The sequence below is a fragment of the Meriones unguiculatus genome, chromosome 2 (assembly GCF_030254825.1).
Source record: "Meriones unguiculatus strain TT.TT164.6M chromosome 2, Bangor_MerUng_6.1, whole genome shotgun sequence".
NCBI lineage: Eukaryota > Metazoa > Chordata > Mammalia > Rodentia > Muridae > Meriones > Meriones unguiculatus.
This window is the reverse complement of record NC_083350.1, coordinates 55453009-55564810: the sequence shown is the minus strand read 5'-3', so window position 1 is coordinate 55564810 and position 111802 is coordinate 55453009. Positions and strand designations below refer to the sequence as shown.

Sequence of the window (111802 nt, the reverse complement as noted above, 5' to 3'; positions counted from 1 at the left end):
TTTTCAATGCAGTAAGTTTCAAAGCAGAAAACTATAGAAGAAAAGAATTAAGATAGTACAAATGGTCCGGAGACTCTCCGCCTTTCAAGGGAAGCGATACTCAGCAGGAGGCATCTTGGTAGCTGAGGCTGAGGGCCTCATTTCCCTAGGCACCATGGGCTCCGTTTTCTTGGCCATCTGCCCTGTGAACGTTGATCTTCCCAAGGGCTCATGACCTCTTTACCCCAAGAAGAATTCACGTAGGCAGCTGCTTCTTTGCCAGCCCCTCTGATACCGGAGGGCGGTTCTCACTGCTTTTGTCCCGCTATCCTGGGTCTCCAAGTTGCTTTTCCTTCCTAAACGTCTTCTGTCCCAGCTTGTCCTCAGCTGACCCCGAAGTGCTTCCGGACACACCGTCTTACGCTTGGACCTCAGGCCAAGTCTCCTGCCCTGGCAGAGGTGAGACCAGAGCGCGGGGAGCGGCAGCGGTGGGACGCTTTGGTTACCGCCCAGTCTGTCTCCACGTGGCTGTGCCAAACAGCCTGGGCAGCTGCTGTTGCCCTCACAGGAGCTGCTGGCAGCTTTCAGAGAAGGAGGGCCCCGGGGAGGTAGACACCTCCCTGTCGTCTCAGACATCCAAGGTAAAGAAAAATAACCTGTGATATGGGAGTGCTAGATTTGGGAGGGTCCTTCTACTCGCAAACTCTGGTCCTCTGCCCCAGCCTCGCCATCCTGACGCTTGTGTTGCTAGATGGGGAAGGGAACAGCCTTGGCCTCCTGCCCTCCTGGGGCTGGTCAGTGGGGTAGCACACTGGGCTACACACTGGGTCTCCTCTGGGATGACCCTCAGGGGATGGTAGGAGGGGCTGCCGACCTTTTTGGATGAAAAGCTTGCCCATCAGGATTGCTTGTCACAATGGGAAAGACGCATCTTGGCTTGTGGTTGGTGTCTTAGGGATAGGTAGTCTGACTGTGGCCCTGCAGGGGGAAACTTGTCTGTGTGCCTAGAGGATCCTGCTTTTATCTCTTTGTGCTGGAATGGAGCGCAGGGCCTGTGTATGCTGGACAAATGCTTTGCCAGCGACGTCCTTGGCCCCAGTGTCCTCTGGTTGGGTGACCAAAGCTGAGATTTGGACAGAGACACGTCCCTCCTGAATATTAAGGGCTATTCGCAACTGCTTTTGTCGAATGGCGCCTGTCCAGGTGAGAGGTGCAGATGGAATGGTAGTTTCCTCCTCGGGGTTTTTGGGAACTTGTATAGCTCTGTGGTCCAGCTCTAAGAAGCAAGGAGGATTGGGGAGATGGCTCAATCGATAAAGTTTTTGCCTTGCAAGCAGGAGGGCCTGAATGTCATCCCCAGAACTCGTGAAAAATAAATAAACAAACAACAACAAGAAAACTAGGCGCAGTGTAATTCCAGTGCTAAGGTAGCAGAGATAGCAAGATCCTTGGATCTCAAAGAAAAGCACAAAAAAGGAAAAAGAAAGTTGGATGGCTCCAGATTTGGTTCTCTGGCCTCCACCTGTATGTATATGTACAACTACACACACACACACACACACACACACACACACACACGAGGGGAGGGAGCAAGAGAGAGCCATAGGGAACAAAAACAAAATACAATGATACGTATGAAAATTTCATAACCAAATTTATTATTCTGTGTGCTAAGTAAAAAGGTAAAGTCTATTCTACCTGGCCTGAACACCTACTGGTTGTATTAAGTTTCACTCCGACATGTATCTCAGAGATATGAACTGAATTGACAAAAACTCTATGCGAAACTGCATCGATTCCCCTTTAAAATATGCTTGACTTACGGTGTACTTCCCTGAGTCTGTAAGCACACCACCCCCATTAGACTAACCTTCCTGGGCTGGGGAAGACATCTTAGTCAGTAAAATGCTTGGCCTGCAGATATGACGTTCTGAGTTGGATCCTAAAACCCTTTTTGTTTGTTTGTTTGCTTTCGTTTAAAAAAAAAAAAAAAGCTTTAGTGGCACAAGCTTGTAATCTCAGAGCTGGGGAGGCAGAGACAGGTGGTTCCCTGGGACTCACTGGCCAGCCTATTAGGTGAGTTCCAGATTAGTCAGAGACCCTGTTTCAAAAAAAGGAAGAAGAAGAGGAAGAAGAAGAGTGGTTAAGGAAGACATCCAGCTATGACTTCCGGCCTCTACGTGCACACCCACAGAGGTGCACAGACATCACCGGTTAATGCATGAACATATACACATGGTGCTAGGTGATAGGCCTTTCCCTGGAGAGGCAACACTTAGCCACTAGTCACCCAAGAAAGGGAACTCACTGTGCACCAAAGTAACAACTCTCCCGGCGTCTTCCTTGCTGAACAGTGGCTTTCACTGGGTTAGGAATGGCCGGAGTTATTCACATGGCGTAGGGATGGCTCAAAAGCAGGAGCAGTTCGCTAAAGCCCAGCCCAGTCTGCAACCCTGGGGCTCTCTGGGAAGCCGGCAGGAAGCTGACAATCTAAGAATTCTCTTCTCTGGGAGGGAGCTGGGAGAATCTTCCAAGTTTTTGTTCTCCTAGATGTGTGACATCATTCTTGTTTACCTCCTGAGGCCCGGGACTGTACTCCTGGAGCAGGCGCTTGAGTTTAGAGGAGACTGCTGGACTGCCCTCAGAGCACACATACTTACCCTTTGGCTTTCAACAGTTAATATTTGACTAGGAAACTATTCCTAGGACTAAAACCTGAACACTGCCTTCCATACACAATGGAAGTAAAACTGGATTCATTTCAGTGAGATAAAGAGATTAGGGAAGTTTTCTGTTTTAAAACAGAATCAGTCCTGTAGCCATAAGGTACCTCATGTCCTTCTAGAGAAGTTGAAGTGTGGCCTCTGCAAAACACTCCCCCTCCTCCAAACCTCCCCGGAGGACACTCATTAGCCAAATTGGAAAAAACAAGACAAAATACATCATTTTTATTTCCCAAGTCAGTTGTCAGTTTCAGCAGCTGGAACAGGACTAAATGATGAGTAGGCCGATTGGAAGGGTGTGACTGGTGGCCTTTAAAATAGGCCATGACTTTTTTCGTTTTCCTTTTTTTTTGAGTCAGGGCTCACTATGTAGCGTTGGGCTCACCCAGAACTATGTAGACCAGGCTGTAGAAAGAACCAAAGAAATGCAATATAGCAAAGCAATAAAAGACAAGGGTTATTCTGGAGCGGAGATGAGTGAGGTTACTCCAGCCTGGCTTGGCGTTTTACCCACTGATGTCCTGAGAGGGACATGTGGTAGGACTGCGGGTAAACGTGGGCCAGCTGCCCCACCATGCCCATGTTTATCCTAGAGGCAACAAAGAACTGAAAACCCATGGACAAAGAAAATAAAGACTCAGAAGGGGGGGGGGCGTTCACCCAAGCAGAATGTTTCCGTATTAGGAAGGGTGGGGTACCACAGCCAACTGGTCTCTGGGCTGGTCCTTAGAAGGCTCCCCAGACCATTTCTCCCTTTGATCCCTCTCCTCACAGTTCATTTCCTCAGCCCCAATAGAAAACACCCACAAACCAATGATATTATTTGGCTGAAATAGTCAGAGAAATACATGTCCAGGGAGCGGCTTTGGTTTGATGGATAGTGCCGGGTAATGGATGGCTTGTTAGTTGAGCACTGTGAGAAAATTATGTCCTTCCCAGGTGGGAATGTTATTTTCTTCCTCCTGTCCTTTTCGTGACCACTGTCACCCCTACTAACTCCTCACAGAAACCAGCCATAACCCAGAGGCAGGGAAGGGAGCTCTGTCAGGGAGATTTCACATCCCACGTGGCTGGCTGCCTAACTGTACTCCACCGTCCTGTCTGCTTGGGGAAAGCACGGGGCTCCCTTTGCAGGGCATGTCCATAGTGGATACAATCCACCCAAGGCCTCGTGGATTAGTTACTTGTTTCATTGTAGAGACAATGAAGAAACTTTCTTCTGGCTCGCAGTTCCAGTAAAAACAGTGCTTCATGGCAGGACAGGCATGGCAGCAAGAGCAACAGCTGGCTGCTGGCCCCGCATCAGCCATGTTCAGCAAGCAGGTGAATGCTCACCCTCAGCCACTTTACTATTATTATTTTTTTTAATTACAAAAACTTACGACATTTATTTATTTGTGCATATGTACATGTCAGTCAGAGTTCTCTGGAGGACCAGAACTGACAGAATAAATCTGTATTGAGGGGTTTTTATTAGAATGGCTTATAGACTGCTGTCCAGCTAGTCCAACTACGCCTGTCTCCAGACCGAAAGGCCGAGAATCCAGTAGTTGCTCAGTTCATGAGGCTCAATGTCTCTGCCGTGGCAGTGTTAGAGTCCTGGAGAAGCAGGTCCTAACGCCAACCAACAAAGGAACGCCTAGGCAACAGGACTGATGAAGTTGCCATCCAGAGTGAGGGTGAACAAGCTAGAAGCAAGATTCCTTACTGCATGTCTATTTATGTATTCTGCCACTAGAAGGTGTGGCCCAGATTAAGGGTGGGCCTTCCCACCTCGAATGATCCAATCGAGAAAATTCTTCACAGTAGCGTCCAGTGCTGAGGTTTTAGTTGATTCCATAGCCAGGTCGGCAACCAAGGTTAGCCATCACAGTCTGTATGTGTGCCTGGGTGTGCACATGCCTTGGCTTGCTCATCGAGGTCAGGAGACAACTTCTATCATGTGGGCTGGGGACAGAACTTAGTTTGTCAGGCACCTTTAGCCACTGTGACACATTCAGGGTCTTCTCCCTCAATTAAGCCTAATTTGGATAAGCCCCAGATGTGCCCAGAAATTTGTTTCCCTGGTGATTCTAAAATTCTATCACGAGATTAATTATCATCCTTTGAGGAGCTGCAAAGCTCTGCTCATTCTCTTTACGTAAGATTTTGTTTTGGCTCTTCCAGGGGCTGGAAGAAGCCAGCTGAGGCACTTGGAGACCTTGAGTTCTCTTCATCGTCATCTTCCTGGTCTGGCATGGTGCCCAGACCCTGAGCATCCGTGAGCAGCACTGGTCTCAGGCCTGCAGAGGAGACATGCTAAGGCTTTATCAGGGACCTGGTCTGTCTTCTCTGGGACTCATTTGCTCTGAGCTCCAGCTCTGCCTCTGGCGAGCTTCTGAACCTTCATTTCCTTCTGGGACAAATCCTTGTGTCACTCTCTGTCCTGTCCTTGACCTCAGGCATCTCAGAGCCCATCTGGGCTCCCCTCCCTGAGTCACAGCACTCAGTGATTCCCGCCTCTCTCTGAGTGTCCATTGTGTCCATCTTACCAAGCTCAGCTCAAATACAATGCAGCACCACCCTGGTCCCCTGGCCTCACAAAGCTGTGTATTGCTCCTCCTCCTTTCAGGGTACTCACTTATAATGCTCCACTGCCTCCTGGGCTCAGCCTTTCTAGGGTACCTGTTCCCCTTCCTCTGTGATAGGGCTGGGTGTGAAACCCTCATTTTTCTGGGCCTGCTCTTATCCGTCTCAGATCTCTTCCTGTTCTTGGAGATGGGGGCCACTGTTCCCAGCTCCTTAGGGCACCTTTTCTGGCTTCTGTGGTACCCCTTATCTCTTTCTTTGAATATATTTGTAAGGATGCAGGTGCATGAGTGTGCTTGTGTTCATGGAGGCTAGAATGTCAGCATCAGCTGCTATTCCTAAGGTGCTGTCTACCTTGTTTTTTTTTAAAGACCGAATCTGTCACTGGCCAAGAACACATCAGCTAGGCTAGTTTGGCTGGCCATCAAGGCCAGTAATCAGTAAGTTTCTGCTTCCCCTGTACCCGAATTACAAACTCATGTCACCATACCTGGCTTTGTTTTATTTTTTAAAGTGGGTCCTGGCCTCGTGCACGCAAGGTAAAAACTTTATTAACAGAGATGACTCCTCAGCCACTCCTCCTTACCAAGCTTGCCCTGTTCAACTCGGACCTCCTCTGCTCCCTCGCTTCTCATGGAGGGCTCTCTGTACACAGGGACATCCTTGAGGACCCGTTCAGCCCTAATTTGTTCAGCCCTGAATCAAACCTTCCACGTCTGTGACAGTGGAAGTTCATAGCCTGCTTCCTCCTGCTTCCCAGCACAAATCACATGCCCACAGCATAAACATACTTCATCCGCGTGTCCTACTTTACTCCACTCCCACACCTGCCCCACAGCAGCACCTGTCATGCCTAGCAAGGACCATGCCCACATCCACATCTCCACTAAGTCCTAACAGTTGCAAAACACGGTGTGTGTCTGATCTCTTTGCCTCCTGGCCCAAGGCAACATGCATCCCTTGCAGGATGTGCCCAGTAGCCATTCATCAGAATGTCCTGGCATTCGCTATGTCCCCATTGTAGAGCTGGTCTCGTTGTGGAAGCTCTGTATCTGCAGTGGAGCCGGCTAAGCAGGTGAACAAAGAGGCAGTTTCCTGCATGCCCACAGTCATACGGCAATCATACAATGTCCCGGGGTGAGTGTGTGTGCTAGGTGGGAGGTGGGTGAGCAGGTGAATGCACACAGAGGCCAGAGGAGGAAGTTAGGCACCTACCCAATCACTCTCCGCCCTACTCAATCATGCTCCACGATGTGCCTTTGATATGGGTCCTCTGCTGTATCTGGGAGCTAGACTGGCAGCCAGTAAACCCCAGTGGTCCTCCTGCCTTTTCCCACAACAGCACTGGGGTTTCAGGCACACAGGGTCATCTCCAGCTTTTTGTGCGGTGGGGGTTTGAACTCAGGTGCTCATGCCTGTGTTATGAGCCATCTTCCCAAACCCCGTGTTTGACCTTTTATTCTCTATGGTTGCTACAAGACCTCTATCCGGCAGTCAGTTCCTTCTCTGCCATGCATGCCTGCTTCTCTGTGTTGACAGCCGTGGACACATTTCCCCTAGTGTTTCCACAGCGGCGGAGGAACCACCAGAACACTTCACACTCTGTGTTTAACCAACTCTCAAATTTACAACTTGACAGAAAGGGCCAAGACAAATGCAAAAATAAAAAATTTAAAAAAAAAGTAATAATGATAACAACTGAAGATCCTGCTCCTTGGTGATATCAGCTTTGTGAGAACAGGATTTCAAAGCAATCACTCCCTGAATGCATTGATGTCACCAGGGCATTTTCTGGCCGATAATCTTCCTCTACCAGCAGCGTTTACCTAGAGATAGGAGTCTTGGTTTGGTTTTATTAAGAGAGACCGTTTGGCCAGCTCAGCGGGAGAAGTGACTGCACAAAGCCCTGGGTTTCATCCTCAGCACAGTCTACAATCTACATGGAATCCCGTTCTGTCATCCCTGCAGTGGGAGGAGGATCGGGAGCTCAGGTCGTTCTTGACTACCTAAAGGGGTGTTTGAAGAGAGCATGGATTACATAAAACCTCGTCCAAAATAAGTATATAAACGCGCTGTTTTTCGGGAGAGCGCTGGTGTTAGATCTGAGGGCGAATTAAGCACACCGTGCAAGAAAGATACACTAGACCTTGTCCTCTCTGAGAGGGGACTGCATAGACTTAGTGGCCCCGGTGGGGGGCCGGGGCTGGGGAGAGTAGAGCGCAGAAATGTCCTGGAGACATAAATCGGACTGTTTTCCTGCCTGGAGCACCAGCAGGAACTCCCAGGAAGTGCGCGTGCAAGTGCAAGTGCGGTCTGAATTTTGCTTTCCTAATACATCCCTTAAAAGCGTCTCTGGGTGGAGGTGGGGGTGGGGGGGAGGATGGATAGGGTGGGAGGCAGGGTGAGTGGGGGCGGGGTAGGGTGCGAACTGGTGCATGTTTATTATAACTTCATTCCCTTTAAAAGGAAAAGTATGCCCGGAATCCGGGAGGTGGCAACGGAGATCGGGTGGAGAGGACGTGACCGACCCACTCATGTTGGGTGCCTCTAGTGTCAGTCGCTAGGGTCCCAGGGTTGACTCTAGCACGGGCATCCCCTGCGCCCCTTGAGACTGTCGCCCGCAGCCCTCGTCGCGGCTGCCGGCTGGGTGGAGCCGCCCTCGCGGTCTGGGCGTGTTCCTCCCTCTGCCTGACTGTGAGTCCTCCGTTAGGCCAGTGGACTGCCGACCGGTGCTAGGCACGCAGCTACCATGACGGGAAGGTAACAGGCACTTTAGGTTATGGGTGGAGGGTGACATGGGCCGGGACAGATGGGGGGGGGGGGGGTGGAACAGACTGTTGATCGTGGCGGGAAGTCCTGCGACCCGGTTGCTCCGAGGCTTCAGAGGGATCCCAGAGGGACTGAGAGGGTTTGGGAGGGGATACCATTCTCTTCCTCAAGGGCGTGTTTGGAGCAGTGGCAGGTGTAGTTCTAAAGCTAGTGATCCTCTCAGGGTGACCCAGACCAGGGACTTGTACGAAGTCACCAACCAACTGAAGACGAAAACCTTAAAAATATGGCTGAGAGCCATGGATTTTTCTGGCAACCTGCTGTGTGATCTTGGGTAATAGTCACTCTAGAGCCTTGTATTGCCTTCTTGTAGAACAGGGGATGAAGGGTGTTTAGGGACCTGTGGGGAAACTGTCTCCTCTAAATCCTAAATGGAAAGGCTGGAAGAGGGGCAAGGAACACCCTGTAGCCTGCCAGGGGGTAGATGAGACAATCCAGGTCTGAGAGGTGGGTCACATGTCAACAGGAGGCCAGACAGTGTTGAACTCTGCAGTGACTTCTGGAATATGGCTGGGTTGAAGTGTGTGGCTCAAAGCTGGAGTGGAAGAGCCGGTCCTGGGGCTCAGGACCCCCTTCTAGCCAAGAGCCGGCAGGAATTCTTTTTCTACACTATGCCTTGCTCCACTGGTGCTCCTGGGGAGGCCTGTCCCCTTTTGCAATCTTCTTCGGGAAAGGGTCTTGGGTCCTGGGAGTCAGGGCAACGCCCAGCAGTGTGGGCTAGTGGCCTGAGGATCCCTTGAGGCACAGAACAGTATTTTGCCTGGCGGGCACACTGCCGCTGACCATCCCTGAAGGTGTGGCTGGGAGTCCCAGGGTTTGGGTTTGGAAACACTATGTACCCTGTCATGAAGTGAGACCCGCCCTTCCCTCCTGCTTCCTCCACAGCCTCTTCTCTCATGGTTTGCTCCTGTAATGCAAGGACCTGTCCCACCCCAGGAAAGGTGGTAAGGGTCGTCCTACAGACTGCTGTGGTCACTTCTGTAAACTTACCCTCCCAGTCCCTGCCAGAAATCCTTACTTGGCTCCCAGCCTCAGCTCTTCAGCTTTGGGGAAAAAAATAAAAGCAGCCACAGAGTCATCCAGCTGTATCTTAAGCTGAAAGTGGGGTCCAGAGTAGAGATGTGAAGTACCTATTTAACTTGGGTCTAGGGTCTCTCTGCTCTCTCTGGACTGGTCCATCATGGGCAGCCAGCAAGGAGGAAATTCAGTAAGGTTTTTGGTGGTAAGAGATGAGATCAGGAGATCTCCTGGCCATGGGGTCACACTGGGATAAGGTGCTCTTTTCTGTTCTGGGTACAATTGCTCATCCCAGAGAAGAGAGAAACCCCTAGACACGGAGAGCACAGCAGCACAGGGCATGTCCACAGTGCCCCTCCTCAGAGATACCCTCTCTGAACATTGTCGTGGCTCTCTTCAGTTCTTGCCTTCAAGCATTTTCCTTGAAATTTCCTTGTGTGCTTGTGTGTTTTCAAGCAGGTTCGGGCTTGGTTTTCCCTTCCTTGCACACACAGAGGTCCTAGGCAGTCTGGTCTGGGAGGAACAGACATCCAACTCAGACTTTAGAGTGGACACATCTCTTCTTGTCCTTGTATGGGGGTTCTTTAGCCCCATGTCATGGACTCTTTGTCCACTGCCTCAGGGAGGCAGGGGCAGTCCTTCATGCCTGGATCCTAGGCCCCGGCCAGTCCTTCATGCCGTTTGGAGCCATGCTGCACTTTGGATACACTTGCTGTGCTCACAGCCCTCAGGAGCCTCCTTATCCTCTCCCCCCCGGACAACGACAAGCGAGATCAGAGGGAGGGCTGTGAGGAGCCACCAAGGAGGAACTGGAGTAGCATCCTTTGTAAATACCCCCACTGGCACTGTGCAGAGAAGAGGCTGCAAAGGAGACAGCTAGGAGGCTATTGTCCAGGGAGCAGATGGAGCTGGGAGACAGGGCCAGGGCCTCCTGGAGGTAGAGTGGACAGGATGGACCGTAATCCACAGCCATTTCCCAAGAACCATCTCACTGCCTCATCTTACTGTGTAGTTGCTGTCATGGGGTCCCTTTGTGACTTCTCACCCCCACGGCCCTCAACCCTTTTCACTGTCTTGCTCAGCTCAGGTCCAAAGGAGAATAGGGCCGTGCCCGGCGCAACAACGAGCGGCCTGGCTCTGGCAGTCTCTGGGCTAGCACTGGGGCTGCGTGTGGCTTTTACCACTCCATTGGCTGCATGCTCTGCTTATACCTAGGACATGCTTGATTTCTTTCACCAGCACTGTTTTGTCACTTCTGTCTTTTGTTGATCTGGTTTTTGAAACCTTTCCAGAGACTCAATGGAATAGCATTTGACACCCCCCCCCCCAGGGGGGGCTCCAGCTCAACACAGACCTTGTCACGTTTACAAACCATGACAAAACAGACCCGTTCTTCTGCTTTTCCCTTCTCTTATCCCTCTCTGGATTGCTTTAGCATTACCTGAACCCGATTTACATAATGGTCATCTAAATCATTCAGACTCACAGAGCCTCTCTCCCACTGCCCCACCACTGGGCTCAGAAAAGCCACTCAAGCCTTTCACAGTTTCCAGGCTCCGGCTGGACGAACTCCGGTGACACGGTCATTCCTGACCTTCTCGTCAAATGTGGTGTCTCTCCTGTGCGCTTCTCTCCCTCATGTCTGTCCTTCCTCCATCTCTTGCAATCAGTGACTCATTTCCCTCCTGTTGCCTCAGGTTATGACGCCTTTGTCTCAAGGAGGGATGGGGTGGCTCTATCGTTCAGCTGCTCTGACTCCCTCACATCCAGACCCACCCCAACATCCTACAGCCTCACGAGCCATGCTGTGACAGCCCTTTTCACTGCTTATTTTAAAAGCATCCCAAATTCATGCAGTCCGAACACAGAGTATCCCCAGTGTGTCATGGTTTCCTCTACGGGCCTTTATTAATGTCCCCATCTGCGTACTGAATCCATACATTTTCCATTCTCTAGTAAGTCTCAACAAGTACCTTTTCTAGAGTTTCTACCGTGTTCTCTTCCTCCTCACTCTCTGATTCTTCCTAAGGGTTCTATGTTTTTGGATCCTTGGAAGAGATCTTTAGCATAAATATAATTTGCACCATTTATTTATTTATTTATTTATTTATTTATTTATTTATTTATTGCGTTGGTGTTCTGCAAGCTGTAAGAAAGATTAGTTAGCACCTTCATCTCATCTGCCTTTTTCCACTTCTCTAGTCGCAGGCTGCTGCAGACGGTTCTGTCCGTATGCCTTTTCCCCAGTGTGACTCCTCCCTTACATGGGGCAAGCTGTTTGGGTTTTGTTTTGTGTTGTGTTTCTGGGAGGAGCACAAAAAAGGCCATGGAGCAGCTCTCACAGTCTGTTTTGATTCTCTCCACACTTAATACTTTCAGGGATCAAGGTCCAGTTTCTAATTCATCAGTTGTTTTCCACACACTTGCATGGTAGACTCCATTTATCAGGGAGTCACACCGCCCCATACCAGGCAGAGGAAGACGGTTACCTTGGGATTTCCCTCCAAGGATGCTCTGCTTTCCGTTGCTTTGGCTTTGCTTGTATGTTTTATTGCCCATTGCAGGGAAGCATGCGAAGGCTGTTACAGGAAAGATGGGCTGCCCCAGGGAGACAGAGAGGGGTTGCTTCTGCAGGTGTTCCGCTCTCACATTGATTTCTCTCAGTTGCATGATCTTACCGGGACCACACACACATAAGCACACACATAAATAAATGAGTAAGTAAAATAACTATTAAAGACAGGCTGGCCTCCAACTCAATATGTGGTTACAGATAACAACCTTGAACTTGTTTTGAGCCTCCTGCTTTCACCTCCAGCGTGCTGGGATAACAGGTGTGCGCCACCCCTCCCACATGTCCTTAAAGTGATACATTGTCTGAGAGTCCTGGCTTCTAGAACTCAAGCTTTTCATACGGGAGAGGCTGAGATGCTTTGGAGGCATGAACTTAGAGCTGCCTGACAACACGTCTGCCTAAGCTTCTGTGTGTCTCCATCCATCTGCCTCAGAAAGTGGGTATGTGGGCATTTGGAGCCCTTTGTCTCCTCTGGACACAGCCTCTAAATGCCCTTTTAAAAAATATTTGTTGAATCAATCATTGTTGGGTGACTTTGGAGTTGGCTGCACTTACAAATTGTACTCTGGGCAGGGCTTGTTAATGAGTACCCCTCTGTCTCTGGATCTGCTGATGTGTGTTCCTGGCACCTGAATACAGAAGGCTGGCCCTGTGCAGTTGTCTGTTGACCCTTGGTTGGCAGGAGCAACAGCAACTGTTTCTTTAGGATGGTCTGGGGGCGGGGGGATGCTACTCATAATTTCTGATCTTACCAGAAAGGTTTGCAGAGACAGCCTAGAATTCCATGCTCTGCCTCCTAGTTAGAGAGCTCCATGATAGCTCAGCTGGTGGTGGCCATAGTTTCCATACTCCCCTAGGATAGTGTCAGCAAGTCACTGTGTTACCCTCTACAAGAAGAAATCACGAGGGCTTTTCTAAATTATTGACCTCTGGGCTTCTTTTAGAATGCTTGGCAATTTTGTGTGTGTGCACTCAAGGACAATTGAAGATCTGGGTGACTGGGCATGGGCTATGTGTGGCAGTCAGAGGACAAACTTTGATGTTATTTCTCAGGTGGACGCTCGCCACGTTGTCCAGGGTAGCTGGCCAGGGAGCCTCCAGGGGTCTGCCTGGCCTGGCTTTGCTTCTGCCCATGTCACCACTGTGGGATTCCAGGTGGCGAACCACTGCACTGAGCTTTTGAAATTGGCTTTAGGGGAACTCAGGTCCCCACACAAGCAAAGCAAGGACTTTGCCACTGAGCCATTCTCAAGTATGGACACTTAGCTCTCAGTTGGCCAAGATCCTAGAGGACAAGAGCCCAGGGTTTGGGCTTGAAGTTGGCATTCATGCTGCAAGCTCTCAGAGAAAGAAGCAAGATGGCATATGAACAAGTGTGGGACCTACAGTTGTTGTTGTAATAATAATAATAATAATAATAATAATAATAACAATTTCTCCTTTTCTCCTTTTTTTTCTCTTCAACTTTTAGACAGGGTCTCATTTTGTGGCCCTGGCTGGCTGGAACTCATGATGTAGATCAAGTTAGGCTTAATTAAACTCACAGAAATCCTCCCGTCTCAGCCTCCTGGGTGCTGGGATTAAAGGTAAATGCCACCACATCCTGCTTGCCTGGCAGTTTCTTAACTGCTCCAAGGGTTCCTAAAGGGCTTGTACTCCCCATTTCCCACCACAGTGAGCCCCGGAGCTCAGGTTCCCCGCTCCATAGGGACAGACAGAAGAATTCTGTCCTGTTTTAGGACCTACCCAGGCCCAGTCCTCTCCTCAGTCCCTGCTTTCTGGGAACTGGCTCAGCAGGAACAATATCCTTTCTATTCAGATCTGCCTCTGCTGCCCTTTGACAAACCAGCCAGTGACTTGAGCTCCTGTCCCACGGAGGAGGCCCCCATGCTATGCCCTCACCCAGGGGCTGGCAGCCTAGCCTGAGCGACAGGCCTAGCAGGCTAGCTGGGTGGAGGTGGGGAGGTTGTACTTGCAGCGCCCCCCTCCGGCCAAGCAAGGCTTGCAATGAGTTCAGGTAAATGGGGAGGGGGTGGGCGGGGTCACAGACAACAATGGCCGGAAAAGCTTGTACTTGCCTTAAATACTGACTTCGGAAACCCCTCCTCCTCCTTCTGAGAGGTTGGCAAGAAAGGCACAGGAACTGGTCTGGGTTGGAGACAGGGTGGAGACAGGGCACCACTTGTTGTAGCTGTGTTTTAAAGTAGTCTGAGATTAACTCAATACTACGGTTAAGGCACCAGAGACTAGTTTTGTTCCTGTCATCCCTTTGGTGACTTTCAGATTGAGGTTATTATGTGAGACATTCTCATGTCCCAGGCTAACCTTGGCTCACAATGTAACCAAAGATGATTTTGAGTTTTTGATCCAGCCTCCGCCTCGAAAGCAGTGAGATTACAGACTTTGGTTTTATGCCATGCTGAGGATTGAACTCGGGTCAAAGGGAATGTTAGCAAACTCTCTACCAGCTGAGCCACATCCTTAGCTACAGAATGGGCGATTTTATTGCCGATTCATCCATCAAGGCACAGACCTGGGCTTCGGTGGTCAAGGACACCACAAACCAAAACAAGGCTGTGGTTTCAGCACAGGTTAGACAGACTCTAAAGCTGTATCTGCTTGATTCCCTAGAAAACTGGCAGGGTAGAGAGAAGGGAAATGGGGACAGCAGGACTTGGGATGATCCCCACAGTAGTTCACACAGGATTAACCTGGGGGAAGAGGACCTGGGAGCCAGCAACCCGGGGTGGGGGGGGAAGACATCCTGCGGCTGACATCACTCAGGTTCCTCTGAACTTCCTGCCAGCGACGGGGAAGTTGGACAGGGAGCTAGAGGACTGAGTCCTGGAAGAGGTCTTTGTGGGCTGGGGCAGTGACTCGGTTGAGAAAGCGCTTAGTGTGCAAGCACTAAAGACCAGAGCTCAGACCCCCCAGCACCCATTTAAAAAAAAAAGGCTGACCTCTTGCCTGTCCAGCACCAGGTGGACAGAGATAGGCAGATCTCACTAGCTGAGCCGGTGACCTCCAGGCGCAGCAAGAGATTCTGACTAAAATATAAGGTGGAGAAGAAATTGTGGAAAATATCCGCTCTCAGCCTCTGACCTCCACCCCACAGGAACTCAAGGGGCCAGGCCTGTGCGCATGCACGCATCGTCTTTAGCCGAGAACGGGGACAGAGGGAAGGTATTTGGTAGGCCGCAGTGACTCAGCTGCTATCTGCATCAGTGGTCATCTACAAAATGCCTGTCATGTGCTGGTTTATGCTGGAGGCCCAGTCCAGGCCAGCCCAGGCCTAGGCTATCCCCATTGCTCAGGTAAGGTGACCTACACTTCACCTTGGCAGCCTGCTGCAATGGAGCCATCCCTGGTCAACCTTGGTTGTGTATGGTATGAACTGTGGTGACCAGGGCACTGAGAGTGACCTCAGGATGGATACAGCAAACCACGTGACCCAGCGCAAAGAAGGATGTGGGCCCTATAAAGAAACTTAGGCTCCTTTCTCTTCTTTTTCCTTTTCAGAGAGGGTCTTGTGTCATTTAGGTAGCCAATAGTGATCTTGATCCTCCTGCCTCCACTTCCCTAGTGCAGGGATTACAGAAGCGACGCGCCATACCCAGCGTTACGTACAAAGTGCTCAGGATCCAGTCCTGTCCTGCCTCTGGGCAAGCACTCTACCAACTGAGCCACACCCCCAGCCCCTGGAATATGTTTCGGATGGTGACGTTAATCCTGTGCACAGCTGTCCAAGGCAGCACGTTCACCCCCAGTAAAGAGAGCTGGATTGCTGGCCTAGTGGCACATGCCTGTAATTCCAGCACTCTGGGAGTCAGAGGCAGGCAGGTGCATTTGAGGCCAGCCTGGTCTACAAAGTGAGTCCAGGGACAGCCAGGGCTACACGGAGAAACCCTGTCTTGAAAAAACAAAACAACAACAAAAATGTGGACTGTGCCTGAGGAACAGCAGCCGAGCTTACCCTCTGGCTTGCAGCCTCCCACGCCAGTACATGTGTGCCCACACCTACAAAACTTCATGTTTTAAGCAAAGTTTACCACTTTGTTCCGAGTTTGCTGCCATTAAAGGTTGGATTCTAAGCAGGGACATGTCCCCGGGCCAGCCCCGCAAGCCCGCCGCCTGGAGCTGATTTTCTCCTTCTCCTTTTATCCCCTCTAGCAACATGTCTGAATGCTTGGCCGATGCCCTGTGCCAGCGCTGCCAGGCCCGGTTTGCTCCCACGGAGCGCATCGTCAACAGCAATGGGGAGCTGTACCACGAGCACTGCTTTGTGTGTGCTCAGTGCTTCCGGCCATTCCCCGAGGGGCTCTTCTACGAGGTGAGGAGGCTTCCAGGTACTAGCCTGATCTCGGAGGGCCTGTGGCTCCTCCCAAATCCAGCCAGTCTCTCAGGCAGCAAAGCTGAGTTTCAAATACTGTGTTGGCCCACCTCTCACCTGGGGACTTCTGGAACCACTCTTTTTCATTCAGCCTCCCCTGGACAGGTTCTGGGGGCAGCTCCCCGGATAAGGAAGACCCCACATCATGGTGTTTGCTGTCCGTTGGGTCAGACAGTAAATGCAATGGTTGCGTGATTCCACCATCTGGTGAGGGTGCTTCAGAAGCAGGCATCCTTGTGGCTGGAATTGGGTGACCAGGTGATGTTTGATGGGACCTGAAGAGAAGGGACACACAGACACAGACACATGCACACACACACACACACACACACACAGATACATACAGACATAGACACACACACACACACACACAGACATTGCAAAGACACATTCACACACATATATGCACACATCCCACCCCTCTGCAGGAAACGGTCTTGGCAGAGGGCGCAGTGCAGCTGCAGGGGGAGCAGGTGGGGTGTTAGGGGAAAGGCTGGTGTGGCAGAAGTAGAAGCAGGGGAATGAGAGGGTTGTGGCAGGAGGTAGAGACTCCTCCTCCGTCGTTCTACCTTACTGGCTCTCCTTTTGGGGCCTTGATCTTGGGACAGAGGAGTCACAGCATTGTCCAACACTTGAAAAGGACCCCCCCCCCAATTCAAGGCATGCGACACATGTCTCTAACACCAGACCGTGGGAGGCTATGTAGTGACACTGTCTCAAAGAAAACAAACAAAATGGAAGAGAGAGAAAGAGAGAGAGAGAGGCTCTGGTCATTGGGCATACAGAGGCCATGAGCCAGAAGCTGGGATGCCAGGTGGGACCAGGAGTGGGGTCATTACTCAGATGAAAGTAAAGGGCCCATGCCAGCTCACAAGAGCAAGCTGTAAACCCTTTCTTCTTAAACACAGCTGTTGTTAAAAAGTAGCCCATGCAGAGGCTGAGGAAGTGGCTCAGTCATCAGCACGCTTGCCTAGCAATTGTGAGCTGTGGAGTTTAATCCCCAGGACGAATGTAAAAAAGCAGGGCATGGTGCCTCGGCATTGGGGAAGCATAGACCGGTGGATCCCTGGGGCTTGCTTTCCAGTCAGCCAGCCTATTTGGTGGGCCACAGGCTGGTGGGAGACCCGGTCTCAAAAAGGGTGACGCACCTGCAGACACATAGACACGGAGACATATAGTGAGCTGTATTAATAGATGTCGCGCTTTATTAAAAATGAAGATAACAAGTACTTAAACTTGTCCTGCTTCTCGTTATTTTGTTAGACGTTCACGTTTATGCTTCTGAGGTTATTTCTGTCCGCGTGGTGCCACTTCTGGCATCAGACTGGCAGTAAGATTCACACCACAGCGTCTGGCAGGCCCAGAGTCGGGGCCTCTGTTGCCTCCACCAAAGCTGGTTGAACGCTGGCTGCCGCTCCCCTGGGCTGCAATGGAGGGCACCGGGCAACTGGAACTTAAAGGGAGCTGTGCTCTCTGGTGGGGTGTTGGCATCACCGGTTGACTGATGCAAAGGATCCCGTCACTTTCCAGGCTCCCTGGAGATGCTGGCTGGCTATAGGGCAGTGGAGGGTTGGCCAGAGCTCTGCGAGGGGTTTTAGCCCAGAACCAAGCCTAGCACACAGCAGGTGCTCGGGAGACGTTGCTGGTGAGGAAGTCTAAGCCTTTGTGGCCTCTCTGGCTCAGAGGGAGAGCTGCAGGTAGCTTTAGGAGAGGGAAGTTATCAAGGTTGACTTTGAACTCCTGGTCCCTCTTGCCTCCATCTCCCAAGTGCTGGGATTACAGACATGTTTACGCAATCCTGTGAACCAAACCAAGGGCTTCACCCATGTTAAGCAAGTACTCTACAAACTGAGCTACATCCCAGGCCCAGGATTTTGTTATTGTTGTTGTTGTTAAGGGAGAGGAAGGAAGAGGTAAGCTTTGGCCAAGCTTGGGAACAACACATAACAGCGGCTGACCGCAGCACTCTTTTCTTTGTCACCCCAATTCCCCTAGACTCTGAGGCACTGAGCTGGGCAGACATGGAGGACAAAGTGGCACATGTAACTCAGACGTGATCCATTCTTCCCCAGCACCAGCTCCCCACCTCAGTGCGTCCTGTTGTCAGGATCCATCCTCTCTCAGCAGACAGAGGAATCCCCGAGAGCTGGCCTTGGGCCCCTCAGCATCTCAGGGGAACCCTCACTTCGCACTCTGATAAACTGCATAGGAGAGTCCCCTGCTCCAGCTAGCTTTAGAAGTCCATCTTCTCAGAACCACAGACCCCTGCTATTTGTTAGGGGGCAAAGGCTTGTAAAAATGCTGAGTGTCTTGTGTGTCTTTTATTTTTTCCCGCCTGTGGCTCCGTTTGCAGTTTGAGGGCCGGAAGTACTGCGAACATGACTTCCAAATGCTGTTTGCTCCATGCTGCGGATTCTGTGGTAAGAGCTGGCGACAGCACATAGGAAGGGGGAAGGGGGCAAGTTGGGGAACAGGCAATACTGCCACTCCTTAGCCTGGGAACTTTACCTCATCCTCTCACTCTGTCTTTCTGAGCACTTCTGTTCAGGCCCCTAAAAGAGGGGTGCTTAGACAAGGCTGAACTGGGAGGAGAACTGGGTACATAAGACTTGGGAGCTGATGAAGTGGGGCGGGGGCGGGGGAGGGGAGTGCCCTGACTGACAGCTGAGGGGCTTCCTCTTCCAGGGGAGTTTGTCATCGGACGCGTGATCAAGGCCATGAACGCCAACTGGCATCCGGGCTGCTTCCGCTGTGAGCTGTGTGACGTGGAGCTGGCTGACCTGGGCTTTGTGAAGAACGCGGGCAGGTGAGGCAGCTGCAGGCGAGGGCAGAGAGGAGGGGCTCTTGCCCCTACGCTAAGTGCCGTGGTCCTGCTAAGTAGGCTCTGCAGCGCCCTCTGCTGTTCTACTCCGAGTAGACGGAGAACAACACAGCCCCCAAGGGGGTAGATAAGAACAGAGGCAGAAGAGTGGGGACAGACAGGCCTAGTGGCTGTGGATGGATGAGGAGGTTTAAGTTGGCAGATCCTGATTACTCCTGACATCGCACCTGCTACTGCCACACCATGCTGACCTCAGCGGTCTCCTTCCTCCCTGTATTCATATGGCTGGAGGATGTTGGAGAGAGACCCCTTAGCCAGCTTGCCCGATTTACGCTATATCCAGGACGGTAAGCCTCACTGGTACTCTGGCAGTTCCCCTTCCAGGAAGCCTTACTCTCCTTTCTCCCCGTGCCTCGTGGGCTCCACACCTCCGCAGCAGCCATGACGTCATCTCCCACTTGCACGGGAAAGCTTTGGGGGAGCTCCCAGCAACACCTTTGTGCCTCCGACCCCTTCCCAGCACATCTGCTGACCTGTACATTTCAGGGCATCCCTGGGCATCACCAGGTCCTCTCCTTGACCTCCCAGTGGTCTCTGATAAGGGCCCACCTCTCCCACCGAGACTTCTGTGCTGTGCTAGCTTCCCCAAGTCTCTCCCTCTGCGCAGAGGTGTTCTCTGGGCCCGTGTCCATGCCTGCCCTTAAAGATGAAGTCTTGGGCCTCTCAATGGCACAATCCAGGAGCCTCCCCCAGACCTCGCCTTTGTTCAATTCCCCTGCCTGTGTGGCATCTCCATTTTAGATACCAACACAAGTCCCAAATAGAACTGCAATTTTCTCCTCCTCTGACCCAAGTCTGCTTCTCCATCCCCTGTGCCGGGAAAGGTAGTCCCACGAGAACTGCCCTTCCTGGCTGGGTGCTTGCCCCCCCCCCCGTCACTCCTGTCACAGCCTACAGCAATCTTGCCTCTTTGCTGCTCCACTGGAGAGGCACATGGCCTCATGCTGGTTCTGGCCTCTGTAAGGCTTGCGTGGTCTTGTATTCAGCAGACTGTCTTGATGAGGGGCCATGGGGATAGGCAGGCCAGTGCTGGTGAGAAGCAATGCTGAGCATCAGGGTCATCATAGGGTCTGTCTCTCTACTGATGGGCAGGCTACAGTTGGAGGGAGAAGTCTGAGCGCCCTCCTAACCTAGAGTGGCACTCGGGACTCCATGATGCATGGTCTACCTGGGGCAGATAGGCCATGCGGGCCACCAGAACTACAGCAAGGGAGGCCATTCTTAGGTGGAAGGGAAGAGAATTTCAGGGGGAGGACATGCCATGTCATGGTGAGCCAGCACAAGAATCTCCTTCGTCTTAGGGCTCGGTTATGTTTAAGAGTAGTACAAACAGGCACAAGAAAGGACACGTTGCAGCCATCACCACACTCTGACAAGTTCAACAGCTCCAAGCCAGGCAGCCATGGTGGTAGAAACCTCTTGGGAAGGAGTGGGGCTCAGGACGCCCCTTCTGAGTTTGGGTGACCTGGAGACAAGTTCGCACATCTGGCTCCCTGTCTGCAGTGGGTTCTAATGGCTTCCCATCATCTATACCACTTGCCTGGCGAGGCCACCTTCTGTTGAGAAGCGCTAGATATTGTCAGGATGGAGGCAGGTGTGGGAACGTGGTTACAGCAGGAGGGGCACAAGCAACCAGTCTGAAATGAACTCACGTGTGTCTACCACTAGAGCCTGTGTCCCCTAAACTCAGAAAGGGATTGAGGGGCAAAGGCACCGTAAGCGATACCCAATATACCACACACTTCAAAGGAAACATTAGACGCCCCTCTAGGTCCACTGAGGCTTGTGCTGCCTCTTTTCCTGGGTCTTGGGCAGCTTGCTCTCTGGGTTCTTCTGTAGGGCTTTGTTGCTCTGGGCATCTGTAGTATGAAAGAAGCTGGAAGTTTAGCGGGGAAGAAAGGTTCCCATTGTTCCAGAAATGTCCCTGTGGCTCTCTTCCCTATTTAGCACCAGTGAAGTCACTGAGTGTCTGGGAGCTGTACAGAAGCCAGGCCAGCCCAGTCCCCTTGGAAGGGTGGACAGGGCACCCCTGTAGTTAGTCCCCCCTCTTGATGGATTTGCTCAGACTGGATGACCTTGCCGCTGAGACCTTGGAGCAGGGCGAGAGCTGCTGACGTCTCAGTCTGTTTGCTCAGGAAGTGGTGAGGGAAGACAGACTTCTTTAGCTGGCTCTCGTAGCATAGGCCCCACTGGTCCTCCTGCAACAGTCTACAGCTGGCTTGCTGACAGGACCTCCTTGAGGCTCACAGCTCGGATCGGGCGCTCAGGGAGCTCTCATTGGTTTTCCCTTCAAAGCTGGGAGGTGGGCCCGTGAGCCGTTTGCTGCAGAGCAAGTTGCACAAGGCATGGCGGAACTTCTCGGCCACGAAGAAGTACATGACAGGGTCCAGGGCCCCGTTGAGGCTGGTGAGGCAGGACGTGATTCGGTTCCCCAGGGCCAGGGCACGCTGAGCGGTGCAGGACGTCCCACTGCCGCGGTAGTGAAGCACGTAGACTGAACGGTGGATATGGTAGGGCACGAAACAGATCAGGAAGATGGCCAGAACCATAGCAATCATGCGGACAGCTTTGTTCTTGAGGTGCTTCTCTATCCGGGGACCCTGGCGCAGGCTTCGAATGATCAGCAGGTAGCAGGTGACTGTGGTGATGAAGGGGAAGGTAAAAGCCACAGCCAGGGATGCCAGGGCGTGATGGGAGGCCTTCTCCCGGTACAGCTGCAGACAGACAACTGTGTGGTTGGTCTGCACAGTCTGTGGGCTGACTAGCAATGGAGCCATAGCCACAGCCACCACCACCCACAGGAAGGCACAGGCCAGGTGGGCATAGAGGGGTCTCCGAAGCTTGAGGGACTTGACTGGGTGCACGATAGCCAGGAACCGGTCAGCGCTGATGCAGGTGAGGAAGTAGATGCTGGCGTACATATTGAGGTAGAAGAGGAAGCCGGTGAGTCGGCATGGGATTTCCCCAAAGGGCCAGTGATTCCCAGAGAAGTGATAAACCAGCCGGGTAGGCAGGACCAGGACGCAGGACAAGTCGGCCACAGCCAGGTGCATCAGGAACACATTGGCTGGGGTGCCCGACTTGTGGTCCCATATGAAGAGCCATAGGGCCAGGGCATTGCCCACAAAAGCTAGGATGAAATCCAGAAGGTAGAAGCAGGCAAAGAGCATGTTCTCGAGGGGCGTCTCCTGTCCACATTGCTCAGAGTAAGCCAGGGAGGAGTTGTCGGTCAGACTTGGCAGGGCTGCTTCCAGGCCGTTCATGGTGTGGCTGAAGGCAGAACAGGGGGACAGGGCTCAAGGGAACGCAGAAACAGCCACAGGGTCCCGGGATGCACCCCTAAAGTCAGAGGCAGGCCCTCTGATGCCTTCAGAGTCTCCTGACTAACTTGAGGGGAACACAGCTCTTCTAGGCTTGGCAATAACTGCTGAACTACCATGGGAAATGCCTGTGTCTATTGGAGTTGGCTGAGCCTCAGGAGCATTCTGAACTCCAATCATAAGCCAAATCTAATGGTGGCTGGGTTTTCCCTGTGAACAAGAAGGGCCTGGGGTCATTGCTGTCAGACTCAGGGCCTGGAAACTCCCTTTCTGCCCTGTGCGTAGTTACTCCCTCAGACTTGGAGGGTGGAGTTAGTGATGGAGGGAAAGGGAAGCAGGCTTGATTGGGCTTGTGAGGGCAAGGAGAACCCTCATTTTTTTTCTAACCCCACCCCAAAGCAGGGGTGGTGTCTCGAGGCTCCCTCAAACCCACTCTCCAAAGGTGAGTAAGCGGGAGCTGTTGCTAAGAGCCTCACATTTGGCACCCACCGGTCCCCTAGCGTTGGCTTGCCTGGTGAGCCTGCTCTCTGAGCTCTGAGTCCCAGGACCTCCCTCACCTGCCGGCCTGCTCTGCAATGAGCAGTGTGTCACTGCTCCCCGCCCCTCTGGCTCCTCTGGCACTGGCCAGCAGCGCCCCGTCGCAGCTATAGTGGCTATGGTTTCTGCACCCGAGAGCCCGAAGATCTTGGGAGTTTCCCACCACTTAGCCGCCGCATTTTGACCAGCTTTTCTGGGTGACAGCTGGGTTTAGGACACTTGGGCCAGGCCCTCAGACCAGCAGGAGTCCCCTTCCCAGCCAAAGCGTTCCACAGCCCAAGTAGGGGTATGAGAGAGTCCCGCATCTTTTAGGATACAGTCTCACTTCTGCGGACCAAGCCGGGGGGTGGGGGGTGCTGTGGCCAGACCTGAGAGTACAGCCCACAGAACATGTACTAGAGTTACCCATCGTCCTTTGCTTTGGGGGCTCAGTATAAAATGAAAAATGCATAACCCCTTGCTCAAAATGGGGATATGTTAGGGCCTAGTGTGCACGAGGCCCTGGTCTGATCCCCAGCACACAGACTGGGCGAGGTGGCAGGTGCCCGTAATCCCAGCACTTAGAAGGTGGGTGGATCAGGAGGTCAGGGTCATTCTCTGCTACATAGAGAGTTCCAGACCAGCCTAGGCTATAGGAAACAGTGACTTTAAAAAAATCACAATAATTCTAAAAAGTAAGACTTTTTCAGGATTGCGTCTATGGTTAAACAGCCTGTGTGACTGCACGGTGTCTCTACTCTGTCTCCATCACTCAGCCTCCTGAAGCTCTCCGTCCCTCCCTGCCCACCCCTACCCCTTACCTCTTACAGATGGCTTAGGAGGGGAAGGACAGGAGACTGGGGGAAGCAGGTGGGCTGTGAGTCGGCCGTGGGCGGTGCTGCAGGTGGACTCCTTGTGGCCGCAGGAGCAAGGCTTGACTATTTAAGGAGAGTAGGCGAGTCCACCGCTCCTCCAAACCTCAAAAGCGGCTTCATTCCTGAGGGGTCCTTTGTGGTAGGGGTAGGCTGCGCCTCCAGCTGGGTCTGCTTCCACGGAGCGCGTCCTGAATATTCCAGTGTGTCCTCCGACTGTGCACACCCCCATCCCCCAGCCAGACCACAGAGCATCACAGAGGCCAAGTGTGTGACTGTCCTGGGAGCCTGGGAGTGGGCAAGGGCCGGGCAGGGTGGGGGTCTTAAGGCTGGAATCAACAGACACAACAGGACATTTCAGAAGGGGATGATTTTCTGCTAGTGGGGGGATAAGGAGAGGTCAGCTACTATGGCAACGGGCCAGGATCCCAAGCTTACTGGGTTGGCGGGAGGGGAGGGGTTGGAGGGAGGAGGGGGTTGTTATGCATGCCAGGGTCGGGGCTGAGGAGTCTTGGGCCAGATGAGAGGGGATTCTTTCAGACACTTGCTGTAGGGTCCTTGTGTCCTGTCCTGTATAATTAGGCCGCGTTCGGGTGTGTGGAATAAATCATGGCCTTTATGTGGAGCCCTGCACAGCTGCAGGCGCCTTATAATGGGGGTGCTGTCTGTGCTACGGGTATGCAGCTCAGTCCGGCGGGCCTGGCTCTTTCCTGGGAGAGCCTCTAGGCAGAAGATGGCCAGCGGGAATGCCTCGGTGGCTCCCTGACCAAGACTTGCCCCTGCCGGGGTGGCTCAGACTTGGAAGCGTTGGGTGTTGCCCCAGACCCATCGGAGTTCACCGAGGCTGACGTCACGAATGGGGTAGCCACACAGTGCAGCCAAGTCAGCATTCTCAGTTTCAGAGGACTTAAACTTCTCCAGTAACATGGTTGAAGTTACGGTTGGGGACACGGCTCAGTTGGCACAGTGCTCGCAGAGCTTGAGTGCAAAGCCCTGGGTCCCATCCTCAAGGCTGCATAAGCTGTGCGGTGCATCATACCTGCAGTCCCTGTGCTTGGGAAGCAGGGGCAGGAAGGTGAGAAGGTCAAGGTCAGGTCATCTGTGGCTACACAGTGAGTCTGAAGCCAGCCTGACTTACAGGAGAGCCTGCCTCAAAAGCAAACAACCACAGCATTTACGATTATGTGTGGCCCACATCTGGACCTACTGGTATCATCAGCTTGTCTTTTCACGCAGCGTCGTGCTGCTGGGAATTTCGCCCCGTCTGACAGCTGCAGAGGCCAAAGCTCAGAGACATGGAAGCCGTTCATCCTGTGGCAAACTCTAGCAAGGGGCAGAGCCAGGCTCTAAACCCCAGCAGGCGTCACTGCATGCCAGGCTTTGTGTGTATTTGTTCTCTTCTTATTTTCCTGCTGCATTTTCACAGCAGAATTCTTAGGCTCCGCTTTACTTTCTCCTTTGTATCTGCATGTGTGCGGGTGTATATATATGTGTGTGCGAGTGCTTGCGAGCATGCGTATGTGTGTGTCGTTGTGTGTGGTAAACGTGTGTGTATATAAAGCAGGAAAACCAGATGGGGTGTCTAGGTGGCGATTTTACAAAGCTCTGAAGGTACCTCAGAGAGAATTAAAGTGGTACCTGAGGAGCTGGGGGTAGGTAAATCATCAAGTGTTTTCCGTGGAAGCAAGAAGGGCCTGAGTTTGATCCCCAAAACTCATATGAAAAAACGTGGTGTGGTAGCGTCTGCCTGCAGTGTCAGCCCTGAGGAAGTGGAGGTAGGCAGGTCGGTTCTTGGGGCCCCTTAGACAGCTGTTGGAGCCAAATCAAGCTCCAGGCCTGTGGGCCGCCCTGTCACTGAAAACAAAGGGAGGGGGAGGAAAGATTTGCTCAGCAGTTCAGGGCACATACCGCTCTTCCAAGAGACCTAGGTTTTGTTCCTAGCACCATATTTGGGGTTTTATAACTGCTTCTATTCAGGCTGTAGGGGGCTCAGACACCTTCTTCTGCCTCCCACGGGCATGCAGACATAGGACATACACTCACAAACATACTTGGGTGAGAATGAAGATAAAACTAGTAAAAATAAATAGGCTTGACAGATGGCTCAGCAGTGAAGAGCACTTGCTGCTCTTGCAGAGAAGCGGGTGCTGACTCACACATGGCCCATGTCCATGAAATTGACTGCCTGAGCAGAGCACTCTTAGGCTCACATCCTTTTTGTTGTTGTTGTCGTTTCTGTTTTCCTGGTGCTGAGAACTGTACTGAGGGCCTTGTGCATGCTGGACCCTGAGTTCCAGTGGCAGGCTCATGACAATCTTTCTGTTACTGAGGTGGCTTCAAGGACATTAGTTCTTGTACAACTTTGCAATATGATTTTAGGGAGCTGAGCTGTGTGTGCACTTGACATTTTTCTCTGTGTGTGTGTTTACGTGTTGGTGCAGTGCGTGTGGAGGCCAGAGGTCAGCCTCAGATGCTGTTTTTTGATACCACCATCCACATCCCCTTTTGTTGCTGTTTTTGTTTGTTTGTTTGTTTGAGACGGGGTCTTTCACTGGCCTGTAGTGAACCCCAGAGACCCATCTATCTCCTTCCCCCAGCACTGAGGTTATAAATATATTCCACCATGCCCAGCTTTTAAGAACAACTTGTTTGTGATTACCTACGTGGGTGTATGTGTGCTATGGCATGGTAGGAGTCAGAGGACAACTTCTCAGAGTTGGCTTCCTCCTTTCACCATGTGGAACCCAGGGATAGAACTCAGGTCGTTCCTTAGGCGCTGTGGCAAGTACGTTTCCCAGAATGGCCCATGTCCAGTTTTTTTAAAGTGTAGATCGTAGGGCTTGAACTCAGGACTTTATGTTTGCAAAAACATGTCCTTCAACAACGAACTATGTCTGTAGCCCCTGGGTGTGGTCATTTTGAGGCAGAGTCTCACTATGTAGATGAGGCTGTCTCAGTCTTGTGTCCTTGGATGCTGTGTAAATGTGTTGGGTGAGGCCAGTGCACAGATGTCTAGGTGAAGATGGATTCCAGGGATCACAGAAACGAAGTTTGTAGCCACAGGCCCCATCTGCTGCCTGGACACTGGCCCCTGCCTTGTACGTGGCTCTGTTGTCTCAGAGAGACGGTGTCTACTGCCTCTCTCTTCCTCTCAGGCACAGTCCACCTTCACTCACACATCAATACACTGACCCTGAGCTACTTCTCCATGGCGGGTATCCATGGTCCAGTGGAGGTAGTCAGTGGGTTAGCAAGTCTCAACAGGCACCTTGCTTGGGCCTCTAGCACTGGGTGAAAGTGGGAAAATAAGACCCCAGGTGACGCTCTGTGGCATCATTCCAGACAGCACAGAGGTCGCAGGGGTCTGCCTGCCTAGAGGATTCTTGCCACAGAGTCCACGCGACACTGGAGCTCTGAAGAGATGGAGACAGGCAGATCCCCTAGAGCTCACTGGCTAATTCAGGCAAGTAGGTGAGCTCCACATTCTGTGAGAAACCCTGTGTCAAAAAAAAAAAAAAAAAAAAAGAGGGAGAACAGTTGAAGATTGACCTGAGATTGACCTCTGGTCCTCACACAGGTGCGCACACCTGCACAGACATCTGCATGCACAGGTGCACACATCCACACAAATATGTACACACACACACACACACACACACACACACACACAAATATGTATACACACACACAAAGGGCCAATGGTCAGTTAGCTGTGACAGGTGGAAAGCTGCTCCTATGGATTTTAGAGGCTGGGAAGGAGGACCAGGTCCAGGCAGGATTACCCTATTGGAGTGACAAGTGGGGAATGGGGATTGAGGGACACTGGATGGGGTCTGGAGGATCTTTGCCTGAATCTAAATTCTTTGCCTTTTCAATGACGAGGAAACAGAACCTGTGTTGATTTCCTTCTCCGTTAAGCCCACAGCTGTTGCTCAGGGGAAGGGGCAGAATCATAAATGACTGAAGTCTTCACAAAAAAGACTCTGTGGTGACAGTGGCTGGGTTCAGGAGCCTCCGTGTGACACAGCTTACTTGTCTATGGAGACAGAAAGCGCTTGTGAGCATTAGGGGCCCTCTTCATCCAGCAGACTCCGAAGGGAGGGGTGAATGAGCCCTGCATGGATTTGGCCACCCTGACATGCATTCACTATAGCTTGCGCTAAAAGACACGTGAAAAGTAAAGCCAGTCTTTCAGCAAATGGCAGCTAAATGTCTCTTCTGTATCAGACAATGTCCTAGGCTCAGGGAGCCTTGGAAAAGAAACTTTTTTCTCAGAGACAGCAAATACAGGCATTTTAGTGTATATGTATGCCTTCCAGAATGTGGGTCTTGGGGTTCAAACTCAAGGTTGGTGACGAGAGTCTTTACCTGTGAAGCCATCCTGTCTGCTGCTGAGTGTGGGAAGGCATCCCTTTCAGAATCCTCACCTGTGGCCTTCCATGCCTTGTGACTGGGAAACTCGCTTTTCTCAAACCTGGGCTCATTCACTTTGAATTACCCAACCGTCACAGAGGGTCCAAGCAGGATTCTAGACTGCCTTTTCCAGGAGATGGCCAGGGAAGAGGTAGAGGAGGGTTGCTGTCCCCCAAGGCTCACTATTACTTCCTACAGGCATCTCTGCCGGCCTTGCCACAACCGGGAGAAGGCCAAGGGCCTGGGCAAATTCATCTGCCAGCGGTGTCACCTCACCATTGACGAACAGCCCCTCATGTTCAAGAATGATCCCTACCACCCGGATCACTTCAGCTGCTCCCACTGTGGGTAGGTGCCCAGTGCTGGCCCTGCGTGTGGCAAGGGCAGTCGTGCTGTCACAGCAGGGCTGCTGGGATCCCCACCCGGGACAGAGGCAAAGGTAGGCAGAGAGGGCACTCAGTGTACGAGGCACAGAGCTGCAGGGTGAAGGCAGGATGAGGCGGAAGGCCTTGCCTCCAGGGCTCTGTCCAGGAGCACTTGGGATTGAGGAGGGCCGTGTAAGGGACAGTCCCTGACTGAAGGGCTGTCACAGAGATGTAACAGGGAGGAAAGGGTGGAGTGTGTTCGGCTGGTGCTGCTGTTGAAGAAGGGAGAGAGAGGAGAGAAGCTGAGGATCCCCCACAGTCCCCTCGTCTCCCTTCTGTGCTTGCCCCAGACACACAGTCTGGTTTAGACGGGAATGAGAAGAAACAGACCTTTATCCCAAGAAGCTAGCTGGACAGTACACAGGCGCATTCTGCCGGCCTGGGCGGGAATTCTGTGCCCCGGGGCCTGTCTGGGGTGCACACAGGAAGTCTTCAGAGATTAGAATGATCTGGTTGAGCCAGAGCAAGGGCCGCAGGCACAGAATCCTGGACCAAGGGTCAGAGTGGCCCCACAGAAAGGCAGGATTGTACCTGAGGGGGCTCTGTGCTGTCTTCCAGGAAGGAGCTGACCTCCGACGCCCGAGAGCTGAAGGGTGAGCTCTACTGCCTGCCTTGCCACGACAAGATGGGCATCCCCATCTGTGGGGCCTGCCGCAGGCCCATTGAGGGCCGCGTGGTCAATGCACTGGGCAAGCAGTGGCATGTGGAGGTAAGCGTGGAAGGGGGCACAGGTTCAGGTCAGGACAGGTCCACAGTCCCTCCAAACCTCGCCCCAGGCCAGGTGGCAGCTGCTTCCCAGTGAAAGCCTTTCTCTGGCGGTGACTTCTTGTTCTAGCCAGGAACTCCATGGGAGCCAGGAGACCAGCGCCCACAGGCCAGGGTCAGGCAGCCACACTCGCCTTAACTATTATCACTCTTTGCATTCTGGAAGATCCTAGAGTCAGGCGCAAACATGATATACAGTCCACCCAAAGCACCTGGTGCGACAGCGGGCGGATGACAGGACCTGTTGGGCGCACAGTCCCACACAGACATGTTCAAGGACGAGGAGGAGGGCTGGCAGTATAGCTCCGCTGGGAGAGTGCTTGCCTCATGTAGACAAGAACCCGAGTTTAGTCCCCCAGTACTGTATCAAGCCAGGCATGGCGGGGCGTGCCTGTAAACCTACCACCTGGGAGGATTAGAAGTTCAGTATCACCCTTGACAACACAGTGAGTTTGAAAACATCCTGGACTACAATGAGACCCTGTCTCGAGAAAAGTCAAGGAAGAAAGAAAGAAAAGAAAAAGGAAACAGGAAGGATGGCAGTAGGGCTGGCTGTTTCCTACAGCACCCACGCTGGTGTCAGTTCTGTTCACTGTGAGCCTCATACCCTTTCCCTGTCTTCTGGGGTCCCTGGTGCTGCCCTGACGTTGCCCGGCCACCCCCTTTTTTCCTTCAGCACTTTGTCTGTGCCAAGTGTGAGAAGCCGTTCCTGGGGCACCGGCACTATGAGAAGAAGGGCCTAGCCTACTGTGAGACCCACTACAACCAGGTACGGCCTGGTACGGATCCTGCAGACACAGGGCTGGAGGCAGTCAGGGGGCCTAGGGACTTTGAGAGAGCAGGGCTAGGGCTGTGTCCAGACAGCTCCATGTCCAGAAGAGGCACTTGGGTGGCCCGTTGGAGAAGGTCCTGGGGAAGGCTGTGGGCTCGGCTGCCCTGTCTCTGGGGACAGTGTATCCTCACATGCTGAGAAGGACAGCAGATGCTTCCTAGGGTCTCTAGGCTTATGGAGTCTCCTCTCATGCGAATGGGACATTGCAGGCCCTTGGGAGTCCACCGTGTGTGCCAGAATCCAGGCCTGTGTGCTCAGGCCCTGGGTCCCAGCTTGGAGTCTTGAAGCCTGTGTGTAAGAGATGTGAGCATCTGTCCACATAGTGTCTTGATGGATAAGCCATTGCAGCCCCAGAGGCTGACACAGGCAGGGTCCCACCCTGTCTCTTACAGGCCTTCAGTAGGATGCATCAGTGGGGAGCAACATCTCAACATGTGGCCCTTTCAGGGGAGTGCTTCTAGTGGGCTGGGCGCCCTCATAAAGGGGTCAGGAGGTTATTACATTTGTCAGCAGCATGGATGCTTTGCTTTGTCCACAGCTCTTTGGAGATGTTTGCTACAACTGCAGTCATGTGATTGAGGGCGATGGTGAGCTCCTCCCTCCCTTGCTTTCTCTCAACCAGCCTGTTCTCCTCATGATGGGAGGGATTGGTGGTGTGGTGTGGAGGGGAATGGGAGTGTGGGAGAGTCGGGCTATTGAGGTTGGTGGGGAGGAGGTTTGTCCCACAGCTGCAGGTCCATCTGGCTCTGGCTTTGCCAAACTGGGCCTGCAGCTGGCTTGGGTGGGGCCTGCTAATCCCACATCTGGCTTCGCAGTGGTGTCAGCTCTCAGCAAAGCCTGGTGTGTGAACTGCTTCTCCTGTTCCACCTGCAACATGAAGCTCACTCTGAAGTGAGTAACAGGCCCTTTGCAGCCTTGGCTTTCCACCCTGCTATCCCTGAACTCCAGCCTCAGGCAAGCCCCCGGCATGTGTGAGGCAGGAGCAGGCCAGAGTGAGGCATCCCAGGGACCCCAGAGAAAGATGAAGGAGGCAGTTATGCACATCAAAGAACCTTGAGTTTTGGGGAAAGGGCATTATGGCTCAGGAAACAGCCTCTGTAAAGGCATGCTGCCTCTTCCATGAAGCCAAGGACGATGTGGGGTGTCTGCAATGAGGAGGTGAGGTGGGGTTCAAGCTTCTAAGAGCAGCAGAGATCCAGAGAGGGTTCTGGAGAGAAGCCTCTATGAGGGAAGGGAGACCTACAATCTCATCTCTCCTTCCCCAGTGCCCTTTGCCCAGTGTCTTTCCCTAGGACCTGGCCTGCTGGCTGTGACAGGCTGGAGTGGGAGGGCAGGGGGCCGGCAGCTGAGGGAAACTTGCTCCTCTGCCTTTGGGCTATTGTCTGGAGTCTGGGTTGGTAGGGCATAGACTGCTGGGGTTCTGTCTGTAGGAACAAGTTTGTGGAATTCGATATGAAGCCTGTGTGTAAGAGATGCTATGAAAGGTTCCCCCTGGAGCTGAAGAAGAGGCTGAAGAAGCTGTCTGACCTGACCTCCCGCAAGGCCCAGCCCAAGTCTGTGGACATCAACTCAGTCTAAAGGTCCTCAGTCTCCATGTGCGTGCCTGCGGAACCTCTGCCTTCACCCTCCTGCCCCAGTTCTTGCTGACCACCTCCCATTTCTGCTCCATCCCAGCTCCGCCATCCACCCTGCTCCCTGTATGTCATCCTTCCTGTTTCCGGTCTATGGTGGGCTAAGGAGCATGCTCTTTCTGTGCTGAGGTCTGGCCCAGCCTCCCGTGCCCACAACCTCGAGGGACAGGAAGAAACTGGGGCAGGACTGTCGGCCACTTGCTTGTCCTTCAGATCACAGCCAGACACCAGTCCTTTCCATTCTCCTGGGAAGCTGTCCCAGCCCCGGGGCCAGCACCATGGAGGTGGAGGCATGGGGGGCGGGTCACCCTTCAGTTACTCAACCACATTAGGTCCCTGTGCTTACACTGTGTCAGCAAATCCACTTCTGGATGAAGCAGATGGAGGGATGAGATTCCCATTGCCTTCACCACTCAGGAGACCTTCTCGGCTGCCCACCAAGCCTGGGGTCCCACTTCTGTGGAGGCACACCGCCCCACCCAGCTCAAGCCTGCAAGCCGTCACACGCTTGTACAATGAAGGCTGATTCACACACTCAGCGTTCTGTGTGATTTGTGGAAGGGACGGAGGAGGGCTGTTCTGTAAAGCTATCCCTGCTGGAGATGATCGACACTCAGAGACACCCAGACAGGCAGACAGGAGAGTTTCAGGTTCTCCAGGTTGGCTGCCCACAGGACTAGTAAACAGAATCAGCCAGGACCCCTCAGACCTAGGCGGCGGTGGCCGTGTCAGCTAGTTTGGTAAGTGCACGGTTGGTGGTGGGGTGTCCCTCAGGGCCTGGCAATTGAACAGGTCTCCAAAGCCCCATTTACTGCCATTGGCATCCAGTCTCCACCAGGCCCTCCTGGGAGCATAGCAGGCATACTGGTGACCCACAAGAATGGAAGCCGGAGGGGGGGGGCAGGATCTCCAGGGTGTTCTTGTGGTTTTGGGAAAAGTCACGGTGCACTTTGCTTTTCATCTGGATGAAATCCCAGACTAACTGCCCACCTGACACCCATCCTTCCCCTGAGAGACACATACTCCCTCTTGCTAGGTAAATCTTTATTGTGAATTCAGGGGCACTACCCGCCACCTGCCAGGAGGCTTGAGACCTTTGCTGGCCTCTGCAGTGACCACCCAGGCGAGACAATCTGGTGTGCCGAGAAGCAGACGGGAGACCAGCCTGGAAGGCTGTGTGCAGATGAGACCTGTTAGGGGTTTGCCAGGGCTGGGGCCCTGGAGCCCCGCTGTTTGTTCACTGCGCTCAGGAGCTGCTGTACATAGGAGGTCAGTAGGTCATCCATCTTGTAGCCCTAGACAGGACAGGGTGGGATCAGAGGCTGTGGGTACAGGGAGAGCCCTGGAGCAACATGGCAGAATTGAAAGAAAGGAGGAAGGCGGCCTCCCCATGTTGGGCTTTGCTAGTGGATCCCTCCCCTCCTCAGAACAGGCTGGGATGGCCAAGAGTCCTTGGACATGCTGGCTGTCAGTCTTGGGCATCCATCTAACCTCCCCGCAAAGCCTCGGCTGGCTTAGTCTGATGGGCGAGCAGTTTCTCATGGTGAGCGACTTCCGAGTGGAAGTGAGTAAAGAGAACTCTCCTACACTTCTGGGAGCTGCATAGTGGTGGGACACGGGGCCTGTGTGCTCACCAGAGAGGTCTCACAGAGCAACCGGCTGCCCTGGCCCAGGCTTCCCAGTGCCATGTGGAAGTAAGTGCTGCCGCTACTCCAGCTAGAGATCTTGGTGAAAGGGTAGGTGTTCAGCAGTTCCTGGGAACAGACAGACAAGGGTGGGAGGCCAGGCTGCAGGGGAGGGGCAGGCGGGAAGGCAGGCATCCCGCCCCAGGATGGATGACTGCCACGAGGCAGTCCCTGCTGCCTGCCCTACCTTGGTCTTGGGGTGGATGAGCAGTAACCCATGGCGGTTGATGGCGATGAGGAGAATGTCTGGGTAGGAAGGCTCAGAGGTTTGCTGGGGAGGTAGAGGCACAATTATTATAGGGTGCGTGTATGTGTGTCCATGTGTATGTACAGAAATAAGCGCATGGGTAAACATGCTCATGTGTGTGGCGTGTGCTAACCCGTGCCCTGTATGGAGGGCAGAGGCCAATCTTGGATTGCCATTCCTCAGGTGCCAACCACCTTTGTTTTTTAAACATATGTTTGTGTCGGTGGACAATTTCAGGAGTTAATTACTTCTTTCCACCAGGTGGGTCCTAGGGATTGAACTCAGGCCAATCAGGCTTAGGTGTCAAGTCCCTTAACCCACAGAGCCATTTCACTGGTCATACGTGTGTGTATATATGTATTTTTGAAACAACATTTCTCACATGCCTGGAACTCACCAAACAGGCTAGGCTGGCCAGCCAGCGAGTCCTAGGAATCCCTTCCTCCGTCTCCCCAGTACTGAGATTACTAGCAGACAACAGCGTATTTAGCTCTTTTGTTATTCTTGTATTTCAACATGAGTTCTGAGGATCAGACTCAGGTCCTTATGCTTTAAGGGAAGACATCTCCTCAGCCCCTAGGTGGGCACTTCTTACGTGCTCGCCAGGGCTACAGTCAGAACACACACGCTTGTGTCTACTGATAGGCACTGAGGGTTCAACTAAATGGGGCCTGTATGGGGCCAGAGACTGGGTGTGGATGAAGGCCTACCTTCACCTCAAAGAAGGCAGACCCAAAGGTAGGCCAGCGGCAGATCCACTTCAGGAACTCCACCTTGGCCTCTGCCGCCGTCTTGTGCTTGTGTTTGTCACATTCCAGAAGCAGGCTCTGGTGGAAGAGAGGACCATTGAGGCCTGCTCCTCCATACAGGGCACAGACACCCATGGCCTGAGACTCGGGACAGAGCAATGCCCACCTATGTGGAAGTCAGTGCGGCAACAGGGCCTCAGGAGTACTAAGGACAGGGAAAGGCCAACTACAGGCAGCCTACACCCCAAGCCAACCAGCCCGCCCATCCCCTCAGACCCTCTGAAGGACCTTTTTCCACTCCTCTGAGGACATCAGGCGCGTGAGGTTCTGAGGCACCAGTTCCTTCAGGATCTTTGAGACACTGGCCAGTTGAGACCGGTCATCGCCAAACTGAACTCTATAGATGAGGCCTGCTAGGTGGATGACGTCTTCCCGGGAGCACTTGTGAAACCCGCGCAGATACTTGGGCAGCTCCTGAGTGGCAGACATGCTGGGCCTCAGGTGACAGGAGCCTGGAGTGGGGGTGTTATCCTTCCCATTCACTAACTGAACAGAGCAAATGCTGAGGACTTCAAGGGGAGAGTTTCTAGCCAGGGGAGATTCCTAAGTGAGGGCTCCTGGTATTGAGCTGTGGTGGACACGGGGTTTGTCCACATGATGTCCTTTCAGGTTGCAGGCTGGTTCATCACATTCAGCTTCCTGTGTGCTCTTCCCCACCTCACACTGTAGATCTTGTCCCCAGAGCTGGTGGGCTCTGTTGTTTCTGGAACCCACAGGGTCTGGTCCTGCTCATCTCATTCTACCTGGTTCCAAGCGCTTGGGGCAAGGCTGCCCCTCCCTGACCCATTCCTTTCCCCTGTCTCAGGACAGGTTTGGGATAGGACGGCAATGGCTCTTGTGACTTCAAGAGGGGCCACATGGTGGGTACCTGGTGGTAATGGAGTATGGTGTCTGCATTCACATCCTTGCCAGGGGTCACACTGAGCCACAGTTTCCGCATGAAGAACACCTGGTAGGGAAGGGTTGTGGGGGCCCCTAGAAGAGGGGTGGCCGTGGATACCAAACAGGCTCCAGAGACTCACTCCTGAAGAAAGCCCTCCTAGCCCTCATGTGACTCCCGCTGCCTTCCAGCCTGGAAAGTGCCTGCCCTTCCTCCTCCGAGTCCTGACTCATCTTCATCCAGCAGTGTAGGAGTTGCCTCCAGAAATGTCCCTGGGCCCACCCCCCCGCCATGGAGCCCGGGCTACCTTTCACACCCTGCCAGGAGTTAGCCTTTGCGTGTCTGGGGGAACATGGGAGTAAGGATGGATGGAGGGGCTGGAACCATAGAAGTGACTCAGCGGGCAGGCAGCCACCCCCCTCCACAGAGATGCCCCCTCACCTTCTTTCTGGGGCCTGTTCTTCTTGACCCAGTCAGATACCTGCCTCAAGCTGTCAAAAAAGAAGTCTCCTTCCTTCAGGCTGATGACCTTTAGGGAGGAGGGAGGGTCAGATCTGCCAGCTTCCAGGCTGTAGCCTCCAAGGAGACCCAGCAGAGCTGGACCCAGAAACTACTCATTTTGGCGGGGTGGGCTGGGACTCACTCGGGATTGACAAGCAGGGTGTGGGGCTCCAAGACCCACCCCATTCTTCCCACCAGCCCCTGCTGTGCACTGAAGGGCCTGGATAGCACAGCGTTCTGGGTAAGCTGAGGTCTGCTGGTCTGGAGGCCTCCTCAGGCAAGAGGACCTTGCTCTACCCCTTGGCCTACCATGTTGCTCACCTTGTCTGCGATCTTGATGAAGAGGCTGCAGCCGTCCCAGGAGGCCAGCCGCAGCTTAGTGGTGATGCCCTCACATAGGTCTCGCACCCGGCTGCTGCTGCCCACCTCCATCGTCTGCACAGGGAGGTAGCAGGTGAGGCCCGGGGCCCGGGGGCGAGAAGGCCTCCCAAACTTCCATTCTGGAGTATATCTCCCCCCTGTACTTTGTGTGTGCGTGTGCTATATCCATGTTTATGTGAGTATGTGCACATGTATGCAAAGGCAAGGGGTGAACCTTAAGTGTCTGTCTAGCTGTCTGCCTTCCTTCCTTCCTTCCTTCCTTCCTTCCTTCCTTCCTTCCTTCCTTCCTTCCTTCCTTCCTTCCTTCCTTCCTTCCTTCCTTCCTGTCTCTCTCTCTCCTTTCTTTCTCCTTTGAGTCAGGGTGTCTCTATGTAACCTTGGCTATTCTGGAACTTACTCTGTAGACCAGGCTGGCCTTGGACTCTGATTCATCTGCCTCTGACTCCAAAGTGCTAGAATTCAATATGTGTGCCACTCTGACTTTAAGGATGCTCGTGTCTTTCTGAATTGCCCTTCACAGTTTGTTTTGTTTTTCTTAGACAGGGTCTCTCACTGAATGTGAAATGCATCCATCTGCCTAGGGCAACTGGCTACAGGGAGTCCCTGCCTCCCCAGTGCTATTGAGCCCAGCTTTTATGTAAGGGTTGGGAATCTGAAGGAACCATCACCCTGGGCCTGTCTTTGTCATCTAAAGCCCATGTTCTGTGTGAAGAAGGACAGGTCCCAGAAAGCCATCTACATTTCCATAGTGCTTGGTAACAGCACTTACTGTCCTGGGCCTTGACTAGACCAGGGAGGTCTGGCCCTTTGGACTTGTATTTTGTGAACCTGTAGCCAGACTGTGGGAACTCTTATTGCAGAGGCTCAACTGTACCCAAGCCACAGATGCCCATGTGGCCCAGGGGAGGGTCTGAGAGTAGCCTTGGTCCCATTCTCCTTTGATGCTTTTTTACTCATAGCTGTACACAGTGGTCTCCTACCTGTCCCTTCTACCCTCTCAAGCCTCCATGGTAAGCTCTGAGCCAAAGGGCCATGACTATTGCGTTGAGGGCCTACAGGCCCCAGGACTCAGCCTTGCTGCCCATGCTTCTTGCTTCCTTTCTTTTTCTTCCCTGGCTTGGAATCTTAACTCACACCTCTGAAATAGCTCCCACTTCCAATCACTGGTAGCCTCCCTGTGGCCCCTTAACTCAGTGCAGTGCTCCCCCATGCTGGCTTGGAGTTTGGAGGCAGTCATGCTATGGTACATTTGGGAGTAGCAGCGGTCAGGGTGAGAGAGTCCATTTGGAATGTGGACCTAATTAAATGAACAAAGAGCATACTGGGATGGAGAGAATGTGTCCTGCAACCTGCTGAGGGTACCTCACTCCGGGTACCAGGCTGGGAACTCACCTTATTGGTGTCATTGGGGAGGTAGACCTCATGGCATAGTTTGGAGCCGTTCTGTTCAGCAGCCTTCACCTCCACATGATGTGGAGGCTGCTTCCGGGGTCCCACCCTGAAGAGGACAGAGTGTGCTACAATGCCACTCCTTTCACTCCTGTACCCACCCCGACTGCCAACCTCAATGGGGCATCCGACCTGATGCTAGAAACAAGAGCCCTCAATGACCTGTGAGGAGGGCAGGTAGGTTGCTTCTCCCATACTCCCTAAGGTTTGTCTCTACCTGGTGGGCTCTGTATGTGACCCTGGCATAAAGATGAGCCCAGTCCCACCTTCCTGCAAGAAGGCTGGGGACCGACGGGCTCCCTAGCAGTACCAGGAACTGCTGGCTATGGTACTATGACAGGAGTGTTCTTGTGTCCCAAGTAAGGGGGTTGGGCAGGAGGTGGGGATTCCATCATGGCCTTTCAAAGAATGCTACTTCCTCTATGACTACAGTTCCATGTGGCCACTCACACTCACTGTCTGCCCATGCTCATCACGGTCAAGACCGAGATAGAGAAGGCAGGAGGCCCCTATCCTAGGGACAGGGGAAGATGTGGACACTGTGGGCTCATGTTTGAAGTAAAGCAGGGTCCAGGGAAGGTTGAGTTTTGGTCTCAGGACCTATCCTTGGTGAGAGGAAGAGAGCTACCTTTCTTACCATCTCCTAAGAGCCTGCATAAATACGGCAGCCTCACGGTAACTCTAGGGTTAATGGGGAATGACAGAGCTCTGTGGGAAGACGCTCTTGATGATAGTAGAGAAGAAGGAGATGGTACAAGGGTTAGGAGGGACAGGTCTATGACCTGTCAGCCCCCCTGGGCTGGACTCAGCCACGCTGGGCCACCAATCGATTCAGATGTTCTGAGTGGGCAGAACTGGGGCAAGGGAAGCCACAGGTAATATGGCTATTGATCCTGATTGAAACATCTCTGTGGACCCAGGCCTTCAAGGGACCCTTCTGGGCCTCCTGCCTCTTCCTCCACCTGGTCTCACCTTCTTGGAAGAGGACATGAGGTCACACAGGGCCATGTCCCACTATACCTGCCCTGAGCTGGGCCAGGGTTGGTGCTCTAGGGTGTGGGGCAGCAGGCTTACCTCAGAACCCTGTGCAGCCTGCGGCTGCAGTCAGGAGCCAGTGGCTTCTTCTTCCGGGAGTCTATGAACTTCTGAGCATGTGGCAGCAGCGTTTTGCCTGGTGGGAAGAGTCCTGTGCAGAGCCACAGCAGCTGCCAGGCTCGCTCTTCACTGAACCTGTGGGGTAGCGCCCATTAGTGGTAGGGCTCTACAGAGTGTCAGGCCAACCAGGACCTTCAGAAGCGGAAGTGGGACACTTGGGCCTGTGGGTTTGGGAGCTTAAATGGAGGGACTACATTATGGCAGTCTATAATCCAGCTGTCCAGTGCAACAGGGCACCCTCATGCCCTGATGATGAGATGGGTGCCACTGCCTATCCTATGGAAATGGGTTGAGGGGCCACAGCCTGCCCAGGTCACATAGAAGAAGGATGGCATTGGGCAGGGCTGTCCCTCCTTCGTTAAAAACCCCCAGATACCAGGAGAGCACACAGGGCCCTACACTGCCCTGGCTGCTTTGGCTGCTGGGTGTGGATCCAAGTGTGGCTATTTCCCCCTAGCAGAGGCCTAGTCCAGGGCCCTCTGGAGGCTACACCTTGGCAGACCTGATGGAGTTGTGAGTCAGCTGCTTCAGGATCTGGCAGTAGAGCTCGTCCTGAAGGGCTGGGTCCTGTAGGGCTAAGGAGAACATCTGGTCTGTGAGCTCCACGCTGTGCCACGACTGCCGGGAAGGGTAGTCGCCTGTGTACTTGAGAATGGGTGTGACTGTGAAGGAGAACTGTACCTCAGGCAGCCTCAGGCTAAGCCTCCACCAGAGCCTTCACGCTGGCCCAGTGCTGCTCCCTGGGCTCAGGCTGAACCCTGAACCAAGCTACTCACTGACCCCCTAAACCATGCTCATGCTGACCCCTGAACCTAGTCCCAAATTGACCTCTGGACCAGTACACACTCTACACCCTGATCCAGGCTCACACTGACCCCTGAATCAAACCCCTCAATGACCTTTGACCCAGGCTCATGCAGGACCCCTAAGCTAGGCCCCACCCCCTAAAGACATTTTTTCCAGGCCTCAGGCATCCTCACAGGGAGCTGAATATTGGCTCTGCAACATGCTTTCACATGTGAGGCCTGGCGCCTCACAGGTGGCTGCAGGGCCTAGAGGGGGCTCAGGTGGGTACTGGGTATGCCTGCAGCTAGGGTAGGGTGGTCGGAAGGATATCAAGGAAGATCTGGCAGGCCGCATCCCGCAGTTTGACTTTGTCATGGACACATCTGAGCAGTGGCTGGCGCAGCGGCTCTGGGGAGTAGGCCCACAGATGGCCCCGGCTTCGGGCCATGGGCATTGCGGCCCTGCCGATGGTCTCCTTCTCTGGGACCCTGCCAGATACAGAGCTGGTGTGAGGGCTTGTGCTAAGGCTTTCTCTGCCTCCCTTCGTGCTGCCTTTCCCTCCTTGTACCCACCGCCCTGCACCTGCCACCCCAGCCTTCCGGCCGCCCTGGTCCTTGGAGTGAGAAGCGCACCTGAAGAACTGGTAGGAGAATTCCTCCAGGGTGTATGGTGGCTCTGTGAGCTCCTCCTCAGGCGGTGGCTCTGCAGCCCGCACCTCCTGGGCTGCCAGCTTCCGTTTCTCTGGTGACATGGCCAGCAGGCTCTGCAGGGGGTGGGCTGGTGGTTACCCAGGAGCTACTGCCCACAGGGCTTCTCCTGATTTAGCTGCCTCGGTGAGTTGGAAAAGGTGAGAACACAGCAGTGAAAGGCCTTCACCTACTATGTGACCAAGTTGATTCCATCTCTCTGGGACCTACCTTCCTTCCTCTCTTCCTTTTAAAAAAAGATTTATTTATTTATTTTATGTATATGAGTGCTCTGACTGCATGTACACCTGCATGCCAGAAGAGGGCATCAGATCCCAGTATAGATGGTTATGAGCCACCATATGCCATGTGCTTGTTGGGAATTGAACTCTGGACCTCTGGAACACCAGACAGTGCTCTTAACCACTGAGCCATCTCTCCAGCCTGACCTTCCTTTTCTTTAGCCAGATTAGCACCAATAGCTGTGGAGTCTGTCTACCCTGTTCCCAGGCTGTGGCCACTCTGGGTCTCACAACCTCTGGTTCTCTTTCCCTAGGACATCTCTGCTCAGGGATTCAAAAGCTGCTGTTGATGGCAACCTTGAGTTGCAGGCTTAGGGCATCTACCAGATACTTTGTGTGTGTGTGTGTGTGTGTGTGTGTGTGTGTGTGTGTTAGAGGACCTGCCTGTCTCTGGTTTCTCAAAGAGCAGCTCTTGGGGCTGGCTGGCACAGGGGTATCCTTGGGGCAAGGGAAGATGTGGACAGCCTGGACTGAGGAAGGGTGCTGTCTCCAGGACATTTCCATAGTGGGAGGAAGACAGCAACCGAGGATCTACTACGTGCTCCTGCACAAATATGCCAGCTTCACCATCACGCTAGGGTTAACGGGGATTGGTAGAGCTGCCCTAACGCCCATGTGGTCCTTCTGGATGTCTATGAGGAAGACAGTAGGCGAGGCCCCAGTTCAGATATCCTAAGACCCTGCTAACAGCACCCCAGCAGACCAGATACACCCATGTGACATACCAGCAGCTGGGCTGAGGGCTTGGTTACTGAAGGGATGTTATAGAGGCAGGCTGTGGGCACCAGCCCCGTCTTGCCTGTTCTGTCATTCTGTCCCAGGACCCAGTTCTCTGAGGCCAGAAGTCCCTGTTTCTTGGTCAGGATCAGTAAGTCGCCTTTCTTGAAGGACAGAAGGGTGACATCATCTGCAGGTCCAAGGCACATATAGAGGCAAGAATGTGACATTTGCTGAGGGCTCTCCAAAGTCCCCAGGCTACACTGGCATTTCAGAGATACGAAGAAACTGATGGTGCAGAACTGTCACCTGCTGGTGACAAGCAGGGCATGGTGAGTCATGGCAGCCCCAGCCTAATAGACCGCTGGGATCTACCTAGGAGCTGGGTAGTGGCTGGGCAGGAGGCAGACTGCAGAGCTAGTGGTTTATATGTCTGACCAGAGTGGTCTTGACCTCTGAACCCACGTGCAAATCTGTAAGCCTCTGATGGTGTTTTGTTCACAACCATGAGTGAGGATTATTGGGAAGACAGGGCAACACTCTCTGACATTCCTCGCAGAGTGTAAAAGCTCCTACAGAGCCCTTTCATCCGAATCTGGGCCAGTTTGCCTACAATGCGTGTAACCAGTGTCAATGGCTGACATCTGGAGCCTGATGCTGGCCTACAGGTTTCAGCCCAGCTCCTGTTGGAGTGAGGACTTTCAGGGAAGGATGTGTGGTGGTCAGTGAGCTATCCCTCTGTCTGAGCTTCTGGTCTTGTGTCTGTAAAATAAGATAACTGGATGGTTATAGGGATGGTATGTAAGTCCTACAGATGTGAGTTAACCTTGCGAGTGACCATGAACGCACTGGTGGCCTGTGTGTGTGTGTGTGTGTGTGTGTGTGTGTGTGTGTGTGTAAGACCTCATCCTTTAACCCCTTCAGATGGGGTCCTTGCTGAAGCTGACCCCGTAAAATGGATGCTCACGTCTCTAAGCCTTGCCAGGGGTCTCTTGGACATGAGAAGGCCACCCTTCTCTACTAGTCCCATGGGCTGCCGTCCCTCCCCTTTCCCAATAAGTACCTGTGGCCTTCCTGTCCTGCAGGGCCATGGCGAACACAGACCTCTCCTTCAAGCCTCCCATGAACAAAGCCACCATCTCGGCGATGGCCACGCTGCTGGGGGAGACGAACTCGTACTCTTCATGCAGTGTGGACAGGAGTAGTTTCTGTCCACCCGGGGCGTCCCTGAGGGCACAAAGGGTGTAGTGTGACCTGGAGCCTTCCCTACTCTCTTGTTTCAGCCCCTGAGCAGCCTCAGACAAGGTGACAATTCCAGTGTTACATATGAGAAAACAAGGGACTTAGAAGAGCTTGGTCTGAGTCCAGGTTGGTCCAAGTCCCAGGCAGCACGTTAGGTGATGGACACATGACTAGCAGATCTCTGGGTCCCAGAGGCAGTGGGGTGTACTGTTCTCCAGCATGTAAGGCTGCTCAGAGCAGTCAATGAAGAGCATTACACAGAAAGCTATCGGCTTGCTCTGGAACCTGGGACAGTTACCTAGCTGGTGTGCCTCAGTTTACTTCTCTACAGAATGAGTGAAATAGTTAATACAGATTGTCACCTTGTTAGCTTCTAGACCACCTATGTGACAAACCTCTGGGTATATCTGATGGAGTTTCTAGGTTGATGTAGGAAGACCCACTCTACATTGGGGTACAGCATTCCATAAGGTCAGATCCCCGACTGGACACGAAGGAGAAAGTGAGCTGAATATCAGCGCTCATCTCTCTCTTTCCCTAACTGTGGACACAGTGGGACCACCTGCCTCATGCTCCTTGCTGTCTGCCTTTCCTGCCATGATGGACTGTGTAACCTCAAACTGTGAGCAAAAACAAACTCTTTCTCCCTTAAGCTGCTTATGCCACGTAGTTTTGCATGGCAGCAAGACAATTCACTAATACAGCAGCTGATGCTACGGGGACTTCGAGTTGTCCAGGAGAGTGGACAGTTGACCCCAGGGTGCAGTGGTACTGTGTGCCTGGTGCAACCACCTGTCAAGACTATGATAAAGGAGCTGTGGGGGAACATGGGCAGGACTTTCTGTTTCAGGTTCCATATACATCTATACCGAGGACTCAGGTTGGGAAGCAACAGATTTGAGGTTTACCTGTTGGCGACCAGACCCATGACCTCTGCAAAGGTCAGCCCCAGCAGTGTCCTCTCCTTCTGGTCCAGGAAGTACATCCCCTTCCAGTTAACGGCCAAAATCAGCTGTGTCTTGGGAAGGCGGGGGCCTGACCAAAAGGCAACCCAGAGTCAAGGCCATGCCGACCACTGGGAGCTGCTTCCTATCCTCCCCACCCCCACCAAACCAGATGCTCTTACCAGAGAGAGTGGTGACTTCAAATAGCCGGGAGAAAAGCAGGGGCCACAGAAAACGGGCAGCCTCCACTGTCTGCTCCCTCACTGCCAGTGGGGTGGCCTTCGACTGGGTGTACGGGGCCTATATGAAGGGGAAAACACCAGGCACCACCTCCATCACCCCGCCGTATGGGAGAGCCAAGGACAACTTCCAATGTTGGTCCTAGCCTTCTGCCTTGATTGACACAAGGTCTCTTGTTGCTCACTTCTGCATATGCTGGGCTAGCTGGCTCCCAGGGTCCTGGAGATTCCCCTGTCCCTGCCCCCCATCTCCCTGGAGGCACACATTGGAATTGCACATGGGCTCTGGAGATCCAAACTCAGGTTGTCAGCCTTGCACAGCAAGCCCCTTATCCACCAAGCTCACACTCCCTCCTTCCTCCTTTTAAGTGAATCATCTGAGCCATTTTCATGCAGCAATAACTGACTAATACAGGCTTCCTGTTGCCAGTGAATGCCTATGAGGGGCAGCTTGCCGTGTGTCTCTGGATCCTGGGCACCTCCCTCTGGCTTTCTTCTTGGAATTCTTCATCATATTTGGGGACCTCTTGCAGAGGTTTCTGCTTCTGTCTTCCTTTTAGTTCCTCCCTTTATCCGGCTTGCCTTTTCCCTCCCTAACATGCGTTGTGTCTGTGACGTATCCAAGTTTTCTTTTTCTGCTGGATCAAATGCCATTTCTCATTTCTACTTTGAAACATTCACGTGTCGACTCTAGGAATGCAAATGGCCCACATCATATATGAAGATGTGATTTGGCCATTTGCCACATGTACCAAAGGCTTAGGATGTTTACACGCTGATCTAAGATTTCTCACGTGCCTGTTAAGGGGGCACTGAGAGGCTTCAATATGAGCATGAAGGAAAGACATGATGAGCCTGTGCCAGGGCCACAGAACTGTCAATATTCAGCAGCTGTGGAATATTTAGGCCCAGATATTCCAGCTGTGGAATATCTAGGTGCTGCTGGGCAGAGCAGTTTGAGACCAAGAGGCCCACCTAGAGGGAGGAGGACAGGTGACAGGAACCCATGGTGAGGTGCTGAGCTAAAGGGCACATTTTGTCTCTTGAGTCAGGGCTGCATCCGTTAAAGCTCCCTGGTCCCTAGCATGTGGGGAGACTCATCAGGGAAGGGATCCATTACTCTCATCTCCCCTCAAAGGGAAGCTTAGGGTCAGAGTAGGCCCAGAGTGCCCAGCCTGCCACAGACGGACCTTGGCATGGGCAGCCATAACAATGCTAGTCCACTTCTCCGGAGACTTGGTCCGGTACAGCTTGGAGGGAACACAGCTGGGCAACAGCTCCTGGACAGCGCCGTTCTTCACTGTGGCCCCAAACTTCACGTAGCAGTGCCGGGCCAGCAGCTGAACCAGCTCTTCCTCCTGTGCGTCAGGACAGGAGGGGCGTGAGAGGTGTGAGTGAGGGCCCAGGAGGGCCCTGAGGCTGCTCCTGTCCCAGCGCAGTGGGGCTCACCAGCCTCTCACACAAGGTGGGAGGCAAGAGCAGCCATCTGCCCTAACCCTCCCCCCACTGCTTCTCCAAGAGGGGTATAGTCCTCCCACGCCAAGAGAGCACAGTGGCTGCCCCTTCCTGCCTGTGGCTGCCGGGCCCCAAGACCAGCTGATGTGGCACAGGGCGTTCGCACCTGCCGTCACATCGTCACAGTGCACCCCGTTGTTAGAGCTCTTGGCATCTTACATATTCTAGACGTGAGCCCAAGGGTCGCTCCCTTCCCTTCCTCTTTTCTCCCCTCCTCTTCTGTATTTTCTTCCTCCTCCCCCCCCCCCTTTTTTCTTTCTTCTCCATCTCCCTCAACACTTAGAATAGTCTCATGTATCTCAGGCTGGCATCAAACTTCCTACGTATCCACGAATAGCCTTGACCTTCACCTCTTGCCTCCACCTCCCAGTCACTGGGATTACAGGCGTCCACTGCCCTGTTCAACGCCAGGGATGAAGCCCAGGGTATTGTTTAATCTGCCACCTAGCTCCAGGGCTGCATTCCTGACCACCAGGCCCTGCCGCTCCATGAGAGCTGCTGTGGGAGGCCAGGAAGCCTGGGGCAGATAAAGAGGCCTTTCCCGCCTGATGCTGTGGGGGCCAAGGATCCCAGAAGCCCAAGCAAAGCTGCAATCCACAGGAAGAAGAAACAGGCCAGGCCTGGAGGGAGAGGGCTGTGCCCAGTTTAGGCTCCACACCTGCGCCCTTGTAACTCCCTTTCCATCCTCATCCCTCCGCCTCCTGCCTGCCACATTCTTTATTATTTCCATTGCTGCCAGGTCCCCGTACTGTGGAGCATCCCGATGGCCACCGGTTCAGGGCTCCTCACCTTCTCAAAGTTATACTCGCCAGACCACACTCCGTGGAGGACTTGGTGGTAAATGAGCTCAGTGCTCACAGGGTCCTCCCGGGAGTCATGCCAGGGGGTGAAGAACTCCTTCCGGAAGTACATGCGCCAGGGCGACTGGCGCTGGCTCTCACCCCTCTCTCTGGCCAGTTGCTCGCACTGGGCCACAGCATCCATCACGTGGTCAGAGCCACTGCCCAGGGACCAGAACTGAGGCCAGAATTGGAAGCAGAAAGGGTTAACAGCGGCTACATGCCGTGCACACAGACATCTACCCTTCAGACTGTATGTGGAAGACAGGGCCTGTGATGCCCTGTGTGGGCCAAGAAGCCACTTTCTTTCTCTTTGTGTGCATATGTCTGTGTGTGTGTGTGTGTGTGTGTGTGTGTGTGTGTGTGTGTCTGCGTGTGCATGATGGCTGAGGATGCAGGCAGGGCAGGTTAATAGGGACAGCCTCTAGCTTCAGGTGCTCTGGCTCAGGTGTGTAGAGGAGGCACCTGTGGGATGTGACTCCTGCTTGTTACCTTGTCATATACGGCGACCTGGAGGGAGAAGCCCAGACGGTCCCTGAGGCCCTGTTTCTGAGCGATGTGCTGGCAGATCTCCTGTGATGTGGAGGCGGAATCTACAGAGATGGTCAAGCTCCCTCCAGTTGCCAGGATGACCTGGATCGGGATATGCTTCTTGGACTTGACAGCCTGGGGACAGACGGGTTGTGCTCTGTAGTCCTGGACCCCGGAACCTGGCTCTAGAGGTTCCCCATCCTAAGTTTGCTTGTCCCTGTGGAGTCCTGAGGGTGAGACCCTCAGAAGACCCAGGGTCTGGTTGTGACTTGATGCGGTATCCAGTGGCCTGTGTTGGCCACACATAGGAGGTGAGCTGTGGGTTTTTCAGAGGTTGTCTCTGCAGCCCTGGGCTGCAGCCTGTGCCCCGTAATGAATGGGTGGTCACATTCAGATGCAAACCCAAGGTGCCAAGCTTGACTCAGACAACAGTTTGAGTCATCGGGTCCTAAGCACAACACTGCATAGATATGAGTGGCTTCGCGTTCACCTACAGTTCGGGTCTTATGGGAAGGAAGAGCTGTGAACTTGGGAATTGAAGAGAGACCATGAAGGAAGTATGGCCAGAGGAGGCCTGCTGTCTCTACATGGGACAGTACAGGGCATTGACATGAGTACTCTCTGTATCCTGCTGGTCTGGAATGACCCTTTCAGAGGTCTTGAGAGCTCATGGGTGTCATGAGACCAAGTAGGTAGAGGTGGTGCCAGCTCCCAACAGAGCTACGGACGGTGACAGGCAAGTGTTAGAAGCTAGAAGCATCAGCTTGTGCTCGCTCTACGGAGCAGGGTGGCTGTATTTTCCCATCCAGGTAGACAGGAGACAGGAACAAAACAGGAACATGGCCTGAGCGGTGGGGATGGTGGCTTTGAAGCCTAGGCCATGCTGAGTACCAGGAATGGCTCACAAGGTACAACAGGGGCCAGCGAGATCACTCAGCTGGTAACGGCAATTTCTGCCAAGACTAAATCCTGGCACCCACACGGTAGAAGCAGAGAGCTGACACCAGCAAGTTATTCTCTGACCTCTGCGTGCATGCCATGGCACACACGATTGCACACGCACACACACTCACACTCACACAAATAAATAAACGAATAATTTTTTTTAAATAATATGCCACAGGACCAGAAGCCAAGGACAAAGGCCTAGACAGGACGTCCTGCCCTGTTCTGCCCAGCTCCCATCCCTGGCTACTGCACCCACCTGTAGCTCCAGCCAGGTAGGGGGTTCTGCTCGCACCCCGTTGGTGAAGGTGCGCTGCAGGCGTTCAGCACAGAAGGGCCCATAGCTGGCTGGCCCTTGACTAATGAAATTCAGCAGATACTGGTGATGAGAAAAGAGTGGGAAGAGGAAGACACTCAGAATGGGGGTTCTTTTCTTTTTCACCCAAGTCAACTTAAAACTCTTCATGGCTGGAGGTGTAACTCAGGTGATGGCGCCTGCCTGGCATGGATGAAACCTGGGTTCTAGTCACACTAAGATAGATCCTAACTGTGCATCGACTCTTGTGGAACAGTTAGGTCTGACCCCCCTGCTTCTACTTGTTGAGGGCTGGTACAGGCATGCGTCCTCATTTCTATTTTTATGTGGTACTGGGGATTGAACTCAGAGCTTCAATCAGGATTGGATCGATTGGCACACCACCAACTGAGTTACATCCTCAGTCCATGTCCAACTTAGTCTTGAAGGGTGTGTGCCTGGGACCGGGCCGGGACCCCTGCCCTCCTGGGTAAGAGCTGGAAAGAGCCAGGTGAAATATGGGAAGACTGAGGGCCAGAGCAGTGTAGACACTACTATTCATTCGCTATGATTTCCGGACTTGGCCCAAGGTCCAGGACTCAGGGCCTGCCCCTGCTGTAAACTGCCTCCCTCCCCAGTCCAGTCTCACCCCAGCTCATCCCTCATCACCTTCATGAACCTCTCCGAGGGTGCGAAGCAGCCCAGACAGAGGCTGAGCAGAATCCAGCCCCGGGCCCGGCTGCTTGTTCTGTAGTTCTCGGAGAGCTGCTTGCAGATCTGGCAGTAGATTTCATCTCTGAAAGACACAGACCACAGGCCCTGAGAGAGGAGCAAGGGGTGCACAGCAGGGAACTCAGGCACACGGTGATAGAGGCTCTCACCCCACCCAGTCTTATCAGAGCCTAGGACTGTTCCCAGCCCTGATGTCTTCCCAGGGCTCCGGATGCCCCTCTTCCTACCTCCCCTTCATCAAAGACTTACCTTTAGTCCTCCTTCCAGGGTATCCCCTCCCTTGAGTCTTTGCTCCCCATCTCACCTCTGCCATGGCCAGCCCCCTTTACCCTTGGTGCACTCTCCCTGGTTCATGTATAAGCCAACTTGCTTCTCCCCCCCCCCACCAATGTCATAGTTACTTCAAATTATGTCTCTTCTCCTCTGTCTTAAGGGAATGTCCCACACCCTGCAGATAGCCGCTTTTCCTGCGCAGTGAGACAAGAGGGCATACGGTGTTTACTTTCGCTTGTCCACTTACTAGATTAAGAAATGCCTAGGATAAAACCTCTCCAGGTTTTTTTTTTTTTGGCATTTAGTGCTGTGAACTTGCCTCTTAGAACAGCCTTCATTGTGTCTCATAAGTTTGACTGTGTTGTGTTTTCATTTTAATTTAATTCTAGAAAAAATTCAGTTTCCTTATTGATTTTTGTCTTGATTCAATTTTCATTCAGTAGTGAGCTGTTTAACTTTCTGCCGTTTATTTTGTTTATTTTTATCAATTACACATAATATAGGGCTAATATCTAAGGTATGTAAAGAACTCAGAAAAAACTGGACATCAAGAAAACAAACAGCGCAATCAAGAAAGATTGTGTACAAAAAGAATGGGGCACATATCTAAACAGAATTCTCAAAAGAGGAAATACAAGTGGCCTAGAACAACTTAAAGAAATGTTCGACATTCTCAATTATCAGGGGAACGCAAATCAAAAGTGCTTTGAAATTTCTTGTTCCGCCTGTCAGAATGGCCAAGACAAATAAAACAAACCAGCTCATGCTGGTGAAGATGTAGAGTAAGCGGAAGTTCATCTGCGGCTGATGAGAGTCCAAACTTGTACTGCCACTACGAAAATCAATGTGGCAGCTCCTCAGGAAACTGGGAACAGATCTAACTTAAGATCCAACTGCATCACTCTTGGGCATATACCAAATTGTGCTTTATCCTACCACATAGACACTTGCTCAGCTATGTTCATTGCTGCTCTGTTCATAAAAGCTGGAAATTGGAAACAACCTAGATATCAGTCAGCAGACAGAAGAAAGGATTTTAAAAAAATGGTACATTCACACAGTCGAGTATCACTGGCCACTAAAAAGAATGAAATCATGAAATTTGCAGGTGAATGAACAGAACTAGAAAAAAAAATCATTCTGCGTAAGGTAACCCAGACTCCATGCTCTAATTCTTATAAAGCAAATTGCACAAGAGTTCCAGGCCAGCCAAGGCTACCCAGTGAGGCACTGCCTCAAAAACCAAGACAAAGCAGCAAAATAAAGTGAGTAACTGTCTGGGCCACGCTGAACCTGTCTTAAAGCTGTTTGACCGGCGGGTTCTCCCCATATCCCTCTCACATACAGGGATGTGTGAGTATGTGTGCATCTGTGTGTGGGGGCTTGTAGAAGTTTTCTTTGGTTGTTCTCCACCTTATTTAGTTTTTGAGACAGGGTCTCTTAGCCTGGGACTTACTGATTTGGCTGGACTATTTGGCTGGCAAGTGCCAGTAAGCCTTACAGGCAAACACTGCTTTCCCTGGCTTTTTTTTTTTTTTTTTTTTTTGACATGGGTTCTGGAGGATCAAATTCCGGTTGCAGTGCAGGGGTGGAATCAACTGAACCCTCTCCCCAGCCCCTCATGGCTTTTCTTAACAAAGCAAGCAGAGATCCCCAGGTGGCTTTCTGCTGTGTTGAGACTGAGCCTACAGCACCAGGTCAGAGAGCAGTTGAATACCCGGCACCACAAGGCAGATGGCTGATGCCATCATGGGTGAGGTGCCAATGAAGAGGCCTGATATTCTGAACAGAAGCTGGAGCAGAGACTGACCTGAGTCCTGGACGCATGATGGCGTAGCCCACGATGAAATGCACCTTCTCCAGGTTAGTCATGGGTCTGTCTGAGACAGGGCCATTGTGCTTGAACACCTCTTCACCAATGTTCAGCTGGCTGGCCACCTAGAAGTCCACAGACAGCCGTTAGCACAGCTGGGGCCTTCCCTATTTGCCAAGGAGGAAACAGATGTGTGGGATGGAAGCGACAGCCTAGAACCCCGTAGCACTCTGATACTGACAAATCTCCTAGCTGGGCTCCCCTGGCCAGTGATCCATGAGGACCACGTCAGCCTTATGGAGGAGATATGACTGGCCCCTCTATCCCACATGCAGACAAGGGACCAAAAGCATGTGAATGCTCATGAGGTTGACCCTGTAGCCACCAGACCTAGAGCATCTGCCTTTGACACTCAGCCACTTCCTGGATCAGCACACAAAGCCAGCAGCACTGGTTGGGGGCAACAGATGCACCTTGACCCCAACTGCATCATTATAAGAATTTGCTGTAGAGCCTGGTATGAGACTGAGCTTGGGTTGAGGTAAACTCAGGGCTAGATTCCATCTCTGGCTGAGCAAAGCTGGCTTTGAGTATAGGAACTGAGTGTGAAACATGGGAAGGGCTTGCTTGGCCGAGTTAGGGAACATATGCATGAAAGAAATTCAAGACCTGACCCCAGGAAGCCAGTCCAGTGTCCTTGTGTCCACCCTTTAGAGGAGAGCTGCTATCTAGCCTGCACTCCAGAGTCTCTGCCTGGGAGGCCATCAGCCTCCAGTGTGATCTCCACCTTCTGGCATTCCTGCTCTGGCTGTGCCCTTGCCTCACGAAGTGTGTGACTTCTAAGTCTAATACTACATTTTTTTTTTTTTTTCATCTTGGCTCACTCAGTGTGAAGGAAACCATGTTGTGAGGACATCCAGATAGCTCGAAACAGGGACCACAGAGCTGGGACGGATGCACCATTCCGTGATCTCGGTCAAGCCTACAGTGGACACTTTGGCAGCAACTTCATGAGAGACCCTGAATCCGAACCAACCGTCCAAGCCCCTCCCAACTCCCGGGAGGAGCCAGTGTGCCCCGACGTAAGCCGTTGCGCTTCTGTGTAACCTGTGACGCAGCAGACACTACCCTGACACACCCTGGTGGAGCCGAAGCCGCGGTGGTGCTGGGATGTCCGTGCAACCAGGGCCGCAGAGGCTTTTAGGCTCCCCTGCCGTTCATCAGCAGATGGGACCTCAGGGTACCCATGGTGGGTCTCGGGGACCTGGCGTGTGCAGCACTCCTGGACTGCTGCAGCGTGCCCCCGACCGCTGTCACTGCTGCTTAACTAATTCCTTTGCATGTTGTCTGAAACCGGGCCTTAAGGAGGCCTTGGCCAGAAGATGTTATGAATTGTTTTAAAATCGTGTGTATGTAAATATGGATATGTATGTGTGCGGGGGCGTTGAGGGAACAGGCAGACATGCACATGTATGTGAGCCAGAGATCAGTATCAGGTGTCTTTTTCAATCGCTTCTCCATATTACTGTTATTACTATTTTTAATTTTATGTGTATGTGCCCAAAGAGTCCCGAAGAGGGTGTTGGGTTCTGTGGACCTGGAATTAGAATCGGTTACAAATAGCCCATTGTGGGTCCTGGGAACTGAAGAGTCATCTGGAAGACGTGCTCTTAACTGCCGAGCCATCTCTCCAGCCTCCTCAACTTTCCTTTTTGATACAGGGCCTTTCACCTAACCTAGCACTGGCTGCCTCTCCAGAGAGAGGGACCCTCTTGTCTTCAATCTTAGGCACAGAAATGAATGAGAAAGGAACTCTGAATTCAGCAGAGCGGGTTTAAAACTGGCTCCTACATACGTGTTCACTGCAGTTTGGGGGCAGAGTCATTCTACTTGCTTTATCAGCTTTAGAGAAACACAATAACGGATCCTTTATAGGGCTGGGATGCCTGGGGAAAAGAAGGAGAGCTAAGTGGGCTGCCTATCATCCAGGAGCAGCAGCCATTCTTTCGTTTTGTGTGCATGTGTGCAGACATGTGCATGGCACAGCGCACATGTGGAAGTCAGAGGACAGCCCCAGGTGCCAGCCCTCCCCTTCAGGGTAGCGGCTTTAGGAGAGTCTTCTGATTGCCCCTCTCCCACCCCCGCCTCCTCAGTGGCCTGCTAGGTGAGGCAGCACATGATACTGCCTGGCTCCCTCTGGGGGATCTGACATCAGTTTTCAAGCTTGCATGGCAAAGGCTTCTACCTGCTGAGTCGGCTCTCCAGCCCTACTTATCTGCCTTCTCGGCATCTCTTTCTCTGGCCTCCAACTTGTTACACAGCCAAGAATGACCTTGAAATCCTCATCCTCCTGCCTCCAGAACTGGAGTGCTGGAGTAGCAAGTATGCCCCACCTCGTCTGGGTGGTATAGTGCTGGGGACCGGGCTTCAGGGCTTTGTTCATTCTAGGCAAGCACTCCACCAACTGAGCTGTAGCTGCAGCCTCAAACATCTGTTTTGTTTGTTTGTTTTTTAACGTTAATTTGAATTTAGTTGGAATCAAAGCCAGTATTTGGAGTTTGACAGACCCTCTCAGTTCATGATTGCAACATCCCAACAGTCCTGATGCTGTTCTTGACTTATGAATTCCCAAAAGCATTTTCAGTCTCAGGCACTGGGTTCGGAAGATGACGCTTTCACCCAGCTTCCTGGGTCCTTCTCGGTGGACACTTGTCTGCTGCCCTTACCACATACCTGTACTGATCTGTTGTGCTGTGGACCCCGAGGGCCGCCGTCCTTGCCCAGCCGCACCACTGAGCTGCCACTCAGGCTGTCCCTGGCATAGACCACTGGCTCCGGAAGGTCACCCATGAACCTCAGGATGATGGTCCAAACAGCCAGAGCTGCCTGGAAAATGAGACAGAAGACATGGTTGGTTCCAGCACTGGGGTTGGGGAGCAGGTTGGGCCACATAGAAACCAGAGAACAGCTGGTACCGAGTGGTCAGTGTCATCTTCGTGGTAGAGGAGTGGGTATCGGAGAGGCTTCTGGATGTGGGTGTGGCTGGCTGATTTCTGGAAGTAAGTTACGGCAAACTTGGGGAAGGTATACTCGGACAGGCCGTCCACATCCTCTTCCGGCATCTCCATCATGGGCACTGTATCCAGATCAATCTCAGGCAGTTTCTGGGTCTTTACTTCCAGGTCCTGGGAGGGCCACATAGGGAGGACACGGGCCAAACTTTCAGTAATGGAGTGCACATCACTAGCCCCAGTTAGCCCAACAAGGGTCCTTCCATCCCTGCATGCGCCATCCTACCTCAAAGCGTGTTGGGGCTGGGCCCTCCTGACCTCCGATCATGGCTGGGAGGAAGCCAAACACTTTCTCCACCATCGCCGTGTCAGTGACAGTGTCATAGATGGACTTCTGCTTCCTATCAGGGACAGCACCTTGACCCTTTTTCTCCTTAGTCGGCGTGACCTGAGGTCCCTGTACACAACCCATGGAGAGAAGGTCACTAAAAGGAACTGTCTAGATCCGGTTGGTCTGTGGACATGTCAGTGGGGGAGTTATCTTGGTTACATTAGTTGATGTGAAAAGACTACCCACCAAAGGCTGCACCATTCTGTGGGCAGCTGCTCCTGGATTATATGTGTGGAGGAAGGACCTGAGCACTAGCACACACGTGTTGACCTTCACTGGTCTCTGCTCTTGCTGGATTCTAAGGTGGCTAGCTGTTTCAACTTCCTGTAACCTTGACTTTCCTAAATAAACCCTTTCTCCTTTAAATTGCTTTTGTCAGGGTTATTTATCGCAGCAACAGAAAACACAGCGAGGACTTGACCGTGGTGGTTTGAATGAAAGTAGCCCCCATAGGACCATAAGGAGTGGCAATGTTAGGAGGTGTGGCCTTGTTGGAGTAGGTGTGGCCTTGTTGGAGGAAGCGTGTCACTGGGGAGGGCTTTGAGGTTTCAGATGCTCAAGCCAGGCCCAGTGTCACTCTCTCTTCCTGCTGCCGGCCAATCCAGACGTAGAACTCTCAGCTACCTCTCCCCGACCATGTCTTCCTTGAGCCACCATGCTTTCTGCTATGAGGACAGTGGACTAAGTCTCTGAACTGTGAGCCAGTCCCATTTAAATGTTTTCCTTTATAAGTATTGCCATATGCCCTTCACAGCAACAGAATCCCTAACACATTTACCAACTGAGCTCTCTTCTCAGTCATTTTGTACCATCTCAATTGTAGCCCCAGGAGCATCTGGTTTTCTTCCTCGATGCTTCCTGTGTTTCTGGTGACTGGGTGGATTTCAACGTCTCTGTGTGAGGATGTCAGATATTCTAAAGGGCCTTCTCACAAACACTCTTAATTGCTGCTCATCAGTTTCCCTCTTTGCCCCGGCCAACCCTACCTCGCTTTCTTACCAAGTGGCCTACTGGGGTTTTCTGTTGCCTGAAGTTCCGCCGGGCAGCCATGCCCCTGGCATGTGCCTGAATGATCACCACTGCCCTCTTTTTGGCCTGGACCTGCTGTCGCACCAGGTAGCCCCTGCAGCGGGCCTGCAGCTGCACCATCTTCTTCCGCAATATCTGGAACTGTCTTGCCAGCAGGTGGCTTCGGGCAATGGCCTGGAGGCGCTCAAAGCCCACTAGGATCTGTGGAAGCAGGAGGTAGTTAGATTTAGTGCAAGATGGCTTTCCTGAGTGAGCAGAGAGTGGCTCTCCTTGGGAGACCCTCAATATAATTTAGTCACCTGCTCTTTGGTACAGTGCTAGTGTCACAAGTACACATGTATGCTAATATGCACGAGCCTATGAACTACTTGCAGACAGGAGCACGGCCTACGGTTCAAATGAGCGCTAAATAAGCACCTGGTAAATAGTATGTGTGATGGTTTATATTGACTGTGAGCTTGGAGGTATAGAATCACCTCGGGGACAAATCTCTGGGCTTGTCTGTGAAGAGTTTTTAAGATAAGGTTAATTGAGCTAAGTAGCTCTACCCTAAATGTGGGCAGCGCCATCTCATGGGTTGGGTTTCTGGACTTGATAAGAAGGAGCAGTCTGGCTGCGCATAGGAACTCATTGCTCTCTGCTTCCTGACGGTGCGTGCAATGTGACTGGCACGTCTGGTATTTCTGCTGCCAGGACTCCCTTAGCAGGATAGACTGTATCTCCTCAAACTATGAGCCAAAATAAGCCTTCCTCCCTTAAGTTGCTTTTGCCAGGCAAAAGTAACTAATGCAATGTAAACAGGAGGCTGGCACAGGCTTCACAGCTGAGTCTACCATGTCCTGGGCAATGAGCTCCCGTGTGGAGCCCACTCAGGTTCGGGGTGTGTTTAAAATAGGAGAGTAAGAAGTGGATGGACACCAGTCTATACCAGGCCACAGGATGGTCTCCAGGATGAGCCTGCTGGCTGAAAGACTAACTTAGTGGGCCAGCCTAAGGGTTTGAAAGTCACACAGACACATAGAAGCCAGGCATGTCACTCCTGAGCAAATGTATTTAAGCCCTTTATGCTATGGTTCCTTTACTTAAATCAATGCGCTCAGTACAGCAGGCCCTCAGGCGACTCCTCCTTACGTGTGAGCTACCACCGTGAACTTTGTGACTGTGAAGTGCTGCAAATCGGGGCCAGTTGCTGACATGACCCTCTTGTGCTGCAGTTGTCCTGGTTGTGATAAGAACAAGGGGTCAAGTGAGGCCCGGGAGGGTACAGTGATGGCCACTCTGATTCACACAGAACAGAGTCGGTATCTGGGGCCTGGGGCCGGAAGAAAAGAGGAGAGAATGCCGTAACACGAGATCCATCCATCTAGTTAGCTGAGTGACTCCACGTTGGGAGAAGGGTGGCCATCCTCCCAGCCCAACTCTGGAGGATGCCCAAAATTCTGGAGGGGACCACTTTGACACCCCCAAACACAGAGCTGGAGGTGAGGCTAAGGAAAGAGTGAGTGGAGGGCTGCTGTCTGGTCATTTAAAATCTGCCTTCTATATCCATTAGCAGTGGAACTCTTCCCGCCTGGCAGCTCTGATTCAGAGAAACAATCGTGAATGATGTGTCTTTCATGAGTCAGTTTTCCGAGGCCCCTGAAAGCCCATCTTCCCAAGCTCTATCTCTCACCAGCTTGAAATTCTTTCTTTGGCAATGGCCTCGCCACACCGCCTGGAGGGTCACAGCTGCCTGTCTCTGCCTCAGAAACTCCTTCCTAGAGGGGAAATGCAAATTAGAGGCATTCAATAACTCTTCTCCTAGACCTCAAACCGTGTTTAAGAGCCAATGATTTGGACACAAAAACAGGAAATAAAATATGAGGGAGGGAGGAATCTGGACAACATATGTTCAGAAGCCTTTGCAGACCAAAGGATGTACATGCAGGGTAGAGTCCAGAGACCCAAATCTCAGCCAGGCGTGGTGGTACCTGCCTGTAATCCCAGCACTCTGAGAGCAGAGGCAGACAGATCACTGTGAGTTTGAGGCCAGCCTGGTCTACAAAAAGAGTCCAGGACAGCCAAGGTTACAGAGAGAAAACCTGTTTCCAAAACAAACAAACAAACAAACAAACAAGAAACACCCAAATCTCTGGGCTAAGGATGTAGCTCAGTGGTAGAGCATCTGTCTAGTACAAAGTTTCCAGTTCAGTCCTCAGCCTCACAAACAAAACTCCCCAGACAATTAACGAAGATAAGGTAAAACAAAAACTCCTCACATTTTTGAAGGATGATAATCCAGTTAAAAAAAAAAAAAAACAATCAAGAAATCCCTTCTCATCCCTTTACATTCTACCAAGATCTTTGAAGAAACAGAACCAATTGCCACCTTTTCATTTCTTGTTTTTTTTCGTTTTCATGTGTATGTGTTGAACATGTGCATGCGTGTTTGCATGTGTGTAGGTATATATGTCTCTGTGCTTGTTTGCACATATATGTGGAGGCCTGAGGTTGATATAAAAAAACAGGTATTGGAGGTGAAGAAAGGGAGGGAACTGGGTAGGAGAGGGGATGGGGAGGGGTTCAGGGGTAGGGATTAGCAGTAGGGAGAGCAGAGGAGAGAGGGCTGGGTGAGAAATGGAAATCAGAGGTAGGGGCATTTCTGGGACTTGCTAGAGACCTGGGGTAGAAGAGGCCCCAGGAAGTCTGTGGGTGGGGTGGGGCGGTCACTCTAGCTGAGACTTCTAGCAGCGGGGAATATGGAGCCTGAAGTGGCCACCTCCTGTAGCCAGGCAGGACTTCCAGTGGAGCGAGAAGGACACCAACCCCTGCCCCCCGCAAAAAAAAAAAAAAAAAAAAAGAACAACAACAACAAAAAAACCCTTCGGCCCCAAATTTGTCCTGCCTGCAAGATGTGCAGGGACAAAGATGGAGCAAAGATTGAGGGAGTGGCCAAGAGAAAACTGGACCTACTTGAGACCCGTTCCATGGGGGAGAACCAATCCCTGACACCATTAATGTTACCCTGTTGTGCTTGTGGACAGGAGCCTCGCGTGACTCCAAGGCTGCCTTGTCTGGGTCAGTGGGAGAGGATGAGGGTAGTCCTGCAGCAACTTTAATGTGCCAGGGCAGGTTGGTATCCATGGGGGACTTCCCTCTTCTCTGCATTAGAATTATCAGCGTCAGCTGAGTGACCCCACTGAGGAGCTCTTGTCCCTCTGTCCTCTCCCAGGCCTGCCTGGTGGACATGGTGTGCTCGCTGACTGCATCTAGCCTGCACTCCAGATTAAGTGGGTGAGGTGCACACAGGGGACTTGGTGAGCATGCGGGTCCCCAAATAGTTGTGGGGCATTTAGCCTCAGACTAATCCAAACTTTAAGATGGCTTATGGCGACAGGTACCTGTATTTGTGTCCCCGGAGGACTCTCTGGATACAAAGAGCTGCTCCGTCCAGGGCCTGGCTCCTCTGGATCTCCAGCATTGTGTCCTGATGATCCTGAGGATGGGTGACATCACAGTGTTGCTATCCCTCCCTCCCCTCCCACTACTCTTGCTTGGCAGCAGGTCCTGGTCTTCAACAGCCAGTTTGTCCCAGACTCTCCTACGAGGATTAGCAAAGAAGGAACCCTGCTGTGGTTCCCAACGAAGCTGCAATCCACCTCACCCTAATGCCAAACTCATTCTGGCTTTGTCTTTTGCTCTTTCAACCTGACAGTCTTTGTTTCCCAAAGTCACACAACATTTGCATTATGACTATACAACACACTGGAGCTTATTTCTGGGTAAAAAAAATAGTCCCCCAAACCCATGAGCAGAGTTCACGGGAGCTGACATGAGATTTTCTTTACTCATGCGTGTGTCTGTCTTGCCTCTTACTCTTCCTAGTTTCTTTCCTGAGGCCTGAGACATGAAGCACAAGTCTGTCATCATGGCTCCAAGAAGGGAGGGTTTATCTTTGCAGGACAGAGAGCATTGGTACCTTGGCTGGTGGGAAGAAGAAGTTGGGGGCTCAATTGTTCTCCCGTCCTTCTTCCCTCCTCCTTCTTTCCTCCCTCCTTCCTCTATCTAGCATCAGAAGGACTGAGTCTCTCATGTGCCCTGGTGAGCTTGGGGACAGAGAACTGGACCATACCTTAGGTGTGGCCTCAAAGAACCAGGAATGCAGGGTCTAACCTTCTCTTCCCGTTCCTTCCCCAACACCAGCCTCACCTGTGCTGCTTTGCGTATCTTCTCATGGCTACTCCATATTCCCTCTGCTACCCCGTCCCTACTACATCCTTCCTGGATCCCAGATCCCCAGGAAGGGGCAAACCAGCACATGAATGGATGGCTAGAGGAACCCACAGCCCAGCTGTGGACGGGAGCAGTCATGGGTAGAGCTCTTTCCTTCCCCTTCCTGCAGTTCTCAGGAGGCCAGAGGCAGCCACTGCTCTCCAGGATCTCACCTTCAGGAAGATTTTGGTCCTTCCCACTTTCCAGTCTTTGTCTGTCCCCAGGCACAGGTCAGCAATACGCAAGGCCATCTGGCGGTGCTTGTCTTGAAACTGTTGGGAGAACCAGGAGTGACCGAAACTCTGGAGAAGGGATGGGGCCTCCTCCAGGGCTATCCAAGCAGGAGTGCCCTTGCATACGGGCCTCCCAACAGCGGCTGTCTGACTACGCCCAGGCACTTGCCTACACTCCAGGTTAAGTGGATGAGGGGCACCCAGGGTACTTGGTGGGCCTGGAGCCTCCATGTAGATTGGGGACACTTAGCCCTAAACCAATCCAAACTTTAGGATGGCTGCAGGAGCTCAGAACACCCCATCCCACAGAGCTTCCGAGCCACATGCCAGATCCTGGACACGGTGGTCCCAGGAGAGCAAAGTAACCCCACAGACATCTAAAAAGAGACCCACGGCCACCAGTATCAACCAGAGTCAGGCACTGTGCCTATACAGCACAAAGACAGAGTAGGCAGGCGAAAGGAAGGGCAGAGCGAGAGCATGCTGTGGCTAGGTATCCAGGGAGGGTTTCAGAAATCGGGAAGGCGGAGAAGACTCCATGGGAGGCGCAACTTCTAGACACGCACCTGCACGCTGTCAGGGCTGGGCAGCAGCATGTGGAACCTCTGTGAGAACTCCTCAAACGTGTATCGGATGGGGAAACCTGACTTGCGGATGTGCACGGTCTCCATCATGCCGGAGTAACGCAGCTGCTGAATGCACAACTCTCGGTCAAACAGCTGTGGGTAGAAAAACGGGGCTGAGGAGCCAAGGATCCAACCCTTCAAAGACATTCACTGTCGCTGCTGCCGGTGGGGCTCAGCTTGCCTAGGGACCCACCCAGCTATCCCCCAAAGACCAGAACAATGTAACAAATGCTCAATTGAACAGAAATGACTGTTTTTATTAGATGTGTGCCCAGAATTTGATATATAGCCAAGCATGACAATCTGCCTCTATCGCTTATGTGCTGGGATTACAAGCATGTAATACGGAACCCAGATTTCAAATGAATTTTTGAAGACAGCAGCAGGAGTGGCTGAAAGGGTCTCCAAGGACATAAAACACAATAATACAGAAACTGGAATCCAGGTAAGCTGGGGTGGTCCATACACATAATAACACCTGGGAGGCAGAAGCAGGAGGGTTAAAAGGCCAGCCTTGGGTATAATGAGGTGTGTGTGTGTGTGTGTGTGTGTGTGTGTGTGTGTGTGTGTGTGAGAGAGAGAGAGAGAGAGAGAGAGAGAGAGATTCTGGAACCCTTAAGAACACTATGTTTCCATCAATTTCAAGACATGTACAGTACCAGGAATAGGAAACATTTGCAGGTTGGGAGGGTAACTTAGCTGGTAAGGTGCAAACATGAAGACCTGAGTTTGAGATCCAGAACCCGTGTGGGAAAAAAAAAAAAAAAAAAAAAGCAGGGCATGGTGTTACGCATCTGTAATCCCAGTTCTGGAGAGCTAGTGGCAGATGACTCTCTGGGGCTCACTAGCCAGCTAGCCTAGCCATGAAGAGACCCTGTCTCACAAATAAGGTGGATGATGCCAGTGCTGGTTTAGTTTTGTGTCAGCTTGACATAAGCTAGAGCCATTTGTGGAGAGGGAACCCGAGTTGAGGAAATGCCTCCACCAGACTGGCCTGTGGTGCATTCTTTTAATTAGTGATTAATGTGGGAGGGTCCAGTGTGGGTGGTGCCACCCCTGGGCTGGTGTATGGGAAAGCAGGCTGAGCAAGCCATGAAGAACAAGCTAATAAGTCACAGTCCTTGATGACCTCTGCTTTAGCCCCTGCCTCCAGGTTCTTGCCCTGACTTCCCTGAGTGATTGACCGTGAAGTAGAACCTACCAAAAGCTGAAATAAACCCTTTTCTCAGTTGGGTGGTAGTGGTGCATGCCTTTAATTCCAGCACTCAGGAAGCAGAGGCAGGTAGATTTCTGTGAGGCCAGCCTAATCTACCAAGTGAGTTCCAGGACAGCCAGGACTACACAGAGAAACCTTGTCTCAAAAAAAAAAAAAAAAAAAAAAGGTATTTTATCTCAGTGATAGAAACCCTAACTAAGACAGTGCCTTATGAGTAACACCAGAAGTTGTCTGGCCTACACACACGCGCGCGCACACACACACACACACACACACACACACACACACAAACACACAAACACACACATAGAAATTTTAATTCAGAACATGGCTGCTCTAGTAAGAGATCATATCCAAAGACCTTCTAGGTCTGTGTGATCTGGCTGGAATACAAACACACCTTTAATCCAGGAGACAGAGGCAAGCAGATCTGAGTTCAAGGCCATTCTGGTCTAAAGCAAGTTTCAGGTAAAGAAAAGCTTAGATCCAGGCGTGGTGGTACATACATTTAATCCCAAACAATAAGGGTAAAGATGCTTTGTAGAAGAAAGCACCCATGTTTGAAAGTGGTAGAAAAAGTGGTGAATCAGAGATCTGATAGAATAGGACACACCCATATCTCAGGTGGAGAGGAAAGGAAAGCTACTTAAAAGTCAATGCAGAGAAGAGAGAAGGCTGTTTGCCAGAGAGTTTTGCAGAGAGAGCTTGACTGAGAGAACAAGCTAGACACAGGTGAAGACAGAACAATTCCAGCATGAGGAATAAAGACTTTTGTCTATAGTAGCTGCTATCCTAGCTTCTATGAAACAACCCCCCCTCCATATTATATATAATTGCTTCCTCTTTTAAAAGTACTTCACTTACTTACTATAATATTCATTTATTAGATTTATTTTCTATTACATTTATTTACCATGTGTGTCTGTGTACGTGTGTGCCGTAGCACGTATGTGGAGGTGAGAGGACAGCTTGTGGAAGCTGGTTCTCTACTTCCATCATGTGGGTCCTGGAGATCAGCCAGTGCTCATACCCACTGAGCCACTTGTCAGCTCACATGGAATTTTGTTTTGGGGCAGGAAGATGGCTCAGATGGTAATGTACTTTCTAGGAAAGTATGAAGAAATGAGTTTTGAGCCATCAGAACACACATTAAACACCACCACCACCACCAAATCTGGGCGTGTGCCGGCAATCCCAGTGATGAGAGGAAGAGATAGATCTCAGCTGGCCAGCTAATCTAGCTAAATCTGCAAGCTCTGGGGTCCTAGAGACTCCCTGTCCCAACAGAACGGTGAAGGGGCCAGAGAGATGGCTCAGCGATTCAGAGCACCCATGCTCTTGCCAGTAGACCCAAGTTTGATTCCTGACATCCATGTCCAGCTAGCTCACAATGGCATGTAACTCCAGCTCCGGGGATCTGACAGTCTCTTCTGAGCTCCCCATGCATGTGCCCATGGGAGGGGGCTGCTGGAGAGACGGCTCGGTAGTGAAAGAAGCCCGGCTGCTCTTCCAGAGGACCTGGGTTTACTTTCTAGAACCCACATTACAGCTCACAACTATCCATAACTCCAGTTCCAGTCCCACTTCTGGCCTTGGTGGGGGCATCAAGCACACACGTGGTACATGCGTACACGCGTGCAGGTGAAACATCCATACACACACAATGAAGTAATTTTAAAAAGCTACATAAGTTAGAGAGCACTAAAGGAAGACACACAATATCAAACTCTGTCATTTACGTGCATCTGTGACGCCCTACGCATATACGCACATGCATATATACACTAACAGGTATATGCAGGTATCTTTTTTATTCCCCTTAACATGGTTTTTAGTTATTTCGTTTTTGCAGATCATATTTCCCAGTTTGGGGAGCCCATGTGCCTTTGGAGGAGGTAGATTGGCTAGTTCAGGGCATCACAGGGTTAACTTGTCCCCACCACATGTGGAGAAAGCTCCTCCAGATCTTGCCACAGGAGCCTGTCTGACCTTCAGTTCCAGCCTTCGAAACAGCTGGTGCCCTTTGCTGGTGTGGCTTCTGTGTAGGAGATGTGCTGTAGCATCGCCTTCTGAGAAACATAGTGCCTCTTCTATCAAAAGGTTAGCTGAGACAAGGCCACTCGGGTCTAAGAAAATGCCATTTTGTAAACCCTCACATAAGTTTCTAGTTCCCAAATGTAACTTTGATTCGCCTGAGTTTCACCTTTCCAAATGCCAACGCTGGCCCAAAACGGCCAAATTGCACTGCTCCTTACAGATGAGCCAATAGTGTAAGAATGTGAGGCCAATGTCTGACCAACAAGAGCGTAACATGGAACCCTGGAACAATAAAGTCATGGCGGGCTTCCCACTAGGTGCTCTGGCTTGCCAGAGCTTGTCACTGCAGATCACCCCTCTACAGAGCTGAAGTTTTGCCTTTCAAAGATACTTCGGGTCATATGGGCATTCTTGTGACCATAGCTTCATTTCTAACATCCTATAGACAAGAATAAGTCTGACTTTATGGAAGATAAAAGATAATGAGGCCCAGAGAAGCTCAGAACCTGTCACACACACAGCAGACAAAGGATGGACTAAGGAGCTAGGGTGTGAGTGTGCTGAAGCTCCGCTGATCACTGAGCTGCAGCCAACTCACACCAGTTGTCTGTAACTTGGGGACAAGGGGCAGCTGTAATGCTGGCCACACCTTGGATGTCAACTCTAGGTGTCAAACTCAGCCTCTCAGTACCCTCCCCCACCCTGGCACACCCCCAGTCTCTCCCAGTTACCAATGGCTTCTTGTACTCGTTGGGTTTGATGCAGCGGATAAAGTAGGGCTGGCAGTGGGTAAGGATTCTCATCAGCTGGTCCAGCGACTGCTTGAACTGGCCTGCGAGGGTGAGCGGGCGCTTGGTGGAGTCTGATGGCTATGAAGAGGAAGCAAGGGGGTGTAAGGGCAGGAGAGCCTTGCCTGAGACTCCGTGGACCATGCCACAGTGAGGGGTGCCAGCCTGGACAAGTGTACACACTTCCTCCCTCATCCTCCCCACACTTTCTTCCTCCTCTCCTTTCCTTCTTCACTTCCTTCTCTCCCTCCCTCCTTCCTTCCTTCTCTCCCTCCCTCCTCCCCTCTTCTTCCCCCCTTTTCCCTCTTCTCTATTTCCCTCCTTTTCTACTCCCCTCTCTTCTTCCTTCCCTCTGTATTTCTCTCCTTCACTCCAACACAAGTTGCATGCTGGGGACTCCTGGTTAGTAAAGGGTCTCCCTGGTTACATCTGTCCGGCCCTGTGCGGTTGGAATTGATGATAGCAGGTAAGTAGCCCACCTTGAAGAGCTGGCTTCCTGCCTTCACCTGGCGGATGGTGCCGTGCCCCAGCTTTGTCTGTGGTGAGTCCAGGTTGAATATCTCCCTCAGGAACTTGTTTTTGGAGGAGTGAATCAGGGTGAGGATGTCTGTGCTCAGCACGTCTCGGTTTTTCTCCAGAAAGCCTGAGGGGACATCAAGGCTACCTTTCAGGCCAATTCAGCCCTTTCCTCCATCCCTCAAGTAAGATGAGCATGCCTAGAAAGATTCCAGAATGTTCCACTAAAGCATACTGTCTGCCTTCCACCCTGGACAGAACGTCAGTCTGCACCCAGCACTACGTCACTTCTGACCTCTAAACTCTTAAGCCCTCGAATCCCATCCTCACTCTCCACTGTTGTCTAATTGAATGCATTTAGTGGCTTCTGTGGCCTTGGGCATTCTGATAGGGTTGGAGGTTTTCCAATCGGAAGGCCAGTGTCCTGGGATTAAATTTCACCCATCCAAATATATTTGCTAGGGTCCTTGCTTCCAGTACATATACAGCTAGTATGGGTCTGCTGTGTTTGAAAAGAAGGCTTCATGCGCATGTATCTGTGCATGTTTGTTCAAGTGCCATGTCCACATATAACCTATGTATGTGGAGGTCAGAGAACATTCCTCGGTGATCTCTTTCTTTCTTTCTTTCTTTCTTTCTTTCTTTCTTTCTTTCTTCCTTTCTTCCTTTCTTCCTTTCTTTCTCTCTTTCTTTCTTTCTTAAATATGATTTCCGAAGATTGACTCCAGTCATCACATTTGCACAGAAAACACTTTATTAACAGAGCTACCACCTCAACCTGAAAAGGGGCCTCTAATGAAGGTAAAATGAGGTCCTGATGGTGGGTCTTGACTCAGTATGGCCAGTATCATTAAAAGAAGATATCAAGACACAGACCCTCTGGGAGAGGACTATGAGAGGTCACAAGGAGAGATGGCTACCTATGAGCCATGATCACATGAGGTTAGGGGTACACAGGGTAGCTCAGATGAAGACAAGACACTTTAGCATTTTTGTCTGTTGCTTTATGTATTTTGAGACCAGGTCTCGTATAGCCCAGGTTAGCTTCAGATTTGCTTTGTAGCTGAGGACGATCTTGAATGTCTAATCCTCCTGCTTCCACCTCCTGACTGGATTACAGGCCTGTACCCCTGTCCCCAGTTGTGTAGTGCTGGGGATCAAACAGCAGGGCTTTGTGCTTGCTAGGCAAGCACTTTGAGCTAAAAAACCCAGCCTCAATCATGTGTGAGAGTGTGGACGTGAGCAGGCCATGGTGGGGGTCAGAGGACTCCCCTTCCGTCCAGTTTGAGGTTGGATCTTTTGTTATTCAGCACTGTGCACACCAGGCTACTTGGCCCTTGAGCTTCTAGAGGTTCCCCTGCCTCTGTTTCTCATTTCACCACAGCAGTGCTGAGACTATGGATGTGAGATGTGTCTGGTTTTCATGTATTTTGGGTATCCTAAGTCAGGTCCTCATGCTCGGAGAAAGAAGTTTTTCCGAATCTTAGTATCCTCGTAAGTTTCATGTCACTTGAAAAAACAAGCAAGCAAAAAACAAAACAAAACAAAATTTCACTCTTGAACACTCAGGAGCATTGAAGATGGGTTCAATGTCCTCTTTGGGTTCTAGGACTTTGATTGTTAATATTGGTTGTCAATTTGGTTATATTTGGAATCAACTAAAATCCACATAGCTGGGCATGCCTGTGAGGGATTTGGATTAATTGGATCATTTGAAGTGAGAAGACCCACCCTACATCTGGATCATTTGAGGTCAGAAGACCCACCCTCTCTTGGCCACACATTCTGGTAGCAGCCTATACAAAAGGGCATGGAAGAAGGAAGCTTTTGCTTTTTGCCTGCTTGCCCTCACTCTCTGTGGCAAGTTCATTAGTTCTGTTGCCAAGGCCTTCCTTTGCTGTCATTATAATTTACTTCTCCAGGACTCCAACATAGGCCAAAGACCAACTGAGACATCCAGCCTCATGGACTGAACAACTACCAGATTCTTGGCTTTTGTGTTGGGAGACAGTCATAGTTGGACCAGCTGGGCCACAGTCTGTAAACTCTTCTAATAAATGCCCTTTTACTAACAGTTAATTCTATTACTTCTGTTCTTCTAGAGAGCCCTGACTAATATAGGGATCCTCTATTTTCCCAGAGCTTAAAGCCCGGATGTGGCAGGGACTGTGAAGGAGCCACACCATCTTCCTAGTTTTCCAGTAGAACTCTCCCACCTCCTGGCATCCTGCTTCCTCTAGATAAGCTTACCAGCCTTTCTGCCCTTTGTCTCTCTAAGGAAAAGCATGCAAACATAGTCTCTAGACTCGAGTCTCTACTTAAAGACTTTCCGCAACTACGAATGACGCCCACCTGCCATGTTCTCCTCTGACCACGAGGACACAATGGCCACCTTCCCATTCTAAGCACAGCAGGCTGACACCTTAGGCCTTCGTTTGTCTTTTCAAAACTGGGTATGACATGACTGCAGTGTGAAGTTAACTCATGGATCTAATATCTAAGACTAAAATCTAAACCCATGGTAAGAATATATGTGAGAGTAGCTGGGGATGTGGCTCAGTTGAGGGAGGAGGATCAGGAGTTCAAGGTAGTAAAACAAAACAACAATAAGCAAGAACAAAAGAATATATAGGAGAAAGCCAGGAGAAGTTACTCATGACTGTAATCCTAGCACTCAGAAGGCAGGGGCCTTAGAGGCCAGCCTGAGCTACATCGAAAGTTCCTGGGCAGGCAAGGCTGCATAGGGAGACCCTGTCTCAAAACAAAAGCAATGAAACAGAAAATCTTCACGACACTAGACCTGACAGTGGACTCTAAGCTATGACACAAGCAACAAAAGGAAAAGAGATAAACAATACTTCTTTAAAATAAAACCTTTGGCACCATTAAGAAAGTGAAATGAGCCATGTGGTGGTGGCACAGCGCCTTTAATCCCAGCATTCAGGATGCAGAGGCAGGTGAATCTCTGTGATTTTGAGGCTACCCTGGTCTATAAAGCTAGTTCCAGGGCAGCCAAGGCTACACAGAAAAACCCTGTATCAAAAAAAAAAAAAAAGAAATTAAGGAAGGAAGGAGGGAGGGAAAGAAGGAGGGAGCATGAGGGCTTGGGTTTGATCCCCAGCACCCACGGTAACAAACAGCAACTTCAAAAACCTTAGAGTAAGTGAAAGAAACCAGTCCTCAAGAGCACACATGATCTGTGCAGTGGTTAGCGTTCCGTCGGCTTGAATCTGAGTCACCTGCGGACAGGCCTCTCTGGGCCGGCCTGTGGGGGGTTACCTGCATTGCATTAAGCGAGGCCGAAAGACCTGCTCACTGCGGGTGGCACCACTCTCTGGCTGGGACCCTGGACTGTGTAAGTGGAGAAGAGGAGCTGGCGGCAGCCTGCGCTCATCCTCCTCTGTTCCCTCACTCTGTTCCCTCCTTCCCACGGTGTCCGGAGTTGGCTCCAGGCGGGTTATACGCAGAGCCACGCTCACCTCCTGCCTGGTAGTACACTTCACCCGCAAAGTGCGCAATCCCAAATCTGGTGTCGTGGATGTTCTTGGGTCTCAGGAAGAACTGGTTGTTGGCGTGGACGCCGTTCAGTTTCTGCAGCATAGTGACGTCTGTCCCCTGGAAGAGTCCAGAGGCTCTATGGGCTGAGGCCCCAGAGCCATGAGGAGGCAAAGCAAGCTGAGCTCAGGAGGATTGACGGCTCACCATCGGTGGGCAGCTAGCTCACACTGTGGTAGTAAGGGCTTAGGGTCTACCCCTTTGCCAGCTCTCCCACTCTACCCACTGGACAACCGTCCAGGTCCTTAGCGGTCTAGGAAGCCTTCCTGCGGGGTGGGGGGGGGAGGTGTGCTGATGAAGCTGCGGCAAGTTGTCAGGCACACCTTCCACGCCCAGCACCGGGGGGTTGCTTGGCCTCAGAGAGGACACTCGGGCTCTGGGACGCATGCAGGGGAAGGGGAAGGCACGTGCCTGTGGGAAGCGGCTCTCCTCATCGAGGAGGGAGATGATGCTCATGGGCTTGAGGGCCAGCATGTCTAGGATGGGCTGGTTGTCGGTGTAGTGGATGTAGTCCCAGGAGATGTTCTCCGACAGGTACTCCTCCTGCTCCATGGTGAACACATGTTTCACGAAGAATTGCTGAAGGTGCTCGTTGGCGAAGTTGATGCAGAGTTGCTCAAAGCTGCGAAATCAACACCACCATCATCTCAGGGTAGAGCAGGATCTGGCGCTGTGTACCACTGCAGCTCCAGCAGGGAGCCCCGGAGTCACGAGGCCTCTTTGCCCCAGGCATATGCTAGGTTCATGCAGAACCTCATCCACAGGTCCACCTCGAAGCGTGTACTCCCTTTTGCTTTGACTCCAGGGGACTCTCAGGGTCCAGGCTCTGACTCTAACAGCTCTGGAAGAGCACCGCCTCCTTCACTTCCTCACTGGCCGCCTGTTGCCTTTGACTCTGTCCTGGGTATCACCTGCCCATATTTGGCCCCTGCCCACCCTGTCTCCTCCCCCTGCCTTTATCACAGGTGTCTGGTAGTAATGCCTAGACCTACTTCCAGTAGCTCAGGGACACTGGAGCTGAGATGTCCTGCCTGACCTTACTTCTAAACTCAAGGGCCAGAAGTGGTCCCCAAAAGCCCCTAGATGAGTCAACACTATTGATTTCTGTTGTCAGCCTGACCCTGTGTGGTAAGACACCCTAGGTCAGGAGGAGGGTCAGCGGTTAAAGGGGGTGAGGAATGGCAGGAAGTAAGCCTGCCTCCTGAGGGTGGGTTTTAGTTACCTAGACTTCTTTGGGCACTGAGATGTTAAGACTCACTCGGGTTGTATTTGCAGAAGGCTCAGGCTTGCTTGCAGACACCCCAGCACTGTGAGTGGGGAACATGAATTCCTTGCTCCTAGCCCACTGGCCAGGGCAGAGTGAAGGAAGGGGAACAGGCACTCTTGAGCTTGGTCAGAACCAGCACTCGTGTGTGTGTGTGTGTGTGTGTGTGTGTGTGTGTGTGTGATGCACAGGTGCACTTGTGCATGTGTGCATGAGTGTGGAATCAACCTCAGATATTGGTCCTTGACCCAGCTTTGCTTTTTGATACTGGGTCTCTTTACCAGTTCAGCTAGCTGGGCTAGCCAGTGGATCACAGACACCCTCCTGTCTTTACCTCCCCAGCCCTGGCATCACAGGATGTGCCACTACGCTCATCTTTTCCCATGAGCCCCGAGAAAGAACACTCAAGGTTGCCTGATAAGCACTGTACTGGCAGAGCCATCTCTGTAGCCTTTCATCTGTTATTTTCAGGAATAATGTAGGTTGGGGTCTTCATACCTATTGTTCTGGAAGTTTTCAAAGCCAAATATGTCCAGAAGACCAATAGCCCTCCGCACATTTTGGGGATCCTGGGATGGTGGGGTGAAGATTGCAGCATTGATCTTCTTGACAATCCACAGGAAGAGCTGCCCATAGATGCCCTAGAGAGAGGCAGGGTGAAGCTTTGGTCTCTGAGGCAGAGGAAGAAGCCATGACCTTTCTAAGTTCACCCAGAGAGGCTGCATGCAGATCAGTGAAACTGACTACCCAAGGGATGCTACCCCCAAAGCTTCACCCATCCCTCTCTGTTCTGCCCTGCTCTGTGGCTTCATACCTTGACAAAGGCATCCCTCCGGTCAGCAGCCTGTGCAATGTTCAAGGGCCTGGACACGTACTCTCCACGGATGGGGATTGTGTGTTTGATCAAACAGTCCCGGAGAGCCTGGTGCTGCACCTGGGAAGAGAGTGTGACTGTATCGCACCTGTGCAGCAAAGCCAGGCTTGGGCCTCATGCCTGTTTCCTATTCCCTCTTGTGACCAAAGACCTCCTGATGGTGGGAAACACCCTTGACCAAACCCAGGCTCATGAGGGTCACAGTGTTGGTATCATGGGTGTCTTGTACAATGTTTATGAACCTGAACGTGCTGCTTTCCTGGGCTTGAGAAGCAGGCTGGTGCAGGGAGCACTCTGAGGCCAAATCTTGTTATACCCCAACTGAAATCATACATACCCCCGCCCCCCAACTAGAGGCTGAAAACCAAAAGGAGCATGAGAAGGTTGGAAGGGAATGGGACCTCCCCACCATGCAGAGGAGATAAACCGGGCTTGAGCCAAAGTTTTGGAGCACCTGCTATAGTTCGAATGTGTGTCGTTGAGTTTCTGTGTTGGACACATGATCCTGAAGTGTACGTGTCAGTGATGTTTGGGAGTGTGACTTTAGGACATGACTGGTTTTGTGAGGGTTTCTTTTGTTTTCCGAGACCTTCAAGGCTGAGCCGCAAACTAATTTGGACCAGAAAAGTCACAGCTCGTGTGGGCTAATACAAAGCGGATATTCTAACGTATATGGGGTTTGGGGCCCAAGAAAAGGCAATAGGGAGTGTATGGGTTAAAAGAGAAGGTTCTGAGAATAGAGCCACTGAAAGGCAGGAGAGGGTACAGAGAGGAAGAAGGCACTAAAGTTACACCCGTCACTTCAATTGTTTCAGCTTAACCTGCCCCCTCCCCCACCTTGGTCCCTACCTTCAGGCGTCCACAGTATACAGCTGGGCTCAGAGCCTGGGAGACACACATGGGGAACTGGACAGGGCTATGAGAACCAGGTTTTGGGCTCTGTCAGCCTAAGCCCCCAAGGCCTCTCACAAAAATCTGAACCAGCAGAGATAACGATCCAATACCTCTAGCAACTTCGCTGCGAAGGGGAAGGCCAGCGTCTCCATCACATCAGAGGAATCCAGGTTCTCAAAGACTGCAGCTGGGGAGAGAAGCAGAGGTCTTGAGAGAGAAATCTGAGGCGATGGATAGAGGGTCCCGGAAGGCTGGAGCTCTTTGCAGCACTGTGTTTACACCTTAGGGAGAGCACTGCTCAGCCAAGTACACCACTCCAGGGACCTTCTCCCGGCAGAGCGACTGTCCCCACTGATCACCAGCCGTTATCAACGTAGCTGAATTGATGGAACAGGCCCTGGTCCCCTGTGGCAGGTCACCGGGCTTAGTAGGGGATGGGAGGCTGTGTTCAGATACTGAGCAGACCCTGGCACGGTGAGCCTGACTGGGGTCTGATAGGAGGTGAGACAGGCGGCCAGCTTCCTTTGCTTCACCACGCTGTCTTTCGTAGCACAGACATTGTGTTTGTGCAGTCAGATGTGTCAGCGGAGCATCCGCTGCAAGCAGCCGTCTCTTGAGTATATCTCTGCCTCCACTTCCTCCTCGTCCAGTCGCTGCCCACCTCGGGACAGTTGCCTAAAGGGGACCGGGGGTGTTTTTATCTTAGCTTTAAACGCTGTGAGAGCTGAGGGTGTACCACAGTGGTAGAGTGCTTGCCTACGTGTACATAAGAGTCTGGGTTCGATCCCAAGCATCACACACACAAACATGTGTGTGCACTTAGACATCCTAGGTTCTATGAGAACCACTTATTTGCTTTTCCATTATCTTTTTATTGCCTACGTTATGTCCCTATGGCACTTAGGAGGTGTGTGTGTACGTGTCCCTATGTTTCCACAAGTGTGTGGCCAGAGGTCGACAGGTGGCTTCCCTGATTACCCTCCACCTTGTATTTTGTGTTTATGTGCATGTGTGTAATGTACATGTATGTGCACATATATTAATACATGTAGTGTAATGCATTAATGTGTAGATATGGGTGCTTTTGCACATGCATGCATGTAAGTGTGAGAGCCAGACATCAGTGTTAGATATCTTTCACTAAGAGCTCTAGGCTCCTGCGTGTGACGGCCACACCATCCCCCTAGAGTTACAAACACAAGCAAACTCCACCTTACTTTTTTTGAGACAGGGTCTCTCACTAAAGCTAGAGCTCACTCAATATAGCTAGACTGACTGGCTAGTGAGGCAGTCTGAGGGATTCCCCTGTCTCTGCCTCCCCAGCACTGGGATTAAGGTACACACTGCTGTACCTGGCCTTGAATGGGGGTATCAGAGATCCAAATCCAGTTTCTCAAACTTGTGCAGCAAACATTTTACTGACTGAGCCATCTCTCCAGCCCCCAGGTCCTGAGTTTTACTTTGTCTAAGTTCTGTGTTAGCATGATCTCTTTATCTGTGCTCTGAGCCCAGCCATCTTCCCACGATCCTGTCTACTTCCTCATGCTATGGTCACCTTTTTAAAAAAAAATATATTATTTCTATTTGTTTCTGGTTACATGCTGGATTTGTGTTTTTAAAACTATTGGAAAGAATTACGACTGATGTAGGTGTTTATCAGTAGTTTCCTCCAGAGAGGATTGTCAGTAATGGTCAAGTGTCTCAAGATGCCTCCGATCAGGGCCCTTTAATCCTCACAGCATTGTGATTTCTTACAAACTGGTTTTGTAGGTTCAAAGGTGAGTTAGTGTACTTTGGTTCACCCTGTCCATATACGTGGGTAAACTTCTGGGATCCCAGTTGATGATGGAATGATTGGAATGATTGACTTGATTCTTAAAAAAAAAAATCTTTTGTGTATGTGTGGATATATATGTTGGAGGACTTCCTTAACCATTCTTTTTTCTCCTCCTCCTCCTCTTCCTCTTCTTCTTCCTCATCTTCTTCTTCTTTTTGAGACAGACTCTTTCTGTCCTGGAGCTCACTTTTTCAGCTAGTACACTGTCCTGTCAGTGAGGTCTGGGGTCTTCCTGTCGCTGTTTCCCTACCACTGAGATTGCAGGCAAGTGCCACCATGCCAGGCTTTTTACACAGGTCCTGGGGATGCAAACTCAGGTCCTTATGATTGCCTGGCAGGCACCTTACTCATAGCTACCTCCTCAGCCCATACCCTGATTCTTTACCTGTAGTTGCTCTGTGCCTTCGTGTTTTTTCCTCAAACCTGGGAGGATTGCTAAATCATAGCCACATTTTTAGGATGTATTTTTCCAAAACTGGGTTGAGTCACATGATCTTTCTGGTTTAAAGACCCAGGGACTTCTTTCCCCTGCTGTCCTTGTTCCTCTACTCTTCCTCCCCAGAGATGTTATCAAGACAAAAACAAAATTACCCATAAACCCCACGTTCCCCAGGTGGAGGATAGCTGCCAGCAGCTTGCTGATATCCCAGTTCTCGGAGTCTGAGAAATGGAGGATCTTCATGGCCGAGCGAACGTGTGCGTAGTCCTTGGCATCACTGAGCCCCTCGTAGGATGTGCAGTTTCCCTGCCAGAACAGGACATTTCAGCTGACAGAGCCACCCCAGGTCTCACCTCCTCCATCCAGGAGCCAGCAAGGCCAAGGTGTCTCAGAAACTTAGTTAAAGGTCTGTCGGAGGTTGGTCTAATGCTAATGACTGGCCCTCAGGATTTAGTTACTGCCCACCAAATACGCCCATCCTTGTTTGTGTAAACCTGCTTAAAACAGTATACCTGACTGGTTCATTAAGTGGCCTATACCTGGACAAGGCAGAATGGGGTAGGTGGCAAAGGTTCCCAGGCCTTTGGGTTCAAGAGAGAATCACGAGGACAGACAGAGAGGAAGAGAGGAAGAAGGAAGGAGACACGATGGGTGAGCCTGGAAAAGAAACCACATAGGGCCAGGAAGAAGGACTCCAATAATGATGTGAAAAGGCCCAGATGAAGAATAAAAGCAAGTATTTATAAGATTATGGACAGAAGATAGGCTGGTTAAGGAGGATGGCCTTGGATGGGGGCTGGGAGATGGATGGTGAGCTTATGTAGACATCGTAGTAAGAACATCTGCCCAGCCCAAGGTAAATACGGCAATTATAAAATCTAACAGGTGCCTGCATCTCATCATTTGTGATAGCAGGTTAGATAATACTGCCATGATAATCATACGACTAATAGTAAATAATATCTAGCCCAACAGCTTACTTATTTATTTATTTACTACAACAAAGGTCCCTGAAAAGTCAACATATAAGCTCTGGGTGAACTCTGCAGGGCAACAGTCATGTGCCCAAGCCAAGCAATCAAATCAAGGTGTTTTCAGAGGCAAAGCCACATGGAGATATTCTAGGAAGACACTTGTTCTCCTTCATTTGGCTTTGAAACAATGGAGCCTAAGAAACTGGAATTTCCCCAGGAATTTCCTCCCGGGAGAAGGACAGGCCTAGTGCCAGCCAGAAGGAGAGACTATCTCTCAGACTACCTCTTCGGAGGACTGAAGCTGAGACAAGGCTGCTTAGCTTTGTGTAGCTCTTGCCTTCCATTTAAACCCGTGTTGTCTGCACAGACTGGCCTGAAAGACACCTGACTTCATTGTGCCTCTTCCCAGAATAAATCTCCTTTCTCTGCTTTGCCCATGATCATTTGTTTGATTAGCTCATTGAGGACAGGTGGATGAGCCTTGTTAGAGCTGCCTGGACCCATACTCTGACCCTGGCAGCTCTGGTGGCACCACAGCTAAAGCACACCTTGGTTTTGCCACAGCAGCACTGGGTGACCATGAGTGAGTCCCTTCTCTGGAACTCTATTTGTCATCCGTCTGTCTTGAGCATGCCTGGCCTGTCTATAGGGAATGCTGTGGGCTCATTCCCACAGGAAGCACTTCTCAAGGCTGGCTACATAGCAAGACCTGTGCTCCTATGACCTGCAAGTCTTCACAGCTACTGTATATGTAAGAGGGGCAGGTAAGTGGCCAATGGCCTTTAGCTATTACCCGTGCTAAGACCAAAGAGACCAAACCAGCCCTTCTGGGAGGTAGAGAGGTTCCCTGCAGAAAGCGTTTGAGCTGGGCCTTCACAGGGCAGAGGGTGGTGGGACAGAGTCTGGGGGTGGGGTACAAGGGCTGCTGCAAGGAGGGTCAGATTTTGGAGGAGTATGAAGCCATGCCAAAGATCTTGAACTAGTAGCGACTCATGTCTATCAGGGGGGCGTGTGTGGGGAGCCGAGACTCAGATGCCACTAGCTGGCGCTGACATCTCGCCCTCAAAACTTAAACCTCCAGGGTGCATGCGTAGATGCGTATACACGCTAAAGATTGCGTGAGCACGCTAAGGATTGCGTAGGCACGCCGGTAAGAGTGAGCAGCCAACCAGGGTATTGACACGTCACAAGGCCGCTAGCATAATGGTCCTAGTCATCAGGCGGGGTAAAAGTAAGCAGCCAGTCAGGGTATTCACACGTCACTCAGGTGCGACCCCGGGCTTATATAAACAGCGCTACTCCGGGGCCCGTCCTCTCCTTCGATCTCTTCCTTCCCCGTTTCCCCGCCCGGGGCCGCGGCCCTCGGGAAGCCGCCCGCGCCCACGAGGTGGCCGGGCGGCCTCTCTCTCCCCTCTTCATCGCGTGACTAATAAAGTTTACTGCGGAAGGATTCCTGTGGTCGCGTGCGTTTCTGCCGGCGAAACATTCACGCGGCGGCTCCCAACATCTGGTGCCGAAACCCGGGAACATTGCTGGGTAAGGAGGGCCCCCTTTAGTGGGGAGGAATTCAGAACCGCAACATTAAGGTTTGTCCTGAAAGACATGTTCGATCTCGACTTATCCCGTTTCTCATTTCGGCTAGCGGAAGCCCTTATGGCCTTCTCTGCTGTGATAGCCGCCATAGCTTTCCTTTTTTTGGTCTCGTGCAAATTCAAGGACTGCCTCGGGAGAAAGAGGAGTAGCAGGAGATTAAGGATAGGGGGGTTGCAAGACAACATGCCAGAATCAGGACGTGAGATGAGGTTAAGGGTCCCAATGGATAGAGATAGGGACGTCTCTAAGAAAAAAGGCCCTTCTGTGGACGTTAAAGCCACGGAAGAGAGAGGTCAGGGAAAGGACGCCCTGGTAATAAGAGGTAAAAGAAAAAACCCAATTAAAAGGCCTCTTTATCCAATAAGATTAAAATTCCCGCTAAATGCCTGGGCGCAGCCATCTTGGCTTTCATCAGAGGCTTCCACGTGGCTGGCAACTGGGCGCAGCCATCTTGGCTTTGGGAAAAATGGGCGGGACCTTGGGTATGTCAGCGGTCCCCACGTGGCCGGCGCCATCTTTGATTCAGGCTAGGAGGCCCCTGCCTCCCATGTGCTCTCCATATAATTCATTTAAAAGACTGGTGATTGTTCATTACAAAATGTTTTTATGCTCTTTTAAGAAAAAAAAAATTCTAGCTAATAGGTTTGATATGGCTAAAATAATTTTTACAGTTTAAAATTGTTCTGTTAAGCAGTTAATTTTAAAGCTTGTTTAATCATTAAAAAAATTTTGGTTGTGGGGGATTATAGATGCTCCACAGTGTTTACTGTATCAGCAACACCTAGTGGCTGTACTTGGTGTTGTCAGTCGCAGCCTGCTAATGCTAACACATGGCCTGCCGCCATAATGGTTCAGCAATTAAAGACACGTAAAGCTGTAGTTTGGCTGCCATGTTTGTTTAGGGTTTCCAGCTAAGTTTAGGGTTTCCAGCTGAGTTCAGTTACACGTGGCCAGCCACCATACTGGTCCGGAGATAAAGAGGGTAAAGCTATGAGTTTGCCACCATTCTGTTCAGGTACTGTTCAATTTTATTTAAAGATTCCTTCTGCTGAATTAAAGCCCCTATTTGATATTTTAGAAGGGGATGTTCATATTTCTTCACCCAGAGCCTTAACACCGGCTGCAAGCCACGCTCTGCGAGTGGTAGAAAATGCTTTACAGGATGCCCAATTAAAACGTGTAGATAAAACTAAGGCCTTTGACCTGTGTGTCATTAAAACTAAACATTTGCCAACTGCTGTATTATGGCAAGGTGGGTCCTTAGTGTGGGTTCATCCCAATGCCTCTCCTACAAAAATTATTAAATGGTATCCGGATGCAGTCGCTCAACTCGCACTTCGTGGGTTAAAAACAGCCATTACATACTTTGGGAGGGAGCCAAAGTCTTTAATAGTGCCTTATACGGCTCACCAAGTTCAGGTATTAACTGCTACCTCTGATATTTGGGCGGTGCTGGTTACCTCTTTTAGTGGTTCAATTGATAATCATTATCCAAAACATCCTATTTTGCAATTTGCCTTAACTCAGGAGGTAGTCTTCCCGCATGTAACGTCCCAAAAGCCACTTCGGGATGGACTGGTAGTCTATACAGATGGGTCAAAAACAGGAATAGGAGCTTATGTGGTTAATAATAAAGTTATTTCTAAGCAATATCATGAGACCTCGCCTCAAATTGTGGAATGTTTAGTGGTGTTAGAAGTTTTGAAAAAATTTCCAGGTCCCTTAAATATTGTTTCTGATTCTAGTTATGTGGTAAATGCAACCAAAATCTTAGAGGCTGCTGGATTAATTAAAGCGTCTAGCAAGCTTGCAAAAATTTTTCAAAAGATTCAGTTTGCCTTAATTACCAGAAGATACCCTGTTTTTATTACACACATCAGGGCTCATTCCGGTCTACCGGGGCCCATGTCCCGTGAAAACGACCTGGCAGATCGAGCCACAAAGATGATTGCATTTGCCCTCCTTTTAAATTTAGAATTGGCTAAGGAGTTTCATAAAAGATTTCATGTTACAGCTGAGACATTGCGTAATCGATTTAACATAACTAGAAAGAAAGCTAGAGATATTGTTACCCAATGTCAAAATTGCTGTCAATTCTTAACTGTGCCTCATGTTGGGATTAATCCCAGAGGAATCTGTCCACTACAAGTGTGGCAGATGGATGTCACCCACATTTCATTTTTTGGTAAACTTCAATACTTGCATGTTTCTGTTGATACTTGCTCTGGAGTTATGTTTGCTTCTCCCCTGACTGGAGAAAAGGCAGCCCATGTTATTCAACATTGCCTGGAGGCACGGAGTGCCTGGGGAAAGCCCAAAATTCTAAAAACTGACAATGGGCCAGCCTATACTTCTCAAAAATTTAAACAGTTTTGTCATCAGATGGAAATAACCCATCTCACAGGGCTCCCCTACAACCCCCAAAGCCAGGGCATCATTGAACGTGCTCACCGCACCCTAAAATCCTATTTAATAAAACAAAGGGGAGGAGTCCAGGAGGCTCTGCCCTCAGTGCCACGAGTGACGGTTTCACTGGCACTCTTCACTCTCAATTTTTTAAATTTGGACAGTCAAGGCCATTCGGCTGCTGATCGCCACTGTTCAGGGCCTAACAGGCCCAAGGAGATGATTATATGGAAGGATGTCTTAACTGGACAGTGGAAAGGCCCGGATCCTATTTTAATAAGATCCAGGGGAGCTGTCTGTGTTTTTCCACAGGAAGAAAACAATCCATTCTGGGTACCGGAGCGCCTCACGCGAAAGCTCGTGACAGCTGAAGATGATCTTCCAACAGACACACCTGCTACTGCTGAAAGAATCAAGGACAGCGAGGAGGACCACTAATTCTACTCGAGTGGATTCATTGCCCACAGACTGGCTTTACCCTGGGTTTCTTCTGCCTTTTCTTACTTCAGATTGGGTGGGGGTCGGAATGTTTGGTGTAGCATTGTGTCGTGGCTTAGTGTTTTTTACTCTGGTTGTTCTGCAAACTCTATACCCAAAACAAACGTGACTAGGTCGCAATCGCGCAAGCACTAGCACCCTTGGAACAAGGATCGTCTCCCAAAAATTTGGTTATCCATGTTAAAAAATTAAAACAGACTGTGACACTCAGTCGATGCACCTCAGGGGTTTCACCCATTGCACTGAGTCGATGAGTGATCCAGGTTAATGTTGCCTTTGCCTAAACGGTTATGGTACCTAGACAGGAGGGTGACAGCTCTTGCACTCCCTGGAATTTTATTCCATTGCACGGGAATGAGTGTCACCTCCTTTCTGAGATGTGGTACCTAGACAGGAGGGTGACAGCTCTTGCACTCCCTGGAATTTTATTCCATTGCACGGGAATGAGTGTCACCTCCTTTTAAAAATCTTCTCCCCTAGCCCCTGCACCCAGAGGACTTGTTTCCATTGCACCTGGTGGGGTAAGGGAGTAATCTAAAGCTTTTGATCGCTTACTCCCCAAAGAAGGAGTTTGCTTGATCGAGCTTAGGGCCCTCTTGTACCGTGCTCATAGGCTTTTAGGCAGTTTTCATTTATTTATTTATAACAAAAAGGGAGATGTGGGGAGCCGAGACTCAGATGCCACTAGCTGGCGCTGACATCTCGCCCTCAAAACTTAAACCTCCAGGGTGCATGCGTAGATGCGTATACACGCTAAAGATTGCGTGAGCACGCTAAGGATTGCGTAGGCACGCCGGTAAGAGTGAGCAGCCAACCAGGGTATTGACACGTCACAAGGCCGCTAGCATAATGGTCCTAGTCATCAGGCGGGGTAAAAGTAAGCAGCCAGTCAGGGTATTCACACGTCACTCAGGTGCGACCCCGGGCTTATATAAACAGCGCTACTCCGGGGCCCGTCCTCTCCTTCGATCTCTTCCTTCCCCGTTTCCCCGCCCGGGGCCGCGGCCCTCGGGAAGCCGCCCGCGCCCACGAGGTGGCCGGGCGGCCTCTCTCTCCCCTCTTCATCGCGTGACTAATAAAGTTTACTGCGGAAGGATTCCTGTGGTCGCGTGCGTTTCTGCCGGCGAAACATTCACGCGGCGGCTCCCAACAGGCGTGCACTGTGAGATCTCCTTAGCTGAATGTAGATGATAGGTCAAAGCTGGCCACAGGGTCAACCTAAAAGAAAACTACTGCCACATCTAGGAGAGGAGTGGAGAAGACTTTGAGGGAGTGACCAGAGAAAAGAGGGTATATAGTAGAGCGATCCAAGGGGTAGAACCTAACACTCCCTCATTAACTAACACAAGCCCACAGCTGCACAAATCTCATTGTCTTGGAAAGGAGGGATCAGGAAGAGCAAGGTTCATGTTCTGAGAGCTTGTAGTCTGGGTGAACCTACAAGGATGGGTTCAAGGGTCTGTGTATACCCGTCTATCTTCTATTGTGCTGGGAGCCTCTTGTAGGCCTATAGGAATTCAGAAGAAGATGGGGTATGAGGGAAAGGACTGGAACCTTAGATTGGGGTCCCAGGAGTACATGGATCAAAGGGGAAATAGGAAGTAGGCCACAAAGATGCTCATAAAATTGCTTCCCAACAGGAAGGAAAGGGACCTAGCACTGACCTCAGGGCCCAGCTAGAGGAGAGGCAGCCCAGCAGCCAAGATTGAAGTTTGAACATGTGCGAGGCCTTCCTTTCCTCCCTTTGCCTCTGAGGAGCAAGTTGGGAAGAGAAACAGGGGAGCTCACCATGGTCAGGTAGTGGTACTCAGAGGGCATGCCCAGACCCAGCAGTTTCTTCTCCTCCAGGCTCATCCCCATCAGCATGCAGTAGAAAATGTGGTAGTTACGCTCCTCTGCAGCCTAGGAGAAAAGGCATCGAAAGAGACACATGAGCAAGACCCTCAGAACTTCTCCAGTTTCAGCTTGAGGAACTCCCAGCCACGTGTGGCTGTGGCATTTACCAGCCTGAACCCCTAGGTCACCTATGTTCCAAGAAGCAGAGGATTCTGGGTACCATGAGCCAAGAGGCTAGCCTGACGTTAGATTCATCTTGACTTCACTTCCTATCCCAGAAAGCCATACAGGACTCTGCAACTCATCATTTCATGGCATTTATGGTCACTCTGTGACTAGAGAGCCAGTGGCCATGGGCTTGGGCAGAGGGGAGGTTTGTAAATACTGTCCGTAACCACATCCTCACTGTGAAAATTCACTGTCTTCATCATGTGTTGTTGTGAAGTAAGCTTTTTTCCACCCTGTCTTTCCCCATCTTCGAAATCTCCACTTCTCCCTTCACAGAAGCCCTTCAGGGTTTGCGTTTCTTATGGACCTCAAATTCACTTACATAATTTACATATATATATGTATGTATACACTTTGATTTATGTATGTGTTCTTGTGTGTGCAGGCATGCTTGTACGGCATGAATGTGAAGGCCCTAGAACAATCTTGGATATAGTTCTTGGGAGTCCACCTTGGTTTTTGTTTGTTTGTTTGTTTTTGGCCTAGAACGAGGAAAGTTGACCGGCTAGCTGGTGGCAAACCCCAGGGGTCCTTCTGCCTCTGTATCCCCAGTCTTGGTCCATGGCCTTCCGTACCATTACCCAGGGCCCCTGCCACAGCTCCCAAAGCACTTTGACTTAGATTTGCTCTAGCCAGTGGAGGTGAGGCACCAAAGAACGAAAAAGGAAAGGTACGTGGATGAAAGAGGATTAGAAGTTCAAACTTACCCGCAGCTACATAGCAAGTTAAAAAAAAAAAAAAAAAAAAAGACATGTTGGGGCCAAGGAGATGGCTCAGCTGGTAAAGTACTTGCCATGCAAGCACAAGGGTAGGAGTTCAAATCCCCGCTACTCGTATAAAAAGCTGAATATGGCGGTATACACCTGTAATCCCAGTGCTGGGTGACAGAAACTGAACCTCTGGGGCTTGCTGGCCAGACAATCTTGTTGAATGAGCGAGCTCGAGATACAATGAACAACCTCATACCCCAAAATAAGGTGGCAGGTGAGAGAGCCAACCCTGACTGGCTACACACGTGTCTCTGCCCACACACAAACATGCACACATCATGCATGCCTATGTACAAGTTGTATGGACAAGAAAGTCAAGGCTGAGGATATCCAGTTGTTCCCTTTGCGGCGATACTGAGAAGCTCATGGGAGGTGACAGAGGCGGGAGGATGGCAGGGAGGAAGTCCTGGGGGTGGTCTCACCTGCCGGCAGACCCTCGACTTCTCCAGGAGGAAGTGCTCGATGCTGGCGCCCTCGATCACTCCGCTGGAGTTGAAGTGGATGTCGATGTACTTGCCGAAGCGGCTGGAGTTGTCATTGCGGATGGTCTTGGCGTTGCCAAAGGCTGAGGTGGGAATGGAGGGGCTCCCAACAGGAGCAGGGAGGAGAAAAATTCTGTTTATTTAAAGGTCATCTGGGCAGGTTCTCAGAGGAGGTGGGTGAAAGATCTGGAGTCTGAGATTCAAGGATCAACAGTGAAGTGGCTAGCCTTTGGGAGAAGAAGTTCATTTTTCCAAAGCTATTCATGCTTTGGATAGACGGACAGACAGACAGCATGACCACAAGACTGCAGATAGACAGCAACTCTGCAGCCTTGAAGAGAGTTCCGGTCCACATGGCAGAGTGGGGGTCTCTTCTTACAGATGTCAGAGGAAGGGGGGTTTCTGCCACCTAGCTGAGGAGTAGCCTACATTTGGGGAGGATTTGGGGATGTGGAATAAGAGAAGAGGGGGGAAAGCACATCTAATTGAGGTAGCAGCAGCCATCCTGGTGTCAAAGGTCTTGAGCCTGTAAACTCTCTTGGGGAAGTGAGATTGGAATCCAGGCAGCCAGGGAGTTGGTGAGGACGTTAGAGTCACAGCCTGGCTTTTTGTAGGGGAGTTGGTATTTATTTCCCTTTCAGCAGCATAAGAAAGAGGCTGCTTCAGGTAAACATAGCTCGAAAGCCCCTAGTCTGTAACGGGACAGTGGAGAGCCTGCAGTTAATTGAAGGCTGAGGACGGTCATTCAGATAGGCACGGCAGGCAAGGGACAGTATGGGAAAGCTAGCTTGTCAGAAGGCTCCCGTAGAGTAGGAATCTGGCCTGATTGTAGACCAAGAGAAGAGGAAAGAAGGCTGGCCAAATGAGGAGGCTAGGTGGCTTACAGCTGTGAATGCTACACTCGGAATTTGAGAAGGCCTCCTGCAGGGGCCGAAGGAGGCAGGGAGGCCTCTGAGGGCCAACAGAGCGGTTGTGCTTGGTGAGTGGTCAGCCTTAAATACATATACATAGATGCTACACTAAAAAGACTCAGCATGTCGTATACACACACACACACACACACACACACACACACACAATTAAAGAAGATGAGGCTGCAGAGAAGGCTCAGCAGTTAAAAGCACTGACTTTTCAGAGGAGCTGGGCTGACTCCCAGCACCCACATGTGGCCTAAAACCATCTGTACCTCCAGCTTCAGGGAATGTGACACCTTCTTCTGGTCTCCACAGGTCACCACATCCATGAGGTGCAAAGGCACACATGTAGGCAAATCACTCATGCACATAAGATAAGAATCAATAAAATATATAAAAAAATAAGTACACTAGAAGAGGTCACGAATTTAAAGGAGAGTTGGAGGGACACAGAAGGAGTTGGGGGAGAGAGAGGGGAAGGTGAAAATCTTGTAAATACGGTATTCATGAAGAAATTCTCAAAAAAAAAAAAAAAGGAAAAGAAAGGAGCAGAAAAAAAGAGACGACTCAGGTGACAAGACAGAGGTGGGATGGGAAGCATGAGTGTCACAGCCTGACTCCCCTCAGAAGGGGCAGATGGCAACAGAAGGAAATATGTGGATTTTAGCATGGACCCAAAGTATCTTTCGTAGAGCTTCTCATATGACCCACAGAACTGGGGAAACTGTCAGAATCAAAATGAAGTCCTTTGTGTCAAACGTTTAGTGATGACAGTAACAAAAAAGCAGGGACACTGGGAGGCTCTCACGCCCGTAAGCCCACGAAGGCAGGAACAGGAGGCCCGCTGCCTGCCAGCCTAGCCAATCGGTGAGCTCCCGACTCAGTGAGAGCCGCCCTATCAGAAACCAGGTGGAGCCTGGAGGATGGCTCAGGAGTCAGGAGCACATGCAGAGGACTGCAGCTTGGTTTCCAGCATTTTGTGGCTCACAACTGCCCCTAACTCCAGCTGCAAGGCATATGACACCCTTTCCTGGCTTCATCAGGCACTCACATACTTACACACAAGGCACATAACATCAGCCTCTGTTCTCCATGTGCACGTCCTCCCCCCACCCCCACGTTTACACCATGCACACGAACTCAAACCGAACTGCCACTAAATCTGTTTTCAAAGACAGGCTGGCCTCAATGTCACAGTCTTTCTAACTCTAAACCCCTTACGGTCTAGCAAGATGGTTCAGCAGACGAAGGTGCTTGCAACCAAGCCTGATGGCCTTCGTTTGATCCAAGGGACTGGCATGGGGGGCGGGGGGGAGTGACACCAGCAAGTTGCCCTCTGACTTCCACAAGTGCACTGTGGCACCTGCGTGTGCACACATAAATGAACATATTATTGCAAGCACGAGGGCTTACATTTGGGTCCCCAGAACTCATGTAAAATGCTGGGCCTGCTGGCACATGCTATAATCCCGAGGCAATCGCTGGGGCCTGCTGGTCAACCAGCCTAGCCCACTTGGTGAAGATGCAAGTCAGCGTCTCAAACAAAAGGTGGAATGCACCTAAGGTTGACTTCTGACCTTCATATACTTACACATACATGTACATTTGTACATATACATGTTCATACCTCCATAAGATAAAAAACAAAAACTGTAGAAATGGGGGAAGAGAAATGAACTATATCCAGCAGCTACCTGAGGCCAAGGTAACACGTGTCTGGGCCATCCCTGCCAGGGACTGCACCCAAGGAAAGGGCACCGACACCTAATGTAACTCCTCTAAGGGGGAGTTTGATCCAGAGCCTGTCCTTAGGGTGGCCTTGTGAGCACACTGCAGGGCCTCTCGCTGTAAACACACAGTGACTGTAGGACACTAACCCTGGCACAAGGCTTCCGGCTTGACCCCCTCCTCACCCTCCTTCCTCTCTTCTCTTCCCCAACTCTCCAGTCAGCATTAGAGCCCGAATCCTTGCTCTGTCTACTCCTGCCTTTCCCTTTTTGTCTTCTCTATGGTTCCCCGTTGCAGCCGTAATGGTCTGTGGCCCAGAAACAACTTCCCAGGGACCCGAAAACACACAGACATTTCTAGAAAACTGGCTTGATCTTGAAATCCTATTTTTAAAGCAATACTGTACCCCCGCCCACCCCACCCCCGTGGTGTGTACGTGTGTGTGTGTGTGTGTGTGTGTGTGTGTGTGCGCGCACGCGCGCCTGAAGGCCAGAGATCAACCTCAGGTGTCATTCTTTATCCACCTTGGACTTTTGAGAGAGGGTCTCTCTCTCACTGGGATCTGAAGCTCACCAATCAGGCTGGGCTGGCCATTGAGCCCCAGGAATTTACTTGCATCTAATTCTCTCATGCTAGGATTACAAGTGCCACCACATCTGGTTTTATGTCTGTGCCGAGGATTGAATTTGGGTCCTCATGCTTATATGGCAAACATTTTGCCAGCTAAGCCATCTCTATAGCCTATCTTTTTGGTTTTACTGAGGTAGTGTTTTGCTATACAGCTCAGGCCTTAAATTCAAGGTCCCTGTGCCTTGGCCTCCCCAGAGCTAGGACTGCAGGTACGTGCTGCTGTTTCTGGCTGGAACGCTCTGTGTATCTGGTGGCAAACACTCATCGTGGAAGTTTATAGTTGTCATCTGTCCTCTTCATGCTGCCTGGGACCACACACTCCTGTTCGCCCCACCCTTGTTTGAAGGTCATAACTTGTGTCATGGCTGTCATGGCTATCACATGTGGAGAGAGTCGTTCCTGTCCAAGTCCTCAGGATCATAGCTTACCTTCCAGGATGGGGTTAGCCTCCAGGACCTGCTGCTCAATCCACGAGTGCTGGCCGCTGACTGTAGCCAGGAACTGAAGGATGAGCTTGGTGGTCTCAGTCTTCCCAGCCCCAGACTCGCCACTGCCAGAGAGTGCAGGCAGATGAGGCCGCAGACAGACACCACTACCTAGAGCCTCTCCACTCGATATAAATGACCTCCCTGCTCCACCCCACCCCTCCCCCACCTCCCCACCCCCCAGGTCCACACCTGGGCCATGCCCCTTTCCCATGAAGAAATTCCATACTGCATTTGAGCATCTCAGACTATCTGTGATACAGGTATGCCCAACTAGTGGCTTTGTGGGGCTCATGTGCTCCGGGATAACCATAACATAGCTCAGTACATTTGTAGAAGACAAAGTCGAAAAGCCGAACACCCCTGAGTTGTCATTGCGTTGTCTCTTCTTTCCTGCTAGGCTGAAAGACTCTCACTATGATCTGGGTTGTTCCAGGGCTCCCTGACAGAACAAGTAAGGTAACCCGGTGTCTTTGGGATGAAATGTGGCCGCCCAGGCCAGTGGCATCTGTCACCTGGATAGAAATCCAGGATTCCAGGTTGCCTGAGCTAGACCCAGTCAGAATCTGTGTTCTTATGTATGGAGCTCCCTGTGGTGGTTAGTTCTGTCAGCTTGACAGGCTCTGAGTCACCAACGGCACAGCCTCTGGACACGCCTGTGAGATTGTCTCGATTGCGTTACTTGAGGGGGGAAGACCCACCCTATATACAGCTGGCACCTACCCATAGGCTGGCACCCTGGACGGAATAAAAAGGACCGATCAAGCTGGGCACTAGCATTCACCTCTGTCTGCGTCCTGACTGAGGGTGCAGTGTGACCAGCGCCTCACACCCTCGTCTCGGTGCCTTCCCCACCAGGAAGAGCCTGTGAGTCTTTTCTTCCTTCAGTGCTCTGCTGGGTGTCTGCTAGCAGCTGGCAATTGCCAACCATCCTGGAGAGCCAGCTGCTTGCTATGTGGCTTCAATATTCAACCCAAACTCATGCTGAACTGGGCATGGTGCCATACCTTTAATTCTAGCACTCAGGAGGCAGAGAAAGACTGATATCTGTGAGTTCAAGGCCAGCCTGGTCTACACAGCAAGTTCCAGACCAGCCAGAGCTGTGAAAGACATAGCTCTCAAAAACGTAGTAAGACCCAGTCTCAAAATGAAACCAAAACAAACAAAAAGGAAATTTATGGAAAAAAAAAAATACTGTCCTGGTGGTGGTGGCCCATGCCTTTAATTGCAGCACGGAGAAGGCAGGCAGATAGATATCTGAGTTCGAGGCCAGCCTGATCTACATAGTGAGTTCCAGGACAGCCAGGGCTACACAGAGAAATCCTATCTCAAAACAAACAAACCCCCCCCCCAAAAAAAAAAAAGAAAAGAAAAGAAAGAAGTGAGACAGAGGCTCACTATATTGCTTAAACTAATCTTGAGCTCATGGCCTCACAGATCCTTTCACCTCCCCTTCCTAAGTAGCTGGGACCAGAGATGTGCACCACAGATCAGTGAGCTCATATTGACATGTAAGTGCCATTGTAATCATATTAGAGGTAGGATTTCAGGCTAGAGTCCTGCTTAGGGCTAAAGCGCTTGCTTGGCATGCATGCCTTTGACTACCAGCACTGAGGTGAGGCTCGGGGAGCTAAGCCTTTCAGGAGGTGACTAAGAAGCCAGGCATGAATGGACGTGGTAGCGCACACACCTTTAACTCTAGGTAGAGACAGGCAGATTGTTTTGAGTTCAAACCGGACCATTTTATATATCAAGTTCCAGGCCAGTCTGGGCTACATAGGAAGACCCTGTTTTAAAAGAAATGGAGAGAGAGACAGAGAAAGAGAGAATAAGAAAAGAGGATGAAGATGTAGCTCAGGAGGTCAGGCACTTGCCTAGCACTCACAAAGTTTTGGTTTCTGTCTCCAGCATGGCTTAAACAAACATGCTTCATGCCTACAATCCCAACACTTAAGATGACAGAGAGAGGTAGGAGGATCAGAAGTACAAAGCCATCCTCGGATACATGAAAAATTTGAGGTCACCCTGAACATAATACTCTGTCTCTGTCATTTTTATTTTTGAGACAGGGTTTCGTGCAACCCAGGCTGGCCTAAATTTTGCTCTATATCCGAGGGGGAACTTGAACTTTCTGATTCTCATGCCTTCACCTTCTGAGTGCTGGGATTACACATGTGCACAACCACACCCAGTTCACCCATTGCTTCACGCAGTAGGCAAACACCCTAGCAACTAAGCTGCCTCTCTAACCTGGGGTGCAAAAGTATCTCGAATGAATGAATAAACAAACCCACGAATAAGTGAATGATGATTTCAATGCCAAGTTAGAGGCTCTGAAACCAAATTCTGACTCCGCCTATTTTCCCTCAGCGGGAGGAAGGTGTGTGGTCAGGGAGGCTAGGCTCTGACAGGCAGGAAAGCAGAGCCGGGTTTGGGATTAGAGGGGAACATGTCCCTCCCACCCCTCAGAGACCTCAGAGTATGGAGGACACATCTTCAGAAAACATATCCTCAGGGTGTGGGAAACATGTCCTTGGGATGGGGAGGGACACGTCCTTGGGGTGTGGAGGACATGTTCTTGAGGCCTGAGGGGCATGCCATTGAGAGAGGGGGGCAGTAGGAGCCGTTCAGGGCAAACACCGCTGCTAAGAACGGTGGTTGAGAAGAGCCCCCTTAAGGCGAGGCGTATCCATTTCTTTGTGAGATCCTCTGGGGCTCGGAGGCGATAGCTGACCACCTGGCCAGGGAACGGGGCCTGAGCCTCACCTGATGACGCAGCACTGGTCCCTCTTGTTCTTCTTCATGTTGAAGTAGCAGCTGTTGGCCACGGCAAAGACGTGGGGAGGCAGCTCCCCCATGTGGTGGCTGTAGTAGAGCTGTACCTGCTCCAGGGTGTACAGGGGCAGCATCTGGAACGGGTTCACAGCCACCAGGATGGAGCCGGTGTAGGTCTGGGGAAGGGAGCAGGTGGTAAGCAACCCGATCCAGGTGCCGCCAACCCGCTGGGCCTCTCAGCCTTGACTACAACACCCCGGGAGCTGCTCTCAGCTGCTCGGCTACTCTCTCTGGGAAGACGGAGAACCCCCTGGCACTGTGAACTTCTGCGAGCTTGTTCCTGGTCCCACTGAATGTGCGGTGCCCTGCCTAGTTTTAGAAAGGGCTCAATAAAAATGGGTTGAGTATGTAAGTGAGTGTTTACCTGCCACTTTTTAAAGGTCTCTGTGAAGGCGGGGTGACATCTGCTGCTCCCAGCTAAGCCCAATCACCTGGTCTATGTACTTTTGGCCCAGGATATAGCCTGCTATTGAACGTCCTACCCAGCTGGAACCTCCCCCTACTCAGCACAGCTGCCCCTGTGGAGGTGAGACCAGAGATCCCCCACAATAGGCCACTGAGGTCCTTGCTGAGGACCCTGTAAAAGACCCCTGCAGGATTCAGGAGGGAGGAGCCCTAAAAGTAAATTCCTCGGAGCTCTGACATACCCAGGAGCCAGAGAAGAAACGGCCTGCCCCTGCTACCCCTCCCCAAAGCCCCCTCTTCCTCTAAACACCCCCTCTTGTTCCCCAGTTTTCTCTCAGGCTGGCCAGACTGCCTGATCAGACCAGTCAGAAGTCCCAGGCAGTAACTGTCCAGGTCATATCCGCCTGGACAGATTCCCCGAGCCCCTCCCCCACAGAGACACTGATACCAAGTCTATAAACCCATGTCAGGCTTTTGGAGAACTGGGATGAGGGCTGGGACCGGCCTCCACCTGCTGGCAGGTTTGAAAAAGGACCTTGTGTCTCTCTAGAAGCTCTCCTCAACCTGTGGAAGGGACCATGGATTTGGGCTATCACAAGACTCTATTTCAAGTGGGTAAGGGGGCACTGTCTCTACAACATGTCCAAGGAGGACTGAGAGCTTAGCCACCCACCATCTTCCAATACCCACCCGGCTGTCAGAGCAGGGCTGCTCAGCGCAGAGAGGGAAGTGCAGACTCAGCGGGTGCTTACAGAAGGGCAACACTTATTGGGCGTCTACCTGCCATCTTTCTGCACGAGCCACCCAGAGCATGATGTTCCCAGCTCTACTTTTTTTTTTAACATGCAGTCCAGGCTGGTCTCAAAATCATGTAGCTGGAGATGACCTTGAATTTCTGATGCTCCCGCCACCGTGTCCCTAGAATTATAGGTGTGCATGACTATGCCCAGTTTATGTGGTTAGGAACCCAACCCAAGGCTTCGTGCACTCTAGGTGGGCACCAGCGGACCTACGTCTATCTCCAGCGTGCTTCTGTTTCTCTGGATTGGTAGCAGAGACTGAGAAAGCCTCCATGTCTGGACCACCCCACTGGGTAAGGATAAGGGGAGCTGTGCTGAGCTCCGGGCCCCTCAGCTTCCTCGAGGACATGGCACCAGTGAACTCACATAGATCTTGTGCTGCTGGTATCGAATCAGGAGGTTGTGTACCACACCTGCCTCGTTCAGGTCCCCGAGGCGGATCATGTCATCCACTCCTTGGACTGAGTTGGGGTGCATGGGCCTGAGGGCGCTGAGGTCTTCTGCATAGATCCAGTGTTCCTGTAATGACAGGCACCAACTCTCCACATACGTCTGCCCTCAACACCCCTCTCTTTCGTATTCTCAGGTCTGAGATGACTCTCTGGCCACGACTGATCTCGGTTTGGGTCAAGGGATCCATCTGTGGCTCTGTGCAGCACCTGTCTAAGGGATTGGGGTCTGTGTGGTTCCTGGGGTTGGGCTGAGCTTCAGATAGAAATGTAGGAGGCAGAAGCTGGGAGTCTACTTTAGCGTCGGGTTGCAGATAGAGGCCTAGGGAGTTCTTGGAGCAGAACAGTGCAAGTAATCATGGTTTTAAAATTCCACAGTGCTACTCAAGTAAAAGGAACACTGTCATTATTTTATTGGCTTCCTAGCATTGGAGATCCTAGGCACAGTCAGAGCCTTCTCTTTGTAGGTCACATGTCTGCATGATTCTCTCTAGAGCCTCTGGGGACAGGAAAGTTAGCTTAGAGAGGAGTTAGTGACCAGCTAGATGCGTGCCCCCTCACTGTCCTTGACTGTCCCTGTCTCGTTCAGATGGGTGAGCTTCTAACTGTACCACTCTGAGCTGTCTGCTTCTAATCTGGACACTTTTGTCTCCTGCTCTTTCTCCTCCTCCTTTCACCTCTCTCACCAAGCGTCGCTCTTGCCTCTTTCCCTCTGCACATCAGCTTTTGGACCTCCATCATCCCTGCCTCATCCCATCGCCTCACTCCTTCTTACACCCCTAATAGTTCTCAGTTGTTGTCCTCAAAAACGTTTCCAAGACAAATATGTCCTTTCAACAGGGCAGGACTCCATCGTGGTCTATCCTGCCCAGGGGATAAATGGATTTCCTGGATGGTGTTGGTGAGCAAGTGCCTGAGGCCCAGAGGGAGGGATTTAGGGATACCAATCGATACCAACCTTGCCCTCATCATCCTCAATCAAGATCTTCCCCACTTTTGTTTCTTTGACAACGCCCCCGATGGACACCCCAGCCTTGCTGGTGGAGGGAGGGTCCAGCCACACATGGTCACCCTAGAGTGCAGAGAAGAGATAGTGGTCTGAGTCCGATTCTTCCTTCCTTTTCCCACCAGAGACTTACCTGTCATGGAACTGCCACCTGCAAGCCCCCAGGGGTCAGAAGTTCTCCCCATCTCTTTGTCCTCTCCCTCAGCTGTTCTCATACGACCCCTCACTGCCAATCAAGCTTCCCAGTGTCCAGTCTGTCTAGAACATGAACTCAGCAGGGCCAGGGCTCAGCCTTCTCCATAACATCTCTTACTAAGAGGGGGAAAAAAATGGTCAAAGGAAACAAATGACATCTAAACTTTGTCCCAGATCATGGAAGGCAGTGAGGCAGGATGGTTAACAAAAGACTCCTTCTCACACTTGAAAAATGGAGTGCTCGGAGATGTCTTCAATACCTGGCATCTATTTTTGTTTTTTTAAAGCCGGGCATGGTGGTGTATGCTTGTAATCCCAGGGCTGGGGGAGTGGGAATAGGAGGCTCCATGGGGTTCACAGGAGTTAAGAAATCTTCACAGTACCCCAGCCAACGCTCGGGAAAATGCGAGCTGAAAACGTATTCATCAGGTTCTTTTGCTAGCCTGCCATATCACACTGATACCATCCCATCACTCTCGCCACAGAAACCCCCGGGTGATTTAAGAAACCTCAGTGTAACAGAAATGATTCCCAAGGGGCCGGCATAGGAAGGTGTTGTGTGGGTGTCCCTTTGTGTTCAGGGTTGGGGTTAGGGTTAGTGTGTGTGTGTGTGTACAAATATGTGGAGGAGGTCAGGGACCAAAGCCACATGTCTTCCTCAGTTGATTTCTGTCTTATTTATTTTATCTGAGAATATTGAATTTGATGCTCACTGACTTAGATAGACTGGCTTAGCCAGCAAGTAGGGATTGTCCTACTTCTGCCTTCTAAGGGCTGGGATTATAGTCACACCACTAACCCTGGCTTTTTGACAAGGGCTCCACTGTTTGGAACTCATGTCCTCCTGTTTCCTCAGCAAGCACTTTGCCAATTGAGCCATTTCCCCTCCCCTACATAGGAAGGTACTGGTAGTGAAAAGGAGGAAATGAACAGCAAAGAAGAAAGACACTGCTAGAATACTGGATGTTGTGAGCAAGTGTTTTAATGCAATTTATAAAATGTACTGACATGCAGGTCAGAGGCAAAAGAGCTCAGGTGTCAGGACACAAGTAAAATGAACAGGACCTGAGCTGCCAGAGACCAGAAAGGAATGAAGGAAACAAAATGATAGGGCAGGAGAGACAGCTCAGCAGTTAGGAGTGCTGGCTGCTCTTGCAGAGGGACAGGGTTTCGTTTCCAGCACCTACATGGCAGCTCACAACCGTCTACAACTCCAGTTCCAGGGTATTTATTACCTTCTTCTGTCCTTGGGAACCAGACATACATGTGGTGTATGTACATACATACAAGCACTCACACACAGATAAATCTTTAAAAAAAAAAGCCAATCATAAAAAGACAAAGACCAAATGACGGTTTATGAAATACATGAATGAGCCAAAATAAAAGGAACAAAAAAAAAAAAAATAGAAAGATGGTTTTTCAAAGGCCAGGAGAGAAGCAATTGATGTTGAATGGGTTTAGAGTCTCAGTTTTTCTAGAGATGTGTTACCCAACAAGGTGGAGATGCTTAACACTAAGCATGATAGAATGGTTACAGTAATAAATTTAATGTTATGCATCTTAGCACAGAGGTTTTAAAGGAAAAGAACAAGTGTGTGTGTGTGTATGTGTGTGTGTGTGTGTGTGTGTGTTTGTGTATAGTGTTTCTTTAATCAGCACAAACATTGTTGAAGAGTCACTGTTATCCCCATAAGTTTTCTCAATTCACCTTGAGAGAACTTGAGTAAACAGTACAAAGAATGAAAGCAGATTCAACCATGATGCATCGTAGTGACATTCCAAAGTCCTTGGGGACAAGGGGAAGATCATAAATAAATTTAGAAAGAGAAAAACAATTCACACAAGAGATCAAGAGTTGGGATGACAGGACAGTATCAAACTTCACAACAGCAATGCCAGACGTCAGAAGACAACCGTGAGTGGCTTCACAATTTTCAGTGGAAGTTATGTCCGAATGACCTCACATGCACATACAATATTAGAACCTGGGAGTTGTTCAGAACATGTGTCCTTTCTGAGAAAGCCACCTCAGGGCATGCCAAGTTCAAACTAGGCAGTAAGTAAATGAAGAAAAGGAAAGATCTTGATCTGGGAGAGAAAATGGATACTGATGAGCTGCTCACCTTGTCTTATTTGTTTATGCTGAGACCCCGACCCAAGGAATGGTGCCACCCACATTCAGTGAACCCGGCCTAGAAAATTCCTCAAAGACACAGGCCTGTCTCTAGATTCTAAACTATACTGGTTATTATTATTATTATTATTATTATTATTATTATTATTATTTTGTCAACTTTATATAAGGTAGTTACCCAAGGACAGAGACCATCACTTTCGGAAGAACTGCCTCCATCAGATTGACCCATGGGCATACCTATGGGGCAATTCTTGATTAATGATGGATGTGGAAGGGCTTAGCCCACTGTGGCAGGTGGTCCTAGGTTGGGTTGTATACAAAAGCAAGCTAAGCAGGCATGGGGAGCAAGCCAGTAAGTAGTAGCATTTCTCCACAGCCTCTGCTTCAGTTCCTGCCTCCGTGTTCCTGAGTTCCTGAGTTCCTCGGTCATGACCTCCCTTGAGGATCTGTAACCTGTAAACCAAACAAACCCTCTCCTCTCCAACATGCTTTTGATCATGACGTTTACCACAGCAACAGGAACACAAACTAAGAGGTAGATCCAATATTAGCCATCGAAGAGAAAATGGACAATTAAAAATTATAGCAAAGGAAATCTCCTGCATACAATCTTAGGCAACATAACATAAGAGCAATTAAGTCAACAGTGGCCACATGCCCAATGGTGGTCCCTTATATGTCCTACTTATAGTAGCTGTCTTTGTTTGTGCAGATACACTTCACTATGTTTACACAACAGAATTGCTAATGATTTCTCAGAAAACTTTGAGGAGGGTGGGTTGAGGTCAGGGGCAATGGTTCGGTGGAGAAGGAGCTTGGAATCCAAGCTTGAGGACTAGAGTTGAGCTCCTGAGCACCTACATAAAAAAGCAGGAGGGCGTGGGAGCCTTCCTGTGATCCAGTGCTCTGGAGGCAGAAACAGGAGATCCCCAGAGCAAGATGACTATCTAGATAGACCAACTGAATCGACACACTTTCAGGTCGAGGTGGTAAGGGATTGAGAAAGACATCCTACATCAACCTTAGGCCTCTGTGTGCATGGGCGCACCCCTACTTGCACGCATGCCTACACATGTGAACATGCTTTACACAGCATGTACGCTACATACACATACATACAGGGGAAAGGGGAATTTGAAGTCCTCTTTGGCTCCATAGAAAGTGTGAGGCCAGCCTGGGTGCCTGCTGGAAACGAGAGTTTAATGAGGGTAAACGAGGATGGATCAGCACTGTAAGCATGCAGTTGGTGGGGCCGGCACTGGGGAAGGTGCCTTTCTTGTGCTGAAGAAAGTCAACAGTGGAGAACACTTAAAAACAAACTTTCAAGCAGCACCATAAGATCTCTAGAGAGGTGGAAAAGAAAATCAAAACCAACAGGATTCACTAGTGCAGTGGTTCTCAGCCTTCCTAACGCTGTGACCCTTTAATACAGTTGTGGTGACCTCCAATCATGAAACTATCTTTGTTGCTACTTCATAGCTGTAATTTTGCTTCAGCTATAAATTATCTGTGTTTTCTGATGGGGGTCATTCACCCTCCAAGGGGGTCTTGACTGCTGCATTAAAAGCTTAAGCAACCTACAGAGACCAGAGGGCTGAGCCTCTAAACTTTCTGCCTATATAACTTGGTGTGCATGTGTTCCTGCATGTATGCATGTATGTGTACATGCATATCCATGATTGAGCATGGAAAAGCAAGAGGACAGCCTCAACTGTCATTCCTCAGGATTTTTTTTTTTTTGAGACAAGGTCTTTTACTTGACTGAAGCTCTCCAGCTAGGCTAGGTTAGCTGGTTAGAGAGCCCTAGGATCCATTTATTTTATTTTATTTTATTTTTTATTTTTGCAAGGCAAGGGCTTTACTAACTGAGCTGTCTATCTTTCAAGTCCTTACCTATAGAACTCTATACAATAGAGTATTCCCAGTCCATGACAAGGGATGAGGTGTCAGCCAATGAGAACAGAAAGAACAAAAGACCAGAGTGTGTAGTCTGCAGGGAGAGGGATGGTTGACTTGCCACTTGGCCAAACCTCTCTATTGAATAAGCAGGCAGCAGAAAGCATCGTGTTCAAGAGTTTGTAGAAGAGCAGATAGTAGTAGCAGCTGGAAAATAGTTAGACCACACCTGCATGTCAGGTCCAAATGAAAATTCCGCCAACTCCAAAAGGCAGGCCAAATATCCAGAGATGAGCTCACACTGGACTCCAGGGGGATTTGTGGGTTAGATAAAAGCCAACATTCCTCAGGAACTTGGGAAGCCAGTTCCCATCTGCCAAAAGGAGTCATTTTCCTTACTTCTGGCAGAAGAGTATGGCTCCATTGACATATACCTGTACTGGCATATCAAAGAACAAGAGGACTCCAGGCTTCCTCAGTATCACAAGTACTTGTTCTACATTTCAAAGTCCATGCTAGCATCCTAGCCCTTCTCACCTCTCCAGGCTTCCCTCCTTCCTTGTTCTCTTTACAAGGTTCCCCCACTGCTGCTGCATACTCAAGCATTCTCCCTCTACTTTCATCTCTGGTCATCCTCCCTTCTCTCACAGATCGCCCTGGTGATGGCCAGTCTGCCGGCCATGTTCAGTTTCCTTCTTTCTCTCAGCCCTGGACTTCTCCAGACGCCCCTAGCTGTTCTCTCCCTCATACCTACGATAAAAACCTTCACCATGTCATGTCAGCCGTTGCTTTACTTCATCCCCTTGCATACACTGGGCACACCCAAAGAACTCTGTGCCCTGCCACAGAAAGGCTTGCACATCCGCATTCATTATTCCTGTATTTATAATAGCTTAGAAATGGAATCAGCCTATGTGAGAAATGCTTGTGGCTTGTTGTTTGTTTGCTGTTTTTCTATCAGCCAGACAAGGTCTCTTATTTCCTGAGCTTCCCCCTTCTCCTTTTCGCAAATTCACCAACTGAGTCAGACTGTGAAAATGAGTTCCCACTGATGGGATGAGCTGCAGTTGATCATTTAGGTTAGGGATAAAAGGTAGAAGCCATTTTGGTGAGTGTCTTCACAAGCCTGGTTTGGGTTAGTCTGGTGCATCCCCATTCCTGGCCATTGTGTGTGAGTGTATGTATGCATGTATACATGTGCGGTGACATGTGAATGTATGTGTGTATGTATACATGTGGAGGCCAGAGAACAGTCTCTGCTACTCTTCCTCAGGTGCTGTCCACTGTGTTTTTAGAGCTAAGATCTCTCATAGACTGGTACTGACCTACTCAATGAGGCTGGCTGACAACTGAGCCTCAGAGCTAGGATTAGAAGCAAATACTGAGCATGCCTGGCCCTTCCTTCCTTCCTTCCTTCCTTCCTTCCTTCCTTCCTTCCTTCCTTCCTTCCTTTTCTTTTCTTTTCTTTTTTTTTTTAGGGTGAGCTCTTAGATACCAAACTCAGGTACTCATGTTTACAAGGCATGGACTTTACTGACTGAGCTGTCTCCCCATCCCAAAAACCCCTCTTTTTAAGACCCTGAATTTAAGTGAGGATTTTCCATGCACAAGTGACCACTTTGCAGAGGCCCAACTCTGAGCCACACTGGCTTTCTTCCAATAGTAGAAGCCTTCCTAGACCTCATCTGTCACCCCTTGTCTCTGGGTTTGCCTTCTGGGGTTCCTGTGACTCTCTTCTTTCCTTGAAACTGATTGGACTCAGCCTTGGGAAAGGTCCACAGCAGGTGCTGTTCTTACCAGCCGGAACACCGACATCCCAGGTCAGCAGCTCCCCAGAGCCTGTAAGAGAAAATGCAGAATGTCAGCCTCATGGCCTGTCAGCGTGGAGCCCCTGAAGAACGGGGGCTCTGAGAGTTGCCAGCCTGTCCCCAACTGTCTTGACTGGAGCTAGGCTCCAGAAACAGCTCTGAATAGCTGGATGGCTGAGCCACATTCCCAGCCTGTGGGTGAAGAGTCAATTCTTGTCCTCCTCATTCTACCTCCCCTTTAGAGAACACCCGGCCCTTGGCTTTGGGCTCCGTTCAGGGAGTAGGGCAGTGCTCTGTCATTCACAGCCCAAGTTCCACCTCCAAAGAACGGGATTACAGACGGACAGCCACACACTAACAGTATTTACATGGGTGCTTGCATCCGGATTCCAGTTGTCATATTTGTATAGCACTTTACCCAATTAGCCATTTCTTTAGTACCCACTCTGCTTTTTAAGACAAGGTCTCTCACTGGGACTTGGGACTCACGAAGTAGTCTCACTTGTCTAAGCAGTGAGCCCTAAGGATCCCCCTTTTTTCCAGTTTTGGATTACAAGCATGTGCCACCAGCATGTGCCGCCATGACCATGTAATCCAGAATTTTAACTCATCCTATATGCATGGAAAGCAGTCATCACCACATATTCTAAGAGGGACTTGGCTACACACAGGCTGTTTACTTGCTGTGGTTTGAATAAGAATGGCCCCATAGGCTCATATATTTGAATGAGTTCTACTTCACCAGGAAGTAGAACTCTTGGATAGGATTAGAAGGATTAGGAGGTGTGGCTTTACTGGAGTAGGTGTGGTGTTGTTGTAGGAAGTATGTCACTGGATGTGGGCTTTGAGGTTTCAAAAGCCAACGCTAGGCCCAGTTCATTCTCTCTCTGCTTACAGATCAGGCTGTAGCTTTAAACTACTTCTAGAGCACCATGCCTGTCTACTGCCATGCTCCCTGCCATGATGATAGTGGACTAAGCCTCTGAAAATGTAAGCTATTCCTCTCCCCCCTCCTCTGGTTAAATGCCATCTCTTGTAATAGTCTCTATGGTCATGGGGTCTCCCCACAGCAATAGAAAACTGACTAATAGGGTACTTGATATAAAAGCTTTTAATCAATATCTCATTATATAGCTCAGAACGGTCTTGAGCCCGCAGTTTTCCAGCTGGGGTTACAGACCTGGCCGGTTGATTTTTGCTTATATCTCAAAAAAGGAAAAGTCACTTTCATTAGTGAACAGTGTAACTAGGAATTAAGCCCAAATCAACCACATTCCAAACCTGCCCAGCTTCTGGCTGCTCTCAAGTGTGATAGGAACAGTCAGAAGAGAAAACTCATGTGCGCAGTCTTCCCACTCATGGTGATGCCCTTCCTGTTATTCCGACCTGAGCGCCATTTTCTTTCCTTTTCTGATATGATAGCAGTGTGAGTCTGTTGAAAAATATTTGATCCCATCGTGAACCCCCCAATTGTGAACTGTAAAACCCTGTTTCTTGTTTGGTGTGGTTGAGCCTATCACACATCTTAATCCTAGAACTATTTATTGTAAACAGGTGATTATGGTGTGGTTCACCCAGCCCTGGCACACACACACATCCAAGAGCTTTCTGTACACAGGATTTAATAATGTTAACCCTAGGTCCAGAGGTAGAGAGAGAAACCAGGGATGAAAGAGTAGGAGGGACTCCAAGTTGTATTTGAGACAGTGTGGAGAAAAAGAAGGAGCTTTTAGCTTAAGTTCTGGCTTTAGCTTAGGCTTCAGCGCCTCAGCTCCCTGGCTTTTGGGGCTTTGAGCTAGCAAGCCTTCGGCTTTGGGTTTTTGGCCTTTTCCTCCTGGGCTGTCCATTTGTACTCGTGAGCCTTTTGGGATTTTTCCACCCAGACCTGAGCTAAGAAGGAAGGTCAGCTGGGTACTTTCTTTGCCTCTCTGAGCTAGCAGGTTTTCACCCCAGCATCTGGCTCCTGAGTCTTTATTGGTAAAATAGAACAATTGGGGTTTATTTTCTTTCTTTCTTTCTTTCTTTCTTTCTTTCTTTCTTTCTTTCTTTCTTTCTTTCTTTCACAACATGAGTCAGTTGCTGAATCTGTGGTATTCATTTTCCCTTTGCTCGCTTCTAGCACAGGCCCAGACCAGAAGGGACACAGTCAACAGCTATCTACTGAAAGGACATGGAAAACATCTGGAAATAGTGTTGTTACAATAAAGGCTTATATGGTTGGGTGAGGATGCCCAGTTGTGGGTGTCTCTGAGAACAGATGGCATCAATTATTCTACAGAGAGAACTTGGGAGTGCTGAGACTCTCCCAAGCTTGACACATGTGTGCTCATATATGTGTAGGTACATATGCACATGTGTGCAAATGTGTGATGAAGGGTTGTTTAGTCATTACCTCCAAAATAAAGCATAATCTTGGAGGCAAGCTCATTGAGATGTAGGTTGGTCTAAAGGGAGATGAAACATTCCATCATCCGTCTTGTAGGGAAGACTGCTAAAACAGGAAGCCATCAACTCAATAGCCTCATGAAGTCCTTGAGACTCATCAGATTTGCTAGACCCCACCAGATTATATAAGCAGTAAGGACTGCTAAGAGATAGTTTCAGACCAACCGAGATGCTTAAAGCAGGCTTGAACCGCCCAGAAAGGGCAGAGACCAATCCAGCTGCCTGGAAGAGGTCCAGATCATAGGACTAGGAGAGACGATTTGGTCAATAAGAACATGGGTTTCTTTTCTAAAGGACCTGGGTTCATTTCCCAGTATCCATATGGTGGCTCAGAACTATTTGTGCTTTTAGCCCCAGGGAATTCAGTCCCTTCTTCTGGCCTGAACACTCTATGCATAGGGTGCACAGACAAACATTCAAGCAAACATTAATATACATGAAATAAATATAAATAAAATATAAAATTAAAAAGAAAGATAAATGGAAAGGAAGGAAGGGAAAGAGAGAGAGAGAGAGAGGAAGAGAAAGAAAAACAAAGAGGCTCAGATTGATTGAGCTGCCTGGAAAAGACACTCTAACTTGTCCCCCGGCCTGCAGGCTGCACAGTGAGCCCCAGGTCTCCTGTCTCTGTGCTCTATCACCCATGCTGGGATGGGCTTTGACAGTGCAGCTATCTGAGTTATTTCTGCTCCTGTAAGCAACCCCAGTGAAACCCATTTGTCCTCCAGGTTGGGCTTCAGTGCTATCATTAGTTTGGTTTGTTGTGGGCTCTCTGTCTGGAGTGAGTAAATGTTTGTTCACCTCTTCCCAGCAATCATTTTGCACAACTAGAGGCCAGAGGACAATCTCAGATGTTGTCCCACAGCCACCGCCCATCTTGGGTTTCTTTTGAGACAGAGTCTCTCATTGGGCTGGAACAATTTGGCAAGTAGGTTAGACTGGCTGGTAAGGGAGTGCCAGGGATCCGCTTTGCCAGCACTTACAAGTGCGTGTCAGATTTTCTTTGTGATTTGGAGTTTGGTGGGGAAAATCTGGTTCACATCACAGGCTCTTTACCAACTGAGCTACCTTGCTTGCCAAAGCAAAGAAGGAGAATCTTTTCCCAAATTCCAAAACCTGCCTCTTGTTCCTCCAGCCTCTTCTCTGGGGGTGGGGGGAGGCGAATATAAATGTGTGTCAAAATGCTGAGAAGACATTTCACAAGTCTTAGTTCTCTGAGGGGAGTCTGGGTCTTTCCATCTCACAGAACCCGGAGAGGTGTTGGAAGGAAATAAGACAGAGGAGCATGGCCCTGCCTTGGTCAGTCCTTTTCAACAAAACAAAAACTATCTTTCATAGCTCCTTCCTGCTATTTATTCTGTACATTTTGGCCTATTGATTTTTTTTTTAAGCCATAGGGACTAGTGAGTTAAAGGGTAAAGATCCTTGCCACGAAGTCTGATGACTTGAGTTCAGTCCGTGGAGACTCACATTGTAGAATGAGGGAACTGACTCCTAAAAGTTATTCTCAGACCATCATATGTGGCACCATATGTCCCCTGTGAGATACAATAGACAAACAAACAAACAAATAAAAGAGAGCAGGACTTGAGAGATGACACAGAGATTAAGAACATTGGCTGTTCCTCCAGAGGACCTGAGTTCAATTCCCAGCACCCACATGGCAGCTTACAACTGTCTATGACACCAGTTCCAAGGGATCTAATGCCCTCTTCTGCCCTCCTCGGGCACCAGACATACAGGCGCATACATTCAGGCAGAACAGCCAAACATATAATATTAGAGGAAGAGAGAGAGATCACCCTCAGATTCTGGCTTCACTACTCTGCTTTTCGATCTTCCTCTACATGCTGAGCTAACTCCCAAAGTGACGGGGCTTCAGTGGGCCACATCAATCTTTCTGTCCTCCTACATCAGGACTCCAGCTTTATTAGCTACTGTGGTAGTTTAGAATAGTTGACCAATTCTTTGTCACACTGCTCTGGTTTCAGTATGATTTCAATGGCCCTCATAGGTACCAATGGAAATGCTTGGTCCTCAGACTGGTGGAACCGAGAGGTTCTATGGACCTTTAAGAGATGGGGCAGTGCCCTTAGCTCATGGAGGACAGTGTGCTCTTGAGTGGGAGTATGTGACCCCATCTTACCCATCTAGTCTCTCCTTGCTTCCTGAGTTGAAATATGACAACTTGCATTGACGCTTACCCCTGCCATGATTTGATGCCTTCACCAGAAGTCCAAACTGATGTAGCCTCCCAATCTTGAACTTGAATCTCCAGAACCATGAGCCAAAATTATCTTTGTATGTATTTCATAAGTAGCTATGTTGAGTATTTCATTATAGCCACGGAAAGCTGACTAATAAAAACACAGCTCCTTTTATAAAATCCTTTCATGGAATGGAGACTGGGCCTCTCTACTTGGAGGGTAGATCTAACTATTTGCTTCTAACAAAGAGAATGACTGGGAGTGAGGAGTCCCACTTCTGAGACTTGTTCACAAAGACCCTGTATCAAGGATTCAGAACACTGTCTGCCTGAGAGAGTTGCTAGGAAACCCCGAGACCCACAAAGGGCTGGTGTTGGTGGAGGCTAAGATTGGACAGCCCCTTTCACTGAAGTTTCCACCATGCAGTGGGAATTAGTTCAAGTTAGCTTGAGGTGGTTCGTCCCCAGTCCTTGCTGGCCCCTGGACCAGCAAGCAGCTGTGATGCTGACTCCCATAGTCTTTTACTTTAAAATTGTGCCTAAAGGAATGAGGCAAAAGGAGGGGTATACAAGGTCATTTTATGCTACCTTACAAAGTGCCTGATTCAGGATAGGGACGTTAGGGTCTCCTAGACTTGTCAAAGAGGATTGGCTTTAACCCTGCAGGTGGGATTTCTTCTGAACATCTCTGCCTCTCTGCCCAGAGCAATGCTGTTACCACACAGCTATTAGGCCACATTTCACTGCTCAGTTAGTTCATTTTTCCAGTAGGACTTCTACCAGACTCAGTGGTGGGAGGGTAAAAACACTGGAGGTTAAAGATGTAACTGGGTAGGGCAAGTTCAGCAATGAGACTGGCTTGTGGACAGACCTCATCCCATTGCTTAAGCAGAGCCAACAAAGTCCCCAAGTGTCTTGTCCTGTGCTTGATGTGGCTAAAGAATTCTGTCTGACCTGTGTTTTCTTTCAGTTGCGCATTCTCTTGTGAAACCTCCTCTAGGGCCTAGGGCTACTGGCAGGCTGCTAAGAGTGCTAGGTCCAAAAGCAACATTTCCAGTGGCCATGCCCATCACGAGACCGCAAGGAAGCCTCATTTCTCTGAACTTCTCCATATGTGCCATGAGTGCACCAAAGTCTGTGTGACCATAATACTTCATCTCCTTTAGTCCCTAGATTATTCCATTCATGCATTCTTTAACTCAGCAAATGGTGTTCACACCTGCTGAAGGAAACACATGAGTCGTTCTAGTCTTCCCTCACATCCAAACAGTCGATACGCTTTTTCTTTTGAAACTTAGTGGCTGCCGGCTATATGTTGTTCACAAAAAGCCTACATTAACTATAAAGACACAAGTTTTATTAAGGAGATGAAGTAGGAGTTACTTCACTCACACTCACCAAAGGAAAGCTGAAATGGCCATACAATTTCATAGAGAACATATTTCAAGTAAAAAAAAAAAAAGTGATGAGAAGTGAAAAGAAATGTTACATGATGGTGAGGTATTAAGTTCTCCAAGAAAACACAGTGCTTAGCAGGTATACACCTAACAATGAAGTGCCAAAATACATAAGGCAAAAAAAAAAAAAAAAAAAGACAAAACTCTAAGAAGTAGACAAATTGACCATTACAGTGAGAGACTCCAATGTGACTCTACCAGAAATGAACAGCATCAGCATGCAGAAAGTTAGTAAGGACAATAGACAAACTCAGCACCACCATCAGTCAAATAGGACCCTACAAGTGTACAAACTGTTATATTTGTACACTACTGTGTCCAACAACAGCTAAATATGCGTTCTTTTCAATCTCATGCGGAATATTTGCTAAGAGAGATCACATTCCCTTCCGGGCCATAATGCACACCTTATCAAGTTTAAAGAAGAAAGCCATGTAAGCTAGAAATCCTAGCTCCTCAGCTAGAAATCAATCACAAAAAGATAAATGAACAATTCTAACTTATTTGGAGATTAATAAATATACCTCTAGACACATGAGCCAAAAAGTCCCAAGGAAAAAGTGAATAATATCAGCTAAATACAACTGACCAAAATCTGTGAAGTTTAGAGAAGAAAGAACATATGGGAAATGTAGAACACCAAGAGCGTATATTATGAAAAAAGAAAGATCTGAGACCTGTAACCTAAGCATCCATGTCAGGAAGCTGTGGAAGGAAGAACAATATAACCCTAAAGTAAGAGGAGGAAAGGAATTATTACTATCATCAGCATCATTATTACTATCATTATCATTATTTGTGTTTTTGAGTCAGGGTTTCTCTGTGTAGCTTTGGCTGTTCCAGAAATCACTCTGTAGACTTTGGCTAGCTTTAAACTCAGACATCCACCTGTCCCTGCCTCCCAAGTGCTAAGAAATGATTTTTTTAAAAAGTAGATCAGAAATTGGTACAACAACAGCAAACCAGGAAATCGAAAAAGAAAAATCAATATTACCAGAAGCTGAACCCCCCCCGAAAAAAAAAAAACCTTAATAAGATTAAGAAACACAAATTCCTAGTGTCCACAATGAAAAATGGTGACCCCTGTAATCCCAGATGGAGAGGCTGAGATGGGCAGAACTCTGAAACTTGTTGGTCAACTTGTAGATAAATCTGTGAGCTCCAGGCTTATTAAGGACCTTTATTCAAAAAATAACGTAGAGGGCTGACAAGATGCCTCAGCAGGGTAAAAGCACTTGCTTCACAAATCTGACAGTGTGACTTTCATCTGGAGAAGGCACATAAAAAAAAAATCCAGATTAGGTAACATGCATCTGTAGTCCCAGCAATCCTACAGTCAGACAGGAGGACCACCTGGGAGCTTACAGGCCAGCTAGTGGGGGTATGCAGCACAGCAGAGACAAGAGAGACCCTGCCTCAAAGAGGATAAAGGGGAGCATCAACTCCCGAAGCTGTCTTCTGATCACCACGAGTGTACCACAGAGATATATGCACACAGACACACAGACACACAGACACACAGACACAGACACAGACACACACACACACAGACACACACACACCATACTATACCAATGGAAAAATAAAATAAAATAATTTTAAGTTAAATAATGCAGAAAGTGACTGAGGAAAACACTCAATGTCCAGCTCTGGCCTACGTGGGCATAGCACACACACACATAAAGACACACCACTGTGGCGCTATTCTTCCCCTTAGGGTATGGAGCTTCCCAGGAACACTTGCTTCTTTGAGCTCTTTAAAGCTTCATCCTTCATCTCACCAACCAAGAGGACTTTAAAAGATACAAAATTTGGAAGCTGGAGAGAGAACTCCGCAGTTAAGCCCACACAAGACCCAAGTTCAGTTCCCAGCACCCATAACGGGCTGCGTGTGCATATACCCACACATGGACACATACATACGTGATTAAAAAATAAAACTAAATTTTAAAAGGATGCAAAACCCTCCATACTATACCTCTCTACAATTGATCACCCTAGCTTTGTGACACTCAAGAACATTTACTGGGGCTGTAAAGACGGCTCAGCAGTTAAGAGTTCGAGTTGTTCTTACAGACGACCCAAATTCAGTTCCTAGCACCCATATCAGGCAGCTCACAGCCACCTTTAACTCCACTGCATGAGGTTCCAACTCCCTCTTCCAGCCTCCTCCGGCACCGTGCTGACTCATATGCACAAAACCACACTCAAACACACACGTATACATCTAAACCTAAACAGATATTTTTATTATGACTCCAATTTTTTTCATTGTATCAAAAAGTATTTATTTATCTTTAGAGTTATTATATCATATTGTGTGGTGGTTTGAATAAGAATGTCCCCCATAGACTCACAGATTTGAATGCTTGGTCACCAGACAGTGGCACTTTTAGGAGGTATGGCCTTGTTGGAGCAGATGTGGCTTTGTTGGAGGAAGTGTGTCACTGGGGGTGGGTTTTGAGGTTTCAGATGCTCAAACCTGACGCAGTATGTCTCTTTATTTCTACTGCCTGCATATTCAGATGTAGAACTCTCAGTTACCTCTCTAGAACCATGTCTGCCTGCCTGCCACCATACTTCCCACCAGGATGATAATGCATGGTTTGAACTGTAAGCCAGCACCATTTTTTTTTTAAATAAAAGTTTCTGTAGTCTTAGTGTCTCTTTGCAGCAATAAAACCTTAACTAAGACAGAAGTTGGTACCAGGAGTGGGGTGTTGCTGTCATAGGCCAGGCTGTGTTTATGTTTACGGATCATTTTGGGACTTTGGACTTGAAAAGCAGTTAAACACTTAAAGTGGGGCTTAATGGTCTATACTGGTAGGAACATGAAACACAGTGTTTCTGTGAGTGATTTGAACTATGGGGTCAGGGCTCAAAAGGTTTCTGATGAGAATAATATTGGGATGTGGCCTAGAGATTGATCTTGTGATATTTTGAAGAAAAATATGGCTGCTTTCTCTCTAATAAAAAAAAAAAATGTCTGTGCCTAAATTGAAGAGTTATAGATTAAGAGCTTTGGCAAAGGTTTTCAAACAGCCTCGTATTAACTGTGCTGCTTGGTTATTAGTGGCTATGTTTACACAGATCTATAATGAAAAGGAGCAAGCTGAGCAAGGAAAAATATGAAATGTACAGTTTGAGGAGAAAAAGAGCGCCAGGAAAAAATTTAAAGAAAATCCTGACATAAATTGAATACAGGAAGTAATGACCTCATAGCAAGACCCTTCCTGGCTAAGCTTTCAACTTGTGAAAAGGAATTAAAGAAAAAATTAGAGCCACGGTATAATGGCACACGCCTTTAATTCCAGCACTCTGGAGACCGAGGCAGACAGATTCCTGAGTTCAAGGCCAGCCTGGCCTACAAATCAAGTTCCAGGACAGCCAAGCTTAGTCAGTGAAGGAAACTATGGGAACTTTTGAAGTTGGACTAAATGCAGTTTTGCATCATGATATGGCTACAATTCTACAGGGCAGGGAGTGGAATGTAGTAGTTTGAATAATAATGCCTACATAGACTCATAGATCTGAATCTCCCAGCTTTTTAAAAGACTCTTTAGCATCATAACCTGCCTAGTTTTTTTAGCTTATAGTCTGTCTCATACACCATGCCTACACACAAGATACCCTGAACTTCGTGCAGGCCTTGAAATTGCACATTCCCTCTCTTATTTTTGTGTCTCTATAGTTGATCTGGGTTTGGAGCACACATTTCATGTATGTACACACACACACTCATGTACATATACACACAGACGCTAGTCACATTACATACAGTAGTTTCTGTTTTCTAACTTAGCACTTGGCCCTGTTTTTATCTGGCATTGTATATAGCTCTCCCACAACTGTGTGAGGCTTGAGAACTCACTGTGCAGAACTCACAGAAGCAGCTCACATCATGACTTCTAAATGACTGGATGGATGGATAGATAGATAGATAGATAGATAGATAGATAGATAGATAGATTGAGGTAAGATAGTGAATTAATAAATACATTAGTGGGGGAGTATTAGATAAATAGATAGAGGGGTAGGTGAGTGAATGGATAAGTGGATAGAAAGATAGATAGGTGATAGATGGATAAGATAGATAAGAAGATGATAGAGAGATAGATAGATAGATAGATAGATAGATAGATAGATAGATAGATAGATAGACATATAGACCTGTCCAGAAAGGCAGATGAGGCATTGTCTTGAAGAGAAAACTGTTATGTTTGAAAGTCTCTGCTTTTGGGGAATGTGAGGCCTTAATCCTAGCCCAGTCCCCTTTGTGAACACTGAAAAAAAAATGGAATTGAACACATGAGGCCAGCATCCCAGCTAACTAAAAAAGCCATAATGAGGTGACCATCCTCACGGGGACAGAGTCTGAATGAACTTTTGGCTCTCAAAGCCATCCACAGAATTTTCACACTAGTGTCTCTCCCAGGTGTCACTGAACTTGAGCATGGGGTCAGTAGGAGAGAAATGGGGCTGGGAAGAAATCAAAATGCTGAAGGAGGAGTTGTGGGAGTTATGTGCTGGGGGCTTGTGCCAGAGTTTGTAGGGAGCTTTGTCCAGATTCTCTCACGTAAGCCACAGAACCTGGGCTCTTCTTGGAGACCTCTTGTATTACAGAAGAGGAGACTAAGTGCCCCAAAGAAAATCCAGCATTGACCCTGGCCTGTGTGAAATGTCAGCCTCAAGATTATCAAAGTTTTGCCTGCCAAAGGGGTATGAGTATTCTCTGGGTAGGAAGGACATCTGCTGCTGGGTAAGACATGACTGAGCCAGAGACACTCTCCTGGGTCAGCAGAGATTGCCTGCTCCCCACCGGGCCCCAGTGACTCCAGGGCGTGGGAGTCACTGCCCAAGAAAAGGGAAGGCTGATGTGGGAAGGAAGAGACACAATCCAGGACACTCCAGTATGAGAAAGGATTTAGGCCCAACTGTCATGAATTCCAGACTAACCCAGCCTCTCCAGTGGCCCCAGAGGAAGCCCAGAGAAGGTCACTGTCAATGGTCAGCCAAAGAGAAAGGGCTGCCATAGTCCAAGAAATCAAAAGCTATTATGCTTCTCTCATACAAGCGCAAACTTGTTTCCTTCCTGTCTTCTTTCCTTCCTGACTTTCTGCTTTTTTTCCCATCTTTCTGCCTTTCTTCCTGTCATCCTGCTTTCCTTCCTGTCTTTCTGTTTTCTTATCTATCTATCTATCTATCTATCTATCTATCTATCTATCTATCTACCTACCTACCTGCTTACATATCTGCTTGAGACAGAGCCTCATATAGTAGTCCTCAGACTCATTCTGGATCCAACAATAACATTGAACTTCTGATCTTCTCCCTGTCTCTCAAGGACTGGGATTGCAGGCCTGCATCACCACATCCATTTTACACACTGTGGGAGACTGAACCCAGGGTATAGTTCATACTACCAAACAGCCTACCAACTGGACCACACCCCAGGTGTTGTTGTTACAGAATTTATTAGGGTACAATATTCCTTTCAGTTGCATGATAATTCTATATATATATGTGATATATATATATGTAATATATATGTGTAATGTTTTTATAATCATTCATATTTGGGATAAATGAAGCTTGGCAGCATAAAAAGATTTACCCAAGATCATGCACTGGTGGGGAGCCACAGCCTGTGAGTCCAACAGACAGGGTTCCTGGCAGGGGCACAGGGAAGGGGATGGGACGGGAGGGGCAAGGAAGGGAGGAAGAAGGGAAGAGGGAAGAGGGAAGAGGATGCCGAGAAAGGCCCTGAGATCTCTAGAGGCTGCATAAATGACCTATGGAAGATGGAGACTTGTGGCCCAGGGCTTTGTGCCTGAGACCTTTCCCAGCTCTCTGACCCACTTCCATTCTTTTCTCCCAGCTGCACTACATTTTATTACCTTGATCTTCTCTTCATCTTGCTTTCTTATTTATTTTTAATCCTATTCTGTTAATGGTATGTATGTGAGCTAATACAGCCACTGTTATGCTTCCTCTTTCATTAGGCAGGTGTCTTTGTCTTAATAAATGGTCTCGATCTCTATCATTATCCACGAGTTGTTGTGGAATTTATTAGTTCAAGAGCTGTGGGTACAATAGTCCTTTCTTTACTAATAGTCCAGTTCTTTGTTCTGGGCCACAGACCTGGAAATCTTAGTGGATTCCTTCTAGACTCAGATTAAATTAACAGGATATTACCAGAAAACTTTTATCACAGTTCCTGCTTGAGTGCCTGCTTTGTTCTGGGAGCTAGAGGTAGTTTTGAGGGGTTAAAAAAAGGAACCAATGTGTCAGAGAAGACTGGCTTGCATTAGTATACCTGTTGTCGATTGACCCAAAGTTCTTTTGCTCAGTTTGAGTTAGAAACCATAAGGGGCAAGCAGTACCAAGTGGACAAGCTTTCATCGGGGCTCAAGCATGAGGAAGGACTGGGGAGAGGGCTTGGTCAATAAAGTGCTTAATGAGCCTCGTAGCTTTCTTTCTTTCTTTCTTTCTTTCTTTCTTTCTTTCTTTCTTTCTTTCTTTCTTTCTTTCTTTCTTTCTTTCTTTCTACAATCCTGAGTTCAGAGAGGGCTTGGTCAATAAAGTGCTTAATGAGCCTCGTAGCTTTCTTTCTTTCTTTCTTTCTTTCTTTCTTTCTTTCTTTCTTTCTTTCTTTCTTTCTTTCTTTCTTTCTTTCTTTCTACAATCCTGAACAGAGTTCAGCAGTCTTATGAATTAGAACAAAGTTGACATCCACAGATATAAAATGGACCACGAGTGGAGGCCTAGTAATAGGAAATATATGTACCCAGCTTAGGAGACTTAGAGGGGGGCCCACACACTGCCAGCTACCAAACCCCAGCAGGCCTCTGCTGACTTCTGTCTCCAGTTTCCTCCTCCATAGATGGGGATGGCACACACCAAGCCCAAGGCTGAGGTGCCCACAGTCAAGTATCATTTCCCATCTCTTTTTACCAACACTCAAATCTTGAGAAGGCTCTGATACTAGCGAGTGCCTGTTTTGCCTCAAACCAATGCCCAGGCCTCTCAGAGTTGACTAAACCAGTAGTAACCTGACTCTATAGATCAAGTGGATGATCCCAGGTGGAAGTCAAGATCAGCTTTGATTTTTGCTGAGGTGCCTGGCCCCAGACCTCAGTCTCCTGTCTATAAAAATGGAGACAATATCACCATAGTGTTTTGAGAATACAGTGAGCCTCCTCATATGGCACAACATGGCCTCAGCATGGTACCTGGGCTGTCCTCAGTCCCTTGGATTTCACGGGATGCCTTCCCGCAGTGAGAGGATTAAAGGGGAGGCGGCGGCAGCTACTTCCCCGAGTGGTGCGGCCCTCCTGTAGCCCAGGACTTGACAGCCCGCTTTCACCGTTCTCAGTCTCTCAGAGTAAGCCTACTGCCCAAATCGACCGCCCTATCAACTGCTGGAAGGAAGTTTTGGATCACCCAGGTATGAAGGGGCATCCTCAGCTCTCTACTCCACAGGCCTGCCCAACCCTGTTCCCAGAGCTGAACCTCCAGGCCCACTTCCTGCCTGGAACCCCTCCTTCCATATAACCCAGGGTTCCCTTACCTTGTCAGGATCAGAGTGTAGCGGTCCTATTGACTCCACCCCGGGGCACCCTGAAAGATCCAGGTAGGGAGACAATTTCAGAGCGGCTGGAGGTGTGGGAGAGAAAAGACAGAAGAGGTAGAAGGGCCCCAAGAGGAAGTGGCTGAGCACTGTGGGCATACGTAATTTATTACAGGACTTTGTCCTCTGTCTCAGGAACATCCACTCCCACAGGCCTCCTGCAGCCCCAGCGAGCAGCCTGGAAACTGTCTGCTCTTGAGCGGGGCGGTGGATGATCACTTACCAGAGGCCTCTGTGCCCAACCCCTGGGTGACAATCAACTGACCGTCCAGACAGTTCAGGGTCTCAGAAGAGGCTCCAAGGAAGCCAGGGAGGAACTCTGC

The 111802-nt window shown here is 50.2% G+C and overlaps 3 protein-coding genes across 7 annotated transcripts; 1 reads left to right on the top strand and 2 right to left on the bottom strand.

The window, feature by feature from the left end:
- Positions 1–263: 263 nt before the first annotated feature.
- Positions 264–32270, top strand: Lims2 (LIM zinc finger domain containing 2). 5 transcript variants are annotated; one of them, XM_060377516.1, is made up of 11 exons: positions 7771–8030; positions 13163–13277; positions 15862–16021; positions 18435–18501; positions 18767–18887; positions 28282–28431; positions 29067–29217; positions 29950–30042; positions 30644–30692; positions 30921–30996; positions 31536–32270. In XM_060377516.1, the coding sequence occupies exons 3-11, from the start codon at positions 15866–15868 to the stop codon at positions 31681–31683; spliced, it is 1011 nt and encodes a 336-aa protein (XP_060233499.1). In that variant the 5' UTR covers positions 7771–8030; positions 13163–13277; positions 15862–15865; the 3' UTR covers positions 31684–32270. The 5 variants fall into 5 exon arrangements, with proteins under 5 accessions (XP_021499063.1, XP_021499062.1, XP_060233499.1 ...); XM_021643388.2 differs by lacking the exons at positions 7771–8030; positions 13163–13277 and adding an exon at positions 264–438; XM_021643387.2 differs by lacking the exons at positions 7771–8030; positions 13163–13277 and adding an exon at positions 463–620.
- Gpr17 (G protein-coupled receptor 17) lies at positions 17260–24146 on the bottom strand. Its single transcript, XM_021643389.2, has 2 exons — positions 23620–24146; positions 17260–22232 (listed from the first exon to the last, which is right to left on the bottom strand). The coding sequence occupies exon 2, from the start codon at positions 22223–22225 to the stop codon at positions 21206–21208; it is 1020 nt and encodes a 339-aa protein (XP_021499064.2). The 5' UTR covers positions 22226–22232; positions 23620–24146; the 3' UTR covers positions 17260–21205.
- Positions 32271–32765: 495 nt separating the features above from the next.
- Myo7b (myosin VIIB) lies at positions 32766–111548 on the bottom strand. Its single transcript, XM_021643396.2, has 47 exons — positions 111420–111548; positions 97731–97772; positions 91655–91768; positions 90614–90766; positions 88974–89158; positions 86151–86272; positions 82391–82533; positions 80923–81036; positions 73816–73969; positions 71498–71574; positions 70434–70553; positions 70118–70260; positions 68767–68977; positions 68280–68415; positions 64764–64927; positions 64228–64365; positions 60184–60336; positions 59558–59656; positions 58514–58608; positions 56806–56890; positions 55104–55334; positions 54000–54170; positions 53678–53887; positions 53436–53588; positions 50700–50827; positions 48554–48680; positions 47849–47968; positions 46606–46779; positions 46064–46291; positions 44950–45117; positions 43703–43820; positions 43485–43611; positions 42398–42561; positions 41343–41524; positions 40262–40392; positions 39960–40117; positions 39346–39499; positions 38763–38918; positions 37632–37737; positions 36180–36293; positions 35799–35886; positions 35346–35452; positions 34706–34891; positions 34379–34495; positions 33609–33692; positions 33371–33490; positions 32766–33031 (listed from the first exon to the last, which is right to left on the bottom strand). Exons 2-47 carry the CDS (start codon positions 97746–97748, stop codon positions 32930–32932), a joined length of 6348 nt encoding a protein of 2115 aa, XP_021499071.2. The 5' UTR covers positions 97749–97772; positions 111420–111548; the 3' UTR covers positions 32766–32929.
- Positions 111549–111802: the final 254 nt, after the last annotated feature.

Coding starts and splice junctions, on each gene's coding strand:
- Lims2 (XM_021643386.2), top strand. Junction 18,502..18,766: donor TCCATGCTGCGGATTCTGTG/GTAAGAGCTGGC, acceptor TTCCTCTTCCAG/GGGAGTTTGTCATCGGACGC. Junction 18,888..28,281: donor TTTGTGAAGAACGCGGGCAG/GTGAGGCAGCTG, acceptor TACTTCCTACAG/GCATCTCTGCCGGCCTTGCC.
- Gpr17 (XM_021643389.2), bottom strand. CDS start 22,225: ATGAACGGCCTGGAAGCAGCCCTGCCAAGTCTGACCGACAACTCCTCC.
- Myo7b (XM_021643396.2), bottom strand. Junction 55,335..56,805: donor AAAGAAAGAATTTCAAGCTG/GTGAGAGATAGA, acceptor CTGCTTCCACAG/ATCCTAGTGGGCTTTGAGCG. Junction 48,681..50,699: donor ATCATGCGTCCAGGACTCAG/GTCAGTCTCTGC, acceptor TGTGTCTTTCAG/AGATGAAATCTACTGCCAGA.